This window comes from Artibeus jamaicensis, unplaced genomic scaffold (genome assembly GCF_021234435.1).
Source record: "Artibeus jamaicensis isolate MK-2021 breed Jamaican fruit bat unplaced genomic scaffold, CSHL_Jam_final contig_432, whole genome shotgun sequence".
NCBI lineage: Eukaryota > Metazoa > Chordata > Mammalia > Chiroptera > Phyllostomidae > Artibeus > Artibeus jamaicensis.
In genome coordinates, this window is record NW_026521828.1 from 15,026,841 (window position 1) to 15,137,221 (window position 110,381).

At 42.6% G+C, this 110,381-nt stretch overlaps 1 protein-coding gene and 1 pseudogene across 2 annotated transcripts; one reads left to right on the forward strand and one right to left on the reverse strand.

The window, feature by feature from the left end:
- The first annotated feature begins 456 nt into the window (after positions 1-456).
- Positions 457-107,942, forward strand: DPYSL3 (dihydropyrimidinase like 3). Of its 2 annotated transcripts, none has more exons than XM_037161895.2 (14): positions 457-1,135; positions 74,440-74,528; positions 78,867-79,051; positions 81,490-81,654; positions 83,665-83,726; positions 84,620-84,700; positions 88,663-88,731; positions 93,475-93,595; positions 97,597-97,753; positions 98,646-98,787; positions 100,239-100,409; positions 101,580-101,759; positions 103,290-103,452; positions 104,785-107,942. In XM_037161895.2, the coding sequence occupies exons 1-14, from the start codon at positions 755-757 to the stop codon at positions 104,871-104,873; spliced, it is 2,055 nt and encodes a 684-aa protein (XP_037017790.1). In that variant the 5' UTR covers positions 457-754; the 3' UTR covers positions 104,874-107,942. The 2 variants fall into 2 exon arrangements, with proteins under 2 accessions (XP_037017790.1, XP_037017791.1); XM_037161896.2 differs by lacking the exon at positions 457-1,135 and adding an exon at positions 43,845-44,035.
- Positions 59,689-60,125, reverse strand: LOC119061355 (40S ribosomal protein S23-like; annotated as a pseudogene).
- Positions 107,943-110,381: the final 2,439 nt, after the last annotated feature.

The window sequence follows — 110,381 nt, forward strand, 5'->3', positions numbered from 1 at the left end:
CTCCTGCCCCCCATATTCAGGAGTTTGTTTGTTTGTTTGTTTGTTTTTGAGGGTGCAGGTTTGTGAGATTCCAGAACTGTGAGCAATTGTGAGACAATCCTAAAATTAGGATGAGACCAGTCTGGGATTATGGGAAACCAAAGTCGAGGATCCTGAGCCCGATAAATCTGAGCCGTGTGTGTGTGTGTGTGTGTGTGTGTGTGTGTGTGTGTGTGTGTAAATCAGGGTTTGATTTTGAAATGAACACTCCTAGGTTTAGGTGCATGAGCAGGGCACTAACTAAGACTTGGGTTTGTGAAGCGAACTCATGAGTTGGTGTGGCTATAGCAGCATTTGCGTTCAAGTGTGAGTGAGGCAAGTTCTTGAGTGTGAAATCTGGGGCTTGCTGGGTGAGCAGGAAGTGTATGTGCGCGCGCTTGTGTGTGCACGCGCGCATCTAGTTGGGGTTTCTACTTTCCTTGGGAAACAAGAACCTGAAGCCCGGGAAGCCCCATTAGGGTCTGGGTGAGCAAAGCAGCGACCCAGGTCCAGGAGTCCGGTGCGCGGAGCGTGCCCTGCTCCGGCCCCTGCGTGGTGTTGGCTGGCTGGCTGGCTGGGGACTGGCAGGAACGGGAGCAGCACTGCCGCCTCTGGCGCGAAGGCTCAGGCGCCTCCTCCTGCTCCAGTCACTGTGGATCGGAGCACGCTGCCGGTGGCTGCCCTTTCCGCCTCGGGGAAAGAAAACCCGCGGGTCGCTGCCTAGAAAACTAGAACCATGGCCTCCGGCCGAAGAGGCTGGGACAGCTCTCACGAAGATGATCTGCCCGTGTACCTGGCCAGGCCGGGCACCACGGACCAGGTCCCGCGGCAGAAGTACGGCGGCATGTTCTGCAATGTGGAGGGCGCTTTCGAGAGCAAGACGCTGGATTTCGATGCCCTTAGCGTGGGGCAGCGGGGAGCAAAGACTCCCCGAAGCAGCCAGGGCAGCAGCCGTGGAGCGGGAAGCCGACCTGGGCCCGAAGGAGACTCCCCGCGCAGGGGCCAAGGCCGGGAAGAGAGCCGGGAGCCCACGTCCGCATCGCCTGCGCCCGCAGGGGTGGAGATCCGGAGTGCCACAGGCAAGGAGGTTTTGCAGAACCTCGGTCCCAAGGACAAGGTAAGGAGTCCGGGACTCCTCTCCATCTGCCCTCCTTCCCTGTGCAGCCGGGGGCGCCATGGTCCAGGCACAACTTTCTTTTGCTCACTTTGCATGGGGATCTGGGACTAGGAGGAGAAAAAGAGCATCCTCCACTGAGCAGAGTGTGACCTCCTAGCCAGGACCTGGATTTGCTCATGTCCCCAATTGTGGCATCTTCCTGTGTCCGGGTTCCCCTGCCTCCCTGCTGCACCCTGGGGACATCGGTCCTGGGTGGGTGTGTCAGCCCAGCCAGCCCTGGAAGGCTGAGTGATTTCCAGTCCTCTGATCTGAGTAACCAGACACAATTGTCTTGGCCTTCTCTCTGAACCTTAAATCTCAACCGGGTCATCAGGGCAGAGGGCAAAATGGTTGTGGGAAAACGGGGTCATCTCCATAGTGCCCAGATGAAAGTACAGGATGGGTGGTCCCCCCTCTCACTCTTGGAACATCAGCTCTGTCCCTGAAACTTTTGGGTATAGAAGCACTAGACTAAACAATCAAATCTCCGTGCCTCACTTATGTCCTAAATGGACATTTCACATCTGTGTTTGTAAAGTGTGTATTTGAGCAAAAAGCTTGGCACAAGCCTGGGTGCCACAGGGATCCAGCTGTCTCTGGAAGAATATCATTGTATTTTTGAAAATAGGCGAGAGTAATAAGAGTGCACATTAAACTAGCACAAGCTGCAAGTTCCCTGCTGCCCTTACCTGAGCCCAAGCCAATTTCTTCTGTATGTATTTTTGAGAAACTTATGTCACACTGAACAGACTGAAGGCATAGCACTGAAATCCACCTTGCCCTGATTTATTTATTTTGTAGAAAACCCAGAACCGTAGTTCAGAAAATTCAGAGTCTGGGCATGGCTGGGGTATTCAAAGTTCAAACTGACGCTTTTTCAGTTGGGGCACAATAGTAATCAGATACGTCACTCTTGTCTAGATAATGGCTGCAAAATTCAGCCACATGTATTATTCTGTACTAATACTGTTATGAATAATAACCTGAAATGGAAATGTCTGCCTCAGAGCAATTATGGTTAATGCTTATCCAAGTTTTAGATGTTTTTCCATTGAAATGCAAAGAGCCAGGGAAAGGACAGCACATCTCTCTACACTGTTTGATTTTGGGAAGTTTAAAAAAACATACGAACCTTTAACTCTTGATACCACCCTGGAAAAGTGAGTCCTGTTGGAAAGTGCCAGTGGGAAATATTGTCACCGTCCTTTGAAATCCCTCAGTCTGTGATTTTGGCCTCGTCCTTAGATTATGAGATCCTCTAGGCCCTACTCAAATATTCTTCTTATGGAAAACTTCAGATCTTTTGGAAAGGCTGTAGCTGATTTGTAAACTCAAGAATGGCCCTGCCAGGATGGTGATTGCCTGTCTTCTAGTCTGAGGTGATGGGTGTTTCCACATTCCCTTCCTGACTCCCAGGGGTGGGAGAAAGGATGGAAAAGGTCAGTAGCAATTGGTGTGAGTCAGGGCCATTCCCTTTGCTGGAACACCCCTGATGTAAGCCAGATAGTATGCCTGGTTTGCAGAATTTAAGAATGGTAACTAAAGAAAAGGAGAACGTTCCTCCTTTAAACCCAGCAATTCTCTCATTTTCCTTCCTTTTGTCAACCCTATACTTTGGGCTCCTAATTGAAAAATAATAATACAACCTAAGCATCAGCAGGATTTCTAGTGCCACATGGTGATTTGTAAGTTCCGGCTTGCTGTCAGCTTCATCCAGGCCATGTTATTATGTCCAGTTTGGTAGAATCACGCTGTTAGGAGAGGCAGCATAGGTTATCTGCTTCTGCACTTGATATTTATATCCCGGAGGATAGGAGTTGTGTGTTTGGATTTATCTTTGTGACTGAAATACCTGGCACATTGGAGGTGTTCTATAAATGCTTAATACACTAAACCTCACTTTTAAATCATATATTTTGCTACCTAAAATCCCAATGATCTGTTTAAATATTGCCATTTTCAGAGTGTTCTCTCCCCCATGAAGTAACTTTTGGACAACTCACTTAAGAAACTTAAAATAAGCCTAAATCTGTCTACTGGTAGTTTTCATAAACTAGTCTTAGTTCTGACCTTTGGAAATAGAAGAAAAAATATGCTTCTTTATTCTGAAGTATTTCAATAATTTTAATCATCTGGGCTTATGTATCTGTCAGTAAAGGCTAGGCAATGCTACAGCAACAAGTGATCCCCAAATCTCCATGCCTTAAACAACAGCGGTTTATGTCTTGCTCTTGGTAGTTGGCCAGCATGGGTCAGGAAGGCAGCTCTGCTTGTCATTGCCCCTCAGAGACCCGGATGGGTGGAGGTCCACGTCTATACAATCATTTTGGGAAGAGCACGTGGCAAATTGCTCACAGACTCTTAAACTTCCACACTGAGGCCACAAACATGGGTTCTGCTCACATTTCATTGGCCAAAGCAAATCTTTAGTGTATGCCCAACTTCACAAGAACTGGGAGAGTGAAATTTCACCATGATCCTGTAAAACGGAGATTAGAAATATTTCTTAAAAATAGCTTTACCACCCTGCTCCAGATCTGCGCATGGACTGCTGGGATGAAAACTGGCTCAACCCTTACACATTCCGTGACTCTCACCATGTGCCTTGGCTTCTATGCCTCAGTTTTCCCATCTTCAAAATGTGGATAACATAATAAGTACTCAATACATACTAGTTACTATTACTCTTTGGTCTTTACTGCTCTTTATATGTTTGAAGGTAATGATACCATTCTCTCTAAAATTCTCTGTTTTACTCTCATCATTTCTAGCTTAATAGCTATTCTTGTATGAGTCTCTCTCCATTCTGATTTCATTTTCAGTTTAGACTCTATTTTGTAAGTATTCTGGCCAAAATACAGTGCCTAGAACTGAACACAGTTCTCCAGATGAGATAGAACTATGGTAGAGTGCATTAGGTTGGTTAATTTCCTTGATTTATACACAATATATGCTTCTGTAGTACCAGATCCTGCCTGCTAATTCAGTGGCCATGTCCTGCTATTGTGTCCAATTCCTTGTCATTCAAGCCTTCACAAACTTATCTGCACAAGTTCTCCATTCTATGCTGGTACAACTAGACTTAAAACACAAAGAAAAAAATATTTTATAGGATTTTGTTTTTCTCCCTGCTTTTATATTCATCATTATCTTAGCTCATCTTTCTATTACACCACAATAATTTTGAACTTTAATTCTATGATACAGCATCCCTATTCTCAGTTTTGGATCATCTGCAGGTTTGATAGTAAGTACCTCTTTTTCAGCACTTTCTAAATGCCATATATATATATATATATTATATATATTTCACCCCTTTTTCTTATAGAAATTGATTTTAAAGGTAAAGATATTAAAACTCAGGTGCTCTAAAGGGTTAGCCACAAATCACAGATAATAACTGGGGAGCCAGAATTCAAACTGATTTCTCTAATTCCAGAATCCATCCTCTGTCCAGACTGGGAAGCTGCCTCTTTATTTAAAGTCAATGGTCTGACCATTGTATCTGCTCCTGACATGTTAGAATTATGCAGGGCAAGGACTGATCCTCCTGACACACCTCTGGAAACCTTCCTCCATCTTGCCACCAGCCCATCATTCAGGACCCTTGGAGATCAGTTGTTCACCTTTGAAAACAGTTGCTGCAAAATCCTTATTCTTCCAAGTTCATCGCACAGTTATCAACAGAGATTTTTTATATCTCCATAAACTCAAAATGGGCTTTGTCTCTAGCATACTTGCTCATTAGCCCCACCATAAGAAAATGTGTTTAGTTAATTAATGAAAAAATAACAAAGGAATTAAATAATAAAAGAGTTTGGGTAGAATAAAAGATATAAAAGTATTTCTGAGTTACACTCCGAATGCCAAATTCTGGGTTTGAGATATGACTGGGTGTTCACTTTTTGGTTCTGGACCTATCTGTAAACACCTTGTTAAATTTTATAGTTAGATTGTTCTCATGATAGGCATTCATATTGCCAGAATCTTCCAGGGTTGGCTCACACAACTTTTTGTTTATAATTTTTTACAATAAGTATATAAAAAGCAATTCTATATAAAAAGTAAATATTTTCCACCATTTATCAAGATGGTTTCCAGAATGGTTCTGGCAGTGAAGAAATTACTGGAGGGAGGAAAACTATGATGTACATGTAGCCAGGAGCAAATAATGCTGCGAAGACTGTGTCATACAGTGGAAACAGAGTAATGACATTGTGATTCTTCGTGTGTATTCATGTCTGCCTGTTGGGAGCTGTGACTCACTTCTAGTTCCCTGCTTCCCACATGAGCCACTTTTGTGGAAGATGTTTCTTTCGTCAGCGAAGTCAGCAGCCGTTTAGGGTGTTGGAGGAGAGAACTTAAACAAATGCTATGTGGCTCTTAACTTTATACTATTTGTCATTTGGCTTTTGGTCCTGGACAATAAGTTTTCAAAATGATTTAGAGACATTGGCGTTCTCTTCCTTAGTCTGCATAAGGAAAAACGGCTGGCAATAGAAATCTAGGATTAGAAAGGCCTCTCTAGTCCTCCAAATCCAGACCCTGGAGTGTAAATTAATTTTACAAGGCTGCTCTGACACATGAGAGTTTGTACTTAATGCTAAAAAAAAGGGCTCTTGCTTACCTGGCCCTCAGGCCACACTTGAACCTGGGAGTATATTTACTTCCCTTAACTTGGAAGTGTTTGAAAACTTTCAGAACTTTGGGTTAATTTGACAATAGGCATTTGAGAAACATAAAAGTGTGCCTTCCAAGTAATGCTGCATTTGGCAGGGTTTCCTCAAAGTATGGACCCCGGAGACAAGGTTTTGCTGACGGCTCTTGTAAGCAAAGTGTAAGGCAGCCAGACACCGTCTGTGATGCTTCTGTCAGTGATTTCCATGACTGTTTTCCTCGTGATTCATTTCCACTGGGCCTTATCCCTTCAAGCAGTGCTTCTGTGACACAGTGGATAAAGCTCCCTGGGAACGGGAACTCTGGCCGAGGAGTTCCTGGATCGGGAAGCTCAGCCCTCTGCTTCTGAGAGGAGGAAGGAGATCCATACAGGGTTGTAAGCACTTTTTAAAAATTAAACTTCTAGGAATGTGGTGTTAAAATTTATCTGTATACCTTTAAACATTTTAGTGATTTTTAGGGAGAGAGAGAGAAACATTGATTTGTTGTTCCACTTATTTATGCCTTCATTGGTTGATTCTTGGTTGTGCCCTGACTGGGGATTGAACCTGCAACCTTGGCATATTGGGAAGATGCTCTATTCAACTGAGCACCAGCAAGGGTATATCTGCAATCTTAATATGAACTCACATGGCATTCAAAAACAGTTCTACTGGGTCAAGAAATAATGAGATGATGCAAAAAAAGCACACAAACCAGAATAACTGGATAAAGCATTAGCAGTCTCAGATTGAAGACCCCAGCTTTAACTGGCTATACCTCTTGGGCAAGTACTTCCCTTCTCTCTGAGCTTTGGTTTACTCCTTTTTGAAATGAAGGGGCTGGACCAGATGGTCACTATGGCAATGGTCTAGAAATATTTTGATTGCATACCTCTATGCCAAATTTTTTCAGCATGCTCTCTCTTTATATATATATATGTATAAGTACACACATGTGCATCTATGTAAATTACAACCACAAATAACATGTTAATATCTTGTGACCATTATACAATACAAATAAAATGTACAAATTAAAAAGGAAGAGGTATAATAAATACAAATAGAAATCTTGATTTTTTTCTTGTATCCCAGTAGGTTGTCTTGCCTATCCAATAGGGTAAAGTGCTTGTAAGTCTGTAATCTTTAGACCAAACCTATAGCAGTCATGGTTCTAATATCATAATCATTGACAGCCCTCCTAGGTTGCCTTCTTTCACTCAGTAAGATGCATGTAAGGTTCCCCCATGCCTTTTCATGATTGAGAGCTCATTTCTTTTTATCACACAGAATTATATTCCATTGTCTTGATGTACTACAGTTTATTTTGCACTCACCTACCGAAGGACATTTTGTTTCCAAGTTTTGGCAATTAGGACTAAAGGTGCTATATATATTTGCATACAGCCTTTTGTGTGGGCAGGCATTTTCAGTTCATTTGAATACATACCAAGGAGTGTGATTGCTGGGTCCTATGGTAAAAGTATGTTAAGTTTTTTAAGAAATCTGTAGACTGACTTCCAAAGTGGCTTATCATTTTACATTCCCACCAGCAATGAATGAGAGTTCCTGTTGCTCCTCATCATCACCAGTGTTTAGTGTTATCACTGTTTTGGATTTTGATCACTCTAATAGATGTGTAGTGGTACTTCACTGTTGCTTTAATTTGCAATTCCCTAAAGACAGCTAATGTGAAACACTCCTTTGTATGCTTACTCTATAACTGTATATCTTCTTTGGTCAGATGTCTGTCCACATATTTTGCCCCTTTTTAAATTAGGTTGTCTGCATTATTTCACCCATGGACTGTGCCTTTGATGTTGTATTTAAAAACTCATAGCGATACCCACATTCATGTAGGTTTTCTTCTATGCTATCTTTTATAAGTTTTATAGTTTTGTGTTTTACATTTAAGTCTGTGATCCATTTTGAGATAATTTTTGTGAAGGGTATATGATCTGTGTCTAGATTGTTTTGTTGTATATGGATGTCTGGTTGTTCCAGCAGCATTTGTTGAAAAAAATATTTTTGCTACATTGCATTGCTTTTGCTTCTTTATCAAATGTCAGTTTATTATATTTACTTGGATCTATTTCTAGACTGTATATTCTTTTCTGTTAATCTGTTTGTCTATTCTTTTGCCAATACCACATTGCCTTGATTAGCATAGCAGTACAGTAAGACTCGAACTTGGATAGTGTCAGTTTCTTTGACTTTATTACCATTAAGTATGATGTTAGCTGTAGGATTTTTGTAGATGTTCTTTATCAAATTGAGGAAGTTCCCATCTATTTTTGTTTGTTGAGGATTTTTTAATGCATTGGTGCTGGATTTTGTCAAATGTTTTTTCCTGTGTTTATTGATATGATAATGTGATTTTTCTTCTGTAGTTTGTTGATGTGATGGATTATATTAATTTTCTAATATTGAACCAGTCTTGCATACCTTAGGTAAATCTCAGTTGGTTTTGGTGTATAATTCTTTGTATACATTGCTGGATTTGATTTGCTAATTTTTTTGTTGAGAATTGTTGCACCTATGTACATGAGAGATAAAGGTCTCTAGTTTTCTTATAATGTCTGTCTGGTTTTGGTATTAAGATAATGCTGGCTTTATAATATGTGTTAAGTAATATTCCCTTTCCTTCTAGCTTCTGGAAGAGATTGTAGAGAATTTGCATAATTTCTTCCTTAGATGTTGGGAAGAGTTGACCAGTGGACCCAGTTGGGCCTGGTGCTGTCTGTTTTGGAAGATTATTCAGTATTGATTAAATTCATTTAATAGATATAGGCCTATTCAGATTGTCTGTTTCTTCTCGTGTGAGTTATGGCACATTGTGTCTTTTAAGGATTTATTCCATTTCATCTAAGTTAGCAGTTTGGGGGAGTAGAGTTGTTCATGATATTCCTCTATCATCCTTAAAATATCCACGGGATCTATAGAGATGTTTCCTCTTTTGTTTATAACATAAGTTGTTTGGGTCTTCTCTCTTTTGTTCTTGGTTATTCTAGTTGGGAGTTTATCAATTATTGATCTTTTTGAAGAACCAGATTTTGGTTTTGTTCATTTTCTTTATTGATTCTTATTTTCAATTTCATTGATTTATATCCTAATTTTTATTCTTTGTTTTATTCTGCTTATCTTGGGTTTAATTTATCTTCTCTTTCTAGTTTCCTAAGATGAAAGCTTACACAATTGATTTTAGGTCTTTCTCTCTTTTTCTAAGATATATATTCCATGTTATAAATTTCTCTCTAAGTACTATTTTAATTGTATTCCAGACTTTTTGATAAGTTGTATTTTTACTTTTATTTAGCTGTAATTGATTGAGCTATCTGTCCAGAGCAGGGACGGGAAGCACTTATAGTGCTATGATTAGGACTTAGCCTTTCGGGGAGCTTGTGGCCCTAGACTGTAGACTTGGCCATGCTTCCAGGAGTGCCTGGTCCTCAGGTGAGACAGGATGGCTGGAGGGGGCTGGGATTGTATATTTCCCTTCTCCCATGTGAAAGGTGAGAGGGGGCTGGTTTGGATTTTCCTCTCCCCCTCAGGTAGGTTAGACTCTGATAAAAGCCCTGCAGGTTAGGCTCTGGTAAAATAGTTCCTCCTGAAGGCAGGCCTTGTTAAAAAGAACAGAGTGCTGTGGTGTATTTGAACATGGTTCTGTTTTCCCTTCCTCTGCCATAAGCAAGAGGAGATTTTTCTCTGATATTCACCATGAGGACCTAGTAAAGCTCTTGGAGGTAATGGCCAGAAAACTCTGAGGACCAGCCAGTAACTGAGTTCCTTTGGAGGTTTTAGCTCTTGGAGTTGACCACACCAAGTCTCCAGCAATTATTCAACTACAGTTCAGGTTTTCCTAACCCGCTGGTTCCCATGAGAGTGTTTGCTTCTGGGTTTCTGCTCAGGTGAATTGCAATGTTTCTACATCCTCCAGCATCTCCCATTTTTGGTGCGGCCGTTTTGCCTGTGACCTCACCTTTATGCTGGATCTCAGAAGAGCTGTTGATTTGTTAGTTTGCTCAGCTTTATTACTTGTTTTTCAGGTGGAGTGGCAAAGTGTAAGCTCCTTAATGCCAGATTGGAAACCCTAAATCATCATATTTTTCTGTGCATAATGCACTTTTTTGTCCAAAGTTTTGAGGGAAAAATAAGAATGTTCATTATACATGGGTATAATGATTACATACCATGGGTATAATAACCCTACAAATAAGGTGTGCAAAACATGGGTATACAATATACACAGCAAATATATGGTATATTTTTAAATGAGTTATTATGGAACCTTAAAAGAGAATTAATGCTTTTCTAAAGCATAATTTATAGTGGCCATATAGTACTCCATTGTGGGGTATCATGTTTTTAATTACTAATTCCTTTTAATTGGATATTTATGGTTTGTTTCTGTTTTGATTTTGATTTTACTTTTCTCTTCTTTAACTTTGGTAAATAAGGAGGCGATTGACCTCTATCTAGTTAAATCTTTGTACCTATTACCATTTGACAGAGGAAAATTCCTAGAAATGACTGCATATGGTGTGGTCATTCTTGTGCTACAGGAACACTGAGCATGGGGTGGTTGGGTCCTACTGCAAACTTCGCAGGAAAGACTCAAGGCATTTAAAGCCAGGGAAGCCTTTTGTGTAAATTCTATAAGAAATTGGGGTGTAGCCTGGGGCACATTGCTCAACAGCAGGTGAGATTAAAGGCCCACAAGAACTAGGTAAGTGGGAACAAAGTAAAATACACAGGAAGTAGAAGATTTTAAATGTTAGCTGCAGATGAAAAATATAAAAAGGAAGAAAGATAAAGTTGTGAAAAGGAGTCCCACTAAAAGAACAGAATTTTCTGTACCAAAGTAGTTCACATTATATTCTCCTGGAATTTTACTTTTTGAGGAGTTTGGCAGTACAGATATGAGGTTCAAGTTGTGTTTCAGCAAAAAGTCGCACTGTACTCTTATCTCTAACCTCACCATAATGCTGCAAAGTAAATGCTAATATCTACATAGTCAGGAAGAGACACAGTCTCAGAGAGGCTACTAGGCTTTCTATAATCATACAACTAGAAACAGTGCTAGGGAATAAGCTCCAGGACTTGTCTGAGTGCTCTGTCACACCACGGTGCTGTTCTTTTTTTTTTTATGTGGTGGCAGCTAAGCTTTGACACTGAATTGAGGCCCAGCACTCAAATGAGCATGGCTGAGAGAATTATTCAAAATTAAATGTCTACTCGTGGGACTTTCTGGAGAGTGAAAGGATGGGGTTCACAGAAACAAAACAGAAAAACAGAATTTGGTCAAGTCTAAAAGGTGAACGCAGTAGCTAAAGCAGAAAACATCAGAAGCTACGAGGCCCTAGAAAGCAGCTAGGAAATAGAGAAAGGGAAGGAAGAAATGGAGAGGGACTAAGGGCAGTTGCCAAGATAAATTCCAGGTGCCTAGTGATAATTTTTACTGGGTGCTGTGGCTTGCTGGGGGCAGGGAAGTCAGCCTTATTTACATGCACCTACCAGGGCAGATAATATTCAAAGGGTGGTGACAAAGATTGGCTCGAAATCCAGGTCTCCAAGACCTTGGATCCAACACATGGCCCATTCTGAACAATCTCTATCAAGGGCAAAACCAAATGGCTCATTTTCAAGCAGCTAGACTATGTCCAAAGAAAAAAAAATGCAATGATTACTTTGAGTTGGAAATGGGTTTGGGAGGGGCTTTTTCCCTCACATATGCCTGTACCTTGTCACTTAGATAGAAATAAATGAAACCAACAAAAAGGAAAGTTGTGTGATAAATGGATACTGAGTGAAAGGGGGGGAAATACAGTTGATGAATAAAGAAGATACCTCACACAGTTAGTAGGGAAGGAAAACCCTTCAAGAGATACAGTTTTCTCTTATACACCACCAAGGGAGAGTTAGGAAGCCAGCCAGGGGTACACTTAGGAGAGTTTTTAGTGAGAATGCAGGGTGAGGAGCAGGGAGTTTGAAATGAATGTAGGAGATTTGAAATGAAGGCAGTATCTGGTAATGCATGCTATCAGCAAAGAATTTGCAATTAAAGAATGAGATGTCCCTCACTGTGTACGGGAGAGTCTATAAGCTTTTTGTATAAAGTTCCAGATAGCATTATGGACTGTAACGTGTTCTCCCAACTAGTAAACTATATTGCAAAAGCATGTATAGACAATATGTAAATGAATGGGGTGGCTCTGTGCCAATCAAACTTTATTTATAAAATCAGGTGAAGGGCTAGATTTGGCCCAAGAGCAATAGTTTGCAGGCACTGGCCTCCAATACAAAAAAAAAGAGGCACATGTGTGTGTGTGTTTGCCCAAGTGTTATAGTGGCAGAGTCCTAGCAGCTTTTCAATAGGAACAGATTCAGACATTTGAAGTAGTTATGGCAGCTATGCAAAACAATCAAAAAGACTCAATCAGAAGTACTGGCTCCTCCTTTCAGGATGTCTGAGATTGGAGGAAGAAATTAAAAATAAATACAGATCTGACAATGCAGAGGAGAACAATGCAAAAAAATACAGAGCATGCACACCTATGAAGTGAAGGCAAGTCTTTGTAAAAAACAAAGACAGGACAGGGGGAGGTTGAAGAGGATAATGTGGAAATGACAGTGGGGAAGGAATAAATAAAGGAAAGCCTAGTTGATGAGGAGGAAGGGGGTCAAGTTCAAAATGAGCTTCTGCTGTAGTGTAGGAAAGGTGAGGTGTGGAGGCAGCAAACAGCTTAGAGTTGCAAAGAGGAGAGGTGAAGGTGGGAAAGAGCAATGGGAGCTGATCAGATGAACAAGGAGAATGCTAGGCTTACTAACGCTTAAGACACCTTAAAATGTGGAGTTTGGGAGCTGAAATAATGGCTTGTCCAAAAAAAGTGTGATTAGGAGTTTTCAGGGAAAGAGTGGGTGTACTTGGGGATGTATTTATTACCTTTTGGAAGGTGTATGCTCACTGCAGGAAATATGACGTAGGGCTCAGTAATTTAGCAATTCAGCAATTCAGCTGGCACACAAGGCATGCACTGAGGGTCATTGGCTATGCATTTACACATTCATATTTTTTTCTTTTCTTTCTTGTTTAAAATTCTTTTATTATTTTTAGATGAATTTCTATAAGTTTAAGGTGTACAATTCTATAATACATCATCTGTATATTGTATGGTGTGTTTACCACCCAAGTCAAGTCTCTTTCTGTCTCCATTTATCCCCCTTTACCCTCTTCTACCTCCCCCACCCCTTTTCCCTCTGGTAGTCACCATACTATTGTCTGTGTCTATGAGGGTTTGTTTTTTTATTTTTATTTTTTTTGCTTAATCCTTTCACCTCTTTTATACAACTCCCCAAGCCCCCTCCACTCTGACACCTGTCAGTCTATTCTCTGTATCTATGAGTCTGTTACCATTTTGTTTCTTAGTTTATTTTCTTCATTAGATTTCACATAAAAGTAAAATCATATGGTATTATTACTTCTGTAACTGGCTTATTTCACTTACCATGGTGTTCTCCAGGTCCATCTGTCCTGTTGCAAAGGGTAAGATTTCCTTCTTTTTTATGGCCAAGCAGTATCCCATTGTGTACATGTGCCGCAGCTTTTTTATCCACTCATCTACTGATGGACACTTAAGCTGCTTCCAAATCTTAGGTATTGTGAGTAATGCTGCAGTGAACATAAGGGTACATATATTCTTTCGAAATAGTGTTCAGGTTTCTTCAGATATATTCATTTTTCCTTCCATCCACTCTAACACACAGGCAAACATACACACACATGTGTCTCTTGTCTGGTATTGGAGGCCAGTGCCTGTAAACTATTGCTCTTGGGCCAAATCTAGCCCATCACCTGATTTTGTAAATAAAGTTTGATTGGCACAGAGCCACCCCATTTATTTACATATTGTCTATACATGCTTTTGCAATATAGTTTACTAGTTGGGAGAACATGTTACAGTCCATAATTCCACAGCACAGTAGTGCTGTGCCAGGCACTTTTTAAAGCACTTAAATTATACATTTATTAATTTAACCGGTTCACAAAGAACCTTGGAGGGAGGAACTATTTTACAAACAAGAAAAAGAGATTAGATCACTTGCCCAGTTACACAGTTAAAGGAAAGGAGCTGAGAAGTTGGAGCTAAGACCCAATTTTTTGTTTTTCAACCTAGGGCTCATTCCATGGTCCCCACTAGCTCAAGCTCTGTGAGGGCACTTGTCACTCACTTCAGAATGTTCTCCCCCAGTATCCACCCCAGTCACACATAGCCTATTTGGGGTAAATTAGTTGACATAAACCCCTTTGCTGAATTGTATATAGAAAACAAAGGAAAGACTAGAGATTATTTATAAAAAGTCATTTGCACTATGTATTATGATAGTAAATACATAAAACAACTGATCCAGTAACAGGCTCTTATAAATAACTTATGGCACAGTCATATAAAATAGTGTAGAGACATGAAAGCCAATACCATAGAAGAAGAATGGTTTGAGAAAGTGTTGGTAATTTATTTAGCCTCTCGGCCCTCTGAAGGAAGGTAGTATCAACTCCTTGCATAGGAAACTGAGGCTAAGAGAGAGTAAATAGCCTGTGTGATCTCGAGCCAGGATTCTGTCTCTATCCCCAAACCCATGCACTCAGCCACAATAAAAAAATTAAATGAAAATTTAGCAAAATCTTAGCAGTGGTATATTTCTGAGTAGGGGGATAATGGGAAACTTGTGTTTTCTTCAATTTCTCTAGCAACATTTCCACATTCTTTACAAAGGACTTGTATTACTTTTGACATTGAATAAAGGCATTACATGCTCTGTTACAATGAAGAGAATCCTGTTCAAGTTAACTTTAAAACATAGTTGATTAAAAAAAGAGACCAAATTCTCATGGAAGAAAGTATGGGTCGCAGCACAAATAAGAAACAGAGCTGGAGAGAAACCCTCAGTGGAGGTACAGTTCTGTGGTTACTTTCTTTACCCCCTCAGAGTTTAGGAATTATTCATGTATACCAACCATTTATTTTCCCTAAATAAGCATTTCTATTTCCCAACTCCTTACAAAGTTCTTGTAATGAGCTGACAAACCACACCACATCATGCACTTGTATCCTGGTCTCATGTGATGTGGTGGAGATGTGAAGCATTCAGTTAGGTAAGTTATACTCCTCAATTCTCTAACCTCTATCTACAATTATACCTTCTCCTTAATTTAATTTAATTTTATTATTTTATTTTGTTTTATTTATTATTGAAGTATAATTGACATATGCCTTATGTTAGTTTCAGCTGTACAACCTAATGATTCAATATTTGTATATATTAGCCCTGGCTGGTGTAGCTCAGTGGATTGAGCGCAGGCCTGTGAACCAGAGGATCGCGGTTCAATTCCCCAGTCAGGGCACATGCCTGGGTTGCAAGCCAGTTCCCTGCAGGACAGTTCCCAGCAGGGGACACACTAGAGGCAACCATACATTGATGTTTCTCTCCCTCTCTCCTTCCCCTCTAAAGGTAAATAAATAAATAAATAAATAAATAAATAAATAATAAATATTTAAAAATATATATTTGTATATATTGAGAATTGATCACCGCAGTAAGTCTAGTAAACATCCATCACTATACATAGCTATAGAATTGTTTCTTTTGATGATAAATTTTAAGGTCTACAACCTTAGCAACTTTCAAATTTGTAATACAATATTATTAGCTATAGTCACTATGCTACATATCACATCTGGGACTTATTTATTTTATGACTGGAAGTTTATACACTTTGACCCACTGCACCCATTTCACCCACTCCACTCCCTGTCCCTCCTTCTGGCAACCACCAGTTTGTTTTCTGTACCTACAAGCTTGTCTTTTTGTTTTGTAATGCCACCAATGAGTGAGATTCTCATTTCTGAATATTGCCAGGAAGCCCTTGCTTGGGGCTTGTATAGTCTACCAGCTTCTATTGTTAACATAAGAACAATAGTACTTTGTTACTGTGTTTACTGTTGATGGGAATAACATTGTGAAAACAAGTCATTATCTCTAAGGACTTAAATTGTTGATATTTAATTCCAAATTTCCCCTTTCAAGTCCTGTCTCTATAGTCAATCAGCAGTGGTGCAGCTCCACAGTAGCTGTAATGTTGTCATAATTTCCATAGAAACCTTCTGTAAAGCTGCAAACACAGGATTACACCCTCCCTGCAGGCTGAGGCAGGAAGGCCAGATGGGCTCTGAAGGGGGAGAGGACCTCAGTGAGACATAAATCACTTGATGCCGGGTGAAGGTGGGGGAATACAATGGAAGGGGGAGGGGAGGAAGCCACTTTAGGAGGAAGATTGGTTTGGCACAGTCTTTGCCACAGGGTAAAATTCCCAAATGCAGCAGCCAGCAGTGCCTGCTCCCTTCCAAGGCCACTGTCTGGGCTGGTTACTTGCTTGGACACTGATGCTAATGGGGCTGGGTTGCTCACTACATTGGTCATCAGCCACAGACGGACATAAGGTCCTGGTCAGCGGCCGAGTGTCTGAAGACAGGGACAGAAAGGCACACATAATGCCATCCCCGTGTACCAGGCTGGACACGAGAGTACAATAGTCTCCACCTTATCTGCAGTTTCAGTTGCCACAATTTCAGTTCAGGTCAACTGTAGTCTGAAAATATTAAGTAGAAAATTTCAGAAATCCAGAATTCTTCCTTTTTAGACTATGTGTGCTGTCCACAGTTGCATGATGAAATTTCCCACCATCTAGCTCCATCCTTCCTGGGAGGTGAATCACCCCTTGTCCTGCATGTCCACACTGAATGTACTACTCCTTTGTTACTTGGTACTAGTTTGGGATATCAGATCAGTTATTAGGGAGAGTAAAGGACCATATTCACCTAACTTTTATTACAGTATATTGTTATAATTGTTCCATTTTATTTTTAGTTATTGTTTTTAATCTCTTACTGTGCCTATTTTTTAATTTTTTTATTGTTGACACTATTAAATATGTCCCCCTCCCCCTGACCCTTTGCCCATCTTCACCCAGCCCCCATTCCTTCCCCTGGCCTTCACTACACTGTTGTCTGTGTCCATGGGCTATGCATATATATTCTTTAGCTAATCCCTTCACATTTTTTTATCCAGTCTCTCTACCCCTTCCCTAATTTATAAATTAAACTTTATCATAGGCAAGTATGTATAGGAAAAAAACATAGTATACACAGGATTCCATACTAGCTATTTCAGGCATCCACTAGGGGACTTAGAATATAGTCCCGTGGATATGGGGGGGACCTCTGTGTCTTCAGTCCTTTGTAGTGTCCCTGAGAGGAAGATATGATTATTCTCATTTTACAGAAGAGGTACCTGGATTGCTGTCAGGCTTTTTCTGCCTCAGATCTCAGCTTCATCTTGAGAGTTCCCTGGGTTCTCAAAGTCAAGTGAGGTATATCTTTCTGCTTTCTAGTAAGTACACTTCTGTTTGGCATGTATCATTCTGCAGTATAGATTCTTCTTTATCTCTTTCCCACTAGCCTGGTAGTCTTTTGAGGGCATTTTCCTTAGTACCTAACACAGTGGTTGACTTATAGTAGGTGTTCAATACATATTTTTGAATGAATAAAAGAATAAATAAGAAATTCTTAGTAACTTATTCAAAATCGATCTTTTTCACAATTTTATCCCTGGGTATACAATTGACCCTCAATGAATATTTGAGTGAAATAGTGAATGAGTGAACATCAACTAGCTCATTACCTAGTGTATCAGGGAGTTGTGCCAAGCTTTTCTGACTTCAGGCACTGTGTTGCATTAGCTGGTGGGAAAGATCATTGTCACGTCTAGCCATCAATTCAAAGTGCATTGCTTCCTAGTAGCGGTATGGTGCTGTCTGCTTTGTGAAGTACATCTCATTATGTAACAGCTCCCACAATTATCTGAGGCTGCCCCCAGCCTGGTGGAAAAAACATTTGTCTGAAAATGAGGAGAACAAAAGTGAGAACTGGTTCTCTTGCCCATTGTGTAAATTTGGTCACATCCCTTTATCTCAGCTTCTTCATCTTTAAAACAAAGATTTAGTAGAGTTAAATCTGAGGTATTCTAGGAGCATACATTCTCTTAAAAAAAAACAAAGTAGCCTTATACATAGCCCCAATAAAAGTGGAGTTTCTTTTATAGAGATCTTCCCCACCTGTCCCTTCATGTGCCCCACTGTACTCTTGGTGGGCTCTGAGGAAGCTCAGTGGACAAAGTCCCTGGTAAACACAGTTTGGAATCCACTAAAATAGATTATATTTAGGGTCCCTTTGGTTCTAAAGTTCAAGAATCTAGAAATAAGAACATGGAGACATGCAAATTATGCAGCCAGTCCTGGGCTAATGGCATGTGCCACCTACCCTTACAAGTGGGCATCTTGAAGGAGAGGAATGGGCATGGCATTTGGGGTCATGATTTCTGATTTTGGAACCCAGAACCACCACTTTCCCAAAGGGTATTACCATTGAGCAAGCCAGTTCACTTCTCTTAACCAGTCCCCTCACCTCTAATTTGGGGCAAGTATCCTTTTGCAATTGGGTTTTATGCGACTCATAGTAACTATCGTTTCCTATGCCATTTGTTGGGAGATGCAACACACCCTGGGCTTTGAATATTCCTGCATGTTCTTGCTGGTTATTATCCCCAAAATGCAAGGCCCTGACTTTTCTTTACCTGGGTTATTTCTCATGGTTATGTTTTCAGTGTGCAAGCTTGACAGATGAGGTAACATTTCTCACAGACAGAGGGTCAGCTTACTTCAGCATACTGTAGAAATAATGACCCCCCCAAGCACTGTGTTCTCCAATAGTACAATCCACTGTGTGTGTGGGCATCTCTGCTGGGCCCTTTGCCTCATTCCTGTGAGACTTGGGAAGCATGAGCAATTGGTGGAAACCAACATGAAACTCTGGCTCCTGGTTTTGTCATGAGTGGTGAAGTCATTTGTCTCTGACCCAGAAGTCTCCTGTCAGCATCTGTGAAATAGTAACAAGCTAACTTGTTAGGTTAGAAGTAGGATAAAATCTCAGACCCTACTCAGTTCTTACAATAAAACATATTATATTGCATTAAGTAAATGATCACAACAGCTACTTGAAGTAGGTATTTCTAGTAACCAGATTCTATAGATGACAAAACTAAGTTTCAACAAGGTTCAATAATGTGCCAGAGTTCACACAGCTACTGTGTGGGGACAAACTAATGTCTGCCTCACACCAAAGGTTATATACCCTTATATTTCCTTTCTGAATCAAATGAAGTAATGGCTATGAAATCCCTTTTATGTTATTTTTAATGCAAATATAATTATATTTGATCCTTAAGAAATTGGTTCATTTCAACATACGTGTATTAATTACCTGCTGTGGCCCTAGCCCCTGCCCCACAGTGAATAAATCTGCCTATTTAAGCTTCAGTGATAAACCTGAAGCTTAAATCAGAGTTTAGTCATTTCCATGCTGTTTATTAGCTGTGACATTGGACACAATATTCAGCATCTTTGTATGAGTTCACATTCAGTCATAAAAACAGACACCATCCTAGGTACCATATTTTGCCATGTATAGTGTTCATTTTTTGCCCAAATTTTTTAGGGAAAAATAAGAATGTGAATTATACATGGATATAATGATTCTATACTATGGGTATAATAATGGGTATAATAATCCAGTGTATAGTGAACATAAAAACATGGGTATGCAGTGTACATGGGAGCACATTATGCATGGCAAAGTATAGTACTTTGGGGAGAGGGGTTTAATATAGAGAATTGAGTATGTACTGAGAGAGCAAAATAAGAACATAGAGGTAAATCTAGAGATATTAACTAGAGGAAGCAGCAACCATCCAAGGCTGAGTGAACCAAGAGAGAGGGGTGCTAGAATGGAGGTGCCTAGAGGGGCTACCTTGCATTTAGGTTGGTGCCTAAAGTTCTACCTGGCTGTTCCTGATGCTCTTGAGAAGGTGTGGCAAAACTGGGAATGGAAGTGTCCAAAGAAGCTGGAGTCTGAAGACTACAGGAGGGATGCTGTAGAACAGGGAAGCAGGAAGGAAGGCTCTCTTTTCTCCACTCTCTGCCTTTTATTTGCAGAACTTAATAGGAAACTAGCCAGTTAAGGATACTGGGTTATGTAATTTGCAGAGTTCCGGCTGAGTAGAGGTTAGAGAGTATAGAATATAGAAGATGGGCTTGAAGCTGAAATAATAGGTGAGTAAGAGGAATAATTGCTGTTCCTAGGTCCCATGTCTGGAATGTGGGGATGATGTCTATCTCATTATATTCTTTTGGCTAATTAAATGAAATAACCACTCAGTTGCTTGATACTGGTTGCAAGTTTCTAATAAATAGAAGCTTTTATTATTCTTATTATGCTAAGCTTGCTTTCTGTATAATCTTCTGCCTTTGCCTGTTTTCCAGTGGGACTTGGGTGTTAATGCTTTCTTCAGGGATTATGAGGCCATCTGGGAAGCTAGTTTTACTAAACCCCATATGGAGAACAGGCTTCATAACCCTGCACTTGCCCTTGTGAGTCAAGACGGGAACCCTCTCCTTAGAGATGTTTAATTAGATGGTTGTCAGAATGATGTTGGTGGATGGATGGGGTCTGTGGTTGCTCTGATGTGGACCCTCAGTTTCTTTCATTTGTCATACTGCTTCCTCTATTTCCCCAAAGAAAGACCCCCTAGTCATTCACTTTTCTCTCCTTTCATGTCCTCATCAGACAAGACAAAATGCCCTTCACTGAGTCAGCAAGATTTGTGCTACCTAACAGCTGTTCAGTGCTCTGAAGCTTCACGCTAAAGTACCTGCTAAGAATATGCAGCGAACTGGAGTTTCAGCAGCACAGCCAGCTAACTAAGGATTTAGATTGTGGAGTAGAAACAACCAGGGTTCAAATCTCCAGTGTTTTATAAGACCTTGGATAAGTAGCCTCTTTGAACCTCAGTTTTCTTATTTGTAAAATGAGCATGGTAATTGTATGTACATCATAGGGTTGTTGGAAAACTAATAGCAGATAATTCCAGGAAAGCCCTAAATCCAGCATGCTTCACATTTCATAACCATGCAGTACACAATAACTACTATTACTGCCTGTCAGCACTACATTTTTGTTTTGTTTTATGAACTCCTGAAATACTCAGAGTTGAATTTGTGGGATTATTTATCCCACAAATGTTTATTGGTCACTCATTAGGTTCCAGATACTGTGCAAAGAGCCAGCAAATCATAAATGAGCACAATGCAACCCTGACCTAGTGAAAATAGAATAGAGTTTCTGCCAACGTGCTAACAGTATGGGAGGTGGGGGTGGGGGCATGGAGGTTGGCCACATTCACATACTCACAGTACAGTGTGATGGGTGTTACAGTAGTATTACAAAGAGCCACAGGGGTTCAGAGGTAGATAAAGAGCTGAACCCAGACCTGTGGGACACAGAAGTCTTCCCAAGACCTCAATGCACAGTTGAGTTGGGCTGTCAGGATAGGTATGGTGATGAAAGTGTGTGCTGCTGTGTGTGCACACATGTGTGGTGGGGGATTGGGTTTGTGGTGGTGATGGTGGCAGGTGGGTGTTTCCAGGCAGAGGATCTATAAAACAGAAAGCACGGCATGCTTAGGAACCCAAAATCCTGTAGAGAAAGAGGGCAAAAGTTGGGCAAAGGTTAAAGATGGAGAGGTCAGCCAGGGCCAGATTATGCAGAACCTTGCAGAGCATGCGCAGGCTCACCAACGCAGGAGCCCTCTTGCATTCTGTTGGCTATGTCTTTCTTTCCAAAGGTGCCATCTGCTCCTCAGGCCCCAACTCTTAATGTATTATGGCATTCGTCTAACTAGTAATCAGTTGTCTCCTTTTTCATAATGACAAGCCTGATTTTGTTGAGGGTGGCAGTATGCCCAGATTGAAAACCTCCATTTTCCCACCTCCTTTACAGATAAAGTCACATGTGACTAAGTGACTATTCGAATAGACACAGATGTATAAGTCCTGGAGGTGCAAAGAGAATAAAAATGCAGAGTATGTTTCAAGATCTGTGAAACCCCTCTAACAGACCAATAAATACAAAGAGAATGTTAAAAGCTTTGAGAGATGTGTTATCTTAGGCAGTGGATAACCCAGGATAAATCCTTTATTGAAAAGCATTTTTATAAGAGCAATGAGTAGAAAAAGAGCAAAAAATGATGGTAGGACACAGAGACATGAATTCTGTAGCATACTGCATAGACAGAATGCAGGGTACTGCATACTGGTCCTAGCTCTCAAAAATCTAATTGCGATTCTGAATGAACGATTAACTATCACATAATACAATTTTCTAGGAAAATGGAAACAAAGTCTTTAATGCAGTGCTGTTATGAAGATGAAATGAAATATGGGATGATAGTAATGCTAGCTTATGTTCATTGAGTGTTTCCTGTATTCCAGGCACTGTTTTAAGCAACTTACATATATCTTTTCATTAAAATACAAAACACTGTTATAATCTATGAGTGCTACCTTCTGATAAGTAAGTGAAATGAGAAAGAGAGGTTAAATAACTTGCCCAATGTCAGAATGCCTCTGGTAGGAGGAATCAGGGTTAGAATCCTTTTCAACTGACTCCAGAGTCAGAGTCTCATCATGTGGTAGAGATTTTGAAAAAAACATGTTACATGGAAAGGGAAGATTATTATCATGTCCACACGTGCCTTGCATGGATTACTGAGAACAAAAATGAATAAAATATGCTAAACACTAACCCAGTATTGGATCGGTGTTTTATATTTCTATAAAGGCCTTCAAAATCTGATGTGGTTTCAGAATAAAGATTCCTTTGTAAGTAGTCTTTTTTTCTTCTCTCTGCCTGCCTTTAACTTCTTTTTTAGTTGTTTTTTGAGTTCTGCAATTTTAGTAAAGATTTAGGCATACTTGTTTTTCCATTTCTGAATTCAACATACTTTTCGAATCTGAAGATTCACATCTTTCAACAATTTGGGACATGTCTTAGCCATCATCACTATGGTATTGCCTCTCTCCATCCCCTCTCCTTTCCTATCTTCAGTTCCCATTAACTTCATGGTGCACCATCTGACTAATGTTCTGCTCTCATCTTCTCTCTATCGTATTTCCCATTTCTTTCCATTCTTTGCCACAATTAGAGTTATTTGATTATATTTCCACTCCAGTTCACAAATTCTCTCTTCAGCAGTATTTAATTTTCTGTTTAACTGTCCATGAAGTGTTTAATTTCATTGACCACTTTTTTCATTTCCAGAAGGTATATGCCTATCTCCTCTTTTAAAATCTGTGTTTTTCTGTTTTGATAGTGTCTTATTCTGTTTTTGTATTTAAACCTTATTTGTACTGCTAATTTTGTCAATTTAAACACACTGATTTTATTTTATCTCTGATTCTCTTTTATTATATGAAGTTTGGAGATGACTGAGTGTACTTATTGTATCTGCTAAATCTTGCTCAGGAAGATTATTTTCTTATGTGTTTGTAATTTCTAATTATGAGCTCATATTAGATAATGTGGTTTTCAGAAAGAATTCAATGAGCCTGAGCCTCGAGTGTCTCTTACAAGTGGTTTTACTTTTGCCAGATACCCCATTGCTATCTTTGACTGTGTTTAATGTTGATATCTCACTTCAGGGATTCCTAGTGGTTTAAAATAAAATCCAAGCCTATGTGGGGTCCTCCCGTCACTAGGAACTCTGCAGAGACCCACCCTGCAATGCCCTGTCAGGAGCATGGGCCAAAGCCAACAAGTTCCACACTATAACCCTTCATTCAAAAGATTTTCCTACTTGATTTTCTTCACAGAAGGACCAACATTTATGGATGGGGGGTGTCTCTGTTTCAACCCTGCCTGCTTTAGGGTGGACCACAGGGTCTCATTTCTTGTCCTCTCTGGAGCTTTAAAATCCTAGCCAAAATGAGCAAATTCCCATAACACAGCCAAAGTTTCAGCTCTCCTGCTTGCTTCTGTTTTCAATGCCCTTGTTTTTTCCCCTAATTATGCATTTATGTATTTTGTGTTGGAAGAGCTAAATTATGTAATCTACCATATTGCCCTGCTCATCACTCTGGATTATCAATTATCTTGTAGTCATAAAAAATTGTCCTCTGGATAACTAGAAGTTCAGGTTAATTTAAATAAAATCAGTTCTTTGTTGTCATTTTTGACTAGGTAATTGAAGGACTAATTGGCATTAGGGTTTAGTTTCCCATGTAAAATTATAAGTTAATTCATATTCTTTCTTTAATTTTAAATTTCAGAATGAGGTTAATGACTATGTGTAGCTACAGGATTGAATTCCAGGTCTAGCTCTACAACTTACTTGCTATGTGAGTTTGGTGAAGAAACATGAAATCTTTGTGGCTCATTTCCCTTACTGAATAAAATGCCACAGTAATAGTATCAACCTTGGCATGTTGTTATGAAAATTAAGTAATATGTGTATAACTTTTGGAAAAGTTCCTGGGCAGATAGCACTTCACAATTTTACTCTTGTTTTTTATTATTACTGTTATTATCTGTAGATGCCTTATAATAATCATACATTCATTTCTGAGGGTATGTTTATTGGGGCTAGTTTGTATTCTTGCTCTTAACCTAAAAAAATAACTTCAGATTTTTTCACTATAGTTTCTCCCTCTAGTCTAAAACCTTGAAGAACATTTTCAGGAGTTTGAGTCATCTTCCTCATTACCGTAACATGTTAAGACAATTCTTTACCTGGAACTACTCCTATAGTTTCTAATTGCTTGGATTTTTCCCCTTTTCCCCCTAAGGTATTTTTTACTCATTCTTAAACTTAACCTTATATTTATAAATAGCTTTAAGGCTCTGCTTTTCTCTGTTCTTTCAAGGCATTCTTTCCATTCCCTTGAATAATTTTCCATTTTGAGCGATTTTTTTTGTGATTTCAATCTTTCTGCCAAGTCTTTAAGCCACAATGATCAAGTTGTGTCAATTTTAAGACAGGTCTTAAAAATTATATACATGCCAGCTTTTGTGTCTGGTACCCTCTTCAAAGCTCCTCTTGGCTCTCTTTTGAAATAGCATTATTTTAACTTTTTGTTTTGAAGTGATTATAAGCTTATAGGAAGTTGCAAATATAGTACATAGAGTTTTTTGAATGCTTCACTCAACTTTCATTAATAGGCACATCTTATGTGACAATTGCACAATGTCAAAAGCAGAAAGGTAACACTGGTATAATAATGTTAGCTAGATAGCAGGGCCTTACCCAGATTTCAACAATTTTTATATTCACTTATGTATGAGTGTGTATGCATGTGTGTATTTCTTTGAAGTATCATCCCAGGCATATTTATATAACTGCCATTACAACCCAAAAGCATTGTCATTTTGAGATTACTGTATAAGTGGGATCATACAGTATATTACTTCATGAAATTATTTTTGTTTGTTAAACATAATCCTCTTAAGATCTATCCTACGTTTTCATCTATCAGTGGTTTGACCCTTCTTATTACTGAGCAGTATTGCCTTGTGTGGATGCACCAGACTTGTTATCCATTCACCTACTGAAGAACATTTAGGTAGTTTCCACTTTGAGCTATTATTACAAACAGAAGGGCTATGAACATTCTTGTTTATGTTTTTTGTAGGAATGTAAGTTTTTATTTCTTTTGGATAAATGCCCAAGAATGTAATTTCAAGGTTACATGAATAGTTAGTGTGTGTTTAGTCTTATAGGAAACTGCCCAACTATTTCCCGAAGTAGCTCTACCAATTTAAATTCTAACCAACAGTCTATGAAGAAGTGATATTTTTTATATAATTTCTCCTTTAAGAAATCTAAAATTTTTTAAATTCAGATTTAAAAAATAAAAGATACCATGGCTGGTATGGCTCAGTGGATTGAGCACCAGCCTGCGAACCAAAGGATTGCCAGTTCAATTCCCAGTCAGGGCACATGCCTGGGTTGCAGGCCAGTTCCCAGCAGGAAATGCATGAGAGGCAACCACACATTGATGTTTCTCTCCCTCTTTCTCCCTCCCTTCCTCTCTAAAACAAATAAATAAAATTAAAAATAAATAAATAAAAGACTTTTCTGGTGATAAAGCATTCTACACTTAGATGTGGTGATGTTTGCACAACTCGGTGAATATACTAAACAACATTGATTTGGAATTTTATGGTATGTGATTTATATCTCAATGAAGATGGTAACCACAACTATAACAAGAAGGGATCTAATTTTATTACAAAAATCTTGTTTCTTCACTAAACATTTCTAATATTTATTAAGAATTTAGATGGGGCAGGCATTACATATAATGCTTATCTTGATACATCTAATAATTAGCATGTCATTTAACCATTTGCAACTTCCTCATCCTTTTCTGTAAGTGGGAATGTGTAGGCAAATTACCTTTCTTTGAGGGGATTGAATGGAATAATGCATATAAAGCATTTAGAATGATGCCTGCCCAATATCATTATCCTTATTATTAAATTCATAAGGAGACATTTTCCTCTTAGTAGTTCAAAATTGCCTGGTAATAGTGTTATGAGAAAGTGAGCTACATGTATTATTAAAAGATGACAGACTTTGCCATTGTATTTATGGAGGACAAGGGAAGCAGCTGACATTGATCACCTGCTGTGCACCAGACACTGTATTTATTATCCACCAGTTTCCTCATCTAATCTAAAAAACTTTTCCGTAACAGATATAGGACCATTCCCATTATATGGAAGAAGAAACAAAATCAAAATGTTAATAAAATTTCCCAGTTTCCTAAAGCAAGTATTTGATATAGCCAAGGATAGAAAACCAGGTCTGTGTCCCAAGTTCTTGCTTTCGTACTTCCATGGATGAAAGGAATGGATACAAATTAGACTTTTCTTCAAGCACTGCAACTAACTTAGGGCAGTGATTTTCCACTGGTGTGCTGCAAGATTTTTTAAAACATGCAATACCTGACTATTTATTCAGGAGCACTGGCCTTTTTCCTCTTAGATTGTCAAATTTTTAAAAATGACAACAGCCAACACAACAATAGCTGTCCAATGTGAATGAATCAAGATTATACCTATTTTTTGTCAGATTGGCAAATTATTTTTTGGTGTGCCACGGAATTTCAGTAATTAGTTTATGTGTGCTGGGAGATGGAAAACGTCCCCAATCACTGACTTAGGCTATCAAGACACTTGCAGCTTTTCTTTCTCCTTTATTCAGAAACAAAGATTTAGCATTTCTATGGTTACCATATGTAAAACATTTCAAAAATATTTTTAAAAGACATTGAAAGGTCCCTATAGTAGTTCAGAAAGAGCCCCAAGGTTTACTCATCCTGAATTTCCAACTGTTTTAGAGCTCGAACTGCAAAAGGCAAAGTTGCTGGTGGAAGTCCATTGCCAGACATGTTCAGTAAGAAGTGAATGGATATATTACAGAGATTAGAAGACTGAGTACCCCATGCTGAATTCAATTAAAAAACAAAACAAATAGCAATTCCAAGCTAAAAAGAAAATTGTTTGTGACGATGTGTCATCAAAACAATTTCTCAAGTTCATTCACCCATGGATTAGTCTTTGTAACCTTTTTCTTCTTCCAACTCCTTTCTCTTTACAAACTGCCAAGTATAGTAATGGAAGCAAAGAAGCAACTATGATGTCAGCCAAATTATTGAGGAAAACAAGGGAAAGTTTTCTTTGTAGTGAGCCTAAAAGATTATGCACCCTATTCCTCAGGTTTATGGAGGGAATTGGCTGCAGGTTTTTACTGGAAAGAAACACAAGGATTTGGAACTCCACTTGGAAAATATAGGTCCTCCTGATTTCTGGATCCACATAGACAGAATCCCAGGGAGTGCCCTCACATTGATGTGAGGCAGGAGAAATTGGAAAAAACCCACAGATTGAGCCTCATGTGTCGGCACGTTATAACTTATTTTATTATGATCAGGAGAAACAAGGTCTGCTTCCCATATGACTAAAACCGAACCAAACCTAACAGTCTTGGTTGGGTTAGGAGTTTCTCTGAGGTTATGAGAAATGACCTCAAAACTGGCTAAAAAGAAAAAAAATGAATGAAATATGGCAGGCTGCAAGTCCCAGGAAGATGCTGCAGTGATCAGCTTCAGACACATTTCATTTTGCATTGGTATTAATGGCTAGGAAAGAGGCTATAAACCTATTATGGTAATTACATCTGCAGATGAGGGTAAATAGAGTGGCACTATAGACTAGTGAGCAAGAGACATAGCACAGAGCAACCTTAGAGAGATTAGAAATATGGGCAGGAAATGAACAAATGAGATCAGCCTGGAAAAGTAGAAATGTGCATCTGGAGAAATACATGATTTGAAAAGCAGAGAGGTACATAAATTGGGGGTCATGGTTGGAAACAGCGATGGTAAATAGGCCTTTGAGTGGATATCAGTCCTGGATATGTTTGTAACACGGTGGAAAAAATAATACTAAGGCCTCGTGTTCAAATAGCTGTTCTGACTGCTTTTTATTTTTTTGTTTTTCAAACTGGGGCATTTCCATTATCTCATTTGATCATCAGCCCAATGGAGAATACATTATTTGCAACAATTGGAAGCAAATAATGTATTCTCCATTAAAGATATGAGGAAAGGTTAAGTAACTTAAGGTCAAACAAAACTGTTAATGATATAGACAAGGCTAAAACATGGGTCTCTTGAGTCTATTCTTTTTCTCTTTTTGCAAAACCACCTTTGTAGTATGTCTTAGATCTCAGAATAATTAGTAATTGTTTCTGATTCAGCATTTACCCATTTCTTTCTGATATGAAACACAATTTTCTTTCATTTGAGACAGTATCACTGTAGGTTTGAGCAGGGTGAGAACCTGCCTATGCCCCTACACCCCTTATACCTGGCAAAAAGTGAGGCAACATGTTGTGAATGGTGGGTGGTCTCTGTAGTAGGAGTCAACCCTACACTAATCCTGTCGCTGACTGCCTGGTCATGGGTGGGTAAACCCCATGCCTTCTGTAATCTCACAAGCTTCAGCTGAGGTCTCATGGACTCAATCTGTTTGAAGACCTAAAAGAATAATGATCATAACTTCTGCCAAGATGGAGGCATAGGTGGATGTGCCATGCCTTCTCACACAACCAAGTTTAGAGACAACTAAATATTAGCAACAGAAAACACAGCCAGAACACGGAAAATTGAACTTTTTGGAAGTCCATTAACAACAAATTCTTCAGCCTGAACGGTAAGGGGCAAAACCAGTGGCTGGTGAAGCGGGGTTGCACAGGAGGACTCGGTCAGATGGACTCAGGCGAGGAATCCAGACGCGGAATCCAGGCGCAGGATTGGACCTAGTGAGCAACGGAGCGACCAGGCGAGCGACCGCGGGGGAGACAGCGGGGGAGCAGCGCTGCGTGTTGACTGTGGTCGCGCATTTGTGCGTGGGTGGACAGGCGAGGGAGTGAGCGGTTGGACCGGGGCCCTGTGGGTCCCCGCGGCAAGTGGCAGTGGAGAGCGCCGCCATTTCCCTGCTCTGACCCCACCTCCACATACAGTGTCATAACCCAGCGACTCTGAGTGGCCCGGCCGAGGTGAACCACCTAAGCCTCTGCTCCTCACCCAGCTGTGATAAACAGCAGAGGGGACCACCATTTCCCCGCTCTGACCACTCCCCCACATACAGCGTCACAACCCAGTGACCTGGGAGTCCAAGGCGCCGCTTCTCACACTCAAAGGGCGCAAACAGACCAAAAATGGTGCAAGAAGATCTCAAAGCCCCAGAGCCTATAGATCTAAGCGATGAAGAAATAGCAAAACTCTCAGACACACAGTTTAAAACACTGGTCATCAGGATCCTCACAGAACTGTTTGATTATAGCCACAAATTAGACAAATATATGAAGGCAAAACTAATTGAAATGAATGGAATTGCACAGGACACCAATAGCAATGAAAAGAAAACTGGGACTCAAATCAATGGAGTGGACCAGAAGAAAGCAAATAATGGCCAAACAGAAAAGAGTCAGGAAGCAAGAATTCAAAGAAATGAGGAGAGTCTTAGGAACCTCCAGGACATCTTTAAACGCTCCAACATCCGAATTATAGAGGTACCAGAAGGGGGAAAGGCACAGCCACCAGTGGAAAACTTATTTGAACAAATAATAAAGGAGAATTTCCCCAATCTGGCAAAGGAAATAGACTTCCAGGAAATCCAGGAAGCTCAGAGAGTCCCAAAGAAGTTGGACCCAAGAAGGAACACACCAAGGCACATCATCATTACATTAGCCAAAATTAAAATGAAGGAGAGAATCCTAGAAGCAGCAAGAGCTAAGGGGACAGTCCCCTACAAAGGAGTCCCCATCAGAATGTCAGCGGATTTCTCAAAAGAGACCTTACAGGCAAGAAAAGGCTGGAAAGAGGTATTCCAAGTCATGAAATCCAAAGGTCTACAACCAAGATTGCTCTATCCAGCAAAGTTTTCATTTAGAATGGAAGGACAGATAAAGCGCTTCTCAGATAAGATCAAATTCAAGAAGTTCATCATCACCAAGCCCTTATTATATGAAATGTTAAAGGGACTTATCTAAGAAAAAGAAGTTAAAGAAACATGAACAGTGAAAGGACAGCAAACTCACAGTTATTAACAACCACACCTAAAACGAAAGCAAACTAAAAGGACAGCTAGACCAGAAGTGGAAACATAGAAATGAAGATCTCAAGGAGGGTTAGCAACAGGGGAGTGGGAGGAGGAGAAGGGGGGAGAAGGTACAGAAAATAAGTAGCATAGACAGTAGATAGAAAATAGATGGGTGTGCAAGAATAGTATGGGAAATATAGAATCTAAAGGAATTGAGACACATGGTCATAAACTAAAGGGGGGGTAATGGTGGTGATGGGGCGTAGGGTGGAGGGGAATGAAAGGGGGAATAGAACAACTGTAACAGCATAATCAATTAAAAAATTTAAAAAAATAAATAAAAATAAAAAATAAATAAAAGAAATCCTGGTATCAAGAAAAAAAAGAATAATGATCATAATTACATTAGCCAAGATAAAAATGAAGGAGAGACTCCTAGAAGCAGCAAGAGATAAGGAGACAGTTACTTATAAAGGAGTTCCCATCAGACTGTCAGCTGATTTCTTGAAAGAGACCTTGCAGGCAAGAAGGGGCTGGAAAGAAATATTCCAAGCCATGAAAGGCAAGGACCTACATCCAAGATTACTCTATCCAGCAAAGCTTTCATTTAGAATGGAAGGGCAGATAAAGTGCTTCTCAGATAAGGTCAGGTTAAAGGAGTTCATCAAAACCAAGCCCTTATTTTATGAAATGTTAAAGGGACTTATCTAAGGAAAAGAAGATAAAAAACCTGTATAGTAAAATGACAACAAACTCACTTTTATTAACAACTACACCTAAAACAAGAACAGAAACAAGCTTAGCAAACAACTAGAACAGGAACAGAACCACAGAAATGGAGATCACGTAGAGGGTTAGCAACAGGGGATTGGGAGGAGGAGAGAGGGGAGAAAAGGTACAGAGAATACGTAGCATAGATGGTAGGTAGAAAATAGACAGGGGGAGGGCAAGAATAGTATGGGAAATGTAGAAGCTAAAGAACTTATGACACATGGACATAAACTAAAGGAGGGGAATGTGGGTGGGAGAGGGTGTGCAGGGTGGAGGGGAATGAAGGAGGGGAATGGGACAACTGTGATAGCATAATCAATAAAATATATATTTTAAAAAATTTAAAAAAGAATAATGAAGCTAGAGCCAATAGACAATCAGAGACAGAAACCAAGATGGCTGAGAGAGGAGGAAGGGGTGGGGGGGAGAGAGGGACAGGGATACCTGTAACACATGGGCTGAACACCATTAGCATATGGCAAGCAGGCAGATTCACATTGTCAAGAATCATGCTTGCAAAATTTATATGAATCTCTCCTCTCCTGCAGTAGCTAGAGAGTTCCTACCTTAAACTGGACATTTTTTTTCTTTTTCTTGGCAATGCTGTAGTAGTGTCTGCACACCCTCATCACCCCGTTTGTGTGGACAGCAGATAAAAATCAGCACACCAGTCCTCTTTCCAGGTTCTGTCAAGGTCATAATTGCCGCCTTTCTCTATGACCACCTGGGGGGGCTCCTGGCAGTCGTGTTTATGTTGTGACTCCTCCATCTCTTCCAACATAGGTGATTAGATTGTAGGTTTCCAATGGACTCCAGCAGAGCCAGTCAAATTCTTTCCAACTGAGAACTGGAACCAAGAAATTCTCATTTTATTCTCTCTGTGATTAGAGCACAGAAATATGGAATGGCCAAATGTTTAGAGAAAAAATGTAGCCAATGTAAACAGAGTTGAGTGAATGACCTTGGGGCCTCAGAAGGTAAAAGAGACTGGCTGACAGGTTCTGATTGCAGCCTGGCTGGATGAGCCTTTTCAATAAATACAGTTCTTCTTCCTTCTTCCTTCCTTCCTTCCTTCCTTCCTTCCTTCCTTCCTTCCTTCCTTCCTTCCTTCCTTCCTTCCTTCCTTCCTTCCTCCCTTCCTCCCTCCCTCCCTTCCTCCTCCTCCTTCTCCTTTTTCTTCTTCAGAATTGTTTTACTGAGCTCATTATCTTTAACTTTTTAGCAAGGTGTTTTCACTAGTAGTCTCCCTAAATGATATCCTGTTAACATACAAATGAGCCCATCCAAACCTTTCTGCCACCTCAACCAACCCATTAGTCCTGCAGAATGCTGCCCTCCAGTAGGGTTTACATTTGGTTGGAGTTTGTTTATGAATATGTATGTGTATGCATGCATGCACATCTGTAGGGTATATGTATGTTGATATGTGTTCATCCAAGGCATTCAATACATCTCATGCTTGCCTTTGTTTATGTGCAGGGCACCATGCCAGCACTGGGGAGACAGTAGGGAATAAACACAACACCACCCCTAAGGACCCTGAGGACAATGGCCAGCAAAACAGATAATTATAACACGGTCTGAAAGTGCAGTGCTGGCAGTTGGAAGAGGCTTGAGGAAGCACAGGGTGGGGGGCGGTGGTAAATAGGTGTCAGGGAAAGTGTTCTGAAGGAGATACTGCCTGAAGTTTCCCAGTTAGGTAGGGGAGCAATTATTTGAGGTATGACATAGGCAAGCAGTTGGATGTGAGACAGGAACTTGTGGGTCCGAGGGTTACTGGACCAGAGAGTACAATCAGGAGTGAGGGGAGATGAAGCCACATAGATGAGCAGAGGCCATGAATTGGGAGTTTGGTATCATATTAAGAATTTTAGGCCCTGGTTGTGTGGCTCAGTTGGCTGGAACATCATCCCATACACCAAAAGTTTGCGAGTTTGAGTCTAGGTCAGGGCACATACCTAGCTGTGCGTTCGATCCCTGGGTGGGGTATATATGGGAGGCAATAGATCAATGTTTCTCACATCAATGTTTCTCTTTCTTTCTCTCTCTTTCCCTCTCTAAAATCAATAAATATATCCATGGGTGAGGATTAAAAAATAATCTTAGATTTTAACCTCAGAGAACTGGAGAATGATTGGAGACTCACAGACAAGTGAGGAGGTGGTATTTAAAATGAGACCCAAATGACAATAAGGACCATTTCTCATTCCCTGGTTCCTTTGGGAGTTCTCTTAGAGAAACTGTGACTAGACCCTCAGGCACATGTGTCTGCCATTCCTACTCCCCCGCAAAGACAGGCAGCCAGAGGCCGAGGAGGCCCCGTTGCCCTGGAGCACTTGCAACAGCTGAGTACAGGAAACAGAGGAAATAAAACAAAGGACATACAGCCAAAGTCCCTTCCTGGAGACGGATGGAAAACCTGGAAAATATAAACTGGGGTTGCAGCCTTGCACTGGGGGTTGGCTTGCTATTTTGAGCCTCCATCCAAGAGTGAGTTGTTGTGCTCTGCAGTCTACAGGGAGAGATCTGAATCCAATCACACATGTTTCCATTCAGCCCAAGAGTGAAACTCACTGCACTTAACGGTAGACTCAGCAGCTCCAGTGCACGTTCTCAAGCGGGCTTTTAACAGCTGGTCTGGTGGTGCCAGGATTCAATCTTGTAATTTGGGGCCTGTGGGGGGTGAAGTGGAGGGTGGGTTGTGGGAAGGTAGTTCCTTAGAGACAACTCACTGCTCTCTCAATTCTGAACAGGCACCAGACTGCTTTGGAAAAGAGCAGCCCTCACTTTTGAGACATAGAGTCCCTATTCTTTAAGGCCTAAATAACTCAAGAGTCTCTAAATAGTCTGATGACATCAGATATTCAAATGAGGATAGTCAGGTAGGTGGCATCACTATACAGAAGCCAACCCTGTGTAAAGGAAGAGAAAGCAGCAGGCATTATGTCTAATGGAGAGTACATGTTCTGTCCAAAAGGCAGCCAGTATTCATTTCCAGCTGATGGGCACCAATATGTGCCAATGAGTCCAGAATTGCCAGGTTTCTAATTTTCAAAGAAATCTAAATTTGTGTACAAAATGTGTGCATTTCTAAATATTGGCTAAATAAAAATGTCACACCATGTAAATGTTCATTTAGTATCAGTCTGTTACAGGTTGGGTTTCCTGGAAGGCAGATTCCGAGAAGGAGAATCAGATGCAGGAAGTTTACTAGGGCGTGTCCCTGGAATCAACATCTGTGGAGGGGATGGGAGGGGAGAGGGCAGTGAAGGAGATAGGGAGGTGAGTTGCGTTGTGGTCTTTAACAGAAGCATACGCTGACCTACAGCCCTAAAATTGAGATAACCCTTCTAGTTGCTCTTCTATGGCCAGGAGGCCAGGCCTTTACAAGGTCCTGTTACCAAATGACTTGACCAGGCTACCCCTGCAGGGGTGGGTACCTTCAACAGGGTAGCTTCCAGGAAGGGCTGACCCCTGAGGGTTGAAAACAACTGGGGGAATGAGTCCTTCAGTCTGTAACTGGCACTGGGTGGAGCTTCATGTGTCACTTGCTAACCCCTCCTTTCACTGCTCAGATTCACTTTTTTGAGTTAGGACCCAGTGCAACAACTCCAGGATCTGGGGTCCCTCTTCTCTTGGGTGTCTGAGGGCCTCTTTTCCCATCACTGGTCTTAGGGCCACAGTAATCTTCATTATTGTCCTTTACTGACTATTCTGGATTCTCCTCATTCTTAGCTAACTCCTTTACTAACCCAGGTGATTTATTGATGTTGGGACATGGACCTGTCTCTTAGAGGGTTCAGAGCCCCTGGTCACCCTGCCCTTCTCAGGGTACAGCTGATATTCTTGTCGTCTACCAGCAACATAAGGTGAGGTTGCACCTAAAAAAAATTATGTGGATCTCAAGGGGGTCATTCATACTTCTTCCTGCCCCTGTAGTATAAGCAGCCCCATCTCCCCCAATCAGGGTTCTAAAAGGAAGCTGACTCATCTGGGCATAGAGGCCAAAGTGCCCTGCAGCACTGGAACTGATAGTTCAGTCAGACCCTCGTTGTGTTCCCTGGCAGAAGCACCCACTTTGGGGGAAAAGACTAAACAACCCAGAGTTACAGTTATGTAAATCACATACTTTCCAGTCAGGTCCCTGGCAGTGAAGGCAAGAAGGGTCACTCCTGCTGCTGTTTCTGCTGGGTTCATGTGTCCATGTATTCTTCCTCTCTGGACACAGCACTAGATAGAGGACACTGATATAAAATGCCCAGTGCATCTTGGAGGATGGTACTTTATTCTTGCAATGAATTGTGTTGCAATCAGTGCTTCAGCTGTGCCTTCAATAGGCTATTTCTTCTGCGTTTGGGGTGGCAGCTTCAGGGTGAGGTGGTATTTGCTGTAAGTAGTAGATCCCACAGTCAGGTGGCCATTTCTGCATCTCATTCACTTGTAAATAGGCCTCCTGATCTGATTGGATGTTATGTGGGATCCCATTCCAATGTATGTGCTCAGACTAGTGAATTCAATGGCAATAGAAAGGGGACTACCAGACCTGAATCCTTCAAGTTTTTAAGAGTGTCACTAATCTCTGCTATTCCTTTAGGATGCAGATTTTTAAAACTTACCATCTAGATTTAATATCTTTGGGTAGGAGTAGGGGGTCAGTTTTAGGGCCTTCTACTTTGTCTTTTCTACTTGGTAACTGTTATTCCACAGGCTAAGAAACCAATGTGGAAGTTGTATTATTGCCATATTTGTTTATTCTTGTTAATCAGTGAAAGACTGTGGAAATGATCGCTAGGTGGATCTGTGAACCCACCAGGCCAAAAGTAAGCCAGATCTAGACCAGGAATCCATTTATCACCTGCTTCAACAGGCCTCCTCTCTACCCAAGGAGCTAGGAGGATGTTTCAAGTCTCTGAGTATAAGTGTCCACTGGGAAACTGTATCCACTGGTCCTCAAGATGTTTTGTTAGTCCCATTTCCCATTTGATAGTGGCATTAGGATATGGTGCTAGGACCCCTTGAGGAAGGAGTAGAGGAACCATTATCATATACACTAGGTATAGCACTGCAGGCTCCTTCCTCCTGATGACCCAGCTTCTCGTTCAGTTAACTTTTTGCAAGTCTGAAACTAGGTCACATCCAGAAACCAGGCAAGGGGATTCAGCCTTCTGATCAGCAATTCTTGATTCACTTTGATTTCTACCATGTTTTACTGTCTTATCACTGCTCTGACAAATTACCGTATGCCTACAGGCTTAAAATCATAGAGTTGTTCTCTCCCAGCTCTGGAAGTCAGAAGTCTGGAATGGGTTTTACAGGGCTAATAATCAAGATCTCAGCTGGGCTGCAATTCTCCTTGCTTTTTTCATCTTCTAGAGGTGGGCCACATTCCTTGGCTCATGGCCACATCATTCTGACCTTTGCTTCCATCGTAACATCTTTTTCTCTTTCTGACCCTTTGCCTCCCTCTTATAAGGACCTTTGTGATTACACTGGGCCCACCTGGATAATCCTGCCTGTGGCTTTAAAATAAGTTGCCATTAAAGCTTATGGAGAAGGCCTGAGGCCATGAGAATCATTCTCTAGTAAAGAAGTGAACTTCAGGCTCCATCTAGGGAGAAGGAGATTTGCACACCTTGATCACTGTAGTATAAATTTGATTTTGGAGTTAGCCCATAGGAATACTGCTTTGTGACTATCATCTTTTGGGGGGGCTTATGCATATCAAGGGTAGGATTGTTTGTCATGTTACTTCTGTGTGTTTAATATGTAAACATCTAATAAAAAACCAGGTGAATCACCACTTTGATGTTCAGTATGTAACATTAGAATTACATGACTAAGATTTTCTTTGCTCGAATTGTATGTAAAATTATAAGCTCAAATGGCTGAATGGGAAGTTCTGACATTGACTATTTATTCACACCACAATTGCCTATGTATTTCACAAAGGTCTGGTGTGTGGCTTTTGCCCCTTTAAAACTCTTTGATATTGGTTTTAGGTCTGCTTTTTTTCTCTACTTTCAAATCAGGATAAGAGGGAAAGGTTAATCCCCATATTAATGTAGAAAAGCAGAATTTTTTTAAAGAGTAGAAAATATTTTCAATAGTGGAAACTGTGTACGTGGCTGTACTCTCATTTTAGGTATTTTGGTGATTCAAAGGGAGAGAGAATATTCTTGACTTTCCCCTCTAGTCAGTTAAAGTTTCTACCCATTGATTGTACTCTATTCCAAGTGTTATAGAAAAGGGGGGACTACAAATACAAATAAGACATAGTGCCTATCATAAACAACTTCAGTAAATAATAGTCAGAACTTTAGAAATAATGATAAATCCTGAAACTAATATAAAATAATATTGAATGTCAAAATAAATAAATGTAAAATTTTATAAAAGTATGCAATGCAACAGTTTTATTAATCTTTTTTTTAAGATTTTACTTGTTTTTAGAGAGGGGGCAGGGATGGAGAAAGAGAGGGTGAGATACGTCAATGTGAGAGAGAAACATCAATCTGCTGCCTCTTGTATGCACCCTGGCTGAGAACCAAACCTGCAACCCAGGCAAGTGCTCAGACTGGGAATTGAACCTGTGAACTTTTGCTTTTCAGGATGATGCCCAAGCAGCTGAGCCACACCAGGCAGGGCAGTTTTATTAATCTTTTCAAATCACCAACCATAACTTGTATTTGGCTTTGTATATCCTCTCTATTTCCTATTTATTTTCTCTTTAATTTGGTCTTACTTCATAAACAATAATAACAAATAACATTAGTTTCTATTGAAAAAACTAACAGAATAGCTGCCATCTAATTAACTTCCTTTGTGCTAAGAACTTTACATAAATAACCTTATTTAATCTTCAACGTGTTCACTGTCCTTTACTCCCCATGCACTGCGCCCTCCCTTCTTTTCTGACTAGCTTAGATCCCGTGCCTCATCCTCAGTTCCCTTCTCAGAAGTCATCTAGCAAAGCCCCTGTTAAACCGCACACACTCCTTACCCCATGTTCACACATCTGCAGCTCTGCGTGGCTGGAGGAATATGCACAAACATGCCTGTGAGTCTTTCTTTAATGTCATGGCCAGTAACTGAAGGTAATCCTTTGTGCTCCCAGATCATCACACCATGTTCCTCTAGTCCCCTTACTCTCCTAGAAAATTATTTCGTACCAACTCCTCTGCCCTCTCACTTCCAACACCTTCCCTCCCAGACTGTCTTAGCTGATAACGGGGAAACAGACACAGTCATAAGACTGCTTTCATGAATTCCCTCGGTGAAGTTTACCTAGCATCTTCTCTCTGTGCCAGTATCGTCTTCCCATGATTTTCTGTGAAGAAACCACCCTCGCTCCTCGTTAAGGGGCAGGCCCTTTGTTTGAACACTAGATGTCACCTGTGTTGCCCACTCAAGAATGATAGAGCATTTGTCCCCTTTCTCTACTGAATCATGAAGTTTCCTCTGCTTACTGAATGAGCCCCTTTGGCATATAACCATGACATTATTCCACTTTGTGAGTTACTGCTCCATTTCTCTGTCCCTGTTTGCAATACTGTACCTTGAAAGAGTTGCCAGTCTTAGATGTCTCCAAATTTCACTTTTATTTTCATTCCTACAACTTCATTAAGACTGCTCTGGCCCACATACACACACAGTAAGTACTCAGTAAATACCACTTGAATAGTTTCATATATATGCTTGCAAAAGAACACTGAGATATGAGCATTAAGATACTCATTTTATAGGTGCTCTCATCTAGGTCTTCAGTGGCCTGGACAGTGTTTGTGTGCACTGATCAATTCTCAGTTCTCATTTTCCTCACCCTTTCAGCAGCATCTTAAGGAAGTGAACACATTCTCATCTTTGAAATAATTTTATTTCTGGATCTTCAGAACACAACACTTGCATGGTTCCCCCTCTCTCATGCACCACTCTCTCTCTCTCTGCTTCTGTTCTGGGTTGCTCATTTCCATTTGGGATGCTTCTCACCTCAGATTTCTTCTCTCATTTCCTTGGTCATCTCATCTAGTACTGTCACTTTAAATGCTGTCAACTCCCAAAGTTGTATTTCTCTCCCAGCTCTTTTCTTAGATTTCTCATCTCGAACATCCACCTGCCTGCTCAACATTTCACTTGGATATTTAATAGGAATGCCCACAAACAAATTCTGGACCTTCCTCCCCAATCTCATTACTCCCACAACTTTCCCTATTTCACCGTCATCTTTTGGGCTGCTTAGGCCAGCAAATTGAGTGTAATCCTTGATTCTTCCTTCTCTCATACTCCAGTGAAATTCTCAGCAAATACTGCTGGCTTTACCTTGAAATTTATCCCATATCTAACCATATGTCACTGCTTTCCACTGCTATCATTTGGTCTAAGCTGCCATCATCTCACCTTTCCTTCTGCGACCCCTGTATATAGAATTCCAGCCCGTCCTCGAGACTCTGAAAAGACCTTCACTTTGCCATCTCTGCTTTATTTGTCTCCAATGCACTTGCTATCATTTTAAAGACTATGTATTTTAGTTTTTCACTCTTGATGTGTTCTTTCCCTAGGATGGAAGCTTCAAGAGGGTTGGGACTCTGTCAATTGTAATAAAATATTTGTACCCTAATGCCTAGGTACTCATAGTACATACTCGATAAATATTAGTTGAATGAATGCATGCATCATCACAAAACCACTACTATAAGGTAGATAATAAATGCTCATTTTGAGATGATGAAACCCAGGCTCAGAAAGTCATCTACTGAAGGTCATAGAAATAGGAAGTGTATGAATTGCAGTATGGACCAAGGTCCTTCTATTCCTAAGTCCAGATCCTTAAACAGTATACCATTCTGGGTTCAAGTCCATAGTTTTCTCACTGAACTTATCAATTTTTACTTTTAGAAATTCTTTAAATTGCCACAAGGCTTTTGATTTTCTCATACATTTTGATGGCAGATCCTTTCAAAGCCATGGTTTATAATCAGTGCTCAAGTACCAAACCTATTCTACCAAGCCATTCTTTGGCTCATGTATTGCCTTGGAAATGTGTGACAGTATCACATTAACAAAGTGATTCCTCACCGTCTTGAATTTACCTGCTCTCAAATCTAGAACCAGGAAACTCTTAAGAGGCATGAGAAGCAAAAGTATTCTTAAATCTATATTCTAACCACATATCCCTTAAATGCAGCTCTTAATCCATCTATTTCTTTGGACAGAATTTAAAACATTCTTACATTCACTCCCCAATAATTATTGGGCAATTTCTATTGGTAAGGCCCTATTTTGTGCACTCAGGACATAGCAGTGAATAAAACAGACACATTCACTTCTCTCAAGGAGCTTACATTCAGTTAGTGATGGGAAGGAGGATAGTATTCAATAATAAATTAGTATGTCGTGTGATGAAAAATACCACAAAGATAAATAAAACACAGAAGGGGGCTAACGAGGGCATAAAGTCAACTCTGTGAGATCTGGGACATTATTATTACAACCCACCCCTGGAACACTAGTACCTAGAAAAATAATAGCATATTGTAAGCACAAGGTAAACATTGTGTGAAATGGTGAGAATGAATGAAAAATGCTGATGAAGAAGAGAGCCCACTTAGGAGGTTGCAGCAGTAGTCCCAGTAATCGCTGATAGCAACTCGGCACAGACAGCAGCTTTGTAGATGGAAAGAAGTTAGAATATGGGTATATTTAAAAGGCAGAACCAATAGCATTTCTTGACAGATTGGATAGGCAGTGCAAATTGGATTGGGTTGATGGAGAGAAGTCAAGGTTTGGATGATGCCAAAACTTTGGCCTGAGCAACTAGAATAACCTAGCCTTGCCTGAAGCATAGAATTATAGGGGTATGGTAGGTGTGGTGGCCAAATTAAGTTTCTCTGAGACTAAAATAGTCTCTCTGTATCTCCCTCCTTCTCTCATAGTTTCCTGAGATACCAAAAGCCAAGTACTGCTGTGTATCCAAGGAAAACCATTCAGAGTCATCCTTCTGTGGAAAAGATCCATGCTGCTTCGATCCCTCACTCTCTTGACCAGACACAGAGGCATATGTGTTGATGGCAGCCTTTCTTTTCAATCCTTGAATAAGACAGGCAAAGCCAAGGAAGGCCTTTACCTTCAAACACACCTTAGACACTTGATTTTTATTTGAAAAAAAAGAGAAAGGTGGTTGATGTTAATGCAAGAGGGAAAAAATCATGTTTGTTTTACATTTCTGATGATGGCAACAGCTTGAATCAATTAGCTGGTTATTATGCATTCCTGCGCATGGCTTGTCACAGCATTCTGATCTGAAAAACACATCTCAGCTCCTATTCTGCATGGCCTCTTGCAGGCAAACCTGACCTCAAAGAGTTTAACCAGTCTTGTAATTTGAAACAACACACACACACACACACACACACACACACACACACGCACACACAAATCAAGTGACCAAAAATGTGGTATAAATCTCATTAGTAGAGTATGTTCTGGGTTATAATGACTATAACAGAGGAGAAAATTAGGATGCAGAACAGGCAAAGACACCCAGTAAATAAAAATTAAAAAAAGATAGTAGTATTTCTTTAGGATTGTAAGTGTCCTCTGTATATATATTTTCTAAAGAATTTGCAAGATCCCCTCAAACAAGTTAGGGGCAGTCAAATGTCTGGGAAAGATTCAGAGAGACCTCTGCAGGGTCTGAAAATCTATAGCTTAATTCTCTTTTATTCTGTTCTAAATATAATCCTGCTTATTTGCATGCCAATCCCCAGAATGCTTGTAATTTCACAACTCTTGGCTAGTGGTCTCCGCACTTAAGCTTTAAGAACAAAGCAAAATGTTCAGGGTGTGACTTTGGCTTCAGTCTTTTTCTACCGCATGCACCCCCTCCCCATGCTTTGCAAAATTGCTCAGGGAGTGACCTTTGTCTGGCATTCATCGTCCCAGTCAGAGTAACAGAAATGAAGTAGAAAGTGGTGTGGGCTTTTCCTGTGAAGACCGCATTCAGCCCAGTTGCCCATGAATGAACCAGAAGCTTGGATTAACTTGAGCAGGGAATGTTTCAGGGGGCCTTAGTTTCCCCCTTGATTTTGTGACCAGGCTAGTTCATTTCAGCTTCCTGGAAAGCCCAAGCTGAGTATTCTGTACTCTTTTGCCGTAGATGCTTTTTTATAGCAACTGCATTGCAAAGTAAGTCTTCAATTTAATGAAAAAATGTCCTGAAATGTGGTTGGTGTTTTGCCTAACAGGACCATGGATTCACCATCCCCAACACAGACATAGTTATGTTCAGTGACCTCTAAAGACTTTCTATTTTGTAGGGTATTAGGATCCACACTTGAAGAGTGGGAATGAGAGGAGACTTATCTTTAGGGGGGTTTATAATTTTTGCATAGCAAGCCTTTGTTGTTATTTCAATGGAATGATCAGTATTGTTTTTCAGGAGAGCTAGAAACTCTCTAGCCAAGCACAGCCCTCAGCTCCCACTTACAGGGGCACCTCCAAATTTGCCTACTTTGGAAGTTTAATTTGAGCAGGCAGCTAAAGAACAGTAAATTCCAGCACTGAAGGGGCATGTTTTTGCTTCTGATAGCATCGTGACTTTTGTTATCAGCCCTGTTGCCTAAAGTAAACTCGGGATGGTGAACAGCGTACACGGTTGACTTACAGAGTACAGGGCTGTGCAGCAATAACGTGCGGGGCTCTGCCTTCCCCTACAGGTGTTTTCTACTTTTTACTCACCAAGCAACGTCAACGCTCTTTCTTCGATCCCGAGAAACAGGCAGTGAAGTTCCTTCAAAGCATATTGTTTTGATAATATTTTTAAAATCCAGAATACATTCGATGTTAGCTGACAAGGTTCCCCACACACACACACACACACACCCGCAGTCCTCCGAACATGCCAATCTGTGAGTGGATGGCTTCTGATACCTGGGCTCTTGGTCTCAGGATGACCGCAGGCCAGCCTGGCTGCACGGGATCTGAGCAGTTTGTGGCTTTTTAAGGGTTTGAGCTAGCTGTGTACACACCCAGCCACCAGGAGAGGCGGTGCCCAGCCCTGGGCTGTAACAAAGGCGGAGGCTCCCCATCCAGACCGGGACGGACAGCGAGGAGGGAGGGTTCCGGGAGGGACATGTCACCTTTCTGAAACGAGCGTGGTATCGGAGAAACAGGAACAGGGGCTGGGGGTGGCCTTGGCGCTTTCCGGGGCTTGGCCATGGAGGCCTAGAGGGTGACCCCAGAGCTTCTCTTCCAGAACTGGGACTGCAGCATCCCCACCCGGAAAAGTCCCTCGCGCCCCCTGGTGGCCATGGAGCGGACTGGCTCCGCCGCACACGCAAGTCACCAAAAAAACACAAAAAAACAAAAACCGGGGGATTGGAGGGGTAGAAAAAGAAAAAGTGGGTGAGGCAGATGCAAAGAGGAAAATCAATAGGGATAAGAGAGAAAAGGGAGGAGTCGCAGACCAGCCATTCTTGTCTTACGGGGTCCCAGCTGGCACCGCAAAAGGGAAAAAAAAAAAAAAAAGCCCGGGCGTGAACGCGAGTGGAGGAGGGTGTGTGTGGCGGGGGGGTCGGGGTGAAAGGGAGACCAGAGAGATTTACTATTGTCTCTGGCAGCCGCTGCGGGAGCCCGGGAGGGGGGCGGAGGCGAGGGGAGGCGGCGGCCAGCGCACCATTCGCTCCACCTGATCTCCGGGCGCTGCGCGCTGAGGAAGGCGCGGGCAAGCCGGAGCCCAGAGAAGGAGGGAGGGACGCGGCCGCTCAGCCACCGCCGCCACCATGTCCTACCAAGGCAAGAAGAACATCCCGCGGATCACGGTGAGTCCGGGAGCCGCCGCCTCCCTCCCACTCTTGCTGGGTCCCTGTGCGCCGCGGGTGGGGCGGCTTGGATCCCTGGTCCTGTCCCCGGGGAGGTATGGGGACCCGGGTCTGGGAGGTGGAGAGCGGCTGTCTATCCAGCCGGCTCGGCGGGCGCCACTGAGACGGAGCGACCCGGGGGTTTGGCGAAAACAAAACAAAGAGGAAACCCAAACACTGGCGGGTAGAATTTAGCATTATTTAGTCTCCTTTCCTACCACCGGCTAGCTCCCGGAGAAGGCAGACTCATGGACCTCTCTGAACTGCCGCGCCTCCTTGGGTGTCGTTGTGTGCTGCCCCAGGCTAGGGATGCTTTTGGATGAAGCTTGCTTTTGGCGGGGCAGGGTGTGGAGAGATGACACCGTACCCTAGGGACACTGGGCAGCCCGACCGTGCCCCTCTCCCAGCTCCAGCACCGTGGCTCTGCCCCCTGGCCGCTAGGGTGACGGCGTGTCTGGACCTTCCGTCCTCACCCTGTCCCTTTCTTTCCTGCATTCACCTGATTCGTATTTCAGTGCGTCATGTTTGGGACTGGACAGCTAAAGAGGTTGTATCGGGAAAGACAACTTTTACGGGTTTTTTTGCCCTCAATGCATTTTACATTTTCGTGTTCGTCTCCTCCTCATTCCAAGAAAAGGCTGAGCTTTTAGAGCAGATTTTAGTTTGCAGTTGCAGGCGCACGCCGTGTGCGTGCCTTGTCCAAGTGCCATTGTGTGCGAGACAGAGCCGTTCAGAGCCTGCGAGTGTGAGATGCGCTGAGCGAGTACCTTGTGCATCTCAAGGTGGGGAGGAGACGTGCCTTTATCAGGCATGGAAGCCACCGGTTACACCAGCGCCCAGCAAGATGCTGTCTCAGTAGAATACCGCGCCCTGGGCTGAGATTTCTCCAAAATGCCCTGAAATGATGCCCCCAAATGGAAGGGAATACTACGTACAGGCTGGAATGGGCACTAAAAGAAAAAAAAAAAGGCAAACAAACAAACAAAAAAATCCACTGGCATTTGTTAGTTTAGCATCAAGCAGTACAGTTGTGCTTTGTCTGTAGTGAAGGAGGTGTGTGTGCAGTGTGTGGTGTGTAGTAAGGGAATGGGTGGCTACTCCATCTTTGCAAGGCGAACAAAGGAAGTGATCTGCTGGCCCCTGGGAGGCTCTGCAGCTGCCCTAGGGCAGAACTGTACCTGCTACTGTGGTTATTTGCCCCCAGTTCATTAGGTTTGGCTGTGGGCATAAGTCTGTTTGCACTTGTTTGGTTATGCCTGCAATACCCTGTGCATTCGGCATGCAGGACCTCCCCCTCTGTAGGCAGGAGGAAGCTGTTCTTGCTTCTGGTGCACTTTGTCAGGTGGTTTCTTTCTGTTGCAGCACCCTCCCTTTCTCTTGCACCTGAGATTCATTTCACACACATACATCTGCCCCACCCCACCTGCTATTTTTCTGGTTTCAGGGAAAAAACACTTACCCCTGGGGGAAAATTTGGGATGAGTAGGGATCCTTCTAACAGGTAGAGGCCATAGGTTTTAAACCCATTCTCCTTTACCAATCATTACCTGCTATCATGGACTTTCCATTATTAAAGAAACATTGTGGGTCTTTAACAAGGCAGTTATTTGCCCATTGTCTCTGCAAAGAGCTGTGGAAGCTGACATCAGGGGGAAGAAAGGTGATTAAGATAAAAGCTCAATTTTTATACTTATTTTCCTAACTCGGAGAGGTGAACACTAGCTCTCACCCTATTAATTACACAAGGGAGGTAGGCTGCATATATGCCGCTTGTTTTATATCCAGGATGCGTTTGCCAATTCTCCCATTGGCATAAGCAAAGAACAGATTGTTTTTTCTTCCTAGTCTGAAGATTGCAATGGTTCTTCTAATGGGACTTAGCTTGTGACATAGCATTAAGGGCCACGCCCATTCTTCTAGGCATCACTTAAGCCACCTTTAGGGAAAGATACAGAAATTTAGTTCTGATAACTTACTTGCTTTAAAAGGCAGCATATATGTGGCTGTCCCCTGATTCCAGAGCCAGTTTGCAAGAGGTTCCCTTTTGTTCCTCTTTGGATGCTCTTCCCTGGGGTGCATTCTTCATTTTCAGTGCAGCTTCCATTCTTTCTCGGCCTGCCGGGCGTGGTGCTGCATAACAGCCTCTGCCTGAAGCTGGGGCTGTGTCTCCAGCAGCTGGGACAGGAATGTACAGTGGCCGTGAATTTCTTTAAGCCAGGCTGCCTGATATCCATTGTTGAAGGAGGGGTGAGGGAGAATAAGGATAGGACTGGGTGGGGGAGGAATGCTGGTCTTTGGGAGCAAGAAAATTTGTAGTTTTGGGGTTTTTTTATGCCTTGTGTTTGTATTTCCATGAACAAGGGTTCTGTTTCAGAATAAAATACTTTAGTACTTTTGCATGTCTAGCGATGGTCATGGTTATCCACATACTGCAAGGTTTATGTTATCTTCCTAGATAACATAAAAATATGGGCATGGATAGAAATTAATTGAAAATTTAAGTATAATAATCCCCCTACTGTCAATTCTAGTACAGTTTTAATGGTAAGATTGTAGAATTTGAATGAAGTTTACTATCCTCTCCCTGTTTCTTCTGGTGAAGGCTGCCCCGCCCAGTACTTAAAATGTCACTCTAGTCCACGGACTGATGGGGGCAGCCTTGCTTGACCCTGTACCCCTTATCTTCCCAGGCACCACCCTCTGCCACAGTTTTGGGGGCCACTGTAATGGGTTTTATTGTTGTCTTTCCTTCCACCTATTTGTGCTGCCTTCCTGATATTAAAGCCTTCTCACTACCCTGTGTGTATTGGTTTCCTGGAGGAGGTAGGGGTTTCTCTGTGGCTGGTAGAATTGGCTGGGGCTTTCCTTGTATCTCAGGCCCCAGGTGTCACTGTGCCTTCTTAGGTCATCTCCTTGCATGACCTGAACTGTCTACCTCAATACTAGTCCTTGCTTCTAAATGTCAGAGACTGGCATTTTGGAGGTGGTCCAGGAAATCAGAACAAGGACCTTGTATTGTCATTCACCTGTCTCCACTCCTTAGCACAGTGCCTAGTACAGAGATACCTAATTGTGTCCCTGTAAATTTAATGAATGAATTAAGTGAATTTAAATTTAATTTAAAATAAATTAAGTGAATTTAAAAGTGTTCCTAATAAGAATAGCTCACACCCATTAAGTGTTCATTACATGCATGTTCTCACTGCATCCTTGAATCAACACTGAGATTATACTGTAGTTATCCTAATTTACAAATGAAAAACAAACAAAAAATGAAAGTCAAATGCATTTGTCCCAGGTCAGAACTATAATGTTAGTGGCAGGACACAAATCTGCACACCCAGCAGAAACCAAAGTTCATGTCTCTGACTCCACCATGACTATGTCTTGGGGCTGGTTGGCAGGTGGTTTTGGAGGAAGACTCAGGTAGGACCTGGGAAGCCACCGTCAACTAGTTCTGTGATATGGTCCTTCTTACCTACTCCATTCAGTGAATATAAGTACCAATTTTAGGAATGGTAGCTACCACATCAATGCTACAGGTAGAAAGTTTGGATAATTACAGTTACTGTTTTCCTCTGATAAAAACTACAACGTGAAGCTGACTGCAGGAATGGGTAGGGACCTACCATTTAGGTTCCAGTGCTTTATTTGTGTTCTATTATTGGAGTCCTCATTCCACAGTTAAGGAAATTGAAGCATAGGTAGGCAAAGTCAGTTATCTGTTGCTACCCATTGAGAATTTGGGGGTAACGCTGGAGACCAAAGCCAGGTCTTGTCTGACTTCACAGCCTCTGCTGTGCTGGTATAGCCACAACTTCCCAGAGGCACGTGCAGAGGAGGGTTTGAAAGGTGTGGGTAAAGAGCTCCTGAGTTCCCTCCAGGAGACCAATCACTGAGAACTGGCTTTTTGCAAATACTAATTAGATTTCCATAAATGCTGCTTGACGGATAGCGAATTTCTGCTCCTTTGGAGATTATGTCATTTGTGTGGGATGTTTGGGAACTGCCAGAAGACATCCTCAGTCTGGAATAGGACCTGAAGAGTTTGGTCTGGGGGACCTAGACAGAGGGTGGGGTGTGAGTGTTGTGAGCCATGGGGATTTTTTTAGAGGGGAATTGAGGGGGGCTTATGAACTCAGGGAACACCCAGATCTCTGCAACACTTGAGCAGGAGCAAGTGCAGCACCCCCACCCCTCAGTCCTTGCCATCCTCTTGTTTCGGTAGGTGTCGCTTTGCATTAGGGAGGACGTGGAGTTCTAGAGCTTGGGAGATGGAAGAGAAGTCACCCCAAGCCAGCTCTATCCGTAAGGCATCTTGGAAGGGCAATTGCAGTGTAAAAGACAGAGGAAAACTATCAAAGACGTGGGAATGGAAAGCATCTTAGATACCTGATTGTGGAAACCGCAGCCCAGGCCCTGCTTAGGGTGCTTATTTGTTACTTTATATTTTTGTCAGGTATGTGTTGATTCTCAGCCAGGTTATTCCTCTTTCCCAAATGGCAGCAAAACACCTCAGGTGAATAAAGAGCTATCAGTAACTGATGGAGCCGGCTGGGTGCTTGGGGGAATTCTGGAGAAATCCATTTCCTGAGGGAATTCAAGTCTCTGTGGTAGAACTGCCAGTTTATAAATAAAAATCTGCCCTGCTATCTCCCTGGTCTGTTGAAAGGTTCACATGAGGGAGAGAGCCTGAAAGTGATCTGTGAACCCCGGATGCATTCAAGAGAGTAAACAGTGATTTATTTATAAAATCTCAACCTCTTTGGAATGTGGACATTAATAAAAGAAGACTTGACAAAGGTCTGGAATAGAAAGAGACTACTTAGGAAACATTTTTTAAATACAAGTTTGCGGAAACAAATAAAAAGTAGCTCAATGTTATATAAAAACCATTTTTCCTGCTTTAGTTATGTTACAATGTTCCTCAGAATTATGCCTGTCATTCATTTGTGACAATCTAATAGGGGCCATTAGACCTAAAAAAGGACACTTTTCTTAGTTGAACTATATTGTTTTCAGTCCTAATCAGCTTCTACCCTAGAGGGACACAGGTTACAAACACCCTCTCTAGCAATTTCTTTACAACTCCTTGTTCATTGGCTTTTGCTCTTCCCTTTTTCCTCAGATGAAAAAAGGAAAATAAAGTTGAATTTGAAAAACAACAAAAAATCTCTTCAGGCCCTACCAGGTCCTTTGTCCTCTATGCCATGACATATCTCATAGGAGTATCTATGTCTGCTATCACATTTGAAAAATCACAAAATGTTTACAGTCATAGACTGTCTCGCTGGGATGTAAATGTGCATCTCTTTTATTAAATCAGTGCTTCTAAGAATAAGGGGATTGGAAATTGGAATATGTCGTCACCTCTAAGGAAGGATGCTAATAGGAAGCCAGAACTGCTCCTGGCTACTCCCCCCTCACAGCAATGCCACATTTCCCTTCTCTCCCACTTTCTGTGGGCCAGAGGGAAACAAATGGGAAAGACCCTCCACAACAAAGACAAATAGGTTTCTCTCTACTCTCAGATTCTTCTGCTGTGAAATCCCTCTCTCATCAAACTCAATATGTATCTATTTCAATATATGAAATAGACCCAAAAAGTAGTTTGGTGGAATAGGATGAGCCCCTCTACTTGGCCTCTTCTTTTGACCCTAGTCGAAGCTGTAGGGAACTCAGCGATTAGAAAGATGGGACTAAAAATAGTGGAGTTGTTATTATTAATAGGTACCATTTATTTGATGTTTTGGTGCTTATTAGCACATAATAAGTGGATTATCTAATTTAATTCACATACAATTATTAACCATCATTTTGTGGTCTGGATAGAGGCTCAGAGAAATTAAGTAACTTGACTCAAGTCATGTAGCTGAAAAAGCAAGATATGGGGATCAATCCCTGCAGAGGTGAGTTAGTTTCACCGGCAGGAAAGCAGTAATTCCATATCTACAGGTGGTTGTCCCCACCTCCCATCACCCCCCACTGTCCACACCTGTTAGCTCACAAATGTGTTCACAGGATAGAAGGAGCAGGGATGGTCTGGCCAAACCTATCACATCACCATTGGAACAACAACTGAGTGCACGTCTTCCTGACAGTGGTTCATGCGTAGCTCTGCCAGCCATCTAAGCTAGCTCCTGGCTTTTGCCCAGGAGCACATATGAGTGGGAAAGGATGGAAAAGCAGATGCTGTTTTTCTGCCTTGCCTAACTGTAGATCTGGGCCCTCGGCCCCTTTTCACTCTGTGTCCCTGTCCTCTTCCCAGATGTAGAAGGAGCCAGGCTCCCTGTTTTCATTCAGCCAGGCAGAGGAACCCAGGACACACCCAGCACTGTACACCAGACGGCGGGGGGGGGGGGGGTAGGGGATGGCAGTCAACTCTAGAGTGGTCCAGGGTTCCTATCTGGGACATCTGAAATTCAAAGACATTTCTTATGGCTTTATCAATCTTTCCCCCCTGTCATGGGAACATTGGACAGTAATATTTGAAGGATGGGATGAGGTTTTATTTTAAGAGAGGAGCCCTCCTTTTTTTAATCAGACTTCTCTTTTATTTATTAAAATTTACTTATTGATTTTAGAGATAGAGGAAGGGAGAGAGAAAGGGGGAGGAAGAAAAGAAAGAGGAAGGGAGGGAGGAAGGAAGGAAGGAAGGAAGGAAGGAAGGAAGGAAGGAAGGAAGGAAGGAGCATTGATTTGTTGTTCAACTTCTTTATGCTTCATTAGTTTATTCTTGATGTGCTCTGACTGGGGATTGAATCCTCAGTCCTGGCACGTTAGGATGTTGCTCTAACCAACTGAGCTATCCAGCCAAGACCAAGAGGAGCCCTCTTGTTTTAAGATGCAGGGGAAGAAAGAGAGCCCTGGATGGAGTGTCAGCACATTGTGGTTCAGGCCTGCCCTTGCCTCTAATTTATGTGTGACTTCGGGCAAACCCTTATTATCCTTCTCAGATTCTGCACCAGTCAAATGAGGGCACTGAACTGGATGATCCCTACAGTCCTTGCTAGTACAAATGACCCCGTTAGCCTTTATTGTGTCTTCTATTTTCTCATGAGATCATGGTCAGCCCCTCCTCAGTTCCAGATTCACAGGAGTTCTAAGCCCTCCGCCCCCCCCCCCCCCCACCCCCGTGAGAGAAGGGAGAGCAGTGAAAGAATGGATGAGAACAACAGTTGTTGGCTTCAACTCAGCGGGACCAGCCAACATCTGTGTTGTATATAAGGGTCTTTAGCTGCTTTTTACCCTTAAAATTCCACTCTTTTTCTCAGACAGTGGGCTTGGTTAATAGACTCTGTGCAGAAGAGCAATGAAATAATAATGATTGAGAGTGTTAGTATTCATTTCCTTAGCAGAGTGTTAGTATTAATTTAAATGAGTATTATTTTTTTTTAAATTCTCACCTGAGGATATGTTTTACTGATTTTAGAGAGAGAGAAAGAGTGGGAGGGAGGAAGAGAGAAAGAAACATTGAACACACTCTGACCAGGGACGAAACACGCAACCTTTTGGTGTATGGGATGACACTCCAACCAACTGAACCACCAGGCTAGGGCTAAATGAGTGTTATTAAAGTGATAGCATGATCCAATTGCTGGCCCATGCAGTCTGTCTTTTGGATAAGGCTACCATTGAGAGAGCACAAAGGCAACAATTTCCCCAAATCTAGACCGGTCAAACAAACAGGTGGACCAACAGAAAACAGCTCCTAGTCTGCCTATACTCACCAAGTTCTATTCAGTTGCTCTTGCCAATATTTTAAATGTGATGGCTGACATCTAATAGAAATAACCCACCCCAAAGGTCAAGTAATGCCATGGATGCTCCATGAGGTAAGAATAGTTTTTGTTCTGTTACTGCTGAATCTCCAGTAATCTTTGGCTGGCACCTATCAAGCCCTCTGTAACTATTTGTTGAATGAATGGACATGAAACTCTTTGCAAAAATAATTTCATGGGAGAAAATGATCAGAACATGCATGTGTTTTTGCTTGTACACCATCCTCCCTTTTGCTGACAACTTTCTAGAATATTAGGTTTTTAAAAGGTAAGGCCCAGCTCTAAGAAACTGGCAGAGGATCAGTGGGCCAAGAGGAACATGACAGCCCTTTAGCAGGAAAAGCAGAAAAACCAGGACCCAACTTGGGCAGATGTTCCCAGGAGGCCATCCATCATTAGTGCTTGTTCCCTCTGGCCTCCATTCATGCCTGTCCTTCTTCCAAATTCTGCATCTGGCCTCATTCTTAGCTTGTTTCAGGGGCCTAACTGGGTGCTTCTTGCTTGCAAGCAGAGCCATCATTTCTCTTACTGAATTAATAGAGACCTTTATGTCCTCATTCAAATGGAGAAAATTGTTACCATGACTTTTTGAACCAGGATCTGACATAGATCTTAATTGAGGCTTCTTGCTGCTTTTGCACAGAAGCCACAAGTCATTGGAGCTTTTATTAGCTGCATATAGATAGGCCTCTCTGCATTTGCACAACCAGATCCACCATTCAGCGAACTTGGTCAAGGAGCAACCCAGAGTTCTGTTAGGGTTGGCCCTTTCAAAGGGATGTTTTTATGCTTGTCTGTTTGTTTTCTTAAAGATTTTTAGTCCCTCACCCTATGCATCTGTCAACTTTCTCTGGGCTTATATTTGGAGCTTGTCCTGTTAGTGGCTTATATTCTAAAATTTATTCTTTGGTTTGAGGTTTGGTTCACCTAAAATCACACAAAACTGGTAGAACCAAAACTCAAACTGACTGACAGCCCACATTTTTAACTCCACTCTGTGGTGCTACCTAAAATTCTACCTTTTCTTACCTTGTCCCACCTTCAGGGGGGTGAGATGTTGGTTCAAACTGTAGTTGAACCAACTTACTTAAAATCCAGGGTTAAGTTCTTCTTTGTACCTATTTTCCCTGAGGCACAAGTGAGGAGTTCTGGTTCTGCAAGTCGCAAAGAACAACCAGGGGGTGCCCTCCTCTGTATGGGGTTGGACTCAGGAGTACTGCCTGGTTCTGGAAGCCATTCTGTCTTCCCATCAGGGGCAGCCTTGCTTCCAGGCAGCTCCACATTGTTGGACTTACCCAGTCAACTTGCTAGGGACGGAACCCACCATTCTTAGCAATAGAGGCTCTTCTACACTGAATTAGCAAAAATACCAATGAGGGATTCTTCTTATCATAGATAAAAATACCATCTTTTCATCCCACACCGCACACTGTACTCCCCACCTTCTTAATAGACCCTAAGCAAGATTCTGCTGAGGTTTTGACTTAACCTGGCTCTGTGAAATTCATAGAGTCAAGAGCCTCCTTAGAGATGATTTTAAGTCAGCCCTCTCTTACAGATGAGGAAACTGAGACCAAGTGGGGTTAAATGAATTAAGGCTTTTTCTAGTATCTGGATCAGTGTAGGGTGCTGAGATTTTAAAATTGAGTTGAAAACATTTTCTTCAATTACAGAAAAAACTTGGTGGTTATAGAAATATTTGCCAAAAAACAAACAAAATGAGGACAATAAAAATAGGCTAACATGAAATTAATCAGAGACAGACATTTTAAACTTTATGAATATACCCATGTAGGATTTTTGTATGACTATATATGTCATTTATTAAATAGTACCATATATTGTTCATGTTGTTTTATGTCCTGCTTTTCATTCCACAATATGTTATGACATCTTCCCATGTTTTAAATAGTCTTCCATAACATAATTCTAAATGCTTACATATTATTATCCCTCTGCTTGGGGATCTGATTAAATTAACATATTTTGTTTAGATTTTTTTGGTGGTTTCCAAGATCTTGGTATTAACAACAAAAATGAAATGATGGATTCATTCCCAGATGCTGTTTTTTAGTTGAAGTTAAATTAAAAGTTACCGCAGGATGTGAGGTTAAATAATGCCTAAAGTTGCTCAGCTCATGGGTATCACTCTATAGATTTGAATCTGTGCCAAGTTTTTTTTTAAATTTTATATCAATTAAGGAGAGAGAAGAGAGTGAAAAACTCAATATATGTTCCAAGTGTTTATGCATTCATTGTTTTTTTTTATCCTGTCCTTCAGACATGATCATTGATTTTAGAGAGAGGGGAAAGGAGGGAGAGAGAAGGAGAGAAACATTAATGTGAGAAACATTGATGAGTTGCCTGTCATACGTGCCCTGACCACAACCAAACTTGCAACCCAGGCATGTGCCCTGACTGGGAATCACACCTGCCACCTTTCAGTTCACAGGGCAATGCTCCAACCAACTGAGCCATACCAGCCAGGGGCTTTGGTTGATTCTTTTATGTGCGCTGACTGGGGTTCAAGCCCACAAAAATGCTCCAACCAGGCAACCCAGTAGAGCTAAATTCCAATATCTTTCATCTTAGTCTTATGTTTTTGTTATTGCTCCAGTTGCTTTAGCAGTTTTGCCATTTTCCAAGGAAATCTGTTTCCCTCTCAAATGAGCATATTTGTTTTCTCACCATCACTCTTGCTCACCATCACAACAACCTCACTGAGGCTGTTGACATTTGTAGAGCTACACAGTGTCTTAGCACCTGAAGCTACACAGCTGGAAAGAAAACATGCCCAGTCTTTCCCTTCTGCCCCACTTCATGGCTTAACCTATAGGTTTGGGAGCTGGTTTTAATTTGACAGTTTCTGTGTGTACGTGTGTTTGTTTTAAAACTGTCCCCACCCCTTAATTTTTTCAAAGAGACCTTTGTTTGAAATCGTACACCCTTCCTCTCAAAGCCAATCTGTGCCCCAAATCCTGATGAGATTATTTTGTATGGGGAAATTGATAAATTCAGAGTGGAGTTTCTGCTTTATCCAACTAAATTGTTTTAAATTATGGCCTTAGAGTATGGGCTTTACACAACTTAGAGGGTTTGAAAGCAATTGAATGTGACCCTCTGCTTCTAGAGACTTGAACCTGGGTTTATTTCACAAAGAAGAAACATTTTTGTTTGTTTCAGTTTCTTATTTGTGTGCTGTATTTCAGCCCCTTTTTGCTGTGAGAAATTATGAAAAAAGCTTAGCTTGTTTCTGTTAAGGGCAGGGAGAGGAATATGGAACTAGTTACTCTAAACCCCCTCATTTTATTGACTAAGAAAACATGGGACAGAAAGGGAAAATAATTTGCCATAGGTCACACAGCACAATAGGTATCTAAATTTTTTTCTTCCTTTTATTTTTATGAGGCTTAGGACTCATTTTTTCTTGCTTTGGTTCAGTATTGTTCTTACAATTTTTTTGAGGCAGGCAATGTGAGGGCCTGTTAAGGGCTAAATTTGTCCCCTCAAAATTCATGTGTTAAAGTCCTAATCCCTAGTACCTCAGAATGTGACTGTATTTGGAGACAGGATCTTGAAAGAGATAATTAAGTGAAATGAGGTCATAAGGGTGGGCCCCAATCCAGTATGATTGGTGTCCTCATGAGAAGAGAGTAGTACACAGACACACAGGGAGCAAGACCATGGGAAGATGCAGAAAGGAGGGGAAGGCTGTTTATAAGCCAAGGAGAGAGGCCTCAGAAGAAACTAACTCTGCCCACACCTTGATCTTGGTCTCCTAATCTCTAGTGTCATGAGAAAATAGGTTTCTGATGGTTAAGGCACCTGGCCTTTGATACTTTGTTATGGTAGTTCTAGCAAAATAATGCAGGGGTGGGGGACAGTTAAAAACAAAGACATTTAAAAACTCAAAACTTGAAAGGTGGGAAGTTCTCAATGCACATAAAAGGGAAGCCCAGGAGATTGATATTTATAAGAAATTATGCCCATGCTCACTGATTTTCAGTCATGATTTTCTATGTGGCATCTCATTCCATCCTGATAACATGCCTGGATTAGTTACTAGACCCCTTTACAGATGTAGAAACTGAGGCTCAGAAAGTTGCCTTGTTAACTAACTGGTGGAACTAGCTCCACATTCACCCTACTGCCTAAGTTTAAAACCCTCACTTAGTCCTCGGTGCTACTTCCCAATGAGGAAGGTAATACAAGTATTTGGCAAACATTGTTATCAAATTTTTAAAAGTTAGTAAGAAGAAAAAATGCACTCCACAGTCTCAGAGTCTTGCAATCCACTTAATTGATTGGGCAGAAAATTTTTGGTCCCTGATTTTAGAATAAAAACAGAGAACAGGGAGATTTAAAAAGATATTCAAGGTATTTAAATTTTACAACTAAATCTTCCCAGTGGCTTACACCTTTGCATGTTGAAATGGGCAGCTACACATAATGAAGAATTAATGTTTGCAATGATAGACCTCAGGCCCTGAAGAAATTGAACCCATCAGAGGAGTATGTGACACACTGGGTCACATTTTCTAAAGCAGAAAACCAGATTCTTGTGGGGGAGCTTTGCTCCCAGAGCCCCCCCCCCCCTCCGCTGTGGATGAGAATAAATCTACCAAGGTATGATCTGCTTGGCGAGGAAAGATGGCTAATCTCTCAAAGGAGAAGGGCTGGAACCCATTCCTCAATGGGCTTTTATTGGGCCTAATTTGCATAGGAATACAGGGTATATATGTAAAGCTCATCAGTCATTGTCAGACAGAAATGATTAAACAATACATAACATTCAAAGAACTCTGAGGGCTTATTCTGAGTCAGGGTCAGATAGTTAATGGGCCATAAACTTTGGGGAACAAATTAATTTAATGCTTGGACCCTTATCATTTAAATTAAGGGTATTAGCAAAGTAGGCTGCATATGATTTTATGCATTCTTTCTTAGGCCTGATTGCCCCAGGGAACCCGCCCTTTCCAGCACAGGGCCACACCCACCTCTGTCATTGTTTCAGGCTTAAGTTAGGCAGGGGAAGTAAGGTAGCCAAGAGATTAGGAGACTTCTTGCAGACAGAATAAGGACTCAGGCTATGTCAAAACTGAGGGGTGAGGGTCTATCACCCCCTTTTTCTATAGCCTCCTAAGTCTTTCTATGACTGCCCCTTCACAACTGTGCCTGTCTTAGGTTGTTCCTCCTTTGAGGAATCTTACCTGTCATTGGCTAACCAGTCATCCTCCCAAGACTAAGCAGGGTGAAGAGAAAGGGTGCAGAGGAGGTGCCCCTACAAGGAAGATAAACTTCGTCTCCTAAGTGGCTTATGGTCCCAAGGTCTTTCTACTCAGCCTTAGCCTCGAGGAGTTACAGTTTCTGAAACCAGGCAGGGTGGTTCCCAACAGATTCATGCATCTGGTAACAGGGGCAGATGTGGAAACTTATTTAAGAATAAAACCTGAGAAATATGTAATCAACCGAAGGAAAAAAAAATCAAATTAACTTGAGCTGATGGTAAACCCAGTTGTTATGACAAGAGAAATATGAGCTGCTTGAATATCAAATATAGATTGCTCCCTTACAGCAGCATCCTCCCTGTTTCAAGGTTGTGTGGTCTACCAATGCTGAAATATGTAGGTTTAAACATACTTGGACTTCATTTGTAAGAAGACACAATCAAGTTGATACTTCAGTGGGTTTTGTTTTCAGCCTATAGTGGGGTTAAGTCCCAGCGAAGTCAGTCATAGACTAGCTCTGCAACTTTGTTGCCTCTACCTTTAGAACAGAAGACTAATTCAACCCCTTCTCACCATTTTTTTTTCATTACTGCATCCATCACCCTAGCTCAAGCCTCTATCACCTGACTGCAAGAACCCCTAATTGAATCACTACCATAAGGCTATTCTCCACACATAACCAGGGCAATCCTTGAAAACTATAAATCAGATCCCGTCACAGCTCAGCTAAAACATCTACTGCACTTGGAATGGCTCTCAAGGTTCCACATGGCCTGGCCTTAACTATCCATCTTTCCAGACCCCAATCCTGCCTCTGCCAATCCTCCCTCCTCTGAGCAGGGAGCAGTCTTTTCTAGGAGCAGTTCATTACTTGACTTGCTCCCTCCAATCTGTCAGAGTTCTATTCAGCAGACAGCTTCCAACCTGCCACTGAAACCCTCATCAGAAGCAGACCTGGGCTCTCCTCCAAGCCTTACCTTCTTTCTGCATTTCACTTAGGACTCTGGAAATCACATTCATTTCCTACTTTACTTGTTCTTCCCTTTCAACCCTACAGGTCAATGGCAGGGAATTTATTTTGTTCACTATTGTATCCCTAACCCTGTGAACAGGAGGCATTTTCAATTGTTAAGTGAAGGAAGGAATGAATGGATATATAAATAAATAAATGAAAAGGCACACTGCTCCTTTAATGTAAACTAATGTGCTTACTTTGGATTAAGTGGTTTGGGGAGAACAGTATCAAGGAAACAATATTATCAGAAAGCTATGAGGCTGTATGCTCCCTGGCAATAGGGATGATGTGTAGGTTTTTCTCTGCTATATTCACAAAGGCCTCGCTCAGTCTAGCCTTGAATGAGTGGACTGATTAAAAGATTTGGGATAACAGGGACATCAATTATTTAAAAAAAAAAACATGGATGAAAACTGCTGTGTCTGAGGAGACTTGAAGAGACTTGCAGTGTTGTGACTCATTTGCACAACTTAATACATGTCACAACTTGCTTTATATGCATGGGACACCTGCCTCTGTAAACTTCAGTAGTCATACCACTTTTGTTTTAATCCTCACCTGAGGATATATTACTGATTTTAGAGAGAGAGAAGGAGAGAGAGGGAGAGAGGAAGAAAAACATTGACATGGAAGAAAAATATTGATTGGTACATGCAACTTTATGTCTTTACAGGAAGGGATAAAGGTACCAGGAGTTCAAGTGCAGGGAATATATTCCTGTAATGTCAGTGTGATAGTTGCAAGTAAAAACAGTCTTCTAAAGAATTTTTTTTAATCCTCACCCAAGGACATTCTTGTTTCATTGCTTTTAGAGAGACAAAGGTAGAGATAGAAACAACAGAAACAGATAAAAAGAGAAGCACTGATTTGTTGCCTTTCATACATGCCCAGACCTGGTAATCAAACCCACAACCTTTCAGTTATGAGATAATACTCCAACCAACTGAGCCTCGCTGGCCAGGGCAAAGCAGTCTTGAGTACATCCCAAGAGGTGCCTGTTGTGTACAATCTTAGATCTTTGTTGAAGATGAAGTAATATTTCATTATGGGATTAACTGCCCACTAGTCTCATTTTTGAGTTCTGATCATTTTTAAGTGAGCCTCAATTGCATCTATTTCAAGGGTTCTTTTCCTTCAAAGTCAGCCTGACTTCTTAAAGCCTTTATTCTCAAACCATCTATAATTTTCTCCGTCAATGTAACTTGGAGAAGTTTGGGACCCAAGAGTCAAAAATGGCAACTGCTTTGATAACTACCCATCTAGCAAATGAAAGGAGAGCTGCAGGTATGCAGGTTTCTAGGCAGAGAGATGGCTGTGACCAAGAGAATCAGTCCTCACCATTGTCTGCTTTTGTGTGAAGAAAGAGCCAGAAAAAAAAGAGTTATCTTTACTATCCCCTCTGACCCCATACTCCATCCTAGGAAGTGTGTTTGTGTTCTTTCAAAAGGTATTTAAAGATAAAGAAATGAAAAGTCAAGCTGCTTTTTAGAGATAGAGGAAAGGGTGAGGAGGCATCCAGGTGAGAGAAAGGAAATAAGTTGAGAAGATGTGGATCCAACTTTTTGTAGGGAGGGGACATATGAAAATTTATTACAGTGTTTTTGCCATCAGAATTTTGGATCTTGGTCTTTCCTTCTTGCCTTTGCCTAAGGCTACTTTGACAACCTTAAAGCAGACTCCAGGAATGTCACCAACGGCATGACCTCTGCAACCAGATTTAGCAACCAGAACTTCATCATTTTCTTCAATAAAATTCAAACAACCATCACTGGGTACAAAGGCTGTGACTTTGTTTTTTTAGACATTCTTGACCAGCTAGACCCTGGCACACACCCTGATGGCAGAATCTGGCTGTTTGGCTTCAACCTTTCCTTCTTCCCTTTGCATGGGAAGTGCCTCCAAAAGGGTTGGCCTTCAGGGCTGTGCCCAAATGAACTTTTTTTTGGTACTGTTTATTGTACCATTTCTATTTGTTGTCAGTGGCTCTGGAGCTTCCTGGCAGTACGAAGTCTGTGACACTTTCCCATCTTGCCAGCACCATGGGCCTGACTGAATAAAAAGCATTTGCATCCAACTTTTAAAGAAATGTGCATTTATTAAACAGCTACTATGCATCCAAATCTAGGCTTAATACTTATGTCAGTCCTTTGGGGCAGATGAAAATTCTTTCATTGTACAGCCAGGACTGTGGCTCCAGAGTCCCCTCTTTTTCACCGTTTTATCAGGCTGTCTGGCACATCAATTCTTTGGCCACAAAGTAAGTGATGAGGCCTGGATGGAATGGACAGTATCCTGCACTAACCCAGACTCTGGTGCCTGGACTCCAGAGCAGAGCAAACTGGGGAACATCTCTGGTCTTTGAAACAGTTCCTTCCTCCCACGCTGTCTCTCCAAGGGCCCTTTCCACAGCAGCGTGGTGTGAGTTACAACATTGCAGCTGTATATTCTCTTAAATGCATCCACCACAGGCCAGTTTTAGGAAGTTGCATAAGCCAGTGGTTTGTGTGCTTACAACCACAATCCCCAGGCAGCCCCCACCAATTTTAAAAGTATAAGGTCAGACTTGGAGAAGAATCCCTGTGGCCATCACAAATAGATGGAGAATAATTGCCTGTCATTTGAAGGTGCCGCTCACACATTCCAAGCCCAGAGCCCGCATTCCTCCTCTGAGAATTGCATTTTGGCTGGCTTTCAGATTTAGTGAAAGAGTTTCTTGTTTCTTAGAAGCAATCAAGTGGGAATTCACTAGGCTCCCCTGTCATTCTAAAGGCTCAGTCAGAGCCAGCCGCCAGTCAGGAGTGATCAAAGAGGAGAAGCACTTCTGAAAGAGGGAAGTGGGTACCACACATTGGCCAGCAGCCCAGAAGGGCTAAGTGCCTTGTTTGGGGTCACAGAATTATGACCAGAATCCAGGGCCCTTGACTCAAATTCCAGGGGCTCTTCTCTGATCCTCTGTTACCTTTCAGTCAGTATAGTGATTTTCAGTGTGACATTATTCAAATTCATCCATGAATACCTGACTATTCTTCTAAATCACAGGCCCCCACTTCTAGCTATCCTCTGTGTGGCTGTGTGGTTGACCAATATATCTAAATTATTATTCACAGTCTTGTGCCTCAACTTTGTTACTCTCCTTTCTGTTCTCCACTTTTATTATTGGGTCCTTCCTGCCATCCTGCTTCAAAATTTCAGTCAATTTTCACCCATCACTTTCCATCATTCCCTTTTTTAAAAAAAATTGAGAGAAAACATCGATTAATTGTTCCATTTATTTATGCATTCATTAGTTGTTTCTTGTATGTGCCCTGACCAGTGATCGAACCTGCAACCTTGGTGTATTGGGACGATGCTCTAACCAGCTGAGCTACTCGGCCAGGGTCTCCATTCCCTTTCAGTTGCTTAGTTGATTCCAGCCTTCTTTGCAGTACACAGGCATTTTCTGACCCATATTCTTGCTGTCACACTAGACTACAGAAATCACCTTATTCTTTTTCCTTTTTATAATTTTCTGTATTAAATCTGTTTGAAAAATAATCAAATGGCATATGCATTGTGCAACTGGTGAAATGATGTCAGAAATAGAGGAGAAAGAGGAAAAAAATAAGTTCCTCATGCCTCCTCCCCCTGCTTCCCTTCCTCCTACCACTCCCAGTATTAATAACCTAGTGGGCATCCTTCCCAATCTTTCTCTTCCTCACACAAAAAAATAATTAAATGTATTTATATAGAGTATATTTTGTCTGTCATCAAAATGATGACAAACAATGATTTTTCAGTTCAAGATGCCAATTTAACCTATTTACAAAAATAGCTGCATAATAATATATAGCATGGCTATATTGCAGTTTATGAAATCATGTCCCATGGTTGGATATTTAGTGTCTGGGCTAAATGTTTCCTGCTTGCTTCTCCAGATAACCTCTGTGCCTTTCTCTACCCTGTTCCCTGCCCTGAACCTGCCTGGTCAGCATCTGTAGGTCCTTTGTCCTGGGCACCTAGTGAGACTGGAAATTGGAGAAAAAGTGAACATCAAGTCAGGGCATTTTCCCTGATTGCCTCTTGCCAGGTGCATGACTTCACTGAAGGTCACAGCTTCCGTCACAAAGACCTTTCTAGCCTTGGCTGGTGTGACTCAGTGGATTGAGCACCATAATGAGAAGCAAAAGGTTGCTGGTTCAATTCCCAGTAAGAGCACATGCCTGGGTTGTGGGCCAGGTCCCCAGTAGGGGGCACAAGAGGCAGCCACACATTGCCCCCCCCCCTTCCTCTCTCTCTAAAAATAAATAAATAAATAAAATCTTTAAAAAATAAAAACACCAAAGACCTCTTCATACAGCTGCCCTCTTTGCTGCCCATTATCAGACCTTTGCCCTTGCCTCCTTCGGGCCTGGGGATGGTAATGATTCTCAACTGTTGGTCCCTGGATGCTGCATATCCATTTAATTTTCCTAAACCTGGCTCACACCTTGCTAAATAATCCCTTTGCCAAACTCTCTCCAGTAATCCAGTTTGAGTATCCCATATGTTTCTTGGCAGTATAAGTGATAAAAGTTGCTTCTTTTTTTCTGCCATTTGCTGTTACTTTCTGACTAGTTCCTTCCTTAATCTCCAGCATGGCCATTTTTGTCATCTTAATTTTTCTTTTTACTCTGAAATTGTATTTCACTCATTTTCTTAAAGTCCTTCCCAGGATTTTAGAGCTCCCAGGATTTAGAATAAAGGTCAACCCCCCCAGCCAAATATCTCTTGCATCATCCCCCTCTTCCAGGACCCAAAGCACAAAGGACCCTGCACAACTCCACAATCCCCTCTGGCATGAATTTCTTGCATTGGTACAATTCATTCTCCCAGTGCCTGATTACGTGATGCTGGACCATCAGCTGAACTCCCTAACCTTCCACATCTTCATTAATTCAGTGGAGGTAACAACAACACAGAAGTTGTAGCATTTGATTGAGGGTAATTAAACATGTACATAAGGCTTTTTTAAAAATATATTTTATTTATTTATTTATTTTTAGAGAGAGGAGATGGGAAGGAGAAAGAGTGGGAGAGAAATATCAATGTGTGGTTGCCTCTCCTGTGTCCCCTACTGGGGATCTGGCCTGCAACCCAGGAATGTGCCCTGACTGGGAATCGAACCGCGATACTCTGGTTCGCAGGCCCGCGCTCAATCCACTGAGCTACACCAGCCAGGGCTTACATAAGGCTTTTTAAGAGTTCCTGGCACATAGGAAGTTTTCAGCAAGTGCTAGTTAGAAATTACTGTTCCCTTTCTCTGACTAGAATTGCCTTTGGCTGTATCTGCAGCTGTTTTCCCAAGACCCATCACTTCTCTGTTATCTGCCCAACAGAGGATCCCTCTCTCTCTCTTCCCCCCAGCACCTCTCTCTCTCCATTTTGCTTTTCAAACCATTTTTAGGTTTACGGAAACATTGAGTAGAAAGTACAGAGAGCTCTCCTGCACCCTTCCTTACTCTCCTCATCTCAGAGGTTCCCCTTTTATTAACACATTGCATTGGTGTGGAACATTCGTTATACGCCAGTTATGAACCATTATCTATACATTATCCACAGCAGTCCACGGTTCTGTATTAAGGTTCACTCTTTTGGTTGTATAGTTCCGTGGGTTTTGACATGTCCATACCATCCCATATCCACCATAAAGCGTCTTAGTTCACCTGTCCTGAGAATCCTCAGTGCTCCATCTGGTCCATTGTCACCCCTCCCACCTCTTTCCCCACCTCCCTGAACTGCTGATCTTTTTACTGTGTCTACTGTTTCACCTTTTCTTCTTTTCCACTGGCTATTTTATCTTGTTTTTTAAATACATTTTATCACTTACGCTATTAGAGTTGTCCCAGTTTTTCCTCTTTCCCCTGCTCCACCCAGTACTCCACATCCCCTCCAGCAATCCCTTCCTTTAGTTCACATCTATGGGTCAGGTATATAAGGTCTTTGGCTCTTCAATTTCCTATACTGTTCTTAACATCCCCCTGTCTATTCTATATCTACCAATTTGTACTTCTTAATCACTGCACCTCTCCCCCCATCCCCCCATTTCCCTCTCCCAACTGATAATCCTCCAAATGATCCCCATATCTATGATCCTGTTTCTGTTCTACTTATTTGCCTAGTTTGCTTTTTAGACTTAATTGTTGATAATGGTGAATATACTGCAATTTTAATGCTCATAGTTTTGATCTTTTTCTTAAATAAATCTCTAAAATTTTTAATAATAATGGCTTGGTGATAAAGAACTCCTTTAGCTTTAGCTTGTCTGGGAAGCACTTTATCTGCCCCTCCATTCTAAATGATAGCTTTGCTGGATACAGTATCTAGTACCCTTTCTTTTTTATTATTTCACATTATATTATTTGTGTTCATGGCTTACTTTTTTTATGATCTCATCTTCACTTCTCCATAAACCTGACATACAACTTCATGGCCAGTAGCCACACAGGTGTTTGTTTCAGGAATGAATTATTAAACCTGCTTATCCCTGGATCAAAGCCTGGGTTGAAGTTCCAGGCTCTCCTGCCTGATGACGCAGGCATGTGGTTTTTGTATAGGCCCTGGAACTCAGATGCAGGATCCTGGTGGAACGAAGTGGGAGCCCCATTTTCTACTCTGCGTTTGCACAGAGAGCCTGCACCCATTGTGTGTGTGGATGGGGTGCTAAAAAGGAGCAGTGCAAAACAAAACAAAAAAATAATAAAACACAAAACTATCATGTAAAGCCAGACCAAACATGGCCATGAATGAGTTTTTGGAAGCACTGACTTTTCTTTAGTCTGAGTTCTACTCTGCACTTGGGTCCTGAGCCACATATTTCTCAGGCACTTTAGTTATAATAGTGATAGCTAACTTCTGTTAGCACTGCAATTTGGATTTGCCTTCAACTGTGCATCTCTGTAAGAAGAGCAATCAAGTAGAGATGGCAGCATAGCAGTGGTGGCGGTGGTGGTAGTAGTAGTAGTAGTAGTGATATTTATAATGCTTACAACTTACGGAGCCTTTTCTAAGTGTCCGACCCTGCAGCATGACATTTAATTCTCACAATAACTGCTTGGGGTTGGCTTGGTGATCTGTACCTTATAGTTACATAAACAGGCCCCTCTGGAGAGCTACACCTTCACTTGGCAGAGGAGACTGAGGCCCAGTGACACATCAAGTCACTTGCCTAAAATCATACAAGTAAGTGGCAGAGACACAAATGTAGCTCCAGCTTCTAATGCCCCCTGGGCTGCTTGCTGAATTCTGGGTGGCTCTGCAGGCTGCTCTCAGGGCCAGTTTCCATCCCAGGCAGCATCCTGTCCACTTCCCCTCCCCAAAGCCCAGCTGAAAACATGCCACTGTTCTTTCACCCACATCTGCACCATCCTACTTTCTGATTAGACATGCTTGCTTCCACACTCAACCTCGCCCACTCTGCCTCCCCTCAGCCTCCCCCAACCACTGACCCAGGGATCCTTCATGGTTGCCACAGTCTCCTCCATCTGCTATGCTGCCCAGGACCTGGTAGGTCCCTGTGGCTCTGCTTCGGACCCTGCTTTTGCTTCTGATGGCCCCATGTCAACCCATGCTGGCCCACATCACTTTGTGTTCTGGGAACAGGGGTGGTGTTTCTGCTGTTCTGTTAGATCATTTTCAGTGATTCTGGAAGAGGATATTTAATCACATTGACTCACATGAGAAATTTTGTCCCCTTGCTAATTTTTACAGCCCTCTTGAGTAGCTCAAGGAAAAGGTCTCGGTGTAGTGCCAGTGTGTTTTAAACACCTCCTAACACTGGGTACACTTCCTTTTTAACAAAGGTAGCAGATCTGAGCTCAGCTGTTAGAACCCTTTTGAAGGCAGCAAGAATATAGCCAAAACTTCGCAGCATTTTTATTCCTAGATATAATATCTTTTATGGTAAGTGATACTGGCTTAGAATTTATGTGAGGTAAAGAGTGTTTTCTTTTAAAAGACATTTATTTCAGCATGATACTAAGTCAATAATAGTACAGTTTGTACCAGGATATGTCAAATATCCTGAAAATAGTGTGCAAGTGACTGAGGTTTGGGCTTCACAGGCCCAGCCACCCTTCCTGCTAGAGAATGGAAAGGCTCTGTGGCTCCTCTTGTGTGGAGCTGGGTTGTCCCTCCCCTCCCCATCCTCCCAGGTTCTGGCCTGGTTATCCACTTGTGCTTATCCCTGCTTGGAGCCGTGCTTATGGGTGTAGAGACTGTTATCAGGGACTGGGATTAAGGAGCCTTTATAGTTCATCCCCCCCCCCCCCCCGCCACTGCACTCTGGCCGAGGGCAGGCTACCTAATTTAGCTGGCCCTTTGATAACTGCATCTCTAGAAGGGTGAACATGAGGTTCTGGGGAGGGAAGAATGTGCATAGCAAACCTGGATGTTCTGGTGGAGAAGACTGAGCAGCACCCTTGTTCTGGTTTATATTACCCTCAGCTACTGCTTCCTTAGCCTTCTACTTCTACCATGCTTTCTGCCCCTGCAAGCCCAGACCAGACATGATGGGGTGACAAGGGCTTCTCATTTGGGATAATGCTGCTTAGGGGGCTATGTTTTGAAGGGAGTGTCCCAGGTTAACCTCCACCCAGCACACTGCATTGGTTGTAGTATGTTGGATAATTAGAGAAAGGAAGAGTGCTCCTGAGATTTGTCTGTAGCAGTTGAGAAGTTTGGAATAGCCAACCAACCCTCCAAACTGTGCCCCATTTCAATTAGGACTCAGAGCCAGGAAACGGCATTGCTCTCCAGGATGTGTATTTTCTCCAGACCTTTCTCTCTCTCTCTGTGTCAATGGCATGTTTGTCGTCAAGGGTCCTAGAAACAGATTCATGCCTTATGCAGGCAGTATGGGCTTGGGGGCAGGTTTGAGACCTCTCCAACCCACTCTACATTCTGGGCCCAGAAGAGAGCAAGTAGATTGTTATCTCCTCTTGGAGGCTCATTTCCAGTGGAGAAATGACCTGGAAGGGCCCCGAGAACTTGCCAGGGTTGAGGCGGGTGGGGGAGTTAAAAGGAGAAGTCTTGGCTGACCTTGGCTGCTGGTGGCAAGGGCTGAGAACAGTTGCTGAGGGTTGGCTGGGGACAGGCGTCTCTGGAATTCCCTTTATGGCAAGGTCTCCAGATTTTGATGAACAAAATGTTAGTTCAGTTCTTGAGTATTTGTGAGAAGGGAGATTACAGTGGCCATGTACAATGATAAGTAATAATAATAATGAGGGTAGCTCACATGTGTTAAGCATTTCTAGCATGCCAAGCACAGTTCAGCCCTTTACATAGAGTACCCCCAATCCATCCTAACCAGCACCCTACAAGAGAGGTATCTTTGTCTCCATTTCACAGATGGTGTGACTGAAGCACGAGAGGTAACGTCACTTGTCCTACCTAATACAGGTAGTATTAGTGTTAGAATTCTGTTAGAATTTAAACCCATGTCCATGTGTCTCATCCAAGGTGCATATAAACAGCAGAAACAGGATGAAATCTCCAGTGTCCTAAGAGGCTCTTCGGTAACTGGTTCTGAATATCATTTTGACTCCACTGGACTATCATCTTAGAAAACCTGTTCTCTCTCTTCTTTAAATGAGGTTGCTTTGGAGAAGCAAAACGAGATTTCATCCATGTAGTCTGTCCATCCTGCTGTATTCTTAAGAGTAGAAGTGTTTTCAGGGAGTCAAATCTAATCCCAGGAGAGACTTTATTTTACATAGCCATCAGCACCTTCCTTTGGAATTTAAAAGAATCTTGAGTTCCCACCAAGGGTCAGAGTCAGTATTCTGTGATTTGAGCACAAGTTAACAAAATATTGGATTTTGAAAGACTCACTCTCCATTTTACATCTTGTTTTTTTTTTCCTTCCTAGGACTCTAGTTTTTACTCTGAGCTGCTGGAATGTCTGCAGAGTGTGGGATGCAGAAGCCTTAAGTACTATTCTCAGGCTGATTTTATTGACAGGGCAGGGGCAGGGGTGGGGGTGGGGGAGGGGATCCACAGAGAGCTCTGGTTCTCAGAGGGCATGTTCTCACCACCTCAGATAGATGGAGGTGAAAATTTCAGTTCTTTAAATTGAAGACTAGATGAGGAAAATGAAAATGGGAACCAACATTTCCATTAGGCTTCAGTTCAAGATTCTGTTCTTTCATTTTCTATTCTCCTTTGAATCGTAGCCATTCTTAACAACCTCTCTTGTTAATGTAGAGTTTATTTTCTTCTACTTTCCCTCCCCTCCACTCTCCCTCCGATCCTGTTTCCTTTGTTCTCTCTCTCTCCGCACCTCCTCCCTCTTTCTCACAAGCTTCTAATTTTTTTTAGAGTGGCTTGTCTTAATTATTATTAGACCTTAGTGAAGGAAAAAAGTTGAACTTCATCATTTCATTAGACTTCAAGGACCTGTGCTACCCGGGATTGTAAATCAGGTCCTTTATGAGCTGCACTGACACATTCAGGCCACAAGGGCCAGGTTTACCACCCTGGTTTTATAAGCAATGGAGGAAACATTACTGGATTCCTGGTTACCCACCACAGAGCACCAGTCAGCAGCTTCAGCACTGGAACAGTCAAATGCAGTGTTGAACAGAGAAGAGTCCTGTCAAAAAGGGCCACTTAACAGCACTGGCTGGTGACTTAGTTAGTTGGAGCATTGTTTCTTACACCACAAGGGCTCGAGTTCAATTCCCAGACAGGGCACGTTCTGAGGTTGCAGGTTTGATCCCTGTTCGGGGGTCAAGGCACACACAGGATGCAACTGATCAGTGTTTCTCTCTCACATCAACTTTTCTCTCTCTCTCACTCAATCCCTTCTTTCTTCCTCCCCCCCCTTCTTCTCTCTCTGAAATCAATTTAAAAAATTGGGGTAAGAATTAAAAATAATTTTTAAAAAAGAAAAAATAAAGGGCCACTTGCATAGGTTTAAGAACAATTGGTACAGTGGCTTTGGATGGAAATGGGTGTGGTCTCATAAGGTAGGAGACCTCGATTTGCTTCCAACTGAAACCAATTGACTCTGTCACTCAGAGAAAGTCATTCGTCTCTTTGTGTTTCTCTGCCCATTTGGAAATTGGGAATAATCAACCCTTTTCAACATACTTCTTAAGGCTTTTAAAAAATTGTGGTAATGTAAATGATGTGAATGGGCTAAATATAGCTAATATTTAGAGGGGTTTACTTGTGTGTTTGATATTTTATACATGTGTATAAAGTCAGACAGACACACACACACTTTTCCTCTCACTTATACCTGGAAGGCTTCCTGTGCGATGAGCTAGCTATTATTTTCCACTTCTAGCTAATAAAAACCCTGAGGTTCTGAGAGGTTAAGTTCTAACTCAAGATCACATGCCTAGTTAAATGGTCTGCCTGATTCTCCCAGCAGTAGGAGAACCCAGCTATACCCACCCTTATCCGCTGGTATGCCTGGTACTCCTACTGGCTGTAAGACCTTGCCACACTCAGCCCTAAGTGACAATGCAGGGTCTAAGGCAGGTAGAGTCCTTGGCTGATTGCTTCAGGCTCTGAGTAGCTTCATTTTGCATTCCCGATGCCCTCCAGATTATCCCAGTGTGCTCTAGCAATACTGTCATCCTCTGTATCTCTCATTACATGAGAAACATCACTAGACACCAAACTAGATCCTTCTACCTCTTTGGGCATCATCGCATGGGTGCTTGACAACTTTAGGTGGTAGGAATAGAAAGTAGAGAGCCCACATAGAGTTCACCTGTCCTTTCTAACATCATCAAGGATGCCTTTTAATCTTAGATGGCAGATTTGTTCGTCTTGTTGGGTTTTGACCCCAGCTTGTGTTCCTCTATGAAGCTGGTCCAGGAATTCACAGAGAAGCATGCTCTGTAATAGGTGAGGCTTGGTTTTAGATGGCTTGGGAGTAGTCAGTAGTTGTCATTCTTCAATGACAAGCCCAAGACTTGCTTTTCAGATTCTTTGGGTCTGATGGCAGTTTGCCTGGGCTGCCCTTTGTCCATCCCACATGCATGGAAAGAGTTAAAATTTTAATACAGCAGTTTTGTTAACCTATTTAATTAAAAGTTAGGGGACAATCCGAGGATCCCAGGGACAGCCTCTCTTGGTTGTTCTGTGAGTTGAGGTTTTGGTATCTCTATTTAGATTCCTGATGATTGAGCCAAAGTAGGTTTATTTAATTATCATCTGAAGAGTTTCCAATGATTCCCATCTCAATAGTGTTAATTCCACTTAGATCAGCTCTTACTGATTCCCTGAGCACAATGGACCTGAGAGAGCTTTTGCCCCTGGTTGACATCTGATACTTGTTGAAGGAAGCAATGGTCATTCCAGTGGTTTAGGGCTAGATGTCCCTAGGCAAAAGATGGTCATATTTCAGACCTGGTCTCTGTTATGGCAGTCACTGGCTCCTTTCCAAACACCAGCTTATTTCAGCTCTTTGTTAGAAGGATAAAAAGAACATCAGAAAAGCACTGAGCTATGAGAGGGAGCTCATAGTGTTTGGCTAAAAAGTTCATTTGGTTCTGTATGGTGACTCTAGTAGCACTTAGTTGTCTTGAAATTCGTTTGAAACAATTTTTTTAGATTGCATTGTGATAGCTGTCATATCAGTGTGCATTAAAAAAATCAAAATTGGTGAATTTTTGTGTAGCCATTTTAATATTGAAAATGGAAGAAAAAAGCAACATTTTCAGCATTGTATGCTTTATTATTTCAAAAAAGGTAAAAGTGCAACTGAAATGCAAAAAGAATTGTGCAGTGTATGGAGAAGGTGCTGATACTGATCAAATGTGTCAAAAGTGGTTTGTGAAGTTTTTGCTGGAGATTTCTTGCTGAACCATGCTCCATGGATAGACCAGTTGTAGTTGATAGTGATCAAATAGAAACATTAATTGAGAATAATCAACATTTTACCACGTGGGAGAGAGCTGACATACAATATCCAAATCAAAAAGACGTTTTTCAAAACGTCTTTTATTTTATGGAAAAAACTAAATAGACTTTTTGGCCCACCCAATATTGTTATGAAGCTCCTGCTGGAGACTCTTCTGTCATCTTGTGTCTTCCTAGACACACAGAAATGTGCCTGGGACAGTGGTTTCTGCTACTGGTCTGTGACTTGGTCCTGAGCTGGCTGATGACTACGTAAGAGCCATGCATGGAGTTTATAAAATACAAGTGGCCAGAGCTGGACATGGAAGTCCATTTTTCCTCTCTTAGGAAGCACAGCCATAGGAAGGCCTCCTACAGATTTTCAAGTACTTTTAAAACAGATTACAATCGACTTCAAGTTTTTTTCTTAATTTTTCTTGAAGTCCAATTTTTTGGCCACTTCACATAGTTTTTAACTCAGATGGTCTTCCTGTGTCCCACCCTTCACTCATTCATTTGACCACCATTTAACAGCTATCAAAGATGGGCTGCAAGAAGTAATAAAAGAATCAAAAGACACATGGTTTCAAAAGGAATATTATTTGGTCAAGTCAGAAAACAATTGAACAATAAACCAGCTCTTATAGGACAATATAATTATTTGAACTAAATTGTGATGGCAGTAGGTGGAATTTGCTAGAAAGTCAGGTAATGTGTCCTGGAGGAGAAACCCTTTGCCTGGAGGTTGGATTACAGGGAGGATGGTTGTCCAATGCCAGGCAAACATGAGAAAGCAGAGAGAACATCTTTACAAAAGCTCAGTGGCCCAAGAGTCTAATATGTCACAAGAACAACATGCTTCTTAGCTTTGTCACTGTATAAAATACCAGGCAATATGTGATAGAAAGAAGGGTGGCAATACTGACTGAGGCTAGATTGTGAGGGGCTCATAGGTCATGCATACTGGGAATTTGTATTTGACCTCATTAGCGCATCTCCTTGCCACACATGTAGGTTCTTTCTAAGTGCCTCATTGATCTGCATCTTTTTTAAATCCTCTCCCCTGACAATACGGCATGATGACATTTCTTGCTCTCATGCAATACCTTGGAAACAGGAGAAACTAAGTGGTAATTTGCTTTATCCTTCATGGATTCCTAGTTTTAATTATCATTTTCTGCCTCTGTTCACTTTTATCTCTGAAGCCATACGTCAGCTTATGTGCGGGGGCTTCCTTCCCCATAAAACCTATGTCCTCTTTGAAAGCCAGTGCCTGTCTCACCAAATTCATTTCATGCCACTTCCCTGCTTGATCTTTTTCAGGTTTTCAAAGAAACAAAACTTACTCCTTCCTCAGGGCTTCTGCACATTCCATTCCATCTACCTGTGGTTCTCTATCTCCACCCCCATCCAAACTGATCTTCCCCAAAAGGCCTTTTCCAGCCTCTGTTTACACAAGCTTCACTCCCCTATATTTTGGAAAACTTAATATACTTTTATATTTTTGTTGACTTTCTTTTTTCTTTATTGCCAGACTTACCTTTTAATATCCATAAAAGCTATGACCTGGTATGATTCATTCACAATTTGTACCTCCTCACCTATTTAGTATTAAATATTAAATAGTTATTTGCTAAATAAGCAGATGGATGAATAATGGATGGATGGGGTCCTTAGGTTAAAATCTTAACAAAGTCCAACCTGCCATTCCTTTTTTTTTTTTTTGCTCTAGTCCACTCAGTCACCCTCCTAAGAATTCTCTAACCTAACAAAGCTTCATCTGTCCCTCAGGGCATGGTCTGAGCTCCATTCAGGTAAAGAAATCTCTGAAAGCTGAAACTGATTTATCTCTCCTGACTTATATGTGAAGTATATGCTTATTTTTTGTTAATAACCTTGGAGCCTATGTGCATTGTTTACAGTTGGCTTACTTATCCAAACCACATCTGAATTGTAATTTTTAGTGACTTATAATAAAAAACAATTTTAATAATAAAAGCAATAAAGAAATTACAGTTCAGAGACACATGAAGAGATGCTCAATATCGTTAGCTATCAGAGAGATGCAAATTAAAACCACAATGAGATACCACTTTACACCAGTCAGGATGGCTATCATAAACAAAGCAACAAACAACAAATGTTGGAGAGGGTGTGGGGAGAAGGGGACCTTAGTTCACTGTTGGTGGGATTGCAGACTGGTACAACCATTATGGAAAACAGTATGGAATTTTCTCAGAAAAATAAAAATCGACCTGCCTTTTGACCCAGCAATTCCACTGCTAGGATTATACCCCAAGAATCCTAAAACATCAATATCAAAGAACCTATGCACCACAATGTTCATAGCAGCACAATTTACAATAGCCAAGAGTTGGAAGCAACCTAGGTGCCCATCAGTAAATGAATGGATCAAAAAATTGTGGTACATATACACCATGGAATTCTATGCAGCAGAGAGAAAGAAGGAGCTACTACCTTTTGCAACAACATGGATGGAACTGGAAAGCATTATGCTGAGTGAAATAGGCCAGGCATTGAAGGACAAATACCATATGATCTCACCTTTGACAGGAAGCTAAAGAATAAAACAAACAAACAAGCAAACAGAATAAAAACAAAGATGCTGAAATAGAGAACAAGTGGGCAGCGATCAGAGGGGAGAGGGAAGGGAACTTAAGGGGAAAAAGGGGGAGGGATTTTGAGGAACAAGTATGAAAGACACAGAGATGAGGACTGGGGGGGGGGGACGGGAGGGAGGGGGGAGACCGGGCTGGGGGGTGGGGTGGGATGGGAGAAATAAATTAAAAAAAATGTACTTGAAAAGTAACTAAATAAAATTTAATATTAAAAAATAATAAAAAAAAGAAATTACAGTTCAGAAGATGTAGAAATACTGAGTATAATGAAGCAAATATGAATTCTGCATAATTTTTCACCCTGAGTTAAATACTATAGATACGTCTTTTTCCCCATTGAGTGGTTTTCTTGTACACTCCACAACGTGTGGGTGTGCGTACATGTATAAGTATCCTAAATCTTAAATATAACATGAGTACTGAGTCATTTTAAAGATTTTGAAAGGCTCTTTCATGGTATGCCTGATCTAAGTTCTGTTTCTGAGAATCACCGTGGCGTGTCAGTGGAATACCAGACCGGGTGCTGGGCACCGAGGTATACTGAGCACTCACTGAAACAGGAAAGATAATAAAAAGAGTAGCTGTGTTTCTGAGTGGCTATGATAGTTTGCTAAAGCAAGAGTTGAAACACTGGAAAAAATCTGAATTAGAGGAAAACAAGAAAGACTGAATCCCCAACAAATACAGCCCATTCCGATATTGAGTACATAGATGTCTTCAGTAAGTGTGTTCTCACCGGACTTCAAGAGCCATGAAATGGGAAAGCCTTGGCAGACTGTTCTTCCCGGAAAGCTGAGGTATGAGAATGACTCATGTTCTCTTTTTCTTCTAGAGTGACCGGCTTCTTATCAAGGGAGGCAGAATTGTCAACGATGATCAGTCCTTTTATGCTGACATCTACATGGAAGATGGTTTAATAAAGTATGTATATGGAACCCTTCTCTCCCTAGGGATGCTGAAAAATGTGTACAAATTATAGTATCCTAAAATAGGTACCAAAGGAGCTCAGGTGAGGATAAGTAATTTAGAAGTGTCCTGAGGAAGGTTTTGGTGTGGAAAGGCCATTTAAAGTGAACCTTGACAGATAACATGTACATGGGCAGCCCTGGCTGATGTAGCTCAGTGGGTTGAGCTCGGGCTTGTGAGCCAAAGGATCGCATTTCAATTCCCAGTCAGGGCACATGCCTGGATTGCAGGCCAGTTCCCAGCAGGGAATGCACAAGAGGCAACCATATATTTCTTTCTCTCTCTCTCCTTCCCTTCCCCCCTCTAAAGATAAATAAATAAATCTTAAAAAAAAAGATGTACATGTACAAAGCATAGGCAGGGCGTATATTTCAGGCAAGATTTCCAAATAGATACTTTAGGAATGCATAATTACTTTACAAAATGGTTTGCTATTGAATGCCTGTAAGCAGTATAACCAGGTAATATTTCTGTGCAGGTTACTTACCTAGTGCCTTTTAAGAAAAGATTTTATATATACATAGCCTTTCATCACATAAAGCATGGTACATCCCTGCAGTAAGAAGAAGTTGTATAAAAGTGGGGTATTCGGCTCATCCTATTAGCCATCCCTGAACTTGTTCAGTTTTATGTTTATATTATTCAATTTCACTGGCTAGTTTAAGATTCTAGTTACAAGAGACCTCTTACTTATGTCTGAAAACTTGGCTTAGGTATAACTTTTCGTAGGGACATTCCTTACCAGCCCCCAAATCTAAGTTAGCTTCCCCTTCTGTGAGCTTTCAAAGCACCTTGTGCTCTTATCAACTGCAGCAATTCCGACACTGTTAGGCCCCCTTGAGAGCAAAGACCTTATTTTATTCCTCTCCGTACCCCCTGCACTTAACCCACTACTTAGCACAGAGAACCCTTGGCACTCACCTTTCGCTGAGTATGTAGTACACATCAGGTACTGTTAAGTGTTTTTATTTCTTATCTCATATCTGCCAGCAATCCTATGAAGTAACTACCATTATTACTTTCTTCTCAGATGAGGAAGAAGAAGAACAAAGAAAATAAAGAACTTCCTAAAGGTCAACATATTAATCAGATACATTAAATGAATGAATGAACAAGTGTAAGATGTTGGTGTTTAATTGCCTTGCCAATTTTCATAAATACTTTTTCATATTAGAAGTAGAAAAATGGAAATGCTGGGCAAGCTAACCAATATAAAACAATAATTTTGTCAAAATATGTCATGATTGATATTATATTTTTATTATTAAAATGATTGTATGTAGTTGGCTCTCTTTGGATGAGTGAATTCCATCATTTAGAGATTCAGAGATGGAAAACAATTTAGTACCTAGCATTTCTTCCTTAGCTGATGCTCATGACAGTATCACTGATTGATGACAGAACTTTTCTCAGTTATATCTTAAATACAGGCTCAGTCCATTTTCACACACTGATTCAGGTATCTACTACCAGAGTTGAATATGCAAAGTGAATTCTTTTTGCCATCTCTATTAGATTCGACTAGAGGCCACTTGCCAGGGATGTTATAGATACAGAGGGAGCAAACACCAGGCCTGTGGGCCAAATCCCGCCTCCACCTTGTTTTATCAGGCCCAGCACCTTGTTTCTATCCAGTGGTAGCACCAAGCTCTTGCCTAACTTTTAAGGAATAGTTACATTTATACAGTCCTAAAATTATATTCGACCCTTCAAAGGCAAATGTGAGGCTCATGTGGCCCCCAGTGAAAATGAGTTTGACACCTCTGTAAGGAATTTAACCATCAGATGTGTAGGTTGGTGGTGGAGACAAGGTTGGATAAACATGATCTTCATCCCTTCCTGAAATTTTCTATGTCTCCAACAACATTCTTAACAGAGCATAAAATCAGAAATACAGATGGTCCTTGACTTATGGTGGTTTGACTTAGGATATTTTTACTTTACAGGTGTATGAAATTGATACACCTTCAGTAGAAGCCATACTTCACATTTTGAATTTGGATCTTTCCCTGGGCCAGTGACAGGAGCTACAATACTCTCCTGTGATGCTAGGCGGCAGCAGCAAGATGGTTTTGCCCAACTCAGGACTAATCTGAGCACTCTCAGCATGTTTAAGGAAGGCTAGATTAAGCTATGATGCTCAGGAGGTTAGGTGCCTTAAATGCATTTTCACCTTATGATATTTTCAATATATGATGGGTTTATGGGACTTAAAACCCCATCATAAGCCTGAGAATATCTGTCATTTCCTCCAGCTGCTACATAGTTGTTTGCCTGTGACTATTTGTGGGGTGCCCACTATTTGCAGGGCAGTTGCCTGAGTCATTGGACACATGCTAAGGGAGATCCCACTGGGACCCAAGTCATCATGTCATCATGCTCTCTCCCCCTAGGGATTTTACTGAGTTTTAGAGGAACTGAATAAATCTATGTATGTGTGTATCTGTGTGCAAAGAACAGATGTAGTATTACCAGACATTATCAAAATAAAATAATAAATTAGTAGAATGATGAGATTCAGAAGGAGAGGGCTATATGGGAGTAGTGGGGTTATTAATTATAATAGCTGAGAGTTATTGACTTCTTATCTACCTAACAATGCTCTTTAGGCTTAGCATAATAACATTTACTTTCCACAACAACCCTATGAAGTAGGCATTTTTATTACATTTTACAGATGAAGGAGTTGAGACCTGGCAAGATTAAGTATGGTCTTGAGGTATGGCTAAGATCATAAAGCTAGTAACTAGCAAAGCCAAGTTTGTGCATCTAGACACCTCATATCCAGAGCCAATCCACAAGTTTTATTAGACCTTTCTGCCAGTAGAAATGTGGCTAAGGAGGGAGATGGAAGCCTAGCCTTCAAGGATCATTGTGACCTTGATTAGTTGGGTGGAGGGAGAGGGAAGGCATTTCTGTTTCAGATTTGGTGCCGTATTAGTCATCAGAATGGTACACACACACACACACACACACACACACACACACACTAGGCAGCTCTTCATGCCCTCGGCTCTTGGCTTCCCTCAAAGGACAGTCGGTGAAGGAGAAAAAAACAGAAACACAACAGCCCAGTATGTGGACTAGACTAGGATTACAACCAGAGCCTGCAATTTTTCCTTAGTGTGTTTTGAATTGTGGTGGCTCTGGAATGGCCCTATGGTGATGTGGTGAATTTGAACTCTTAGGAGATGTCAGAAATCCTTCAGTGGCAGAACTAAGATTTTGGGCCAGTTGTGGACTTCTAGTGTTCCAAGAGACTTTCTTGCTTGGCCAGGTAGGAGCAAAGAGGAAGCATTCATGCTACTGGCATCAGGGCTCATGTGTCCCCAAGATGGGAGACACTTAAAGACAATGTAGGAGCTTATGAATCATAGTTCTACCTGGAATCCATATTGGACAGACTTACCTGGCCATTTAGCCAAGGGTGTGGAATCACTTACAATTTGAACAACATGAGTTGGTCTATGAGGTGACATTGTTCCAAGAGTAGTTGTGTTTGTCCCTTGCCGTATGTCATGTGCCTTTGACATACCCATCAGCTTCCATCCCACCCAAGTCCCCTTCTCTTTCTCCCTAGGACATTCTGAAGCTTCCTGGATGAAGGCATGTTGGGTGGAGGTTGTAAGGTTGTCATAACCATCCTCCTTGGCTTGAAGCTTCTACTGAAATTCTGACCCCACAAAAGCAGCTGAAACTGGGCATCTGCATCTGTAACTTCCTCCCTTCTAATCTGTCTTCATACATGATTGCAGGATAAATGGTCAGAGAAGGGAGGAAGTGGGAGTTGGGACTGCGGTGCAAAAGGACCCAGACAGAGTCCTCTTGAGTTAGGAGCCCAGATGAATCCACTTAGAGGACAGCTAAGTTCACATACCTGTTCTTCAAATGATTCATTACCTCCTGTAATCTCTCCCAACAGTTTCTTATTTTATATTCGTTTAATTCCCTTTCAAATGTTATTCCTTACCCTTAACTAAACAAAAAAATGAAAGGGATAAAAAACAGTATATTTAAAAAAATTTATTTCACATCCTGTATTCCAGACAGTCCCCTGTAACCCCTGGGGTTACAGTACTACACGTTTCCACCAGACAGCATCTTGGGTTGTTTTGTGTCTATAAAAACTGTGTTTTGTATCTAAACCAATCTTTATTTGTTTCTAGATTGCTAAGCTTGTGAATCACTTGCAGAGATTACTTTGATAAAGAAGTACAATGCTTAAAACCCTTATAATACTGTTTGTCTTTGAAGTTACTCTTTAAACTGCCAGGTGTTTCGCTGTCTTCCTAGGCAAATTGGAGATAATCTGATTGTCCCTGGAGGTGTGAAGACCATTGAGGCCAATGGGAAGATGGTGATCCCTGGAGGCATTGATGTCCACACTCACTTCCAGATGCCCTACAAGGGGATGACCACTGTGGATGACTTCTTCCAAGGGACAAAGGCTGCCTTGGCTGGTGGCACCACCATGATCAGTAAGCACCCTAGTGACCCATTCCTGGTCCCAAGTGTTAGGAATGGGCTAACCACCGAGCTTGCTGATGGTGACTTGTACCCCTCCCTTAAGACAGTTTGTAGACCTGCCACCTGATGGGCCCCGATCAAAGCAGGTTGGAGTGAGGACGCTGGTGGCTCACTGTAGCTGCAGAGAAGAGCTGCATGAGGCTCAGGGCTGTGCAGGCAGCCATCACTCCTGTCTGCCTTAGTGCCAGAGGCTGGCATTGCAGGTGACAGAGAATCAGAAAGGATCATCTCTGGGCCTGTCACTGGGGAAAATGGACTGAATAAGTTGTGCATAGTAGGCAAAAAGTTATTTCAGAACTTGCAGTTTGGGTCTCAGGCAGGAGTGGGCAGAGAGCATGGCAGAGCATGTGAGTGGTGCTAAGAAGCATCCCCAAGAGAATGACAAAGAAGACTTGAAGTTCTGGAGAAATGAGTGGGCTTCAGTGGCATTTAGTGTTATCTAGTCTGTGCTGTATTTTGACCAATTTGTATCTTGAAAATTAGGCAAGCTGTGTCTGTGGTTCCTTTTTTTTTAAATTTCCCCCCTTTTTCTGGTAACTGTTGCAATTCCAAAGAAACCTAGGGAGTTGCATGCCACTGCATTACTGAAAGGAAAGTATCCCAGGGCAGTCCTTCCTGTCCCAAGGAAATCCCAATGAATTGGGTCTCCTCCCAGCCCCCATCCCAGGTGGGTCAGCAAGAGCACTGTTTATTTTAACATCAAATACATCCACCCAAGAAAAGAGAACAACCAAAGCTATAGAATTACTTACTTTCTTTATTTTCCTTTTGATGGGAGCTCTAGCAGGCTTCAGCTTTAGCTAGTGCAGTGTGGAAGCCCATAAAAATTGCATCAAGGCCATAAAAGATGCAATTTAGGGAGACTGAAGCTCTTTCCAGCCAAAGGGAGGAAGCCAGCTGACTTCTCAGCAGCCGCTTGCCCACAAAGGCCTTGGTGTGGGTCCAGACATCAGTAACATAGCTCCGTGCCTTTGCTTTCCAATAAGTGCACTTAGGTGGCTGAGATAGAGGACTGAGGAAATGAGCAATCTTGGCTTGGCTTCCTGCTGCCTGGTCATGGAGTTGAACTTGTCAGCATTCTGGAGATGTGTAGGTTGCTTAGTCTTCTGCATTAGGAAGGAGCAGAAGGAAAGTCAAGAGTTCCAGGTGACAATGAAGAAAAGTATATGAAGACCCACACAAATGTGCATGTTCTTCGTAGATCATTTTAAAACTCTAGGTATGCAAAAGAAAAGAAAGCTTACAAATCCCATATCGCTATTTCAGTTTGCCTATATATTTTTCCTATTTAACAAAAGAAGAATCATGATAGATACAGTGTGTTTTAGCCTCCCACTTTCTCAAAGTGAAGTATCATAGGTGCCTTTCCCTTCATTCATTTTTATTCTACCCCAACACATATTATGCATGCCAGATCACCTGTTTTATGAAGGTATCATGGTTTATGTACTCAACCAAACTACCCTATTATTAAATATTTTGATAGTCTCTAGTTTTCCCTTATGCATATATGTAATAATGTAGACTGAGAAGGATCTTTAGAACCCAGATTTTACACACAGCATCATTTATTTCCTTCAGAATAATTCTTAGGCACAGGAATTATCAGTGAGTCAAGGTATGAAAAATGTCTAGGTTTGTGATATCTATTTTTATTATTGCTTTTAGGAAAGTTGTACCAATTCTCACTTTTTCTCTACTACCCACACAAACTATGAGAGTGTCACTTTTGCCTTATCCTCACTAACTGTAAATGTTATTATTTAAAAAAAATATTATTCATGGTTGCAGGTACTACATGAGTAGATTTGGGCCTCAGAGAAACCAGATACTTGGCAAAGAATTTATACAGACATGAGGGTCCAGTGTCAAGTTCATTTAACTGATACTGGCTCTTTGCAATGGCAGTAAGCATGAAGATGTCACTCTTGTGCCCAGACATAACTTTAAAACCCCTTCTCCACCTAACAAGGGAGTTGCACCTTTATCTCTTCTAGTAACTCCCTACAGTACTGGTAATAATGGCACATAGCATGGCTACATCAATAGTTAATGTTAATTGAGCCCTTACTATGTGCCAGCCATTAGGTGAAGCACTTCAGTGCATTTTCTCATTTCATTGTATAACAACCTTAGAAGGAAGGCACTATGACATTCTGTCTCCCACTCAATTTGGGACTCATTTTAAGGATGAGAGAATTAAGGTATAGGGAGGCTAGCATTTGGCCCAGTCACAAGTTACAGGACATCAGCAACTCTTTCCAAGGTTAATTCCATGCTCAGAAAATAGAGGTTTTGCAGTCATGGCTAAGGAAGCAACAGCAGGCCCATGCTAGGGGGAATGCAGGCTGTGTCAGCGACTCACCCATCTGGGGTCTCTGTCACTCAGTTGACCATGTGGTGCCTGAGCCTGAGTCCAGTGTGACGGAGGCCTATGAGAAATGGCGAGAGTGGGCTGATGGGAAAAGCTGCTGTGACTACGCCTTGCATGTGGACATCACCCACTGGAATGACAGTGTCAAACAGGAGGTGCAGAGCCTCATCAAGGACAAAGGTGAGCCTAAACGTGCCTTCCTCCCTTCTGTCTCTTCATCCCCGACATCCATCTTCCCACACCATTCATTCATTTAAGTCCCTTCTCCTTGCTTGGACCTTGGGATCTCAAGCATACATGCTGACCAATAAGGGCACCACCATACTCCAAGCACTTTATTTATTCTATCACTGTTACTCCTTACGGGGTCTCCACAAGATGGGGGTCATTATCCTCACTTGGCAGATGGACACCCTGAGGCTCAGAGTAAATAGCCTAGGATCACAGAGCCAGTAAGCAGCAGATCTACCCACAGCCTGCCCTTCACCTCCATGCAATGCTGCCCATTTGACAGAGGGAGATGCCAAGGTCAGGAAAGGTTAACATCATATATAAGGTCATACAGCTACTTGATAAGAGATTAGCAATTTTAAAACTCCATTGTTTTTACTCCAAAGATCAAACCCGTGACTATGATATATCAACAGCATCCTCAGGAAAGCTTAAGACATTTCTGGGAGTTTGAACTCAGGCCAGGAGTTTAGGCATGAATGCATGTCTGAGTGTGTGCACACACACTCTCAGTGAGTGCGTGATTTAGGTTCCCACAGTCTTCTTAGCCTCTTCTATTCTCCACTTTCTCCTATATTTTGGGTGCCAGCTACTTCACAGACATGCACCCCACCCCATACAGACACGCAATGTGCTCCGAGACTTAGGGAAGCATGAGAAATGGCCTCTGCTGAGCATCCAGGGGAGAAGGGGACAGGCTAGTGAAGAGCAACAAAGTCAAGGTCACAAGACGCAGAACGGTTATCAGACAAGCAGTCTGAATGGCCAGGCTGGGCATGCCGTGGAAGAGAATGTGTTGTGGGTCAGAGGGGAGAGGATAAGCTCCTGGAGGACTGGTTTTCCTTTCCTTCCCCCTCCTCAGCCTACAAGCTCTGCCCTCACCCTTCCTGACTCGGAATGAGGAGTTACCCCCTCCTCCTTTCTGGCATCTCCTTCCACAGTGGGCATCTGAACTGGGGTAGAAAATTGAATGCCTTTAACACTCACTTCCCTTGTAAAGGGCCTGGGTCATTCTGTGGATGGCACAGAGGCTGAAGCAGGGCAGGGTTGGAAAAACTGCCCTTAGTTGAACCATGCAGGATGGGAAAGCTCTCAAATTACAACCCACTGTCTTCCTGGGACGCTGTGGGCTGAGATAGCCCTGGTGGTTGGAGACCAAAATCACCCTCTTTTCTCCAAAATGACTCTCTGTTCCCCAGTCCTACCTATTTCTGTGCATTACAATATTAATAGTTTATTTGGGGTAAAAATGGATCTTTTACAAAATAACCCTTATGATTTGGGTATTTAAGCACAAGATGACACTTGACTTCTGCTAGGAGCCCTGTTAGTTCTCCAAGGACAGGGCCCTTTCAGTTTCAGCCCTGCACAGGTTGCATGTAGGGCAGGCACTCATTACATAGCGAAGTAAACCAACCTCAGGAAGTCCATTAATGGACCAAATGTGCTCCAGGGCCAGTGCTGAGAGCTTGGTGTGTATATCATTTAATGTTCCCAATAATCTGGTAAAGCAGGGCACTGTTGTTTTTCCATTTTACAGATGAGGACCCCAAGGATAAGAGGTCAGGTGTTCCAAGCTCCCTGCACTTGTGTGTGGTGCAACCCCCCAGTGTGTGAACACAACCAGTAAGCTACAGTGATTCTCGATGATTCATACACTGCTTGAAGTAGTAGCAAAGCTTATTGACCCTGTGGGCTGGGGAGTGCTGGGCAGGAGGGGCAAGAAAGAGGTACAGAAGAAAAGACCATTCTCTATGACGTTACATCGGAATTGTTGCTTTTACAGAGTGGTAAGGGAATAGGAAAATGCTTTTAGAGAATAGAAGCGTCTACTTTGCACTGGATGGGAGCCTGTAATGTATTCGGGCCCTATGGACTATAGGAGTGGGAATAAAGGATGAAGAGTGGTTGTGGTAATGCTGTCTTCTTCCTGCCCCCTGCCCCTTCTTTCTCTTGCAGGGGTTAACTCCTTCATGGTGTACATGGCCTATAAGGATTTATATCAAGTGTCCAACACAGAGGTAATAACCCATTGCTGTGTGGCTTGGGGTATCTGGATGGGTTTCCCATTGTTTGCTGGTGACCTTGGCTTCTTGAACTTGACTCACTCTAGGCACTGTGGGAGACCATGGGGCCAGATTGCTCCCTGAAGCCCCTGCTGTCCATGCTACATTTTAAATTAGGAAACAGGCAGGGTGGCCACAGCAAGGCAGACAGGGAGCTAGGATTTCCACTGCAGAAGCTTTCTGAGAAGGACAGAAGGAAGGGCATGCCTAAATCTCCATCTCCCAAACAACCCTAGAGCCCTATGAACTCAGGGCACATGGGAGGCACCCAGCCCCACAGGACCTCGGAGGGCCTTCTGCTGTTTAGGGTGATTGCCCCAGCCTGCCTTGGACTCTCTCCTTGAGAAATTCATGAAATGTGTTTGAGACAAATCTAAAGTTTTCAGAGAAAATACAAGAATTGAATCCCATATCTCCTGGTAAGAAGGTCAAGGGAGGTTTGTCTGAAGAAGTTGAGAGACAGGGGTGTCACATTAGCTTCTGGCCAGGCTGCTGTTGCTTTCGGGAGCACTCATTGAGAAGGATTCTGAAGCTGTGTTTCAGCTCAGTGGGAGATAATCCCATACAAGAGTGTGCATGATGGGGCACAGTGGGGCTGGTAGCAGTTTGTTACATATTTGCCCTGTCCACTTAGGCAACACCATAGGTTATGTTTATGGGCAGTTTTCTGGAGTTTCTGTGGACTAGCACTGCTCTTGAGCTGTACGTGTTTTAGTCTGTATTTCTGCCCCGTTACTTATTTCCTCTGGTTTATCCCATCCTGGGTCTCATAATCAGTCCTCATGTGAGTGAGGTCGCTGAAAGCATCAGTGGCTTGTGAAGGGAACAAAGACTCATTTCTATTTCAGCTCTATGAGATCTTCACCTGCCTGGGAGAGCTGGGAGCCATTGCTCAAGTTCATGCTGAGAACGGGGATATCATCGCGCAGGTAATGGTGGGTGGCTCCCTGGAATGGGCTTTCTGCACCGGCTTTGTTCTTCATCCCATCTGTTTCCTCAATGCTTCCCGTTGCTTCAGTTCCCCCTGTGTACAAGGCACCTACCTAAGTTATCCGTAAAAACCTGCCCTACAGGGCCTTGCTGTCAAAGAGGAGGAAAGGAAGAAAATGTAGACAAGTGAGGGAGAAAGTGAAAGCTGTTGGAAAACAGGGAGAGATCTGGCCATTCTAGAGAATCAGAAAAGGCTTGCTGGAAGAGGCAATTTTCAAATCGGCCTCTTTATTGAGGCAGCACTGCTGATTCTTTTCAAAACGAGTCCAAACTTTGTGGCATTCTCTGTCTTAAAGAGAAACCCTAAGGCAGCACTTCTTGGAAGCCAGAAATCAGATCTGGTAGCACTCACTGCCTTTAGGTAATAAAGAATTGAGGTCTTGTGAGAATCAGACATCCCATCGGTTTCCTAGAAATCACACTGAGAAACCCTAGTCAAGCAATGAAAATGAGGGTCCCAAGGCCCAAATCGATCATTTGTGAGGAAACAGAAATTGCATCCCATCCCATCTCTAGGGCTGTTTCATGTACTAGATGCACAGATGTGTCTTAGCTGTGTTCTGTTTATCCCCAGGTTGGCCTCTGCTAGGTGGAGGCTGCCAGAAGAGAGTGTAAGCTGTCTCTCAGTCCATCCCATAGCATTAATAGCAGGAGACCATTATTCATCCTTTCAAAGAGTATTTCCTGAGTACTTTGTGCCAGGCATTAGGCTGTGCAGAAGTGAGCCAAAACAGATGCCTTCCATAGCTCAGAAGTGCTCAGGCTGTGCCTTTATTCTAGTTGTCTGGGAGTGGGTGAGTGTGATTGGCAGGGCATGGGAACAGTGTTGAGGCCAGACCTGTTAAATTCCAATAGTAGGGGCCATTACGTGAGCGCTTACTACCATGTCCCAGGTTCTGATGGGGGCTCTAGTATGTTCTCATTTACTCTTCACCTGACAGTTTCAAGATAACTGCCATCTTCCCCATCATGTGAGAACATTGAGGCACAGAGGGATTATGTCATTGGCCCAACAATCACAGCTGGTAACTGGAAGAATAGAATCTCAGGCCCTGAGGGGATATGCCTCGGTGGGCATCTCATCCAGAGGTGGTGCCTGCAGGGCCCGTGACCCACCCATCTGGCCGGGCTGCTGGCCTCCTGGGGAGGCAGCACAGCAGCTGTGCAGGGCTCCAGCTGTTGGGGTGTTGTCTCACTGGTGGAGGAGGTGAGCTAAGTGTGCAGTTTCCCTTTGCTTGTGACTGAGGAGGTTAATTAGTCAGGCCCTTGACAGCCTTCGCCTACACCCCCACACACCCAGAGATAATGAAATCATTTTCTGAAGAGGGTCCAAATGCCCTGCTCCCAGAGGAGGTGTCTGGTGGTATTATAGCTGTCGCTACTCCCCCTTCTCCAAGTTTTCAGTGCAGCCACCAGAAGTCCCAGCCCTCCCTCCAGATGCCTGAGAAACCAAACTCCCTAGTTCTTCAGTCTAGAGCCTGTGGAGACAAACAGGCTCTGACTCAAAGCCCCCTTTACCCAGCTTCCTCTGTGACTCCTTAGCACAGAAGTACCTCTGGTCTCTTCCCCCAACCCCCTCCCCCCTTTCCCTACATGGGGAAGATCTGGTCTCAGTCAGGAAAAGAAGAAGGGCATTTTTTCATTTGGATGAGTTTTCTGGTGTGTATTTATTAAATTCAGCTTGAGCTTAAAGATTTGATCACATTATCTAACTGAAGCAGCTGCTATCCTCAGAGTCTCTGGCTGTACTTGATGTCAAAGCGATTAAAGAGGCAGAAATCTTTTCCTATGGGTCCCAGCAAGGAACATCATCAGAGGGACAATCTGAGAGCACAGCATCCTTAGCCTCTCATCCAACAAATATTTACTGAGCACCTAATATGATTAAAACATTGGATAGGGGAGATGAAAAAGACAGGGTCCCTTTCCTCATGGAGCAAACTGAAATTGTGCCATGACCCAAAATGTGTACTTACCTCAGTGATCACTCCCTGCATCAATGACCCTTTACATGTCATTCTTTAAACAATTTTTTTCTTACTGATGACTTTGGGGAGAGAAGAAGAAAGAGAGACAGGCAGACAAACATCAAGTTGTTGTTCTACTTATTTATGCATTCATTGGTTGGTTCTTATCTCTGTGCCCTGACAAGGGATTGAACCCACAGCTTTGGTATATTGGGACAATACTCTAACTACTGATATACCCAGCCAGGGCTTACATGCCATATTCTTCCAGCTGTAGCGGCACCCTGACTTTAGGGACAGGACTTTCCAGCATGAATAGTGTCTTATAATCATCACCTGTGGGACTTTAAGACCAACTCCTAGGATTCACGCAGTCCTGGAGAGAAATTTTATTCAGTCCAAGCTTTGATACATGAAGCAATGAGAATGAAACATGGAGGTACATTGCTAGTAAATCCAGCCTCTGACCTTTTTTCAAATTCTGTAGAGCTGAAGACAGTGACCATTTTACTTGTTACAGTTGCTTATGATAGTATCTTCTTTTCTACTCCTCTTTTTACAAAATCTGTTAAAAACAAACGGACAACAAAACAGTCCTTTTCCAGGTAGAAGGAATACCTCCTTTCCTAAACATCTCATGGTTTCAGAGTGAGACAGGCGTAGTTCAGTTCTGCCCTCTCTCTCTCTCTCATATCACCAGGGCAACAGTTCAAAGGAACTGGCTTTCAGACTTTGAGAGTGAAGGCCACCAAAACTGCAGAGATGGTGGCTTGGGATTTGTGCCAGTTTAAATTAGCCCATGTGTGTGTTCATGGCCTAACCACCTGCTTCTTCCAAAAAGCTGGCCAGAAGTCTGAGGAAGTTAGCCATCAGCCATGAGGAGTAGGCAGTTCTGCCTCATCCCAGACCTAATTCATAACAAACTGACCAAAAGATGAGCTCAGGTAATGCTGGGAAGAAGCACTATTTTGTCTGATTAGATTCTAATCCATTCATTCATTTAAGTCATAAAAGTGAAGTATTAAAAATTCTGATGTGATTACTAAAATGTAAATTGCTAGAGTTTAAGCTCAGATATTCTGATTTGCTAAACTTGGACAGGGCCAGACCTCTGCATTTCTGCAAACAATTTGCTTCATTTATGAGGTAGGTGGTGGGTTGACCAGACTTTGGGAAACATTGGACTATACTAAGTCCCATCTAGTCAGGAGCCTCGTTGCTTTAATTCAAGTACCTAACCTAGAGCCTAGTGTGAAACGAATACTCAATGATTGTGTGGAATGAATGGGTTTCGCTGTTGTGCATAAAGAAGCTGAAAATCAGAGCAGTTAAAGCACTATCCCATCACATTCGAAGGACTAGAAAGTTATTTGCACAGTACAAGCAGACCAGGGTGATCTGCACTGTTTGTGACACTTTTCTTAAATGAATAAATGAATTAAAAAAACAAATTAAGGGAGTGCACTCTCAGAGGTCTGCATCTGAAAGAAATAAAGCATAAGCTATTGTGTGACTTTTGATGTGTAATGTAGAAAACAACTGGTACCTCTTTTAATAAAAACAGGCCACCCTTAAATGTTTTTTCTCCTTTTAATTAAGACTCTGCCCTATTTTGCAATTCCACAGAGTTAATGAATTATTCAACATACATATTTTATTCTTTTTCCCTTGAGCTCATCTTCAGCGTGTTTCCAAATCCTAGTTGAGCTGTCTCAAGAAATAGAGGACAGTTTTTATTAGTTAAGAGTTAGTTAATAGCATCTTATATATTTTTAAGTTTTAGTTTAAGTACTGATGTATTGTAAGAAATTGCCATAGTGCCTTTTTTTTTAATTGGTCTGGATGATTTCATGCTGTGAATTAAATCTTGACTAAGTAATATCATAAGTTTTTTAAAAAATAAAAACTGTCCTCTATTTTTTTTCTCATTCTAGGAACAATCCCGGATGTTGGAAATGGGGATAACTGGCCCAGAAGGCCATGTACTGAGCAGACCAGAGGAGGTAAGTTGTAGGCGGATGGTAGGTGAGGTAGGGGGAGGGACAGATAGAAGCAGTAGCATTGGGTGCTTTCCTTTTTCACTGATGTAGCACCTGCTGAAAGTCTCCCGTGATGACAATGCCAATTCTAGCAGCTTTCCTGATGGCCTGTTCATCATTTCACATTTGCAGTGTTAGTGTTCGGCCTCACTTCCTGAGGCACATGCACACATGGTGCAGGGAGGAACACGGTGAAAGGTGGTGAGGCTTTAGGAATACCCAACAGCAAGATTGGACCATTTCTTCCCAAGACCACATTAAATGACTCAACTCATGGGCCCCTGAGGAAATTAGAAAGCAGTGCTTACTCCTGACCCCTAATCTCTCCAAAGCCTATATCCACTGGAGGGTACTCTGCAGTTACTTAGTAGGAGAGGTAAATTTGTAAACCCTTTCTTAATCAATGTAAATTTTGGAGACATTTCTACTTATTCCCCATTCTATTTTAAATCTTGCAAATATTGGCCATATGGATAGGAAGCTGAATGGGTCTTTAAGGAGCAATAAGCCTACCAAGTTGTATAAGGGGATGTAGACATGGAAGTTCCTTATGTGTAAAATGCATGCTGATTAGTAATTGTGTTTAGCGGCTGAAGAGTGAATGAAAGAGAAGTAGGGGCTGATTCCGTGTCTCTGGGATGTCAGCAGTCTCAGCTGCTGGTACAGGGCACAGCTAGGACTTGGCTGCATTGGCTTTAGAGGACTAGCCTGGGTCTGGTACCTAGAGCCAGATAAAGGCCTTCTGTGTCAGTGAAGTGAACCATGTTCCTGCTTTGTCATTTTAAGCCCTGCACTCTACAGCAGGTAGAAGGAGTTGGAACCAGAAATGATTGCATTCCTGTTGCCCATCTCTTTTAGAACCTTTTAAAAAATTAAAATGTACCACACATAGAGAAAAGCACACCTGTCATAAAGGTACAGTGAATTTTCACAAATTGAATATACTTATGAAAGTAGCTCCCAGTTGGAGAAACAAGCGAATGTCATCTGCTCCCCAGAAACTCCTTTGTCTGGTGCTCTTTCTGTTACCAGCTGAAATAATTTATAATTTTGACTGTTGAGAATATAAATTGGTATACCCACAATGGACAACAGTACACAGGTTCCTCAAAAAACTAAAAATAGAACTATTGGCAATTCCTCTTCTGGGTATTTATGTGAAGAAAATGAAAATACTAATTCCCAAAGGTATCTGTACTCCCATGTACACACAGCATTATGTACAATAGCCAAAATATGGCAACAACCTAAATGGTCTATCAGTGGATGAAATGAAGAAAATGTGGCACACACACACAATGGAATATTTTTCAGCCATAAAAAAGAATGAAATTCTGCCAATTGTGGTAACATGGATGGACCTTGAGGGAATTATGCTACCTGAAATAAGTCAGACAGAGAAGGATAAATACCATAGGATCTCACTTCTGTGCAGAATCTAAGAAACAAAACAGCAATTATCCCCTCCCCGCAAATAAAAGACCTGAGCTCATAGACACAAAGACCAGATGAGTGGTTGCTGGAGGTAAGGGGCAGGGAAATTGGGGGAAGATGGTCAAAAGATGAACAATTCCCAAATATAAAATAATAAATCAGGAGGGTGTAAGGTACAACATGGTGACTGTAGTTAATAATACTGTATTGAATCTTTGAGAGCTGTTAAGAGGAAAACTTATTTGAACAAATAATAAAGGAAAATTTCCCCAATCTGGCAAAGGAAATAGACTTCCAGGAAATCCAGGAAGCTCAGAGAGTCCCAAAGAAGTTGGACCCAAGAAGGAACACACCAAGGCACATCATCATTACATTAGCCAAGATTAAAATGAAGGAGAGAATCCTAGAAGCAGCAAGAGATAAGGGGACAGTCACCTACAAAGGAGTTCCCATCAGACTGTCAGCTGATTTCTCAAAAGAGACCTTACAGGCAAAAAGGGGCTGGAAAGAGGTATTTCAAGTCATGAAAACCAAAGACCTACAACCAAGATTGCTCTACCCAGCAAAGTTTTCATTTAGAATGGAAGGACAGATAAAGTGCTTCTCAGATAAGACCAAATTCAAGGAGTTCATCATCACCAAGCCCTTATTATATGAAATGTTAAAGGGACTTACCTAAGAAAAAGAAGATAAAAAAGATGAACAGTGAAAGGACAGCAAACTCACAGTTAGTAACAACTACACCTAAAACAAAAGCAAACTAAGAGGACAGCTAGATCAGGAGCAGAACCATAGAAATGAAGATCTCATGGAGGGTTAGCAACAGGGGAGTGGGAGGAGGAGAAGGGGGGAGAAGGTACAGAAAATAAGTAGCATAGACAGTAGATAGAAAATAGATAGGGGGGAGGGTAAGAATAGTAGGGGAAATACAGAATCTAAAGAATTTGAGACACGTGTCCATGAACTAAAGGGGGAAATGGTGGGGGAGGGGTATGCAGGGTTGAGGGGAATGGAGGGGGGGAATAGAGCAAATGTAATGGCATAATCAATAAAAAAAGAAAAAAAAGAAAGTAGATCTTGAAAGTTCTCATTACAAGAAAAAATTTTGTAATTGTATGGAATGGATGTTAACAAGACTTTTATTGTAATTATTTTGCAATAGGTACAAATATTAAATTCTTATGTAGCAATAATAATAACCTGATAATAATATAGTGTTTTATGTTAATTACTCCTCACTTTAAAAAAATCTGTGTTGGGGTTACAGTCACAGCCTCCCTGTAAGAGTCTGTCTATGTGCTTAATGCCATGTCTCTTCTATGGAACGCTTGTTTATTCCCAAGTCCATGCTAAATGTATTGTCACAGTCATCCTTGCTGCTGCTCTGAGTGGCTGGTGCTATTGTGCATAATGAAGCTGAAGATCAGAGTAGTTAAGGCACCCACCTATTGTGTCTGAAGGACTGGAAAGTTGTTTGCATGGTGCAAGCAGACCAAGGTGGTCAGCACTGTCTGTGACACTTTTCTTAAATGCTAGTCACTGTTGAGATGTGCTGGCAAGACAGATCCTTCAGCAGCCAGGGGATTTCTGAGCAAAGTCTATTTTTGTTCTCTGGTTTGTTTGTTCAACTTCCCCCTGCCATGCTCTCCTCCTCCCTGTTTCCGTCTCCTTTTTAGTAGAAAGCCTCCTGGCTGCAGATCCCAACAACCCAGGAAGCCCTTTTGGGTGAAGTTGGAGAGTGATGTAACCTTCCAAAGATAGTCATGTTGTCAAGGTGCTGAAAATCATGCAGTGCTGTGAGGGAAGGAGATCAAAGGGTCCTGGGCAGAGGTCACGAGGCAGCTGGAGAGGTCAGCATAGGTGTGAAGAGGGAGGAACATGCCTAGGGGAAGTCCTTGTCTTTTCGGTTCGAAGCACAACCAGATACCATTTTGAGTGAAGCTGTTCAGAGAGCTGATCCCGAGGCCCAGAGACACCACTCCAAGAGTCTGGGTACTTCCAGAAGGTGGCTGCGATTCCCCATGGTCAGGGGCCTCCAGGGTCTGCTCCACATGGAACAAAGTGCAGCTTAGGGGATGCCAGATGGACCAGCCGAATTCTTAGAGCCTGCCTGCCGAGCCACCCTCACCATGGGCGGGAACTGGTTCGCCTCAGGCTTCTGCAAGCTATTTTTGGTCTTTTCTGAAGGGTTGGGCTGCATAGGCTAACCAGAATGTCATATCCATCCAAAAAGGGACTTTGGCTGATTGAAGGGGAAAATGTCAGTGTCCTTGCTTTGGGCTGCACTGAACTAACTCGAGTCGTAACTTTGGGTCATAACGCAGTCTCTCACACATACATGGTCAGGAGCTGCCACCAGCAAGAAGACCAACAGCCACCCTTCAAGGAACACTGGCCTCATCCCAGGAGTGAGCTGATTGCTTTGCATGGGTGAACTTACTTGATCCTCAAAACAGGCATATGTGTCAGGTCCCATTATGCCTGCATTCTGGACCTGAGGCTTTAGGAGGTCCTGCGAGGTACCTGAGGTCACTCAGCTTCTAAGTGGCAAAGCCAGAAGCCAGACTTATGCAGCTGGAGAAAGCCTGAGCTCTCCGATCCTTCTTTGTTAGTAAAATAAAACTCCCTATTTCTTACTTAATGCATTCAACTCAGCTGTTTAGCATCTCCAAAAACATTAATTCTACATTAGGATGGAGGAAGTTGATGACAAAAGAGGTCTTTGTGTGGACGAGTCTGGGAGTTATTAGGATAAGATGGGCCTGCTGGAAAGAACCCATCCCTGACCACCTGTTGCTGCAGGCAAGGGTTTGAAGAAGCATGATGCCTCATTTGCTTGACTGGTTATTTCCTCCATATGGGGGTTGAGACTGTTTTGCCAGAGAATCTGCCCTGGGAAGACTGGGGAGCAAAGGCTTCCACCACATGCAGCCTCTGTGATCATCAGAGGGAGGGAAGAGAGCAGGCCCAGGAGAAACTCAAGCTGTGCTGATGCAGTGTTTGCTCTGTGCCAGGCCCTGATTCACACAGCAGTCCTGTGCTGTCTTCTTCAATCTCCAGGTAGTTCCCAGTTGAGGGGTGGAGGCAGTGAGATTCCAGGAGCATGAGACAGCCAGGCAGTGCTATACCTGAGACTCAGATCCAGTGCGTCCAGCTCCGGATCTTCTGAGCTTTGAATGCCTGGCCTGCGTTCATGTGTGGAGGCAGAGGAACAGTGGCTTTGAGAGCCTCTGGTTCCTATTGACTCCTGGGAAATTTTTTTTTTTTTTGCAGCTGGAAGCAGAGGCTGTGTTCCGTGCCATCACCATCGCCAGCCAAACCAACTGCCCTCTCTACATCACTAAGGTCATGAGCAAGAGTGCGGCTGACCTCATCTCACAAGCCAGGAAAAAAGGTGACGTGTGCTCCCAAGATCTCAGGGCTCTGAGGCACAATGTCTCCTTTCCTCCCTGGACACCCAGTGTAAATGGTACCTAGTTTACGCCTTGCCTGCTCTGTGGGAAGCCCCTCATCCATGGTAGCGCATTTGATCCTTTCCATATTCCGGTGGAGAACAGGATCCTGGGAGTGATCCCACTTGGAAGATGGGTAAACTGAGGCCCAGGAAAGGTTAGTGGTTTTCCCAAGATGACACAGCTTGAATCAGCTCTTTGGAGACTTGGGTTCTCTTTCTTCCTCCCTTTTATCTTTTATTGTCAGTTTACATTATCTGAGCTTTATAAATGGACATGTTAGACAAGATTATATTGGGTACAGTAAGTCAAAGATCCAACTCAAACTGAGTTAAGCAAACAAAAGTAAAATGACTGGTTGAAGGTGTTTCAGGTGTTTCTGGCCAGACCAAGGGGCTGAAACAGTGGGATTAGGGTTCTGTCGCTCTCATTCCTGTCTTGGGGCTGCTGGCCTGTCTGGTGGCCTTCTGTTTAGTATGAACAGTGACTGTAAATGCCAAGTGGCACCTTGTCTTCCACTCTTGGTGGGGGGGTGTTACGAGGAGGAAGAGTGCATATTTTTCAACAGCTCAAGCCCAAGTCCCCAGGAGGACTGTGACGGACTCAGCTTGGGTCATGGGCTCACCCCTGAACCAATGTCTATCTGCTCTGGGAACAGAGTAATTGATTGGCCAGGGCTGAGGGCAGGGGCAGGGCCACAGGTTAACACAAGTTATTTTAGAAAAGGGGTTGAATGGATCTCCAAAGCATGCCCGGTGGCATTGGCCTTGATGACCTGGGCTCTGTCCCCAGTGCCTTGGCTGCGTTCCCTGATTGCAGTTAATTTGGGCTTTGTTTGCTCACCCTGTCCTAAACTAAAGTTTACTCTCACTTCAAAGCTTTCTTTTCTGCTTTTCATTCTCATCCCTAATGGAAGACTAATGGACTCACTTGTGAGCAGTGTGGCTGAGAAACTGGAGGTGTGAGCTGTGCGTTTGGTTGTGGGATTGTGACCACAATGTGTCCATGGCCGTTTTGATAGAGGAAGGGGCCACTGTGAATGATTCATTGACCAAACTCAGAACTGGTCTGTGAAACTCCAGATGTGTATGAGTGGGGTGGCTAAAAATAGTCCAGCTGCCTTTGATGGCTGAGTTTTAGCCGCCTGGCCTTCTGGCAGCAAGGACCCTTTACTTACAGGAAGGGCATGGTCCTAATTGTCTGGTCAGTCTTCTTGCTGGCAAATTCCAGGGCACCTCATGCTTTATGCCACTCACAGCGAGCCTGCTGGTTTCTGTCTCAGCTTTCAGTCTCTCAACAAGATATGGGATAGCTGCTCTGCTGGGTATGAGTTTCTGGCAAGAACCCAGAAAGCAGCCCCGATCCTTACCCATTCTTGGAGAAAGGCAGAAAAAGAGAGAAAAGGAAAGAAAAGAGCATAGGGACATCCCATACCTTTCTCCATGACCACCTGCCGTAGTCATCCTCTGGCACCTTCCACCCATGGCTGCATCCTGCCAGGGCCCATTCTCAGGGCCACCTGGGGCCCAGCTCAGTGTTTCAAGATGTGTGGGGTCTTACTTTAAACTTCATGTAGAAAAATTCCTCAGCCTTAACCTTCCAGCTCATGGTTTGATGGCAAGGATGAGCACAGCTGCATTGGGGTGGTATTGCTGCAGTGACAAAAATAAGGCTGCTGAGATCACAGCCAGTGGACCCCTCATGAACTGCCATTCTCTGGGAAGAAGTCAAGGGCATTCAGATGGGAAGACAGAGTGTAGAGGGTTCCCTTCTCCCTCTGTACAGGTGACTGAGCAAGTCCCCATGTGTTTAATCACCAAGTGCTCTTCAGCAGCTTAGCATTGCTTCTCAGAATTAAAATGAGGAATCTACACTTTGATGAAGACCAACTGTATATCCTGCACTGGAATAAATACAGGCATATTGGAGATATTGCAGACTTGATTCCAGACCACCACAATAAAGCAAATATCTCAATAAAGTGGGTTAAACATGAATTTTTCAATTGTTCAGTTACATTTACACTATACTGTAGTCTATGAAGTATAAAAGAGCATTATGTCTAAAAAACGATGTATATATCTTAATTAAAATGCTTTATTGATAAAAATGCTAACCATCCTCTGAGACTTCAACTCATAATTTTTTTTGCTAGTGAAGGGTCTTGCCTTCAATTTGTAAACAACAACAAAATCTTCAGAGTGCAATAAAATGATGTATGCTTGCACTTTAAATTTATTATTATGTAGACTTCTCCTAGAAACCTAGGAAATGGGCATTATTATCCTTGATTTCAAATGAGGACATTGAAGCGCACCTTGCCCAGATCCTTCCCAGCTTGGAGAGTTAATATTCAAACTCAGTATAATGACAATCTTTGCTTATTCTACTCTCCCATCTAAAGGTAGTCCAAAGAGAGAGAACTCTTCCACTTTTAAAGTTGTAAATTCTCTTAATGGGACTTGAGTGCTTGCCTTGGCTTCATTTCTTCACTTCTTTGTGGCCTTCTATGTTTTAGTTTGGTAATATTTTTGAAGAACCTTTGAAGTTCTCATTAGTCAGGTGTGCTTCCTTTTTTACTGTCTTTCCCCAGAGCAGGGCTGCCCTGTACAAGTCATTGCCATTGCTTCCTTCATTCTCCCATGGCAGACATCACAAATCAATCATAAGTCTTTCCTACTGAACCCAGAAGCATAAAATAACCAAAGACACTGAAATAGAGAACAGGCTGACAGTGACCAGAGGGGAACGGGGAGGGAATTTCAGGGGAAAGGGGGAAGGGTTTTCAGGAACAAGTATAAAGGACACATGGACAAGAACAAGGGTGGGGGTTGGAAACAGGAGGGAAGTGGGGAGCACTAGGGGGGTGGGCTGGGATGGGAGTAAAAGGCAGAAAACTGTACCTGAACAACAATTAAAATTAAAAAAGAAAAAGAAAAAGAATTCTTCTCTATGCAAAATTTCAGGTGAAGGAAATAATTAATAGCAGTTGGATCCAAGCAAAACCTATTTATAATCCTGGTGGTAGAGCCTTCCTGAACTTCGACCTTGGGGGAAAATGTCACTGTGGAAGATAAAGGGCTGAAACTAAAGAAGTGCAGCACAATTCAGGCTATCTCTAGCCCAGGATTCTGGCACGGAGGATCTTGGTACCAAACCCATCTTCCATGAGATGACGTTTACCTTCTGAATCACTGTCCCTTCTTCTTTAAGATGACTGACAAGAGCTTAGATCAGTGTATTTCCCAATATCTTCTCCTTGATTAGGGCATTTAAGTTTCTAATGCCAGACATACATAGGGTCTAAGAAGCAGCCCCAGGTTATTGGGTATCCTGAAGGAATAACAAACGTGATGGAAAAGAATATGAGAGCCTTTCATCCACAGGAGTGGGTTTGACTCTGTGGAACCAGAGTGTATGTGTCCTTGCAATAACAGGACCTAGCCATTCCCAGTGACATGGGCACATGCAGAGCATTGGAGCCCACCAGTGGGAAGGAGGAGTAGGTATTAAGAAATCAGACTTACTGGGCATCTTCTGTGGGCCACTTTGTACACACCATGTCTTTTCATTTTCTCAGGCCTGATTTGTTTGAGGACAAGTCTATTCCACATTTTAACATTTCTGAAATGAGGGTGAATCTTAGAATCAATGTATATATTTTTTTCTTTTGCCACAAATTTGAATTTGCCTCAAAATTTGAGAATTAATACTGTATCTTGCAATCACTGGCTTCTTGTAATCTGAAGAATACAAATTCCTTTTTTCATTTAGCAGCTAGAAAAGCAAAGGCTTGGAAAAGGTGGGAACAGGGACTTGAACCCAGGCCTGTCTGACTCCAGAGCCACAGCCTTGCGTAGGCTAAGGGGCTGTGATTGCCTAGGCGGGGTCCAGGGCAGCAGTACTTTATGCAGACTCTGTGCCTGGTTCCTACCCCTTGCAGGAAACGTGGTGTTTGGTGAGCCCATCACTGCCAGCCTCGGCACAGATGGAACCCATTACTGGAGCAAGAACTGGGCCAAAGCGGCTGCCTTTGTGACATCTCCACCTCTGAGTCCAGACCCGACCACTCCTGACTACATCAACTCCTTGCTGGCCAGGTCCGTGCAGGATGACAAGCAGCAGGTGTTGTGTGGAAACGTCCTGGGTCCCCTGGGTCAAGGAGTCACAAAGCCCATCCATCAGCTAGACTTGGGTCTGCCGTGAGGGGCAGACACTGAGAAGTCCCCTGCAATCTGGAGCACAGACATCAGTAATTCATATGAATACCACAGGGATCCTATTAATCATGGGAATAGCAGTGAATGTGTATGGTGTGCCAAGCACTAGGGAGAGACTGCACACATGATCTCATTCTTCATAATAACTTGGTGAGTGAGGAACTTTCATAATCATTTTATAGATTAATCAGCTAAGGCCCACAGAGACTACAGTACAGGGTTGGCACAAATAATGCCCCTGTTTTATTACAAAATCTTTTTTTTTTTACAAAATCATGAGCATGTAATTCTGTAACATAGTAATATCACACTCCAACACACCATATGACATTTTAGGTAAAATGTTCAAATTAAAACCATAAATTATGACACCCATATCATTACCCTTCCAACCACACTCACGCAGGCCTTACTTCTGTCGGACCCTGTATTTCACAAATTTCGAACAGATGGCTATGATGACCACTTAACCAAAATGAAGGAGGACTTGTTTGCTGCTGCCCTCTGGGAGCAGTCCCATCTCTCATTTCGGTCCTTTCTACTTTGTTGCACAAGAGATCATCTAATCCCACGCCCTCATTTTCCAAATGGAGTAACGAAGCCCCAGAGAGGGGAAGAAATTTGCCCAAGTTTGCATAGTTGGCAGAGGGGGAGGAGAGGTTCCAGACTCACGTCGTGGCACTCCAGATGCTGACACTAGACACTCAAGTTGGGGCCCCTGAGGTGCCTCTAGCCGCTCCTCCCATTCACATGGAGCTTTTCTCCTTGCCAGCGGGGACCTGCAGCTCTCTGGCAGTGCCCACTGCACCTTCAGCACCGCCCAGAAAGCGATCGGGAAGGATAACTTCACAGCCATTCCTGAGGGTACCAATGGGGTGGAGGAGCGGATGTCTGTCATCTGGGACAAGGCTGTGGTAAGGGTCAAGGGCAGGGGAGGGGAGGGTGGCCAGGCTATAAAAGTGATTGTCTATCAGTGTCCTCTGGCACAGGGACCTGGTTTTATTTTCCTTGTTAAAATCACAGAAGCTGTCAAAATACATACATACATACATACATACCATGCAAATGGAAGTTCTCCCAAAGATTTCAGTAAAATTAGTGATTAACTTATGAAGTTGATCATGTCCCTGTGCTTTATATTAAAAATACTAGAGACACTCATTTTAGAGCCAGATAGAGTGTTTTTGATCTAATACCTCATTTAGCTACACAGTGTAATCCACAGAGTTTCCCTTTTCTTCTTGGCTGCCAGGAAACTTAAAGCTAGATTTTAAATGAAATTGTTCTTCCCTTACCTGGGATGCTTTTTTTAAAAAGAGAGAAATGATAAATATCTTTGTCTCTTTTGTTACATATTTAGATTTTTGTCTTTTTTTACACTGTTATGTATTTACGAATGCATATATGTGTTTATCTTGACACTGTCTGAAATTGTTAAAAAATAATATATTTTTTATTACCAACATGGTACATTCTCAATAAAGAACACTTGGAAAGTACCAAAAAACACACATTTGAAAGAAAATAGAAATTACTCATAAATTCTTCACCCCAGGGATAAGCTTTGTTATCATCTTGGTGAGATTCTTCCATATTTGCCTCTGTCCAGGCAAATACAAACACATATTTCATTTATTTTTTTTAAAGATTTTATTTATTTATTTTTAGAGAGCAGAGAAGGAGAGAGGAAGAGAGAAAAACATCAGTGCGTGGTTGCCTCTTGAGTGTTCCATACTGGGGACCTGGCCCTCAACCCAGGCACGTGCCCTGATTGGGAATCAAACCAGCAATACCAGGGCAACAAACACATATTTTAAAAGTCAATAAAATCTTAAAAAAAGAAAAAAGCCCCAGCTGGTACAGCTCAGTGGATTGGGCACTGGCCTGCAAACCAAAGGGCTGTCAGTGCAATTCCTAGTCAGGACACATGTCTGGGTTGTGGGCCAGGTCCCCAGCATGGGATATATAAGAGGCAACCACACATTGATGCTTCTCTCCCTCTCTTTCACCCTCCTTTCCCGTCTCTGAAAATAAAGTAAATAAAATCATTTTTAAAAATGGGTTCATCATCACATTTGTTTTTCTTGTGAACTCTCTATAGTCCTTTTGGGAGTTAGAGGAGTAAAAGTAAGTACATGTATGCATTTAACCAGAAAAAAAATGCACGTATTTCAGGAGCAGGAACTTCCCTCCTCAGCCATGTATTCCGTCACTTCAGCCAATTCTGAAGCTTGTTGGGTGGGGTTTTGAGCTCACAACCTCAGATGAGGTCCCTGGGTGCATTTTGGGGCCTTTGTGGTCACCCTGCTCTGAGTTTAAAAGCCCTGCATTGACAATTAAAAAACATTTAAAAATATTTCCACAGGCCACAGGGAAGATGGATGAGAACCAGTTTGTGGCTGTGACAAGCACAAATGCTGCAAAGATCTTCAACCTGTATCCCCGCAAGGGAAGAATATCTGTGGGTTCTGATAGCGACCTGGTGATCTGGGATCCAGATGCCGTGAAGATCGTCTCTGCCAAGAACCACCAGTCGGTGAGGCTGGAGCTGGTGGGCATGGGTTGGGATAGGGAAGGTGTGTAGGGAGCTCAGTCAGGAGAGAGGAGTGTGTGTGGGGCCCCAGGGCAGTTAGACCTCAGCAGTTTACTTCTCCCACTTTCCGAATGGGTGAACAGAAGGGCTCTGCCAATTATAGTCACTCAGAGGTGAAGGCAGACAGAGACATCATCTCTACCCATGCTTCTCTGGTTGTGAGCCCAGGGACCAGGACATGGTAAAGGGTGGACTGTCTCTCAACAGTCTCCCAGGAGGTCACTCCCTTTCGTGCAGCATTGGCCAAAGCTAGTCCTGTGGCCATAGCTTCCTCTAGGAGGGATGAAGTGCAGTGATACCTTGTACCTGGGAGGACAAAGAAGGGGGAAACAAGTGACCAGCACTGATGACTTCCTTATGCAGAGTTTCAGGTGGAAGATAATGAAAGCCCAACAGACAGGCCCCTAACAGACAAGGGCTTAATGTTTGTTAATAAAAACAGTTAATATTGTTTAAGCACCTATGTTCTAGGCACTTGTTTGTAATTCATTCAATCTCCACAACAGTCTTCCACAGGTAGGCACTATCATTATCCCCATTTTATGGATAAGCAAATGAAGGTACAGAGGGGTTCAATAATTTAGGCAGCAAGGAAATGAAACTGGAATTCAGGCTCAGGCACCCTGACTCCAAGTTCATCTCCTTCACCACTTTGCAGTGATGCCTTACAGTTGTTGAGTAAAATGAAGGAGGTGGGGAGCAGTCCCATTTTTTGGTGGGAATGGCCTTTGCTCAAACACTGTGTCATATCACATTATTTAATTTCAAGCTAGGAATGTAAGGGTCACGTCACCCACCTACCCACCCTCCCAATACCAGACAGCCACATACAGCATCCCTAAGAGTTACCCGGCTTCTCCTTGGACACTGACAGTGACAGAATTTACTTCCCTGTGAGGACCTTAATAAAGACTGGGTACTCCTCTTTGCTAAGAATTCCAGGGCCTCCACCCTCTGGAACCTGGTAAATGTGTTGTAAGCTTTTCCTGGCTTACCTGACGAGTCACTTCTGGTGATTCTGAAGGCAGGATCCCAAGCACAGGGGAAGCGCATTCCTCTTTCTCCCCTTCCCTTGTCTATACCCATGGCTTTGCCCCTAACCCCCATCTCTAGGCTGCAGAGTATAATATCTTTGAAGGGATGGAGCTACGTGGGGCACCTTTGGTGGTCATCTGCCAGGGCAAGATCATGCTGGAAGATGGCAATCTGCACGTGACCCAGGGGGCTGGCCGCTTCATCCCCTGCAGCCCCTTCTCTGACTACGTGTACAAGCGCATTAAAGCCCGGAGGAAGGTGAGAATACCTGGGCCCTGGGGAGAGGGTGCGGATGGGGCTTATGTCTCATTCAGTCATGGTGACAGTAAGGTGAGGGGTCGGGGACAGGAATCTGAGTGCACATGGCAGTGTCCATTAAAGACTCACAGAAACTCAATACCCAAGTGTCCCTCCCACTCCTGGGCCCCCAGTAATCCATCTGGCCTCTGTGTGCAACACAGGGAGGCTCCCTGTCTTACAGGGCAGCTGACCACCTCCGTCTGTGACAATGAACTTTTTTCTGCTGGGCTGAAATTGACCTCGCTAAAGCCAGCCAGCCAGTTGAGTTCTGCTCCCCATACCTGCACAAAATACACTAAGCTCATCTCCTACAGCATCTGTATGTTTCCAAAGTCATCTGTCCTTCACGTATCCCTGTAGCCATCCACTATTTATTTTATGACAATGTTTTAAATCCCTTCACCATTCTTATCTCTATGAGTGATCATTTTCAAGTTAAGTATTTTGGAATAAAATTCCACATTCCAGTGCTGGCCTAACTATAAGAGAATGCAATTTAAACTTTCCGTACATCAGCTCTTAATGTGACTTAGATTCTGTAACTAAAGAAATGCTGAGGATCTGGAGTGTTGGTCAGGGATTCTTGGGGAGTACAGAGTCATCATCCCACCTGTGGCATTAGTCTGCAAATTTGATGAGTGGCCTCTGTGCCTGCACCTGAGTCACTGACAGAGGAGGACGGCTTTGTGACAGAGTCTGGGAGTCTTCTGATGGCCCAGCCAGAACTGTCAGCCTCATGGCAGCATGTCCTCCCTGAAATTGGTGGAGGGTGTGAAATGGGTGGAGGGTGTGTGCCACAGGCCTGCTACCATGGGTGGTCTTGCGGTGTCTGTTTCATAGACTGTGAGCCCCACTGGGGGATACACCATGTTTCACGGGTCCATAGGCCCCAGTGTCTGGCACCAGGCCTCGCACAAAACATCACTTGGGCGACATTGCTGACTGGCTCCCCCCTCCTAGGGCAAATTCACAGCCACAGCCAGAGGTCAGTGGGTCAGAGCACAGGATGTGAATTTCCAGGCCTGTCAACTCTGTGCTGAGGAGCCTGGGGGTGGAGCCCCCATGGAATCTGGGCTTTGCCAGCACTTATGACCTCTTCTCACACAGCTGCCCCTTCCTACCGCTCTGCTCCAGCCACACGGGTGGTTCTTCATTTGTTTCTACCATCAGTCTCCCCTGCTGGGAACGCTGCTGTCCATATCTGTTCTCTGCGTCCTCCAGCCTCCTCCTCCCTCCACACTGGTCCCGGTACAAGCTCCCTGGGTCCTTAAGATCAAAGCTCGCCTTTTAGAGACACCTTCACCTACCTTCTTCATTAGCACTCTATCATAACATTCCCCCTTTATTGTACACTTCTCCTTTCCTTAAAATAACATTACTATTCTGGCTCCCACTACACACACTTAATGCATTGATATGTTTGTGTTACCTACAACAGACCATAAATTGTTAAAGAACCAATGGAGTGACATGCTTTCTCTGCTGCAGATGGCAGACCTGCACGCAGTCCCAAGAGGCATGTATGATGGGCCGGTGTTTGACCTGACTACCACGCCCAAGGGGGGCACCCCTGCAGGGTCCACCCGGGGCTCTCCCACTCGGCCAAACCCACCCGTGAGGAACCTCCATCAGTCGGGATTTAGCCTGTCGGGTGAGTTGGACAAGCTGACGGTGACCAGAAAGAGGGGAAGGAGGAGCAAGGAAGTTCAGTGCTCCAAGCTAATGGTGATCCTGGGAGCTACCCCAGACCATTCTTTAGAGGCCATCTTATGGGCAAGAAGGATGGTTTGCTGAACAAAAAGAAGCCCTCTGAGAAAGCAGGGTAAGGCTCAATGAGGTTGAAGGTCAGGCTTCAATGTCCACCAGTTCTGCTCAGAGCTCACACTTGGTAGGAGAGAGGCGAGGTGGCTGCCATTATAGTGATGTTCTATGTTAGACAGTGAGAGGTGTGTGCTGTGTTGTGTTTTGTTTGTTTGCCCAGGTGAAAACAGCACTCAGGTTGTGTGCTCAAATTGCTACCCAGAATTTTTATCATATTCTTCCAAGCTAACAAGAGCTGCTGGTGATTGAACATTTACTTTGCTGTAGCCATATTGTGAAGCTTACCTATTCTTTAAGAAGTACCTGATATAAATAAGAAATAACTAGCCAATTGCTCCATAAATAGTAGCTTTAAGGGGGGAATAAATGTAGATTTGCATTTCTGTGATGAATGATTTAAATGCAAGAGAAGCAAGATAACATGAAGGAAGAGGGATGCATACAGAGAAACTGTGGGGGCAGGTGGAGGGATGAGGAATAGGAGCTACAGGACAATGGGGAGGAAAAGAGGTAAGGGGACAGAGATGGGGAGGAAGACAAAAGAAAAGGGCTAAACGTTTTGAGGTGACATGACCAAAGGTCACAGTATGCTCTTCACAGAAATTTTTGTCAGTGTTTTGCCATTTTCTGTCACTCTCTGATTTCCACAATCCCTAAGCTTTGTTGGGCTCCTTCTGAACAGACAGAGGGGCTCACTGATGTTTTCTTTTGGGTTGTGACTGCGGGGCCCAGCCATCCCCTCTCCCAGTTGTGACCTTGGGCATGATGCCTAGCCCATCACATCCTCAGTTTCCCCCTCTTTTTATGGGATAATAACAGAACCTCCCTGAAAGGACAGTGGGGAGAGTTAAATGAGATAGACTGAGAAATACTTTAAACACTGCTTGTCCCAACGAATGGAAGCAGCTATTTTTATAATATTCCCATTGTTTTTATTATCATTGTTATGATGTGGAGAGTCTAATGAAATCTAGACATGAACCTGGCTTTTCCTGGCAGGGGGTGATTTTCAGGAGCGTGGGTATGAAAAGTCTGGAATACCTGACAAACTGCAATAAAAGTTTCTTGGGAGATGAAGCCAGGAAGGAACGTAATATCTTACACCCTTAAAATTAACCCAGTTTTGCTTTCGTCCCTTTTTCTCCCTGGGAATTTATTGCAGGCACCCAAGTGGATGAAGGGGTCCGCTCGGCCAGCAAACGCATCGTGGCGCCCCCTGGAGGCCGCTCTAACATCACATCCCTGAGTTAAGCAACTCCTCCCCAAAGAGAGGGGGCAGAAACAAGAAGAGATGTTTTGGAAGCCAAAATGGTACACCGATATTTAAGAAGGAAAGTGAATCCAAACAGTTACGATCTAAAGAATCAATAAGCCTCAAGCCTTATGTTTTTCCAATGTTACACTCGCTTGCCTAGCTTTACAAAGATTGCTTTGTTTTCTGTTTATGCCTAGCTTCCCCCATTTCCATGCATGCAATCAGGCCACTAAGGTAAAGAGTCTGCTATATAGTGTTGAGAGTGTGTGTAGTGCTGCATCTTAAGACAAGAGGACACACAAAGCTGGATGTCAAGGAAAATGAGCAGAAGGGACACAGTTATTTGGGGTTAGTGGGTGGTGGGAGCCCAGAGCAAGGCAGAGGGCTGAGAGGTTTTGGGATAGGTTATGTACAGGGGCAGGGGTGGGTGGGTGAGCATAAGGGGTCTTGTGTATTGTGTTAATGAAGTACAATTATTTCCATGGACAGTGGCCCCGGGGGGCAGCCGTCACTTCATCACGGTCCACTGGGGTCTGCGTGGAAGGCAGGCAGGAGGTCTTCAGGTTCCAGACTTTGTCATGTCCTCTCTTAGCAGATCTTATTTCTTTGAGCATTTTATTAAAACACCAAAACCCAACTATTGCTCCCACTTAGTCATGCCCGTATTTGGTGGGCCTTTTTTTCAGCGTTGCTGTCAAATTCTTCTCTTTTCCTGTTTCGAAAGGAGGAGGTAAGGAAGCAAAAGCACTTCTCCCACCTTGCCCTGGGTGCTGTTTAGAGGCAACAGCTGGGAGCACAGCATGGGCCCTCGGGTGGGACAGCCAGGGCTCAATAGCACCTCCCTCTAAACACACTGGAGCTCACCTCACTTTCTTTGCAAAGAAACCGAGAAGGGCAGCCGGCCTCTGGCATCAGGCTTGTCTTGCCAGTGCTGAGTGTTTGATTCTCTTGATCTTCTGAGATCCAGGCACAGCCATGGTTGAATACACTTTTGTTGTTGTTGAAATTGATTTTCTTAGGTGTTCTTTAACTTTTACTATTAATACGGTATCTCAGCTTCCATGGGAGTCAAGCAGGGTTTGGGGAAAGCCAGTATGAAGCAGAGAGATTACGTTCTGTGACCATGGTTCTAGTTTTCAGTCCTAAGCCATCTGTACCCTTTCCATCAGCACAGCCTTTGGGGGAGCTTTCGTTTTGGCACCGACGTCTCCCAAGGTGGGGGGCAGTGGTGTGCAGCCTTCCTGACAGGCATAGAAAGTGAAGTTGGCAAGGTGCCCACCTACCTTGTCTGTCAGAGCTGAATGTCCATTCCCTGTCCCACCCCTCTAAAGCTCAATTTTGGAACAAGTTCCACAGGCCAGACAAGGATCTGTAGAACTAAAAGGCCCATATGTAGGGGGAAAAACCATATTTAACCTGGGATCAGACCTCTGCAGTGGGGGATCTAGCTGATAGAACTCATAATGCTGTGTGCTAAGTACTTTGAAGAGAAGGCCTCTAACACCTTTCAGGTGCTTAGGAGAAACCATTATCTCTAACTGCAGGCTTTAAGTTGAAGGCCAGAGGAAAGAGAATATGGGGCTGGAGAGGCATTTGGAAATAGCCAAGGAAGAGGATTTTCTCTAGCAGAGCTAACTTCTGTTCCAATCACGAACAAAGTTGATTTCCTGTCTAAAGAAGGAATCTTGCTACTCTTAAGGCTTTTTCATGGTGCCTTTATTTTCAAGGAAACTGATGTGAAGGTGGGGATGCATCCCTTGGCTTATAACTCAAAGATGAGGGAGTCTATTGCAAACTCGGAGTGACAGTTTTGCAAGCAGGAAGCTTGCCCTAGCAGAAGCATATTCTATATACCTCATTGGCTGGGCTGGGATTTAGGATATGTTGCAGTACCAGCCACAATCACCAGGCAAAGGAAAAGACATGTAGATAACTCCGGTACCTTCTGCTGCTGTTACCAGCTCCTAAGTCTGACCCATCTCCCATGACCTCATGGCCAAATTGGTTGCACTTGGAACTTCTGAATGCAACATTCGACCAGAACTTTATATTATTCTACACGTTTCCGTGCAGTGGGAACAGCCCCTTCATGCCTTGCTCCTGGGCAACATGATCTGAGGATGGCCTTACTTTCTTCACTATTAGTAAGAAGTTCCTGTGGATTCCAAGAATTCTCCCACTATTTTATTAATTCTGATTTCTGGTTCCTTGTTACTTAAGTTAAAATTTATATTAAAATTTGTCCTGTTCCATAACACACATCAAAAATTCCTATACACAGGGTTTAGGAAGAGATCATGGAAGTGGTTGGCCCTCTCCGAATTCACCAGCACCTCGTCCAGCTCTGGGACAGGAGATTGGGGGGGCTTACTAGATTTCTGTCTTCCTCCCTAGCTTTCTTCTGCTGCCTCATGTCCTGGCCTGACCCCTCTCTAAGGACACTACACCCCCTCCGCTACTCCCAACCTGCTCACAGTGTCCCTAAACCCAGAGGGCAGTCAGCTAGGGTTCTGTCTGGGAGGCCCCCAATTTGGGTAGTTGAGAAGGTGTTTGTAGAACTGTTAGAGCATCACCCCAACAGAAATATTTATTCTAAGTTTTCTAAAAATGGCAGTGTTGTAGCCATCCCAAAAAGTGGGTTTCCTTCAAAGTCCAGCCCATCGTCCTGTGGCCCTTTCCTTAGTGACTCCACCCAGAGAGTCATACTCTGCTCTGAAGGCCTCAGTTCTAACCCTGACCTTCACTGGATTTAGAAGCCCTTCCCGGAGGGTGACAAACCCCACCTGCTCCCAGGCCTTCTGCCCTGGAGGAGTCCAGCTGCAACCCCAGATGCACAGACAGGCTGCCCCCGGCAGCCAGCTTTCCTGTGAGTTCCCTCCTCAGAAAACGGTGTGTGGGTGTTCAGTTCCGTGTCTGGTGACTATGGACAGACAGTGACTTTCCTGTGATCTGTGGTAGCTGTGAGGCAGCTCTGGAATATGATGAGCTGTTTGCTTTGACCCGTGAAGAAAACTGTGTTTTGAGTTTAGCTGAGATTAAAAAAAAAAAAAAAAAAAGGAAAAAAATTTCATCACGTGACTGTTAATGTAAACCTGGTTATTAAAATAACTATAAAATCACAGATGTTGTACAGTCTTTTTTTGTGTGTGTGACATGCTGTTTTACCAAACATATTAAAATTGGACAATAAAACTGAAATGGTTAGGAAGGGGTGCTGAGCTGATGAAAACAGATATCTGGACAAAATTTGGGGGGAGTTCCTATCTTTCCACTTGAGGTTGAGATTTTGTTCAGCTACAATTTGAGGACCTGTATTGAAACTTTGGGGAATGACTATAGTTTGTTTTATTTTTCCCTGTAGATCATCAAATGCAGTGTTAGTGTAAAAGACCTTGCATTTTGGGGTAAATCTGATTCCAGAATAGATCCTGAAAGGTTTGGTTTGTTTGGTTTTGTTTTCTTTTTTTTTAATATTAAATTTTATTTAGTTACTTTTCAAGTACATTTTTTTTAATCTATTTCTCCCATCCCACCCCACCCCCCTGCCCGGTCTCCCCCCTCCCTTCCATTCCCCCCCCCCAGCCCGCCCAGTCCTCATCCCTGTGTCTTTCATACTTGTTCCTCAAAATCCCTCCCCCTTTTTCCCCTTAAGTTCCCTTCCCTCTCCCCTCTGGTCGCTGCCCACTTGTTTCCTTCCTTCCTTTAAAGCTTTGCTTCTTCAAAAACCCGGATTTGGAGAAAACTCAAACTGAGCATGTTTCAAAGAATTGTATATTCTTTAGCAAACTGGTCCCAAGGCATCTCATGAGTGTTGGGAAGGATTATATCTTCTCCTGTGAGAGATTTAATGTGCTGTCATCAAAGCTCTGAGAAATCCTGCATCTTTCAGAATTTGTCTAACTTAAGGTTCTCGAACTCTTTTTTAACTACTTATCATCTTCTAACATTTCACCAAACTCATTATACTAAACCCTTTTGGGGGAAACACTTCTGGGTCTAATTGCAATGTATGCAGGACGCTTTCCATGGCAAATGTTAAGCTAGCATATGTGGAAAACAATTTTTTTAAAGGATAACCGAAAAGTTCAGAGGCTGAATTGAGCAAATCTGTATTAGAATGTTGTTTCCTTTTTAAATGATGATCGCTGTGCAAATTTGCATACCATCCTTGCAGAGGGCCACGCTGACCTTCTCTGTGTCGTTCCGACACAGCATGTGTGCTGCCTAAGCAAGCATGAATGTTGTTTATTTGCATGTGGGAGCACCACTGGCCATCAGCATCTCTTGGTTTTCATTTTACCTGCTTAGTAATTTCAGGGGAAGGAGAGAGACTCCCTCAATAGTTCCAGCCAAAGAGACTGACTCTGATTGGTCTGGTTTAGGTCATGTGTTTTCACCATCAAACTAAACACTGTGGCTGGGAGACTACAGGACTGACTGGCCATACCTGGTCACATGCCCAATCCCTGAGCCACCTGAACCATGTGGACTCTCACTAACTCACAGAAAATTAATTTGTGAGACCAGAAGAGGGGATGGCTGCTGGGAAGGCAAAAACAGCAGGCCGCCCCACCTCTGGTCTCAGGCCTGCAGGGCACAAATACAAATGCTTTGCTCAGCAAAGTGTCTGTGATTAGGCTGGAGCAGGTAGAGAATGGATGGCATGGTAATTTCTTCTTTTTTTAAGTTTTTTTTAGAGAGAGGGGAAGGGAAAGAGAAATAAGGGGAGAAAAATAATTGATCTATTGCCTCTTTTACCTGCCCTTACTAGGGACTAAATCCACAACCTAAGCATGTGCTCTGACTGGGAATTGAACTGGCAACCTTCACTTTGTGGGATGATGCCTAACTGAGTCACACTGGTCCGGGCTGGGAGGTAATTTCTGATGAATTGCTTTGTGTGTGATGAAGCCCTCTTGGTTTGGTAGACTGATGCCATCAGTATAGGAGCACAGGACAATGATGCCTTTTAGCACAGGAGCTCAGAAACCATATTATAAGTGACTCTGTGCTTATAAAGAATTATTTCAGCTTGAGGTTCAAGGTCTGATGACTAATGAGCTTTGGCCCATTGTCCCATTTTCTGGCTCAAACTCAGAACTGGAGAAACACCTCTCCCTGTTCATGACCAAGGTAGCAACTGAGCCCTGTTTAGGATGAGCATGGGTTTAAAGGTCACAGTCAATGCCTAACATGAACTCAGGTTTCAAAGCTCTAAAAGGGATGAAGCAGTCTTTAAAAGAATGTTACTGAAATTTGCACACAGACTAACTTTCACATGTCTACGGGCTGGAGGTCTTCTCGGCTGAGTCACATTGACCCAGGAGGGGAGAGAAAACACTGGATAGGAGTAACAGGGTTCCTCTGGTTTCAAAGAACTTCCTGGAATCAGCTCTGCTGCCATCAAGCCATCCCAACGGGAATACTAACAATGAAGAGGAAGTGGGGGTGACAGGGCCAAAGCAACCTGTAGAATTGACATCTCAGGCTGGTGCTCCAGACTC

Excerpts from the sequence above, each read along its gene's own strand:
- DPYSL3 (XM_037161895.2), top strand. The coding sequence starts at position 755 with ATGGCCTCCGGCCGAAGAGGCTGGGACAGCTCTCACGAAGATGATCTG. Across the intron at positions 93,596-97,596 it reads CTCACAAGCCAGGAAAAAAG|GAAACGTGGTGTTTGGTGAG; the intron begins GTGACGTGTGCT and ends TACCCCTTGCAG. Across the intron at positions 100,410-101,579 it reads CTGCCAAGAACCACCAGTCG|GCTGCAGAGTATAATATCTT; the intron begins GTGAGGCTGGAG and ends CCCCATCTCTAG.